This window comes from Acyrthosiphon pisum, chromosome X, assembly GCF_005508785.2.
Source record: "Acyrthosiphon pisum isolate AL4f chromosome X, pea_aphid_22Mar2018_4r6ur, whole genome shotgun sequence".
Taxonomy (NCBI): Eukaryota; Metazoa; Arthropoda; class Insecta; order Hemiptera; family Aphididae; genus Acyrthosiphon; species Acyrthosiphon pisum.
Window position 1 is genome coordinate 62400394 of NC_042493.1, and position 125917 is coordinate 62526310.

Genomic DNA, 125917 nt, shown 5'->3' on the forward strand with positions numbered 1-125917 from the left:
TTGTATTATAATACATTTATAACACATATGCCATTATGTGGGTTATTATTTATTCCTGATCAAAGAGCATGATAAATTCAATTTTAAATATTTCAAGAGGAAATCAGCTGTTAAAATTGATATATTATGACAATAGGAATTAGGAAAGAGAGAGAGGAAAAAATTACTGTAAAGGTACTTTTTAACTTCTAAATTTTTTTTTCTTTCAATAACCAATTCTTTTTTTATCATTCATTTATATCCAACAGGAACATGGTATTTATACACAGATAAAATACTCATATAATTTCAGCAAAAAATATTAATCTAATAAAATCTTGACTTACGGAATTTGGTTGGTATGATTACTCTATAGCCCCAAAATAAACAATCTTGTTCAGCAGTAATTTCTATTTTGCGTGTATTATACGAGTTTAATTCGGAATTTATTGAAAAGTCATTACTCCATGAACCTGTTTTTGTAGCGTGTAATACTCTAGAGGTAATTGGATCTCTTTTCGTTTCAATTTTAATTTTGTGCCAATCTAGCGGAAATGGTGACTGTTCGTGAATAAAATTGATGTGAGCGTCATCATATTCATTAATATTATTGTTGCATTGGTTTGTTTTAATGCGTGATAAAAAGTCAGCAGTATTTCCTTCTGATTTAATATACTTAATTTTCAAAATCGAATGAAGAAAGAACGTATGCCCAACGTTGTAAGCGATTTGCCGCATAAATTGGTATTCCTTTTTTTTCTCCAATATGTGGATTAACGGTTTGTGATCAGTAACTAATGTAAATTTTCTACCGTATAAATAATCGTAAAATTTTTGAACACCAAAAATTATGGCTAGACCTTCTTTTTCGATTTGTGGAAATTTGCATTCACTGTTTGACAATACTCGTGATGCATATGCAATTGGTCTTTCTGAGTGGTCAGGATAAGTGTGCGATATGATTGCACCTAGTGCGTATGACGAAGAATCGACCGTGAGTTTTATGGGAAGTTTTTGGTCATAATGTGCTAACACAGGACTTGAGATAAGCATTTTTTTTATGTTATTATATGCTTGATCACATTCTGGTGACCATAGCCATTTTTTTTCTTGTCTTAGTAATGAGTATAATGGTTTAAGAATGTCTGCTGCTCTTGGAACAAATTTAATGTAATATGTTACTAAACCTAAAAATGATTTTAACATAGTTTTATTTTCTGGAACCAGGGCCGATTGTATTGCATTTATGTGTTTAGTTAAGGTGTGCAAGCCATGCTCATCGATTTTATGACCTAAATATTCAATTGAATTTTTGAGAAAACTACATTTGTTTTGTTTAACCCTTAAACCAACTTCGGATAAAACGTTAAGTAATTTTTTTAATCTATTGTTGTGTTCTTCTACCGTTTTTCCCGCAACTATTATGTCATCTTGAAATATACCAATCCCTTCTAAGCCTGTGGTTGATATTTCCATGGCTTTTTGGAATTCCCCAGCTGAGCTTTTTATTCCGAACGGATTTCGAGTATAACTGAATAGGCCTTTGTGAGTATTTATTGTAGTGTATTTGCGATCACTCTCTTTAATTACCATTTGTTGATATGCATCTTTGAGATCTATTTTAGAAAAATATTTTGAGCCACTTATATTCGCATAAAGATGTTCTATTTTTGGTAAGGGATACTCAGTTCCTTCCAATACGGGGTTGATTGTAATTTTGAAATCACCACAAATTCTAACTGTACCGTCGGGCTTAAGAATTGGAACAATTGGAGTGGCCCATTCGCTATAGTTCACAGGAGTTAAAATATTATTATCTATTAAACGATCAATTTCCGACTCTACCTTAGATTTTAGTGCTAAAGGAATTGACCTTGGCTTGAAAAACTTGGGTATTGCCCCCTTTTTAATGTTTAGCGATTGGTATTTATTAAAGGTGCCGATTTCATTTTTGAATAAATGCTCGAAATTTTTTAATATATTCTCTATATTTTCGTTTACATTTATAGTGTTATAAATGGGAGAATAGTTTATTATTTTTAAATCATTTCTACCAATTAATGGCGGTCCTCCGTTGTTTATTACGTAAATGCACATTTTAAAAGACTTTTTCAAATATTTAGCATTTACTATTAATTTTCCTATTGGGCTTATATCATTTCCGACGTAATCGCGTAGTGAAATATCGTTTGGTAATAAAGTTAAATTATTAAAACTTGTATCATATAATTGTTTTGACATTACACTATGCACAGCCCCCGTATCTATTTCAAATTTTAAATCTTTATTTTCAATTAATAAATTGATTATGTACGGTTTTACTTTATTTTGAAAGTTATTTTCAATCATATTAAAAAAAGTGTCAGATAAATTGTACGCGATTGCGTCATCATGAATATTTTCATTCGTGTTATTACCAGAATTTTCGGATAAAAATTTATTGTGTGAGCGGTTATCATACTTTGGTTTATTGTTCTTACTTTTACACATAGGAGCCAAATGACCTTTGATATTGCAAATATTACAACTGTAGTCCTTGTATCGGCATTCTTTTTGTGTGTGGTTTGATCGACCGCATGTTCCACATTTTGATTTTTCCGTGATTGACTGCTTGGCTGATTTTGCTTGCTGACTTTGTTTTTGATATTTGAAGTCAGCTTCTTCCTTTATCCATCCGGTTTTATTGTTGATTGTAGATTCTTTTGCAGCAGAAATTTCCATAAGTTGCGAATATGTGATGCTTATTTTTGAGGCATCTTCCTCTAGTAATCGATCTTGAATTGGTCCGGCGTTCATACCAACAACAAAAATGTCACGGATTACAATTTGTAATTCCGTTGAAAAATTACATTTTGATGCTAGGTTCTTTACTCTTGCTCCCCATTCAGCTACAGTTTCGTCTGGTCTCTGCTTTGCGTTGTAGAATGCATATCTTGATGCGAAGTACGATTTCACTGGCTTGTAATAATTGTTTAACAAACCTAATAGTGTGTCGTATGTCTGAACGTCTGGTTTTGCTGGAACGCATAAACTGAATAATATTTTGTGAACTTCCTCACTAATTGAAGATAGTAGTATAGCTCTCTTCTGGACTTCGTTACTTATTCCGTTTGCAATGAAAAAATTTGTAAGTCTTGATTCAAATATTGTTATGTCGTTTCCAGATTCAAATGTTCCTGGTGAACCTATTATATTATGGAATTGAGTAATATTTTTGTTATCCTCACCCATTTTATAAATATTTTAATTTAATATGAGATGAGTTTAAAAATGTTTATCTTCGTCGCCAATTTGTTGTGTATTGTTAATATGAATAATAACATAAACGTATATTATAGTCTTTTATTATGAAAAGTATAAATCGAACTGACGTACATATAAAATTGTCTACTTGCTAATGACCGATGGACAATCCCCACCGATCGTAATATGATACTTATGATTATTATTGTTAATATAAACGTTTAGTATATAATGTAAATGCTGAATATGCAACACATATAAATATCAGTTAAGTCCGAGTTTTATATCACCTTCATTTTCATTGTTTCTCTGATGACATTTAGCTTTATATTAAAATTAATTCTTTTGAAGAATGTGTAAAAAATCAAATAAATTTTGATTGACTTATAGATTAATTCAAAAGATAAGGATTATTATTTATTTTTAAACACACCTATATTTAAGGTTATATAGGACTTATTATACTCTAAGGATCTATTATTATATTCAGAATTATGTGATTTTGTGTTTCGATGAATTTGTTATAGATCTTAATTTTAAGCTGTCTAGTAGTCTTGGCAAAGGTCTTCATATTGATACGATTTGTTGTAAAGCCTCAATAGAGTTGTGATTTGCTATGATATATTTATATGAGATATTATGAGATTATTATGAAATCTTCAATTAAGATTCTCTATAGCTCTATCGCTCAGCCAATACTTAAATATAGTGTATTAATTTGGAAACAACATATTATTGATATCAATTTTCACTTTGAAAGGGTTTAGTGTAGGTTTAAAAGATTCATCAGTCACTTTTTAAAGTGTAATCGCCAATTTCAATGATTATTATTCTATTTCAAATCGTCTTGGTTTAGATTCATTAATCATCCCTATTTTAAAACTTAATTTTTAAAAAGGTTGCTAATAGGTCAAGTTGATTCTGCAACCTTACTTTTCTCAATAAAGTATACAGTTTCCCAACGCTCCCTAATAAAATATTATTTTATTTTAATTATAGTAATAGGAGCAAACCAATGAAACAAAAAATAAATACTATTACATAATATATTCTTAATTATCAAATTATAATTATATACATTTATCTTGAAAACCTAGGTTATTTAGAATAAAAATTATGGGTCTTTATTAAAGAGTTACATTAAACGGATCATAGGATAATTCTAGTCATAGTTTGAAATAAAAAAAACCGGACTAAGAATGGAGAATCGCGATTAACAAGCTTATGCAAATTACATGTACTGGGCTGTATACATAAGATGAAAATTCGGTAGGACTATATATGGATATCGGGTATATAGTTATATAGTCTTATAATAATCATTAAATGAGATTGATAACACAATATTAACACTTACGATTTTGAGCACACGGCGTTATAGATAGGCAAATCAGGTACACCACCGTCCTGGGTTCGCTTTACTTCACGTCTTCACGATGGCGTATTAGGTATTTGTCCGAGTTAAATTTAATATTCAATACACCAAAACACGGTTTTAACGATTAAAAATATTAAGCAGAGTGATTGGTTAATATATTATTCCATACTGAATACTGATACTTCCATAGTGTATTAGAATTTTTAACTGGTGTCTAAGCGGCTATAACGATTGAATGCCATTTTAATATTTTAGGTACTTAACTGAGAATCAATAGTGATGGTACAGTACATAGGCATATGTAAATTAAAATTACAATAATAATTATATTCTTGATTATTACTTATTATTTTATTGCTAATAAATTTTTTTTTTAGATTTCATTTATTTTACACAAAAATGCCAAATGTCAAACATTTTTAAGAAATAGTTCAACATTTTCTAATAGAAGTGCATATATACTTAATGTTATAATGTGTAAAAAATATATTCAAAATCTAATCAAGTGGATTGTTATAAATTATTGCTCCGTTGAGATAAATATATTAGTATGACGAATAAAAAACGCTGACAAACATATCGTCTAAGACAAGCGTTTCTTAAACTGTGTTTTGCGGAACCCTAGGATTCCGCAGAGATCATTTCATGGTTCCACAAAACTTGAGTGCTTTTTTTTCAAAATTTTAAATCGATTTCTGTGTTAAATGTTGGTGCATTTCAAAAGATGAATATCTTCGATTGTCACAAAAGGCAGTGTTGGCACATTTACCATTTGTAACCACGGTTGATTAGTGCGTACATATATGTGTGAAACGGGGTTCACCACTTATGTACCAACAAAAACAAAATGCCGCAACAGGCTTGATGCCAAATCTTATATGAGAATAGAACTTTCATCAATAAAGCCCAATATTAAGAATATTTGTAATAATAAAAAGTAATTTCATTTATCTCATTAAAATTAAAATTTAGAAGTCCTGTTATTGCCTGTTATTAAAAATATTTTTTGATTAAATATAGAATAGTGTGTACACATTATTATTAATGAAGTTTTTATAATTTTTATTGCAAATAATCCTTACATCCACATTAAAACTATTGAAACTAAGTATGGGTACTAATATTGTCAAGCTATAATCACTTACTGTTGAAAGCTAAATAAAAAAAGCTAAAAAGCTTTAAAAAAAAAGTAGGGGTTCCACGATAAAAGTGGACATAAAAAAAGGTTCCATGGATAAAAAAAGTTTAAGAAACGCTGGTCCAAGATATTATACCAATCTTATAATCACTATCTTATTTATTAGATTAGATGCCAAAAGCTTAGACAGCTTAACTTTTTTCAGCACTCCATCGTTTATTTTATTGCGAATAGGTATATCCTATCTATTTGCCAAATTTCTGTTGGTAAATAAGACAACAAAATAATTTCAAGTTTTGGAAAAAAATCTCCGAATTTGGGTATTGAAATAAAAGAAAAATTTTAATTTTGAACGTTGAAAGTTCATCTTTCGTTTACGGAAGATATTACCGAAATTGTATAAATACTTCAAAAGAACATAATATCAATATATAGTGAATTTATATTAAATATAAACATCTTTAATTATCTAAATACCTGCCAGTTTTTTTTATTTTAAATCATAATTCATTTATATATTACATTTATAGTTTTTTGTGTTTTTTGGCTCACATAAACTTTTTAATATTTGCATATCCAATTGATTCTATTAACTTTGAGCATATCTCACAGATTATATCATCTATAAATTCTTAGCCTGAGCGTAGGGCAGCTCTTGTAAATTTTACACGATTTCCTGAATCACGTAACAATTACACTAAATAATATTAATTTGACACCTACCTATATGATATTTTAATAAATAATGAATGAAAATTCTCAAATAAATATGTAAATACATTTTCAAATCAAACTATTTTTGATTCGTAAAAAATTAATAAAATATATTATTTTATTTGACAGTTTGCTTGATAACAATTATATAAAATATGGTGCAATGCCATTGTTTTACGTTAAACGTCATTTCTACGAGTACATTAGTACATACATCATAAAATAGAACAATAATTTATAACTACCGAGTTGATTAGATTTTGAATATTTTACGTACATTATAATAACTATGCACTTCCGTTGGAAAACGTTCACCTAGTTTCGCCACGCATTGAACACGTCTTAACGTCCGTATAATAATAATAATATGTACTCATAATATTAATATGTATATAAATATTATATTATATTTATAAATACCGTAACTGGTTATTCAATTATTTCACTGAAGCAAATGAAACGGAAGTGCTCCAAACACGGCATTCGATGAGTAAATAAATTAATGTACCCATACAAGTAACTTTTTCAATTTTTTTAATTTTGAAAATAATTATACTTCTATGAGTGCGATAATAACACAAATACCTATATATAACAATAATAATATATAAGATTATCATACCTATACTTACATATATATATATGTAAGTATATGATAGGTATATGATGTGTTTGCGGTCGAGCAAAAATATACAGCAATTACGTATACACACTCGACTGAGAATAATTTTAGTAATTGAAGATATTTAACGGGATTTGTTTGTTTTGTAGTATTAAATTAATCCGTGCGAGGCTTTGGAATAAAAATTAAAATCATTCACGCAAGACATATATAATAATAAGACGGCAATTTATTTTTAAGTACCTATGTGCATTAAAAACGCGATAGGCAGTCGCTATATCTACCTACATATAGAAGCCCGCAAACGAGTGTAGAAATGATCACGCACGTGGATTTTTTTTCCTAGATTAAATGTATCCGAAGAGACGCACTTATTACTATTATTATGTGTAATATTTTAATGTCTACCTACCTATATAACCCATCTTATTATTTCGTTATTATAATATTATAGTTTCGCCGTACGGATGTGTTGCGCAAAACGAGTACCTATACCTACCACTTTAGAGTCTCAGAAGGGAAACGTTTAATAATTGCTAAATTTCGTTTTAATATTATATTACATACTATTATGATAATATAATTAAGTTTGACGCCATACAAATAATCCATTGGAGGTACGGCAGTTATATAATTGGTAAATTTAATAACGTAACAATATAATTTCCGACGGTATACCTACATGTGTGGGAATTACAGGTAGGTACGCATAAGCAAAACTAGGACCAAATATTTTATTGGGAGAGGGGGTTGTAGTCCTCATAATATTAATCATATTATTAATCTGCGCGTGGACATTACCCTTCTATATTACTTATATGGTATATTTAAAAATGGCCTGCAATAAACATAAAATTGTAAGTGATCGAGGAAATTACAAAATTCTATCTAATCTAGACTCAGCTTTAGGCCTGAACACAGAAATAACAACAGTATAATCAACTTCTAGAGAAAAAACGCAGTACGTCTACATTTTTTTCCTTTGATAATATACTTATTCAAATTATGATTATTGCATTTTTAAATATACTTGAGGATTATATTTTAAATTATTTAGATTTATATAAGTAAAAATTCAGCTTACTAATTTACAGTAAAAAAGGTTGGTGCTCGTTTTTGTATTTACCCACACTCTTTAAATAGTACAAAAAATGTTAGCATTTGTAAAATTTCAGATTCTGTCTTGCAGAATATTATATAGGTGCCTTATCAAAGAAAGCATTTATATAATAACTTATTATCCAATATATATATTTGGGCGGCTTAGGCTTTAATTACGCCTATTGGCATTATATAGGTACATCAAAATATAGACGCTATTATGGACGATGGTTATGTGAAAATCTGAGTTCAAAATAATATAGATACAATCTAGTCTTATATGACTGTTTTATTTTGATTCGAATCGACTGACTTTGCTTTCACATTATTATAAGCGCATAAATATACCCCTTCCATGAAGAATTCAAATACGGGGCGTATGCGTGGATAATATAAGAAAATGTCCAGAGTGCATCCCGTTTATAATTTTTACTTTTTTCATAGCCCGAGTGCGTCTTCGGTTAAAACTTTTAAGAAATTTAACGAATGTACGGTCAAATTCTATTATATTATAAATATACAATTATATATAGGTAATAGGTGTACGTATTGTTTACAGCACCGACTGTAGCATTTAATGGTTGAGAAATCGCATTTTCGCATTTAACTTTGATAATAACTGAGCATGACTAAGACTCATTAACGGTCAATAAGTGCGAGTGGTGTGGAAATGGATGCGCGAAGTAGTACCATAATAGACACGTAATAGACACTTGTTTTTAATTTAAAACATTTTCATAAAATGTATAGTTGAATATTATAGATACTACAAAGTTAAAACAATATTATATACCTATATACGTGTTAATAAAAAAATGGTACACTAACCCAAGTTTAAAGTGTGTAAATTGAGTGTTCCAAAGCCAAAATAATAAAATAAATAATGACAACCAAATATGTTTGTGGCGTGTAACTGTGTTAGCCAATTCGTCCCTCGTGGTGCACCAGGGGTAACTATTTAATTAACTGGGATGCGTTCGGGCAAAAATTTTAACCTTATTTCCTTGGGATGCCTTTGGTAAATTAAATAAGTGTAATTTCGGTACGCACTCGAGAAACTAACATATTGGCATGTGAGTTTTATATTTTATCGCTAATAACATCAAAAATGTCTGATAACACCGTAATAATTCGACCTGCACTACCATAATGGGAAATGAAAATTTACAATTTACATATTATACGCGCGTATTGGTCTCGGTCGCATTTCCAGCTAACCGTGAAAAAAAAAACCCTCAAAGTAGTAGCTATACACATACTGCAGTGTGCACCTATTATAAATATAGTTAGAGTATATTAAATATATACCTTTATTAATATTGTTGTATATTATACTCGTACAGTGCGAACGGTAGGCAAACGAAATTCGAAAAAATATCGATTTTGTAGTCCAACTCAGTCCAAGGACGGTGGCCTCGAAACGCACAGCTACCGGCTATGTGCCACATGTACCTATATTACCTAATAATAATAATAATTTGTTTATCGCAGCGGTACGGTAAGCGGAGCGGTGAGCGATTCGACGGCGTTAAAGAGTCACCACGAATGGATTTCGCCGGGAAACATGTTCAATGATTATGAAAAACTAAAAAAATATAATATACTGCATCATCGCTGCGGTATAGACGCGTTGCGATTGCAAAATAGTAGGTATATATATTATATACCAATATCTACCTATTATTATTAGAATTAACGTCGATTTCGCTATACCTCGGACGGGTGTCATTAAACGTTTCGACCTCAACGGCCTCAATAATGATCGTATAATATAATAACAATAACAATAATAATAATAACGATAAGTACGAAAACCGTTTGCGACCACCGCCCACCACACACGCAAACTCGTCATTATACGATTCGCGCAACCGAATAGATATAATGGTGAAACGCGAGCGCGCACGCCCACTCAAATATTACGTACCTAGGTATAATAATAATAATAATGAAAACGGAACGATACTTATTTTATACATTTTGTTCGTGTTTCGAAGTAAAGCGATAGTATTTTACAATAGCTCTGTGCACCTTTACACACGCGCGCGCGCTCGCGCGTCATAGACGGAAATATGAATAATAATAATTAAAAACGACGGAAAAAAAAATTCCGTGACCTGGCAATTTACACATTAAACGCGTACTCATATACCTGGAATCTCGAGAGGTTAAAAAATGTGTAAAACTCAGTCGACGTGCATTGGAATCACGTCAAATTTGTCTGTACATTTCGAGTCGTGACGTGTTTGAAATATATATGCAGCAAACATAATATTAGAGTGTAATGGATCCGACATTTTTGTATCCACTCAAATCCTCTAAAATCTTATATCGAACAAAATAATAAAAAATTCGAATAAATAATTTATTTATATGACATAATAATTATTAATAACCATCAACTGCCATCGTTAAATCATCAATGCGTATGTCGTGTTCGGCAGTATTAGTCGCGAGTTAAATTATCAGTCATTTTTAATTTGGGAGCCGTCAACATTTTGTGAAGACTCAAAGGAGCCTTGGGATGAAAAAGTTTGAATACCTCTGACATAATTGACTATTTGAGTTAAGATTGATGCGCGAAATGTACAATAAATACTATAATAATTATTGTACAATTCTCGTATATAAGTTATAACGGTACCTATAATATACCTACTCAAAATTTAAAATTTTACAGAATTTGGACAGAATCGATTCTTTTAAACGGTTGTTTGAATCGCAGTGCCTCGCATGACTGTATCGTTTTCAATACATTTTTAATTTATAGTACTAAATTCTACTGAAGATCAATCGTACTGAAAAAATGTAGAAAAAAATTGTGCTTTATAACTTTAACGTATATCTATACAAGTTAAACTTTTTTAAACATTGTAATATAATATAATATATACATATAGTGATGAGAATCTGATCGATTCTAGATATAATAATTTTTTTAAGTACCTACCTGCTATATATATATACCTAAAAATCGATGAAAAACAGAATACATGAAAAGTATTTTGAGCGAGATCATATTTTTATTTATTTATAATATATAGGTACCTATAAATATAATGTACCTACGTGCCTTGTTAAAATAATCCGATACGTATCGATTTAATGTTTATAATATAATATATATATATATTATGTTTTTTCCAAGCTACAAATGACCTAAGGCAGCCTTCACCCTCAAAATTATACTCGCACATTTTCGGAGAACCTCCACAATAATCAATTTATCAATAATACCCCCTGCAAGGTTACATAAAAATGCCTGCTCTCACAATCATTATATTGTTTTCTCGCCTATGACGGACGCTTTAACGAAATACCTATTACCATTCGTCATAATGCAATAATAATTTAATATCCAAAGTTCAACGATACGATGATTTTTATTCCGACGTCACAGAACACTGCATTTGAAAAACCCTGCATAAAACGCGCGTATTTTCTTTTAGAGAATATAATATTGTAATATTATCCCCGAACGCGTTTTGATGTACTTACCCTAGGTACCTATTGTAATTTTATGTAAAAATACAATTATAGTATAGGGGCGTCCTCAGACAGTTTTCTAGGTTGGGCGAATCTATTTTTTAAATCAATAATTACCCTATGCGTATTTTTCAAAAGTTTGGGTGAACTTAAGACAATTTTACTGACTTTATGTTTTTTTTAATGCGATTACATTACAAATACCTAAGTTTACGTAACAAAGTATTGTTTCATAAATTCACCTTTAATTTTTAATGTTGAAATAATGTATGAATAATTCCAAGGGGGGGGGGGCATACACCCATGGCCCTCTCACAAATACACCACTGTAATAGTATCATATTAAACTATTTTTGTAATCGTATTTTATTTTTGCTCTAGTTCGTCGACATTTCTATTGGTAGCGCGTGTGTATGTCTATACTCTTTAAATAAAAACAACTACAATACCAGTATAGCTATGCTATTATATTTTTCAAAGTTGTTTTTTATATTAATCAAGATACTATTATGTATACCACCTGTCCACCTATACCATATTATATAGATCAGAACGTGCACTATATTGAAACATATATGATATCGAAATTAACCCCTTATTGACAAGGCACCAAAGATATATTAACAATAAACATAAATAACAATAATATAACACTCGGGATTCGAAGCAAAGTCTCGGTGTGTAGGCGGAGATTTCACGCGATACGAAGGCGTCCGGGCGGATGTTCGAAAAACAAAAGCAGGACGGATAATTAGACGGGGTATTGTGTGAGCTCGTCTCGCTTCGCTCACTTAGGCGCCGGGAAGTGGCTATATTCGGTTATTGTCGTTATAAAAATGATATTCGAACGCAATAATAGTAGGTAGGCAGGTTATATCTAACATAACCTATAAAGTAGCATTCGAAAAACGATTCCCGTTGCGGAGCTCGTGGGTCAAGACCGCGCTGTGCGCTTCCTCGACGGTCTCGTGTTATATAATATATATATATATATATACATATAATGACCACAGTTCTACAAGAGACCGTTTTTCTCTCACGCTTTTGGAAAGACAACCTATTATAATAGGTACTGAGTACTGAGACAGGAGAGAGTCACAGAAAAAATCAGATCGATAACAATGAAATTGTATGACAAATTTTATGACTTGCAAAAATATTATAATCGTTACCTAACTTACCTCTGTCTAGAACTCGGAATCGCAACATTAGCGGATATCGATCCAACCTATATTCAACAAATGTGTAGGTAAATTTTCGGGCTGTTATGTTGAGCTGCCAATTTTACAGGGGTGATTAATTTACGATATTAAGCATAATATTATGCAGACTTACGGTGGGGTAAATGAGTTATACTGCAACAGCTAATTTAAACAGCTAGCTAATACGGCAAAAACTTAAAATCAAAAATACACATGAATTCCTATACAAAGTGCATTTTCTAACTATAACTATGACTATCTATAAGACATAAGTTTACAACAGTTAGGTAATTAAGTATAATTTTATATTATATGAAAAACATAGTTTTTTACCGTATGTAATGGCATATTATAGAACGAAACCTACCTAGTTGTGTCTAGATAATATATGAAATGTTTAGGTACTGACATATTTTTCGTGTACTAGACGTTAATGTACCTACGCTCTAATTTCACGCTTGTTAACTTGTTTACTTTCAATTTTAATTGACTAGTATAATATGGCAAATTGCTTGTATATAACAAAGATCTGGCTTGAAGTTCATTGAGTTTTATATAATTGTATCTGGAGTACAAAGCCTTACTTGGAAATATTGGAACCAGGGGCTAATTTTTTGTTGAGGCTCCTCAACTTAAACTATAAATTCAGTTTTATTGATATATCGCTTTTTTAAATTCAGTTAATTTTTTAAAAACACTTTGTGGGTAAATTGTGCAAGCATTGCTTGAAAGCAGTCCTCTTCTTTTAAAAAAATATTTATTCGTTCCCCACCTAATTATATTCTAATCAATATAAAAGATTTAAATATTCAAGCACGCACATTTTTTTCACACTTTTGTATCACCCTTTCTAATATTTCTCCAAAGCAAGCACTGCGTGTAGGAGGTTATTTTAATACCCAAGAGTAAGCAAGCGGTCTGAAGCATAAACAAATAAATCTCCATCAGCAACCCAGTATAAGTGTTCACTTAAATGCTCCACTCGGAAACTGAGATCGACAAATCCAAAACCAAAACCGTTCACGATGTGGCAAATGTAAGTACCTACATACTATTGTGAGTGATAACTACATTTTCCACACTAAATTCTGGTTTTTATGCTACTGAGTATAAATATATGTAAATATTGTAAATACTACTTATGTAGGTACCTACTATACCTATAAAATATTACCTATACTTGTAAAGCATATTGCATAAGTGTTATAAGTTTATAACTTATATAACATTTGATAATCTTAATTCAGGTTCCAAACTGTTTAAATCAGGGACTGGAACTTTTTGAATTTATCTGTATCAGTTCCGGTAATAGTTTTCCAAAAATAAAATAACTGTTCCAGTTCGGTTCTGGTTTTTCGACAAAAAAAATACAGGTATCGGTTCCAAATAATATCGGTACTGGTTCCAGATTATTTAGGTAGTTACCGAAAAGTATAGGTAATAATTTTAAATATTTATCCGGAATGCAGGTTAATTAATAGCATGAAAAATATTTGTAAACTCATATGATCATACATAGCTTATACACAAAACAGTAATGCCATTAAATTATGATGAATAAAATAATTTTATTTTTGAACCTTAAAGAACCTATTTAATTTTAAAATTCCGGTTCAGTTTCTGTAATTTATTTATAAAATAAAGGTTTTGGTTCCGGTTCCGGTTCTTAATATTTGAAGGTGCCGGTTCCAGAACAGGTTCTTTTAGGTTCCAGTCCCTGGACTTTAAATATACCTAATAGGTACAGTTAAAAACTTAAAAATAAAAGTACCAAGGTATAGTTAAGAATGCCTAAACTTATTAAATTCAAAAACTTGTAGTAAAATATACAAAAATATTTTTACGCGTAGGCACCTAAACTAAATAAATCTTAATTCAAATATATGCAGACGTTAGCCAATCTAAATTTTTAACAAATTAAGATTTGTTTAAAATCATTTTAGGGTCAGAGTCATTCAATTTGTCCAACAAATTCTGGTCATTTGGATTAGTGCTTTAGATACTTTTAACCCAGATGTTCTCTCGAGATCTTCAATAGTTTCCGTACAACTTTTTGTGTCACATTGTTTTATGTTGTTTTAAAAATACTGAACATATAGTCAAATAAGAAATCACAAAATATAAGACTATAGAATATAAGTACCTATTAATAATTATATAGATATCTATTATCTATAAATGTATAGAATATAATTTGCAAAATAACTAATAATAAATGATAAATAATTTCTCTATCATCATGTAGCTTGATGTGGCACGGTCCGTACACACAACTACGAAAATGCTCTGAGTGTACGTATCGGCTGGTGTTGCTATCTACCGGATGGGTGACCATTTGGGATTTTTAGCGACAAATCCTTGCCATACATAAAAATATGTTTCAACCAACCGTTCTTCTCTCAAAAACAACCTACAAACAAAAAAACATCGACCTATTATATGGCTTACTTTTGATTTTAGTTTATTTAGTTCATTAATTCGACGCTACTCGAAAAATTCCTTTTTATGCAAGACCCAGTTATAATAGCCATAATATTATAATACTGTCATTGATAATCGGTAATATTATTACATTTTGATATTTTATATTATAATAAATATTATTTATTGTGCTAATTTATGTCTAATAACTCAGAACGTAAATGCTAAAATAATGAATTGTCAATTTGTAAACGCAATAATTTATAATACCAATCGGAAAATACTAAAAATAGATACAATGTTAAAATTTAAACAAGTTAGGAAAGTTCGCCCTGCAAACTTGTTAAATTACCGTTTTCTAAACGTATTTTAATAGTAAAAAGCAATGAGCTATAATTCCAAGATAAATATGAATTAAAAATAATTTGGTAACCTTAATATTTTGCTAGTATATTTTAAATAGTTTCTACAATAAGTATAGGATGCATAGTACAGTATATAAGTACATGTAAAGTGTATACAATAAGTAATTACTTGAAGTCAATAATCGTAACGATGTAAAGTAACTACGGTCTACGAACAAATGAGCAATAATTAATAAATAAATATCTCAATATCTCAATATCTCAACAATCGTTAACTATGACGTCATGGTAACTATATAATGAACGGGTGGATGACAACGGACACAACGGGAATATATAAGGTCTTTTAAACATAATATGTTTAGAAACTTAAAACTATGTAAAACTAATATTGATTATTATCGTTTGGTTTTAGGGGCGAATGAGCGTTCCTCTTTAGAGTCCTCCCCCCTAATTGCGCTGCACATATAGTTATATAATACATACCTAAAACGAGAATTCGCGGGTTGCGGGACGATTATAACGATAGATATGAGCTGGTGTCGTCGCAGTAGCAGCACGCTTTAACCGAAACAAACTGCTCCTCTTCTCAGACGATCCGAATGAGTGAATTATTTTACTCACTAGGTACCTGTGAAATCGAGGGTAAAACAGGTAGTTGCATTGTGTACGTCCGCCACCGCCGTTTAACCGCCGCCGCTGCAAGGTGCGAGAAACACTTATAAAAATATATTAAAACCACCGGCGCGGTTCGTTTTGACGTGGCTCTCAGCGGGAAACAGTGTCTGGAAACGGCCGCACGTAAACAACGATAGGTACCTATACCTATATGATAAAAACAATATCGTGTTACACTCGGTTTCGCAATGTTATTATTACTATTAATTTGTATGGAGGCAGTGGTGCCTCATACTTAATGTTTTTGTCGTTATATAGTGACAAGTCATTCGTTGTACATCAATCGTCTTTCGTTACGACGTTTCGCCTGCCCTCCGCCACGCCGTTCGCCTATACACACCACACCGTATTATTATTATATTTGTACACATATAGAGGTACAAAGAGTTTTTCACCCGAACCTGGAAACGTTAATTATTATCGGCCCGGGTAATCTTTTCACACACACACACTCTTTTAATACGACAGTCAATAACGGGCGCCGTTTTATTCTTCTTAAATCGTCCAAAACTAATTTCACACGTGCTGCAGGTCGATCGACGTTAAGTATACAGCCACACCTAAACAAATGTTATTTTCTCACTGCTCCGTCGCGTAATATAAAATATTATTATTATACTGCGTAATAACAACAATAATAATAATTTTTAATATACTTAATATATAAATTATTATACTGCAGTGGAAATCGAATTTAATAACAACTGAAACGCAGTGGTCGAAAAATAAAAAATGAGAAAATAGTCAAATAATCCTATTAATATAATATTATTATCGTGTACTGTTGTTGTGGTAATCGGGTAAATCGGTCGGTGAACTGCGGTCTGAGGAATTTTATACCAACAAATTGCGTCCGCGACGATATGCCAACTACACGACGCGCGACGATATGACAGTTTATGGTCGCCGCCAATAGTAATCTAAAACTCGTGCACATTATTTCCGCCTATATACAGAGTGCTTAAACATAATATGCTCACGCCTTTTCCCCCCTAATAACGCATATTTTATTCAAATCCTGATTTTTTGGAATTTTCAAGTACCTATATAATATATACATAAGTCCATATTTTCAAATATTTAGACTTTTCGTACCACATCGAGAATGTTATGTCTGCGCGATACAATGTCTCCTGTTCTTCAAACGAACACCTCTCTTATTCATGGTGATTTATTAAGAAGATAATTTTTTCAAATATTTTGATGTAACTAAATTGAATGATGGTTAGCTTCAAAGTTATTAAATATCTATGCTTAGGATAATGGTCCTTAAAAATATAAAATATATGTAATATTTTATATAGTAGGTAGGTGTCTTACATTACACTCGAACAACTTTTACAAATTATAAAATGTTTATATTAGATATTTTTTATTAAAACTATTTTCATATCATGAAAGCCCCGAAATCTATAAGCCCATTATCATAGATTATTATTCGATTTGTACATAATATTATAATGTTTAATCACTCGGAAGTTACTCGTTCGAATTTTAATTCAGATAAATCGAATTGTTCTAGCAAAACGTCTGCTTAATAGCTTACAGTAACAAAATGGTGGTTCACATTTGAAAAACAAAAGTTTGTCTATCCACGGGACTACGTTCCTAGCCTAGTATATTATATAAACAATACAAATACATCTATATAAACATAATATTATACTATATGTTATTTCAGTATACTTAAAAATTCCAAACATCATAAGCAGAATTTGAATAAATCATACATTATGTCTTATTAATGTAAAACATGGGGGGGGGAGGGTGAGCGATGATTATAGTGAATCACTCTGTATATACTTTTTATATACTTACATTACATATTATATTATCGCATGTAATATTATTACGGTGTATAGGCATTGTACGCCTAACGACGATTGCATGTGCACTATAAAACAGATAAGTACGCGTATATACATAGGTACACCATACGCGTACATGTTATTACATTATATTATTACATATTATTGGTAGGTGCACGCGCGTACCTATTTTTACGGCGATGAATCGGATCTATTAAAAAAAAAAAATAAGAAGAAGAAGAAGAAGAAGAAATAGAAAAATAGTGACGCGTATGATATTCTATACGTATATTATTATTATATCTCGGCATTATACCTAAGCGTTTTCTCGGCTAATTCGTCTTTAATTCGAACCCATTTCAAGGCGATAAACATCATCAACACGCGCGCGTTACGCACATATAATATAGGCATATTGTCGTTTTTACCATCGCAATATTATAATATATATATATTATATAGGCCTACATGACGTTATTTACTATGAGCTATATTATCATTAATGTAATAATCTTTGCAGGCTTGCAGTGCGTTTTCGACGTATTTTTCTATTATATTATATAGCAGCTACATAATGGTCTGTTTTCGCACCGCGGATGATATGCGTCATTTACTCTCGGCGTGTTTTGTAACAATTTTTTTTTTTCAATTTTAAACATAATATATAACAACCTATTATACCTATAAAACGTTTAATTATAAATAATATACATCAATTTAGATTGTAGCAATCATTATTTCGAATTAGTAAACAATTTCATATTATGGTAGGTACATACCTATAATATAATATAATAGAATCTATTATACGTATGAATAGATATATATCTGATTTATATCTAACATATTCATGTATTATTTTACACGACGTGTTCATCTGTGAAAATACAATAAAATATATTTTTTTTTTCATTGATTAATTCGCTTCAACAATAAACGTTATTAGCGTATAATACTATATCTGCAATATATTGTCATTTGTCGTATTCATTACGAAACACGTAAGTATAGATAATATTATAAAGTACTAAAAAAACACATCAAACAAGACACAGACAATTTCGTTAGTACGTATAAATTTACACCGATAATAATATTTACGAAACTAAACGTGAACTGCTTTAAGTTGCTATAATAGTTACAATAATACGCACTCATCATCGCGTGGGTAGTAAAACGGAAATAACAAAAAATGCTTCCTCTTAAAATGTAGATGAATTGAAACAACAATACAGTGTGAACTTATAGGTATATTGTATAGTTTCTATCGATTTTCCTTTTAAAAGTTATTTAACACATTCGTCGCGAAATAAAATTGGACAATAATTCGCGATTATAGCGGCACCCTTGTTTATTTTAATTCGTTAATTTAAACTTTTACCCAAACAACAGTAGGTTTATACCTATTTATAAACAGCAAATAATTTACAGTAGAGGAGGAGGTTCTCATTTTGAAAAACAGAAGTGTTTGTATCATCACAAGAAACGCATTAAGCAGTACAAGAAATTTCAAGAATTAAAAAATTATGTCTTTGAGTATGTTTAAAAATCCCAAATAATCAGATTTTGAATAACTGTGTTATTGAAGAGGCAGTGTGCTCTAACTGATTTTTGTGTGGTTGTGTTTGTGTATATCTATGCGTTTAGAATGTTTTTTGAAGAAGATATTAACGCTATATAATGTGGCCAGCGATACGTGTTGAGTCGCGAGCCGCTTAGTATAATGAAAAATGTGTAAAATTCAAGAACAGTAAAAAGAAGGTCATCAGTTATCGTAAATAAAATAAGATATCAAATTTAATTAAATGAGTAGAATCAGAACAAAAAAATGTAATAACGTCAGATTACATTTTTTATGGGATTTTGACTTCATAATATAATACGTACCTATTATATTATATTAGTAAAACTCTTTAAGGTTAGGTACTATCGTAAAAAGACGTGAGCCGTGGATTGGCCACCCCCATTTTATAGGTACAAGTGGTACTGATGGTGTTGAGCTTATTTTAAAATTTAAAAAAAAACCTAATTAAATGAAAAAATACAAATAAATAACAGAATTAATACCAAACGTTTATTATTTATTAAAAGGTGAAGCAATCAAGTTGTGTAATATCATAATATATAACTCGTTTAGAACTGTTGACTTAATTAAATTTGCTCGAAGAAGAAGCAGTATACCTGGCCATGTTCGATATAGGTTTTAATGAATGGAACGAGATTTTGAACCATTTATTTAATTGATGATAAAAATACAATCAGGTTGTAACATTTCATTATCAGTAGTCGAGATTAGAATTGTATACGGCTTCGGCGTTGATATAGAAATTGTTCACCGAGAGGTGCATTCAATCAAACAATGAGTCGTCCGAGGAACAACTTACGGGTATTACATCACATTAAAACACGAATCTCTCGAGTCTCTTTCTTCGAGCATATTCAATTTGAATATATATTATATTGAGCAACTTATATTCAATTTTCTATATTACAATTTATACCTATAGCCTATAGCCTATAGGCTATAGTTTATACAGACCAACAGCGTCGATTGAACTAGATTCCAATGCTACACAAAGCTTCGTGAAAAAAACAATATGAACATCGTTGTAAAATTATTAGATACACGACGTTGCCATAATCCTTCGTTTCAGTTGGAAAATATAAAGCAAACAACTATTATAGTTAAAATATCTTTTATAAGGTATGATACCTATACCCTATAAATGATATTTTTTTAAAGTATTCAATTACAGATTCAGATACTTATTTTGAAAAATGTATTTGAATACACGACAAAAAAGTATTTGAGAACAAATAAAAATACTTTTGTAACGATTGTCGTCACATTACTCCCCACGTTGAGCACGGCTTATATTGGCTAATATATAGACTTAGTATTAGGAATGGCAAATGTGGTCAAGCAATATATATTATGCTGATAAGGGTTTAGCACGAGCTGTAGTAATTACCGACCGGGACTCCTGGTAGTCGATAGTTGAGGGTCGATAATTAATAGTCGATAGTTGATAGCGGGGTGCGGTGGAAAGTGGTAGTAGATGGGTGACAAAGACCTGAAGAGAACCAGCGGACAAAATGGCTCAACCCACAGTCAACTCAGCACCCACGACACATCACGGCTCGATCGGTAACCCGCGTTTAAATTATAACTTATAAGTAATACATATTATTTAATATATTAAGTATAAGTTTGTAATAATGTGGTACCTAGTAATAATAACACCTAATATATATATATATATATATAAATATTTATATTATACGTTGAGTACTTTGCTTTACATAAGGTAACTCTGATCTCTAGTAATAATATCACACACTGAGGTCGAGTCCCCGAGACCTCGTAAATATAAAGAACGACGAAGCGACAGGTGTAAAGCTCTCCTAGGGGACGTTACATTTAAAAAAAGATATATAGATAGGTACCTACTTTAACACTTTTTATAAAATATTTTTTTTACCTTATAAACCAAATGACCTGATTTTCATGTTTTACGTTAATTTTATATAGCATATATTTTTCACCGCATCATTTGGCTGAACTTGAATATACCTAGGTATTAAACTGTTTTCTTTGATGAAGTATTTGACTATCGGTTGAGTATAAATTATAGTAAAAGAATATATTATCATGTATATTCTTAATTTTTGTTTTTATTTTACGTGATCAAAATTAAAATAGAAAATATATAAACTTAAAAGAATTATTAAAGTATTTCAAAATAAGTATTTCATTTTAGATACAAATATATACTTTGAGAAAATGTTTGAAATACTTTGTTGAAGAACTTTTACTCAAGCCTATACGGATATGTAGAATGCTCGTATTCGTATACTTAACTGCTACACTCTATAATCAGTGGTTCATAACTGCAATACTCTATATCAGTGGTTCTTAACCGGTGGTTGAGTATTATCGTAATGTGTGTCGCCAAAAAAATTGTATAAATATATTAATTATACATGACATTTTTTTCGTTTGACGGAACGCGTTTCACCATATTTATGGATCTATATTATCTATATTAGGGTGTTGTCGTAAATAAAAAGGTTGAGAAGCACTCCTCTAAATACACTGACTATACAGGCATTCGGTAAGTTCATTTGAAAATTTTATTCGTTCACATTCACGCTCAATGCGTAAAAAACAAATTCATCTGTGTCCACATTTTTTGATAAACGAATGCATTAATGTTCACGTCCTAAAAAAAATGAACACGTTCATTTTATCTATTAATCTACAAATCTTTGAATACAATTTTGAAGAGGTATAAAAGTTTATTTTTTATAAATAAGTAACACATAAAATTAGTTAATCCCATTAAAATAAAATTATTTTACCTAAATCTCATTTAATCACTGAGGTAACTGATTTATTAAAATCAAAACCAAATTATAACATACAAATATGATTTAAAATATAAAAAGTTCTGATACCCACAGACATTTCTAATTAGAAATGTGATTTGAACTCACAGATTTTTTCACTAACATTTAAAAAACATTTCAAAATTTTATAAAAATATATTAATTAGTCGATACATTTAAATAAAAGGTCGATATTACAACCAGTGCTCGAATTTGGTGGGGGGGTGGGGTGCGCAGGGGAACGGAGCTCACCTACTATTTTTATTTTTTTTTTGCGTACCCCTACTATTTATTTTGCTTGGACGCGAGGACGGTATAAATTAATGTCCGAAATAATTTTTATTAAGATGTAAATCATCTTTTAATAATATCAATATGATTGTTGCCTATTATATTATCTAAGGCACAGATACTGGTGTGTGATAGTAATATCTTAAATTATGTTCCGAATGAAATGTTATGAGTTTCAGTTATGGTATAATTTATCGATGTTTTTGAATTTTTAAATTTTTTTATACTTATTAAAATATGTGGTCTTTTTTGAATCAAAAATAATAATTATTAATATCGTTATCTATATATAGTATATTGAATAAACAGGTTGATTATTATACATTTGTTTTCTACTGTAACAATTTAAGATGTAGATATTGCTATAAAAATATATTATACCTATTTGGAATTCAAAATGTGTTGCTGAAAAGAGGTATTTAAAATGTATGTAAGGTAGGCGTGTGGGGGGTGTGGGCGGCAAAGCCCCCATGGGTCCATATTGAGTAATTTTGCCCATGGAACGCAGTTTTTGAGCCGTTGGATTGAGCTCCTCTACTTAATTTTTCCCAATTCGAGCAGTGCTCAACGAGCACTGATTGCAACATGATAGGTAATAATAATATTTAAAAAAAAATGCATTCGAATGCACTCGTTAAACAATTTGTGGGTTAACTTCCTTTAAAATATGAATTTTTCTCACGTTCTATTCGATATAACTATATTATAGTGAGTGACGTTCACGAATCGTTCAAAAAATATGAACGTCATATTATTTTCAAACACAGCACAGCACATCTCCAAGTGTCTGTCCCAGTTAATTACTATTTATTATAACAGAGGAGTTTTTTTTTTAAATATTACTTTTTTTTAAAGAACTACATCATTTATAATAAATTTAAATATAATATTTTTATTTTCTTAGACCTCAACTTGGAATATAAAAAAATTCAGTTTTTTTTTTGTTTCAATAATAATATACTTAGGACGGTAGAACTTTGTACTTTTAAGGTCGTACCTATGAATTATTAATTTCCATCAAGCATTCACATAGGTATAGTTTTATATTCATACAGAAGTTTCAAAGTAATTAACGATGAGAATAATTTATTTTTATTTATTATTCTACGGACGAATAGGTGTGTGTGTGTGTGTGTGTGCACAGAACGAGTCAAGTCCATCCTGAGACGGACTATAGCTAAAGTTAGGTTAGGTTGGACCATATCTAAAGTTAAATTGTAATTTATGACGGTACCTAAAGCAGAACGTAATGATATTTGTTGACATTCCTAAAACGTTTTAAATATTTAAAACTGATTATAAGTTATAACTATAATATACAACTAATGACCTCACACCAAAACTAAATTTCAAGTATCCACTGAAAATATTTATGTTTTCATTGAAATAGCAATTTTTCGAAATTCATCACACTAGGTATCTTATCCACAAAGTTTTCTTAAACATTTCGTGTGTATCTATCTTTTTTTTTTAGGATACTTAAGAGAAAGGTACTTCAATATCCGTGTGCTATAATAGTCGTAAAGATTACTTACCTTTGAGTTTGTGAGGTTTCGCTTTGCCTTTTGGTCTCGTGAGAAGGCCTTAACATTGGTAGGGTTTACATTACACCTTTTCATTACCTTTTTATCTAACTGGTATTCTGTCAGAGCTTACAAAACGAATGCTCAGCTGCGATTAATCTGTTACTGTATTTTCAATATTATACTCGAATTCCGCATTGTACTCTCACATTGTATGTAATATATATAGAACGCATTAAATTTGTAACTATGGTCCTGAAAAACTTTTGATATTTCAATTTTTTTTTCAACAAATATTAAATACATGGTGTCTTTTATGTATCTAAATCATTATTTATAATTCAAATTATTTTTCTGGAAAGGATTGTAAAGGAATTTTTGACTTTCAAGAACGTACATTATTTATACATTTATACAAAAATATTATTGCCGAATTGTTCGAAATATATAGTTTATTGTGCAATTAATAAATACAATTTTACACGCTTTAAATATAATACGCTAACAAGTGTACAAATTCAGTAATCTTTTGTATTGTTGTATATATTATATTATATATATTTAAAAAAAAAAAAAGAGGAAAATAATTAAACTTGTAATAATTAGGCTATATCACAGATAAGTCGTTATAAAATATAAAAAAAAAAATAATACAACACTGAAATTATAACTAAAATAAGCGAACCATATGTCATATTATTATAAATAATACTCAACATAATATATTATATAATTTGTTCAAATCGTCAGTGATGTTCAGCGTTAATTTACTAAAATTGTCTACGTATAATTTAAATGTTCGTTTAAAAATAAATGTTTACACCTTATAAACTAAACGTTTACATTGTAAAATTATTTTATGTGTGTACATATATTAAATCTAAACATTAAAAATAAATAATAATATAGTATAAACGCGACACTGACGACCGTATGAGGTTTTTTTCGATCGAAAGCACTTATTAGGTAAAATGTGTTCGTAAGCATTAAATAATCATGATTCGTGTGGTTCCAACACCTGAATATGATATCCGATGAGGTCCATCTCTTAGTAAAGTCAACACAATATTATTATATTATTCTCACCTACTGAGCCCGAAAGCGATCGCGAATTACGACTTATATATTGTATTTTAAATTTGAATGCACCCAATCGTATTGCGCGATCCTCTCCGGTCAAGTACACTGTGTACCCGTAGGTGGAATTTGGGGTGCAGGGCACCGGAGACATTGCCCACCCCCGACCCAATCAGATTTCAGTTAGACGTTTTATTTCCGGTCTGGGGTTAGTGAATTCCTAGCACCGCCCGTGTAGATATCTCCTTCCCCAGACCAAAAGAAAACAATTTATGTTAATAATACATTATACTTACAGTACCCTCCCCGAGTTCCACCAAAACTTAAATACCGAGTGCACCTAAAGCTGTGTACGAGTAAAAGAAATATACAATTAAAAAATAAGTGCATGTGTGATTCGGCAAAAAAAATAAAAAGAGTCAATGTTTATAAAGAAATCCGAAAAAATTGTAGTAGCCGTGTTCGGCAGGTCCTGCAGGGATGTTAAAAACTTGCGATACCTACCTTAAAGAATATTATTATACATTGTTTATACATTTCGGTCTTCGACTATACAAGGACGTGTCTCGGGATTTAGCGGTTCGAGACACACACCTGTTGCACGTGATATCATGCAGCACGCATAGCAGCGTGATACAGTATCGTTGGAAGTCCAAACAGTGAGACGTTCGTGAGGATGACAGCAACACGATTATACACGCGGAGAGACCGAAAATAACGATAGAAAACGATGGAAAACTGTTGACGTTTATAAAACTATCAAACACCGCGAAACCTATACCAAATAAAATAAATAGTACAATGATTTATAAATCAAATGGTCAAATCCTGATTCGACCGCGGTAGTGCAAAAGTCGATATAATGATATCTTAATTTAGATAGGTATATATTATTGTAATAATATTATGTAATACCTCTGGAAGTACCCCGTAACGATGCAAACGGGTTACAACGAAATTCTATGAAATTCAGTGTACTCGATACTCTAGGTCGGGTCGGGTGGTCCTCGCCTATATAACACGGGTTCGACAATTTGTTAGTAACGAGGTAGATAATATTCAATAATCATGGGAGATATGTGTATGTAGTAATATAATATTATACTATAAAGTGGATAGCAACATTGTTTTATTGGTTTATGTAGTACAAGATTAAATGCAATAATATTCGCACAACATTACCGATTTAAACTGCCTCCGTTCAGCGCGACTCGTAAGTCGTTTACAATAGTTATTTACAAAAGACAAAACCCACACTAGCTTACCTAAACTATTTGATGTACATAATATATGTATTTCAATAGCCACTCTATTTATATACATATTATTATATACATATAATCGAAACGACGTAAACCGTGACGATAGGCAAAAAAATCAGAAAAAAATAGACGTCACATCAAACCCGTCTTTATTATATTACTATTATTGTATATTATTTTACACCTACATTATAATATTATTACATTATTAGGTATAAGTATACATCTATACCTATATATTTTGTATTTTTTGTTCAATCGACTATATTATTATTATATTGTACATCTCGAACACCATAAACTATTATTATACGATACATTAATACATATATACAAACATACATTATTATAATCACACCGATCATTGAACCGACCGAAATGAATTAAAAACACATCAAATAATATTATAATAATTGATTTAAATTAACTACTTATTGGGTACACGAGTTTTACGCGTAATAATATCATACAAATAATCACGACTAATGCAAGTTAAAAAATGTTGTACAACACACACGCAACTACGAAAACAATATAATTAAAAAATGTAAGGAGGAATAAATAGCCTAGAGACATCAACAGATGCGCGATGCAGGTGGGCGGGCACGCGGTCGGCCTGTCGTGAGAGGGTGGTGTCCCCCGAAAATATTTCTCCCGATTTCGGTGTAATATTAATATTATGTTGTAATGAGCCAAAACTATTTGGAGCTCTACTGTCGTTGAAAAATCTAATAAACTCGAGCACAGTCAGGGTTGACTAGGTGATGCGATATGCGTATACATTTTCAGGGGAATTGTTGTACCTATAGGTCCCCCGCAGCTCGACTGATTTAAAAAAGAAAACCACGTATCGTAACATTTTATATTGATTGTGCGTTCGCAAAAACTATATTTTCGAGTATATATGCCTGAGTACACCCCCACTCAACCCCACCACACCTCAAAATCAGTACACAGTCGTCGTATATTCGAGAGTAGTTGTAGTCACACGAGACCCATTTTTATGCGACGTACATCGGAAAAAAACTCGTCACGTAGAATTCCCTCAAATATACTTACAAGTCAACCATATACGACCAGGTAAGCCCTCCGCCGCTGTTAATTATAGCGGTTGGAAAGAATGGTATGCTCCCCCCCTCCGACAGTACCCACGGTGTGCCACGCACGTTCAAAAAACAAATTATACAGAAACATTAGAAACGGCCTTTCGTCCGTCGGACTATATAATATTCCTGCCCGTGCAAACGCGCCACGCGGTGATATTATTATCATTTTGTTATACCTACAATTACAACTATTATATTATCGTTAAGTTTACAATACAGAGCGATTCAAAAGTCTCCGTCCAATTTGGGAAAATTCGTACCTTTTTTTATTATTTAAAAATGAACATACCTCTACTGGAGCAGGAACGATAGGCGAAGCGAAAAATCTTTTCAAAACGATCAAGTCTAGTTTACTCCATAGAGCGTTACAATTAATGATGTTCTATACGACCCGGCTAACGTGACAGCTGTCCCAGGACGTAAGGTATTTTTTTTTCCATCTGCGTCCATGATCTCGACTCTATTTCATATCGGCACATTATAAATTAAACTTTTGAATCACCCTGTATATTACGTGCGGTTTTTTGTACATGCGTAACACCTGCGCCGTCCGGCCTACGCCCTGTCCTTGTCGTACTTGGTCAACTGCAACGGTTGCGCAGCCGCCGCCGCCGCAGCCGCAGCCGCTTTGGCCGCGCCCTGTTCGAGGGCCCGGTGGTGAAGGGCAGTAAAGGCAGCCATTTCGCGCCACGAAGCGATCGTGGACAGCACGCTGTTGTGGTGCTGAATGCTGTTATTGTTGTTGTTGCTGTGGTGGTTATTGTTGTTGTTGTTGTTGTGGAGGTGTTGGTGATGGTGGTGTGGGAGGTGGTGATTGTTGTTCGGGATGTCGACCGCTCGTTTCGGGTCGGCCGTGTGCATAACGTGACCGAAGTACGGCGGTCGGTCAGCACCAAATCGTGGACGGGAATGGTGATTGTTATGATGATGATGATTGTGATGAAGGTGGTGTGGTGCCGGTGACGTCAGGGATGTCTTTCCGTCGTCGTCGTCATCGTCGATGTCGCCATCACCGCCGCCTCCACTGCCGTCGTTGTTGTTGTTGTCGTTATTTCTGTTGTGGTTGTACGAAGACGAATTATTGGAACCGTCTCCGTCGTCCATCGGTTCGTCGATGACGCCAACGCCGCAGACACCACCGCTGCCGACGGCACCACCTTCGTCGTCTTCATCGTCCGTGGTCACGTTTATCTCTTCGGACGATTCGGACGCGGCATAACTCTGCTCGATGAGCTGTCGGTGCAAGTGTTGTTGCGGCATCAGCGATCGGAACGCGCTGTTCTCGCCGCCACCCAGGCACCTAGCCACCGCGGCCGGACAGGGCGGACCGCCGACGCCGTCCGGTCCACCGACCGGGCCACCGATCGCACCCGCGACGGGCGACACGACCGGCGGCGTGGGCGTACCCGCCGCCGAACCGCTGCTGCCGCCCGACACGGTCGACGCGGCCGCCACGCCCGACCGACGCGATTTGTTCATGCGCTGGTGCCGACGCCACTTGGCCCTTCGGTTCGAGAACCATACCTGCGAAATACATTGTTATGAATGCACCGTTATAATACATAATTACTATACATTACAGATAATGTTAATATTAAAAAATAATAATATGGTGTAAAGCTATAAAATAATAATTGGGTATGGTATTTATTGCCTTATTGTGTACAATAGACTTTGAATAGGTATTATTGATCATTTGCTTCTTCTGATTTATCAGTCTATTTGTTTTTTATTTTATCAAAACCATTCTTTGTGGTGGGTGATGGTCGAAGGGGAGTATGGGTCAACGAAGGGGTCTCATAATGTTTTTTTAATTATCCAGGAATATAAATTTGTAATGGCTGGCTCTAGTCCATGTGACAGTTACCTATAGGCTATAGATTATAATATTATGTCTTCAAAATAATTGTTAAGACAAATAAAACAGATTGCCTATATATAGGTATTACAGTTATCACTGTACTTTCGAATGGACTCATTAACTAGTTGTAACCGCGGCTATCCTTTTCCAAAAATTTTTTTTACAACGAAATATGTTTATCTGCAGACTGCAATACCAGCTAGGTAGTGCGCTATTCAACAATCTAAAAAATAATCTGTTTTCAGAAAAAAGTTAAATTACTATAGAATCCACTAAATGTTTTTTTTAAAACCTAGAGGCTAATCACGACTGCCGGACTGTTAAAATTAAAATACAAACAATCACGCAAAATATGCAGTCAGTATATTGTATACATGCGCTTTAAACCTAAAATATGTAAAAATATGCAAAATACTATTTCGCATACGCGTAGAAGGAGTTATGCGAAACAAATTTCGACTGAACTCAGTTTTTGGGGCTGAGTTCATATAATATGATGAAATATAAAACAAGAAAAACACTCGCGAATGTATTAAAAGTTCACGGCCTTGCAGTTATGACGTATCTCGCCGCACATCGTGCAGTACCTGATATATATATATATTATATACTTATGGTTGTAATTATGTGGAAATTATATACATATAGTTATAGACTATAGTTCGGTATTCCGCAGTATATAGGTGCATGGTGATTCATCAAGTATGCACTAAAAAAAAAGGGATGAATAGAATATACTTGGTGAACTACCCTATATATGCACATGCCCAGTTTTGTGTATAGATGCGTTTATTTATATGGAAAAGTATAGGTACGGTACAGTAATCGAGAGTCGACTTACTTGGACTCTAGCTTCGGACAAACTGGTCTTGGCAGCCAGCCGTTCGCGAGTGCTCACACACGGGTAGTGACTCTTGTCGAACTCCTTTTCCAGTTCGTCGAGTTGGTCCGGGCTGAACGTGGTCCGGTTGCGCCTGAACTTTGGTTGCTCGGAACCGCTGCCGCTGCCCACGCTTTCCATGTCGTCTTTGCAACCGTCAACGCCTCCGGATCCGTCACCTATATACAGACGAATGGATACGATCATCAATAATAATATAACTAAAGATATAGGCACATAATAGTCAATAAAATATATTTTATTATATACTAGCTGACATGGAAATTCTTTTCTATTGCCAGGATTTTGTGATTATTCAACTCCTTTTGGGTGTAATGACTTTTTAAGTGTAAATGATGTTATATTTTAAATTTCAATTTATAGACATCCCGACCGCCGTTGTCCGTGAGATTCACTTGTAATTAAGGGGTGGAAATCCAAAACGTACTATTGCCAAAATTTACAAAATCGAGTTAGGTATCGATTCTTATGGAAAAAATATCGAAACATCGATTAGTGCCGTCAGAATAGATCAAAATGTACTATTTTCTGGTCAAATTTGCGGTTCAAAATGACTGGTTAATCCAAAACGAACCTTTTCCATACATGAAAATTATATTTAGAAAATCAAAACGTAATATTACAAGAACAATAGAACAATGGATTACGGTGGTCGGGTCCGGAGTAGAAATTTTGCCCAGGACTATCATAATTTTTTTATGCGACGAAATGCCTACGTCTAATTCTCGTCGGCGCTATTTCTGTCGCCTATGTGCTTTTAGACGAAGTGCGTATACAGTAGAGTTAGTATACAACAGGTACTTCTAATACTTGCAGGTATAATTTTCACTAATAAGAGTCACGTTTGTAGGTATTACATAATAATTATAGACTGACTCGAATGTCGACATACAATATTATGTACACACGGCAGGAAGTGCAATTTGATTAGCCGTATTATTATCGTTATCGTTTTGCACTGCAGCACGAACCGCCGCGTGTTCCGGGATGGATGCAACGGCCAGTGTGTTTCGCGCAAAAGAGTTTTGGAGTAAAAACAAAAGGGGAGAATGAAAGAGAAAAAAAAAACGAGAAACACGCCTTTCGTGTCATTTAAACGCATACACCTATATGTATTATATAGGTATAGGTGGTAGCCGGTAGGTACATAATATATAAAGATAATATTTGCAGTATTATAATTATCGTTATTATATATTAAATTAAATATTATAATGATACAAAGTACCCTTGCTGCACAACGTTTCCTTTTATTTTATTCGTATAATAATATAATATAATTGAAATTGCACGGCACCTACCTACATTAGGTACTTATATAAAACATACCTACGTACACCGCTCAGCGGCCATGCCATTATTACTCAGGTATATATACATATGTATTATCGCTATTCTATATTATGCTCACACGTGATATTTACAGCACGCACGTTAATGCGGCGTCCTGAACGTGTTTATATTATTTACGTGTAATTTTAACGCGCAGACGCTAACCTACTTAATATATAATTTATAATTTATATATATTATGTATTATTATAATCGGCCGACGACCGGGTGTGCGCGCGCGTAATTGGAAACGCTAATTCAAATCGTCACCAGAGTACTCGCGCGCGGTAACGTTACTGCAGAGATAATATAGTAATAATATTAAATATCATATATAGACCGAATTTTTTACGTACCGACAGCGTTATATTAATAACATAATATAATATTATAATATTATTATTGTTATTACATAATATTATTATCATAACTACCTACAGGCTACAGACTCCCGTATATAATAGATTATATAGGTAGGTGCAACAGGTCGGTGCGGCGTGAGAACCGATCGGCCTTACTGGCTACACTTATTGTACCTACACGATATATACGCAGCGAGTACGTATGTAATATAGTATATTGAATAAGCGAGCCCATTTATCGATATTATAATCCGCGATGCCGATATCGATTAAATATGTAAACTTATGTATTATTATTATATATAATGCAAATTGTGCGTGTGTGTGCACATTTGCATAATATTATTATAATCGGCTGCAGTCTCGTTTTGTTGAAAAAGCAGGAAGAGTCATATTATCAATAGGCTTCGCAGGTCCGTATAATTATATAGATGAAACATAGAGCCGTCCCTCGGGCCCCCTAAAGCTTTTTAGTATCTAGTATATAGTATTTTAATTTAACATATAGGTATTATTATTGTTTAAAAATGGTTTTGAAACGATTATTTTTTAATTATCAAACATAATGTTAACGAACCGAAATCGCATAGAACTGATGACCTATATAAATACATCCCTATTGAATAATTATATTGCCGAGTGAGTTATAAAGAGCGCCCAGTGTATCGCGTCTGACATGGATTTATTAATAATATATATTACATTAAAGACATACTATATATCAATATATGTATAATCTGTATAGAAAAATTATATTACAGTACAACTTCTCTATAGCGAACATTTGAATATAGAGGAATTAGAAATGTGTACGCTGTTAACGTAGTGGTTATTTTCTCACGTACCTACCTATATTTTATGGTGGGAAATTAAGAAGTGTCCGTTATCATTGTTTGCTACATCGATGACTGTCCATAAACAGAGGTTTCACCATATGTAACTCATTAACAATATACTCTAATATTTTTAAAACTATATATTGGTATATCACTGTGTGTTTGATTAATTAATTTTATTATCAAATGTTATAATGTTTAATTTGTGCCTAACCTTGAAATATACGTTCCGAACATAGTATATATGATGTTAGAAAAAGACACATTACAATTACAAATTTTAAGAGCCTCAAAATAAATTTTCCCCTGATGTCCAATCTGTACTCTAATAGCGTAACGGTATCTACGACCTAAGGGGTTCTCAAAAGAAGGAGATCCATGGGTCCTATTAACTTTACCCCAATCCCCCCCTTCCAATGAAAAATTACATAATTCTCAATTGCCTAGGGGATCTAACAACATACAAATAACCTTAAGACGCATGCATACTGCGCAGATATTATGCACACTGCACAGGTATTTTGAACACTATGAAATATGCATGCGAGTTTTCGACTGTGGAAGATTTATAATATGTTGACTGTAGAGTGTGCGAGCGCAAGATACTAAAAAAATTAAAACAAAGATTAACTCCTGGAACAAAAAAAATGCACTGACTCAGACAACATTACTTTGCATACCTATAGGACATAGATATATAATATAATATATATATATTATTATCAGTGCACGCGATTTGTATTTGTTTTATTTACCATCGAATACGCGCACTTAATTTATAAGCGCGTATATACTATGTAGAATTGTAGTGCCAGTGTACCACCGATATGTACAATTAATTATCTAATATCATGGGAAGTGGGAACGTACTGTTTGAACTAAAAAAAATTCACTCCCCGTGCAGTATGCTATACTTACGTAAGTATCACGTATGTGTGAGATGACTGGCGAGTATACTATAACAATTATGTTACATGACACCTATGTATATAATATTATTTAACATTATATAAACTTTACATTACATTAGGCCGTACATAATATGGTACAGACGTCATGACCAGACCAATATATACGATTAACGGCTGATCGATACAATAATAATATATATTCACATACAGTTAACTGTGATCTGTATTCAGTAAGGACTATCGCCAATACACACAGTGTAGGAATTGATGTGGCTTAGTTCACTGTACACATAATGATTAAATTATTAAATATATCAACACCTTTTATAATATTATTACTGAACTCCGTGAAACTAGACTACTGTATATAGTACTAACATACAGCTATACTGATAGCTACCTACTATTGTACAACTTAATATGCATATATCTATATACATTATAAGTATTATTATTTGTAAGTATTTAGTAGGCAATAAAACCTAATCAAAAACGAAATTGAGTCATAATTATTTAAATTAACATTTAAGATCCTATTATATCTATCTGCCTCTGGCTACGGTAATTATATGTCTACAGGGTCCCACGACTCTACCAGCTCCTTGTATATCTTATATTTAACTGCCACCCTCTGGTTACGTTACAATACCTACAAGTTTTTTCGTCACGAGTTAGTCACTAAAATGTCTTAGGTATATAATTATGTTATATACAATAGGGTCAGCCATCGACGTGTCATATAATGTCTAATTACAAATATACACGTAGTTGAATTATAATAAACATTAAAAAACAATTCACTGTAGATGATTGCTAATCCTAACCTTTCTTAATCTTAAAATAATATTAAAGTATTACCAGACAATTAAAAAAACACGTAATTACCTAGTATTTAAATTTTCGAGAAAGACGGTAAAAATATATGTATTTTTTGAAATAATAATGAAGTTCAGACGACAGTTTACATTTTTAAAACAATTTTATGTCATGCAAAATTTGGAAGAAATAAATTGAAAACAAAAACTCTATAGTTGAAATACATATTATCGCTTGAATATATGATGTAATAATAAATTCCGAAAAACATTAATGCAGTATACACATTACGAAATGAATCCCGTGGTATATCTAAAAGTAATTTTATCCAAATGATAATTTTCAGGTTATTGTGTACAATATAAGTTACGATGAATGACTGTTTTATCGTAGAGGCGTTCATAATATAGTGAATTGAATACGATATTTTGAATGTTTGAAACCAGTTTGCCGGTTTGAATTATGCACGTTAAAATAATACATGATACATTTGTGGACTAATTCGTTTTTAATGGAATTACGGTTTTGAAAATCGCGTGGTTTTAATTTCAAATCGGCCGAGGATTTATATTTTATGGTAAGAAAAAAAAGATTAAAATAGATTGAATTATGCCGAGTAGAAAACTGGTTTAAAATCCAGATGGTATTCTAGACGGTGGACGATTCTTTCATGATCATTCATGCATTTAATTAATATTGTATTTTTTATTTTATTTTTTTAAGTTATTCTAACATTTCTGGTATTTTCTGATTTTATTATTCATGGGAATCTCAACAGATACGATTTCGTCTTGCTTGTTATTATAACATAGATGATAATTCGGCTACTGCATCATGTGTTTCCTTATTATTCGTGACGTCCAAGAATATATTGCTACGTATCACGCTGTGCCAATTGGTCAACTATCATGACGGTAGCTAACTAGTAACTAGTCGAACCGATATGCTTAATGAAATGATCGGTTCAAAACGATCAACACTATCATAATCATATAATTATCATAAAATGTGGAGTAATGAGTATTATATTATTATAACTTCGTCATGGAGATTCGTGCAAATACTCACATCGATCAACTTTTATAGAACTTAATTAAGGTATTATACCGGTACCAGTCAGTAATACGGGAATAATATACCATGGTTTTTAGACCTATATAGCTCGTTGGTATTGAAACATAATCTCGCGTACATAATAATAAAATAATATTATTGCTTAAACGAATGGGTTCACTCTCCATCCCTCTCACTCCCAGGCCGCGCTGTAAAACGCACATAAGATATATAACCAAGTCAAAGCAAACTTGTGTTCGTGTGGTGAAAAAGAATTTTTTTCTTCACAGGATTTCAAAGACACTAGAATTGCCCGCCGCGATCGGTCAATTTGTCAACAACCGGTTGCGTGATCCACCTTTTGAACCACTGCCTATAATATTATTTATACTTGCATACGCGAGACGCGTTATATACATACATAATAATATAATATAAGTGTAGATACCTACGCTGTGCCGGTCTTGTGTGCAGTGTGCAGTTGCACGGGCGAATGCAACGTGCAACGGCGTTGTTATTATTATTACATTATTTTATATTGACAAAATTACAAAATTATTTTTCCTTCTATATTTGTACCTTATATGCAATAGCATTTAGTATATTAAGTTATTATAGCTCAACAATCGCGTAGTATATAGAATTAAAGTTATAGTTGAGGTTTAAAGATGATAACATGTGGTGATATACCTATATGTAAAATATAAGAGAAAAATAAAACCATATACTTGGTACGTACAGAAAAAAAATACAATCATGATATTATAAAAATTAATTATGAAAATAGGTCACGATAGTGTAACCCGCAAACGTGCAACTGACTCTAATTCAGTATCACGTTATTCCACATAGGTAATGCAAATCAAAACAAAGAAATATAATCAGTGAGAGTATTTTATTTTGTACTACGTTATTATATTATATTATGTATATCTAATATGAAAACTGCAGAGCACTGTCATGTATAAGTATAATATTAAATTGTTTACAACTGTACTGAAAATAAATTTAAATCTATAGATCTTTATAGTGATAAAAGTGAAAATGTTAAATAAAAACTTCCTTTTTTTAGTTTATATAAATATATGATAACAATTAAAGTCTCTACAACATTTAGATTTTAAAATATTAATACTACTTGGCTATGTTGTTGTCACAAGACTACGAGATCATTTGAAAACCTTACTACACTGTCTAGTACACTATAGGTACTATGACAATAGCGATCGGAATAATTCCCCCAATATGTATGTTGGCTAGTTGCAACGGATGTATTGATGACGAATAACAGGACGTAGTGTGTATAAGTTCCACCTTTCTGTTATTATCGGATTTTCTATTCCAACCCAAGTATAGGTATTAATTACCAACGATTAATTATAGTCTATAGATACGAAAATATCGTTAATTTCATTAAAAAGTATTTTTATATTTGGTATTACCAAATTTATTAAAAATGGTTATAATTATAATAATTTTATTGAATAAACGTAATAATATCTATAAAGTGTTATGTGTTTTTATGTATATATAATAGTAGTGTTATGTTTTAACCAGATAATTTCAAAAAAAAAGTAAAAAAATAGCCTGGAACAAGTGTTAATTATTTATCAAGTACAAATAATAGTAAAATTAAATACATTAAAATTGTATTATATATTATGTATTGCTAATAACTTTTGTTTCCTTTTCCTATAATACAATGCGATCAAAATTTTTATAAAAATGTTTCATAAATTAAACCATTAAATTGTATTTATCTCTTGTAATAATATCGTAATCTAGAAATTAATTGACAAAATGCGTCAAGAATCGAGCGTTGATAATTGATATTGCAGATAAATGATAAAGCTTATATAGCACTGAACGATATAGGCTGAATAAATTAGTACTATTCTAATCACTATTGGAAAATAAATTGGAAATTATCAACAATGTATACTTATATTATCTATATTCTATATAATATTATTTATAAATGAATATTTGTCTGTCTGTCTGTCCATTATGCCTTTCTAAACGGCTGGTCCGATTGCGATGTAATTTGGTACAGAGGTAGACAAGACCAAGGGTAAATTCCGATCCGAGTCCAATCCGGGGAGGTGCTCAAACAGGGATTTTGAAATTTACGATGAAAGTTTTGTTCATAAATGGTTGCTATTGGTTTTAATAATAATAATTATTATTAATGCGATAGGGTTGGCGCAGTGGCACATCTTATATATTCTATATATTTTAGTACAAAATGTATGCTCGAACCACGGTTTCGGTGGACCAATTTTTTTGAATAGTTTTTACATTGATTTTTTTCTAATTTTTCCTTTTTAAATTTTTCTTCTCTATCTCTATACATAGGTACGAATGTTTGATTTTTTTTTATTCATCGGATCTTAGTATGGTTAGGTTAGGATTTTGTATTAATTGGTTGTATTAATCCGCCATAGCTAGGTTGAATTAAGTAAAAACGACTAACTTGGTATAACTTTGATACTTCGGACTTTATAGTGTTAAATCATACACTAACCACACGGGGTCCACGATCTACCATAGGTAGATTGCCTACCTGATAATATACTGCTGCAAATCTCAGTCACCAGCCGAGATGGCTATACATTAAAATATAATATAATTTACACTTAAAAAGACATTGCTTCCTCAGCGTGTTACACCCAAAAGGAGTTGAACAAACAGAATATTATTTTCTTTATAATCAATTCCAGAAGGTTAAGTACAGTTAGGTATATTTTATTTTATTTTTTAATAAATACTTAATAAATAATAAATAACTACTTTAAAACAAAGACATTATATTGATTTAAGTATTTTGTCCGGAATTTTTTCCTTATGGACTTTATTCATCATATTATTCCTATTCTAAGTCATTTTAACTATAGTACATCAATATTTAATATAATATTAAAGAACACTCACAATTTTGAGGATATACAAATCCCGCCTACTCGTGATATCCTCTCGTAATGTAAAAATAAACAAATATTTAAAGATAATATAACGGACTTAATAATGAACATTGAATATATAAAAAATAAACGATAAAAACGGTATAATGTGTAACGAATATATGAGTACTTAAAAAACTGCATAGCTATCTGATTTTAGAACTCCATTTTACAAACAAATTTGGATACTTACGTCATTTTTGTTATAGGTACATATTTTTGTTTTTACTTTTATTTTAAAAATGAAAGTCATCGATTTTTGCACGGAAGGAAATGCGTTGTGGGCGTGGGGGGAAGCAGAGGTTGGGTCCGTAAACCGCAATTTATTTTTGCCCTCCCCCTTGAAATTGATGCCGAGTACCACCTAATATAATATGACCGCGCTTTACTACGGATACTTTTGGCATTTTGTTATAATTGTTTTGGTTTTACTTTTATCTTAAAAATGAAAGTCATCGGTTTTTGCACGGAAGGAAATGCGTTGTGGGCGTGGGGGGAGGCAGAGGTTGGGTCCATAAACCACAATTCATTTTTACCCTCCCCTCTTGAAATTGATGCGGAGTTCCGCCTAATATATTATGACTACGCACGAGTTACGTACCTATACAATATATAAGCCTGTAGATATTTATTATAACCAAACGATATATATAACGGTTAATACAGGGTCTTTCAAATTTTGCATTACAAAATAGTGGTGGGGATGTCATTCAGTTCATACGCGATCAGCATCAGGGATGGATCTATAAATTAAACAAGATGTTGTCTGCGGAAACAAACAAGTATATAGGTACCTGCACGATCGCCATTAGACAATAAATAATAATACTATATTTCGTCGCATTAAATTTAACAAAGATTCAACTTTCAATGAGAAATCTACCCCCAAGTCTAAATCAAAAAGGGGTGATAAGTGATAACCATCTTCATTATATATAATATATATACACAAGGATGTAGGTACTCGAAACTATATTTAGAGGGGAAGGGGGATTGAACCCTTAAAACTTATAAATTAAGAACGTATGACCTATGAAGTTACTTTCATAACCATTTTATGGGTATAACTATTTGGATAGGCACTGTTATTGTGCAGTCGTGTGTCCCAGTCGTGATAATTATTATTGATGCGATTATAACTAAATTCAATTAAACTGGATCAAGTAAGTAGTTAGTAGTTTCGAAAAAAATATGTTAACTATTCCAACTGTGTATCACAAAATTTGGACCCCCGGAAGGTACATAATAATATTATAACACATTTTAATACGCATATATTATGACGTTAAAGCATACCTAGTAATTATATTGTCATTAATAATCCAATAATATAGGTATAATATTAATTTGTCGACTAAAAACCTATGGGGTTGAAGCCTTTTACCAATTACAAAATAAAAATATGAATTATTTATGTGCGCTCTTGTACATTAGTAATTAGTATAATGGGATAAAAGCGCATAAATAAATGTACGTCTTACCTTCTACTTAGTATTGAAATTGATGCCACTAAATACTGGTCTACAGGAGTGGATAAATACATTGTATGTTAAAGGGAAAATATTTTAAAAATCACATATAAATATTGAAATATACCACACTACCACAAAATGCAGCCACGCAGGCATTTTTACCCCAACCCAAAAGAAAAACTATATAATATCATAATGTGAAAAACAATATTTAGAAAATGTATAGACGGGACATTTTAATTTACCAATATACAAGCAGTGATGGACAACTTTAATTACATATTTTTTTTAGTAAAACGCATAAAAAAAAATACGTAGTGCATTCTTGGGCCTTTTGATCCACAGTCCCTATGTCTTCAAATAGGCCTTTTCACCTCTACCGGTCAACTATATAGTATAGGGTGTATTGCGTGGTATAATATATAAAGAACTCGCGTACTCACCTAAGAGCCTGGGCATGAGATCTCTGGACGACATTACGCCGCAAGGTTGATGGGCATTGATCATTTGCTGCAGTGGTGTGTTTTTGTTGGACGCGCCGGACGGTCCGTGGTGCATCGGCAGTCCACCAGACGACGATACTGCTGCGGCCACAGCGGATGGACCGTCCGTGGCCACGCCCGGCCACATGCCGTGTGGGTGTGGTGGCCACGGGAAAGACGCGTACGGGTGCGACACCTGGTACAGCCCGTACCCGGCGGCCCGCGCGAACTCGGCCGCGGCCCTCTCCGCTGCCCTGTTCCGCAATATCCGGTTGATGCTGCTCACCGATGGCGCCGTACCGTTCGTGCACACTCCTGCAAACATGCACAAGACATTGCCGTTCAGACAGGTGACAATATAATAATATTTTATCATGCCGTGATCGACTTAGAATCATATACACGCGCGTGGTATCTATACTCTATATAGTACATCAGTGGTTCCCAACTGGTGGTCCGCGGACTCAAGTGGTCCATGTCCAAGTCGGACATGATAGGTACATGTATATATTTTATTGCTACGAAATGGTTAGGTATATTATACGATTAGTTTTTCATTTGTATATAAATTTATACCTTTACCGATTGCTATCTTATGTTAGTATAGGTACCTATATAAACACTGCAATTTTGTAAACAAAGCATTTTCTCGTTCGATATAAACATGTATAATTACATGTTATTATATTATTAACCATCAACATTTTATGTTCCATTTTTCGTTTGTTGGAGTGAAATTTAAAATGCCACCGAAAAGGAAAGACAAAGACAATAGTTGTTATATTAAGTTCATATATTTTACCAATATTGCAGTCAATATAAGAAGATAGGACCACTGCAGTGCAGAGTTTGGGATAAGTAGCAATTCTAACCAAAATGGTCAGTTCTAAATCAAAGCGAGCAATTGTAAATACACATACAATCAGTACAACAAGTACCTAAAATACGTGAAATAATTTTTTCACCCTCATAATTAAAAATACGTAGGAAAGTTTTAAAAATTTCTTAGCGTAATCTATTCAACAGTGTGTGTGGTTTGTATTACATCCTTCAGTAATGATGCACTGAAATTAGCAACGCTTGAACAACATTTTAAGACGGTTCAGCCAAAAATTGAAATGTAAGTTGCCTATCTCTTGGATGCATTCGTCCATTTAAATCAACTAAGTTTGCAACTGGAGGGCCATGGTAATTCTACTAGACTAAGTAGATAACGAGTAATAATATCGTCGCTTAAGAACTCTAATGACAAATCTCATTTTTCCCAACTTTTCAGGCGGAACAAAAGACTGTTTCATTGCTGGGATGTTAGTATTCTTCTTTTGTAACTTTAAAGTTATAAAATACTACTTTTTCTCAATCGGGTTTCGTTGATTTTGATAAAAAAAAAAATGTCAAACTATTATAATATATTTGTATTGTTTTTTTTTTTTTATTCGTAAATATTTCAAATATTAAGCTGGTAATAAATTCTAAGAAGAGAAAATACCAAAATATTTGTGAAAATATTAGTTTAAAATGTATATTAATTATTAATATTATCAAGTATAGTAATAAAACTATAGAGGAAATAGATACCTACTATGTTTGATTATTTTAGAATTTTATAAGATGCGTAGTTATTTATTATATAGGTTAATATTATAGCCATTTATAATGTTAATTCTTCATTAAGTACCTATTCGTTTACTATATCTACTCTATAAGCCATCACTTTTTATACGCGTACTATATTATATAGTTAGTATAATAATAAATAGATTTTTTTTAAATCTTTTATTTGTTTATACAATTTTTTTTTTGTTAATAAATATACGAATATACCTACAAACAAATGTTTTTGAAAATATTTAAAACTTGGTTTTTTTACTACAACCAACGATTTACATTACTAGGTCGTGGACATTTCATGACAACCCGTAATTCATCGGTCGTATATTCCAGACGGACCTCTCACAAAGGAACACTTTGACTTGGATGTTTGGAACCGGCCGCTGTAGTCGTGCAACTCGAGTATGTGTATATTCATGTTATTATTATATACTTATAATATATTCTGCTCAACAACTGTCTATTTATAGGTAGTTATATTATTCCCTTCATATTGCAGGTGTACCTATATAATATGGTTGCGTAATACAACATTATAGGTACCTATACTATTGTTTAGGTTGACATGTGCCACCGAATCGAGCCCACACACGATCTAAATGATTTCGAACGATATAGAATAATGTGTTATGCGTATTACTATTGTAGGTACCCGTAGAGTGTAGTCAACAAATTATAAGTGATATTCCTTCAACGGTAAACAGTAATCATCTCGAAAAGTGTTATAGTTTTCGAAAATATCCTCGTATACATTCTGAATTCATAACAAAACATATTTTTTTTTAAATGTTTTTACTTTATAAAACATATAATAAAATGTTTCTAATTTTCTTTTTCTTTCTAATTCTAATAATTCCTATTATTAGTTTTAAATAATTAATAATAATAATATTGAATTTATTATATTTAATAAAATCTACTTATTTGCATGTAATACTTTTATAAGAATCTTACGTTAAATTGAATATCTAATAATAATAAAAATATATACATATAAATAAATGTAATAGGTAGGTGTAATAAACTAAAACATATAGATTTGTGTTGACAGAAAAGGCGTGACGGTAAATTGAATAACAGGTGTACCTATAACATATTATTATACTTAACCAGTACATACCAACATATGTTAAAATGTTTATGGCTGAATAGTATAAATTTATAATGACATTTAAATAATAAAAATAATTCCTAAATAACATGATATAGTTATCAATCAGATATTATCATATGTTGGTACCTATATATTAATAAAATTATAGTTGTTTAATTTCTTTTATAATACTTCATACAAAGAATGCTTATCGACATTAAATTTGTCCTCAAATTATTGATAGTTACCTATTATTTTGTATCTTACCCATCCCACTAAATATAAATGATCCTTCACTAAAACAAATGTCATAATATTATAATAATATTCATAGTGCATGGCATATATTTTATACCATGATCATTTTGGACCAAATTTTAATCTGATAATATATTAATAACTTGGCGAGCATATTGAATTATTCCACTATTTTTATATACATATCAGATAAACATAACTTTAATAATTTTGTACCTATGACAGTACTATTGCATACCATTGAAATACTTAAAATAGTCAAATAAAAAAAAAAAGTTTGGAATATATTAAAATTATATAAACTATACAGCTTATATGTATAGATATGCAAAATGTTAAGCACTTATAATTTTCATTATTATATGTTTTGTAATGTTTTATAGTTATAACTTATTGCAAATAAGTACCTAATTGTCATAATATATTTTTAATTACATTTTGTTTAATATAATATTATCTTAACTCATTATCAAGAATTAAAATAATGTACCTACTTACTCATAAACATGTAACTCGTTTCATATAAAAATGGTTAGTGTAGCAAAGATCTCTAAAAATCCGAAAAAACAATCATTATAGAACTAGGTATTATAATAGTATATCGTATGTAAATATATTTTAAAGTTTAATTATTTATAAAATAAACTTAAGTTAGATATTTAGAAAGTAAAATTAAGTTAGATATTTAGAAAATAAAATTTATAAATTAACTTTATTATAACAATCAATAGAAAAACCTTATAAAATGTAAGTAAATAACAAAAATTAACAAATTAAATATAAAAGGTACGACATTTTCATGAACAATATTTTTTCCAAAGAAGAATCAATAAATTACTTTACATATCTAAACAAAGTTATGCCGAGCTTAAGTACACTAATCTGATAAGAAAGCAACATTATTTTTTCTAAAAAATCGGTGACAAATATGAATTGTGAAACAAAATGGAAACAATTCTACTACATTATCCAATCAGTCGACACAATATTCATGTTTCTAGAGACGATATCGTGTATACACGAAAGCGATATATGCATCTAAGAGTTTCTGCTTTGTTCTTGTTCTCGGCAACTTTTGTTTATTTAGTGTGAACAGATGTTTCTACGCTCTACATACTACATTTTATATTTGAAGATATAAAATTAATTCATATAGGTAATCGTTATTATGTCTCATATTTATGTTGTTCAAAAAATGTATTATATGGATTCAATTTTTGTTATATCGTTTTTGATTTAAATTTCAAACGCGTAATGTGGATTGCGGTTTGTGTGATAAAAGCGGTCTAATAATCATACGAAAATTGGCCCGTTTAAAGCGATAGAAATTGAAAAATTATAGAAAATTATAAAAATGATAGTCGTCGCTGGTAAAGTCAAATCGATCGAATTTTCACTAACTCGCTCTCTCTTTGATCCGCAATTTATCGAGATGTACCTATATATACCGTGTAATACCTATTACATTTTTGTAATCCTCCCGGTCATTAAGAAACGGTCAAAACGAGCACAAGTGAGATAGAGAGAGAGAGAGATAGATACAGAGTGATACAGAGACAGTGTTTGAGCGAATGAGACGAGAGAGGATTTTGACGATTCAAGTCCATTCAAGTGAACGTTTTCCGACCAGCAGCACCCAAGAAGTAGCTTGTTCGCTGACGTGACTGACAGACGGCACGCCACAATATAATAATTTCCATTCTGTTCGGTTCACACGGAAAACATAATCCTTTTATGCCGTCATGTAATTGGTAAAATGGAAAAGATAAATTCGTTACCCGTTGTTATATATATTTGTCGTCGCCGATCGATTTGACGACTGCGATAATGATGACGACAATAATAGTGGTAATAATAATAATAATATTAATAATAATAATACAATATAAATGTTGAACAACCACTATACACGAGTATTCTGTGTATAAATGACACACACACACACACACACCAACTATTGCCGAGTACACGATGTGTCCATGTGTAAAAGAAAAAATATTATGATGAAAAGGAGATAGAAATGCGCCTTCAAGCCCACGCCGAATTACCGTCGGAGGCGTACAGTGTACAATGCGTACATACGTATATATGGGTACTATTGCCGTACACACGCCGAACACCCATTGATCCCCATGACCAATTTAATTACGAACCTGCGTCTGTGTGATGTCGTTTTTAAAAACGATAATATGTTTCAATGATTCGTTACGAAACAACGTGAACGTAAGATAAACGTCGACTTGGCGAGTCACGTAGGTACCAGACTATAGAAATACATAATATACAATATTATTATATAGGTAGGCAGGTATAGGCAGGTACCTGTATATAATATAATATACTTAAATTATGGGCATATTATGTGCCTAAACATCTATGATATCGTCCGACAATCGTGACACGTCTACGGGTCGCTAATATAATAATAATAATGTCGACAAATGCGAATACACGTAAACACGTAGGTAGGTCGCAAACGTTTGTAAATTATGCAGCTGATCTGTTATTTTTCAACGTTATAATAACGCCATGTCTTACAATACATATTTGTTTCGATTTATCGTTCAATTCTGTATACCTAAGTATAGGTACACTACTGCAATACCTAGGTAGGTATACCTAAACCATTTACATTTGAATAGGTAATGTCTTCACCCAGCTGCTTATGGTGTATTGTTTAACACATTATATTTTCCGTTCAATGTCCCTTTAAAGTATTTCGATTTTATAACGTCAGATATAATATTATAATGCACCTACATTGTGTGTGTGTCTCATGTAACGGGATCAGTAGACAATAGCAGATATTTAATATTTTAATATTTTAAATTACGCACAAAAACTAGTGTAATGCTACATAATAGTAAGCTTAATTGTTTACAATCATCATAATAGGTTAAAAACGAATCCCCGTTTAGTTATTATATATTTTAAAACATATATCTGTAATCTGTATGTTAACTTTTCATAAGAGTTAAAAATTGTGCAGTGAGTTTTAGATAAAATTGTTTCAATATTATTATTTTAGTTTTTTATATATATATATACATATAAATATCAAGAGTATGACTACTTTAAATTCATTCTTATGGAACGCATAAAACTGTGTTTGAAGTTTTGTATACATTTAAAATTATTAACAAGAGGTTCAAATTAAGTGAATGAATAGGCGCAGACAAAATAGCGGTTAACAATAGGATGGTTCGTTTTTAGACCCGTGCTCTTTTTATTTTTACTCGTTTGGTCTGTAGGTGTAATTATTGTAAAATAAAGACGAACATTTTTGTATCAGAGTTGAAAGAAAATACCTAAGTGTTAAACTTATTTGAACACAATTCTATGTGAATAATAAATAAACCAATATAAATCGATACTTGTTTGTGTTTAACAATTTCAAGTGATTGCTAGAATATTTAGTTTTTTTAATAACAGAAAATATGATCAGTTAAAAAATATTTTAAAAACAAGAAGTTAGACGATACTGTCAAATGTAATCATCAACTATTCTTATAATACATTTTCACAAAATCATAAAATGTAAAGCTAGTAAGTAGACAGATATTATATCGATAATTGTAGTGGCTATTATAAGTAGTCGCCGTAATTAAGTGATCTATTCTCATTCGGTTATTAAAATAATTACTAATCTAATATACATAATATTAAAATATTAAAAATATATTATCAACCACATCCATTTATATGGATCAAAAGACGATGATATTCATTTTGTATCGATTGTATAGTTTATATAATATTATACAAGCTACATACTACAATAATGTTATTATTATTACCTTCAGATATGAGCTTTTCGCGAATTTCCCACGCGAATATCGTTGGATTTTCTCGTTTGTAGAATTCAATTTTCGATACGACTGCCGGAGTGGCAACCTTGGGTTTGCTTCCACCAATCAGTCCGGGAGGTCTAAGGGTTCCTGCAGATAATCAACAACGAAAAGTCAAAAAACGAACATTATATAATTTAATATTATGGTTAAACATTTAAAACATTTCCAGTACAACGAAAACAAACGTTTAAATTATATTTATCGAATCGCGTTCGATAGGATTCTTACGAGTTATGAACTTTTGATATATACATTATACTATTGAATAAATATATAACTTTAAGCCAATCTACAACTATAGATTATTTAAAAAATATAGGTAAGTTGAGTTAAATTGATTGGTAGCTAGCATTGTAAAATTCGTGTTTATATTTAAATAGTACGTCTATTGTATCGTATATTATGATTTTATGCCATTTCAAATTTCCACATTAATTAATTGTATAAAATAAAGAATAAAAATCGTTTATAACAAATACATTATCATACCCATTCAATTTTTCTATAACTTTTAATCGATTTCCACTTAGGTATTAAATTATATTTTATAAGTATAATAATTATAATATGTCATATTCATAATCACGCGCGTTGATACATGGTTTGCTGAGGAAGGCAGAAAATATGTAATATTATACTTTTTGGCGATTTTTCTGGCATACAACTACCTATATATTATAGCTGTGTATGATCAATAGCATAACCAGGGGGGATTTAGTGGATTAAATCTAATAAAAGCCAAAAAATGCATTGAAAGCTTTTATATCATGACGTAACTAATTTTCTTCTACTTATCTCCAAATACCAGCTACACTTCACGTAACTACAGTGACCGGTAAAGGGTCATTTTTTACACTAAAATGTTTAAGACATTAGAAAGTAGAAACACTAATAGAGAAAACAGATTGAATAATTGAATAGCTTATAGCATTGCAAAATATTTATCGTGAAATAAACAATGGAAATAAAGTTCTTAATGAATTTACTAAAGACTCCAGAAGAATAAAATTTATATAATTTATAATTTAGATACAAATAGGTTCGTAAATATGTACCACTGGTTATTAAAAAAATACATAGATTAAGATTTAAAAAAGCTTTTATATTTTTACCTATTATTGTACTAGGTACTGTGTATATAATAATTAGGAATAATTTACGTTTACAAATATCATTATCCGGATAATCAAATGTTTATTATTCAATTAGGGCACAATAACCGGTAGACGTTTGGTAAAGTTGGTAAGGTGCTTGGTCCAGAGTGCTCATATTACACGTCATGTCTTAACATCAGATTTGTTTACCCCCCCTCCCCTCCTCTTGACTAATTCCTGGGTACGCCACTGTGTGTAATATATATGCTTACCTGTACTAGTGTACTATATAGTATTAATCATAACTATAACGTCCATATAACTATAATATATTATAACTGTAACACAATTAATCAAAGTATTTTTTTTATAAAAACGTATATTGTATTTTAATATTACAATATATTATTATGTTCTATTATCCGTAACATTACCATTATTATACGTCAACAATTTTGTAGGTACCTATGTATACATATCAGATAATATATCATATGATTTTTATGATTTATATGCATATAATAAAACAACAGAACAAAACGCAAATCGTGATCGTTGCACACGAACACATGTTAAGCTTCGAACAAAAATGTCAGCTCCTCCGGTGGCTACATAGACGGCTACCGTTTGCAGCGAAATTCGATAACGCTGAAGTGGAATCGCGCGCTCTCTGAAAACATTGCGACGCAGAAAACCATCAATGCGCTTCAGAGTGTAAAAAAATGGGCGCGTGTAACACACACACACACATATAATATATTGTAAATGAAAGCCGACACCGAGATATTTTTTGAAATCATAATGCTATTCAGACTTTCATTCCGTAGAAAAAAAAATTGACTGAGTAATAAGTTTTTTATTCTTATTGCCTATAATAATAATGGTATAATATATTATATTATTTAATGAACAGTTTAAATTTAACAGACCGTTTGACGTGATATTGTGTACCTACGTCAATGGTTCGTATTCATATTATATTATAATATTATACACAAGAAGCCATATGGAATCATGAAACAGTGCGTCGATATAATATAGGTACTCCGTGTAACTATACTATTATTATGAACGTACAATAGTTAAGAATCGGTGTTCGTACGATAAGTAGGTATAAACAAAAAAAGGCTTTAACACGTCAAAAAGTTTTAGTTAAAAAAAAAAGGTTATTTTTTTGAAACTAGTAATAACATAACTACTAGTTAGTATTAAATAATATTAATTGTCTAATCAGGTCCAGAACTTAAACTAGTTTAAGTAACTGAGTTTTTTTTTCAATTGGCTTAAAAATATTCCATCAAGTCCACATAAAAAGTTATTTTAAATTGTTTCATTGGTTTTATTGTTATGCATTACCTACTGTTCGTATACACTATACTGTATATTATAATGTTTTAATTAAAAATAATCTATTACAACAACTTCTGTTGTTTCGTAATAAATAATATTAAAGGTAGGCTCCACTAAATTAAAAAAATTGATTCACTTTATTTTATACGAAAAACGATTCTGAACGGAGACGTTGTGTCAGCCTAGCATACTTTTTTAAATAATCTAATTTAATAGTTTAAAAAAAAAATTTATAAAAATCGAAATTATCTTATGGCTATAAATAGTGTAACTTTCCAGTGAACTTTTTCTTTTTGATAGAGGTAGTAAAACTTGTTGAAAACCTACTATTAATTTATTATTATAAAGATAAAGATATACAAGTATAACCAGTAGGGAAAACTTCAATATGTTGTTTGTCTTAAGGGCCATTAACAATTTCAACTTCCTTTCAAAATCTTAAACTATATACGTCACTGATGACAATACGCGCGTATTATGCACATTATGCGTAGATTCAAAATGAAAAAATAGTTTCCATTTCATAGGTTATAACTTATAACTACCTAATCGCGTGTGGGAACGATATTCATTGCAGAAACAATAACGGAGACGACTTCTGATAGTGGATATTCGATGTTATGTAATTTGTAATGTTTATGTATACACATGCCGGATTATCGCCACATGCATTTAACATAATATAATAAACTATACATTATTATATAAATACTTATAAGCTAATCTAAAAACGAAATCTCTTCCAATCCTTTTGCGTCTCCATTATAGAAGGACGAGCTTTTGAATAAATCCTGTGACGCTTATGCAAATATATTTTTGACATTCAATGTACCTACTATCTATGAATAAATATATAACTAACACGAATATAATCTTATAATATGCACGTCAAAAACGTTGGTTTCATACAGAAATCATTTCGATGCATTCCCGGTTCTGAGACATTTAGTTTTAATACATACATAATATAAATTAATAATACAGTAAAACTTCCATATATACGAAGCCTCATATGAGCAACCAAAAGAATTCGTATCTTAGAGAATTTCGTTAAATAGAACTAGGAGATAGATATAGATCAAGGAAAATCTATGAGTCATACATAATATGATTATGTTAATCAAGTAACCATGACAACGACAACGTCTACTTTAGTTAGTTACTAAGACTTTGTTTATAAGTCTTACTTTTTAATTTGTATCTGTACCTATGTGAAGGCTAGATAAATATTTGGGGGCGCTTAGCCCTCATATAATCGAGCCTATGCACCTAAAATTTGAAATTTTCATTAACTTTATTTAATTGACAATAATAAATAATAAATGGAAATATTGCACAGAAAATCGTACGTAATCGTCTTGTTTTTGGGATCATTTTGACAATCCATTGTTTGATCCAAATCGTTCGGAATCGAGTTCCAAAAAGATATAGCGTACGGAATCGTGCTTTACCGAGTTAGAAAAATATTATATTTATGTTAAAAAAGATTTAAGTTTAATTTAATTAAATTTTTAACACATTAATCAAGGGCTTGCAAACGTTATATTTGACAAAAAAACGATCGAAAGTAGTAAACGTAATTATAACGGAAGGCGATAATCAAAAATTAAATTAAAAATTAAAAACAATTTAATTAATTAAACACCGCAAAACCAAACATAACGATTAACAAAATATGTTAGATATCGTTTAATACATAAGATAGGTAACGCAAACATAAACAATGTTATTATGTCTTTAATATAAAAGCTATAAGTATATTGTGATCCTGACTTTTTTAAAAATGTATATTAATGACTCTAATTAATAATGTTTTTGTTGTAAATTGTTTTAAATTATTTCCAACCATTATAATATATTGAAATAAAACCGTTTCCTGTTAATTAACGCCCGTCGATTTATCCAATCTTAGTCTCCATTAAACATTTTTAACACAGTAATTTTGATGGTTTTGACCAAATACGAAATACCAGTCAAAATTATATTCAATCACAATAACTATTTTATTTTTTTAACCAATAACAACCCTGTAATAAATGAAAATATATTATTTGTCAGTGTTCTCTGAAAAAAATTCTTAAATTTGCAATAAAAAAAATTAAGGGTCACTTATTTAGATGAAATATAGCCTTATATATAGATCCTTGGGACAGTGTATGTATAACTTTCTGATGGTAAATTTTTTTTTTTTAAATAAGTATTTGCAAAGATTCAACAGGCAAACATACAATATTGTTCTTCTTTATATTATTAATAAAGTATAGACAATATACGCATGCTGGCGAGACGTCTTCTTACAACAGACGTTCTGGTGAAAAAAGCATCTATATAGTTTTTTTCCCTTCGTGAGCTAACTATTTTTAAGATTTTGTCGCCCATGGGCGTGATACGTTTGCGAATATTTCGCAGATGATAACACGCTAAGAACCCCCCAAGTGTACAAATCGTTTATTGAGTCGTACTGGACGACTCGACGTGGGAGATACTCGATACTATTTCTCGAAGAAGAATTCAGTAAACGAACCCGAGTGTTTACCGCAGGTGTATTATATTATACACCCGCAGAGGCAGCGGCGGTACGGCGGTGGCGATGCTGCAGCATAATATTAATAATATAATCTAATACCAGGTACCTAATAGGTATATTATATTATTATATAATGCATATAGATACCGAATTTCCGATATATATAAGTAGATACCCACGGCTACAACGGTGGCGGCGCCTTGCAGTGCGTACGGATGAGTGAAAATCACGCGAAAAAAAATTTGAGCGGTGTTGGTTGGGGGGGGGGGGGAGGGTGCAATTTTCGACGTGGGAGCAGACGGCTTCGTGCGTATAATATTGAATAATATTATTGCGATATTATAATATATTATTATTAAAACTCGACGGCGCCGTAATAATAATATCGCATATACCTACGACGCGTTGGCCGTCCGCGCGTAATGTTCCGCCGGTCGGTGTTAGTCCCTTCAGGCGTCCAATTACGCGTATATACCTCCGTATAATGTTATATTGTGCTAAACAATAGTATGTACAATATATAATATGTATCTATATATTTTGTGCCCGAACCTCATCCCCGTCGTACCTTGCATAATGCGACGTTACGATACACTCCGCCAAGTCGATTATTCGCGTCGTTTATAATATTACCATTATCATTGTGATGCGATTTGCGGGGGTGCGCGGTCGTGCGTTATAGACTATATATACTGTATAGGTACCTATATAACATAGTATATTATATAGTAGCGGATACCTATAATACTGCTTCGCTGGCAATACGGGATGGCAAGCTTGTGGTCAGGGTTGGTGGAAATCCGAATGTAATATCTATTTTATAGTACTTATATATTATACTATATTACTAGTTAGAGCTGCAGCTCTAAGTAGGTACCAACGACAATATTAGAATTCTAAATAATATACTAAATATAATAATATTATATAGTATATACGATGAATCCCTCGTGGGTTCAACACGTCAAATACGTTTCAAAATGTATCTTTTTTAAATATAGTAGAACCTCGGTATCTTGAACTCTGGTAACTCAATATAGATTAATATATGGTTTTCGAAATAGTGTAGTGTCTTATACGTTTTAAAATATAATCTATCATAATATTATCAAATATTATTGTTATCTAAGTCTTGGGGGGGGGACACTTAGAGCAGAAAGTGACACTGCACAGAGCACGTCAGAGGTGCTCGTCCATCGACGTGTCGTGCAATACACCGGTCACATATTAGTGCTACAGGTATAAGTTGCGGTATAGTGCGGTTACAACGAAATATTATGCAGTCATGTGTGGTAGTTTTTAATATTTATGCGTAAGATCTTTTCCTCCTCACAAAAAATATGTCGGATGATTATTAATTTATCATTAAACACTCGTTATTTCAAAAAGTTTAAATGATTTGAAAAAAATTATATTAATATATTGGACAATATGGACATCTTAAATATTATAAATTATAATACCTCACGAGTTCGAATAAAATTAATTTCGCGTGTGTGCATGAAAATATATCATGATAATAAAAATAGGATTGATCTGCAGCGGTCGTTAGATTTATATTATTTCGTTCTACCTGCCAGCCACTCATTACCATAATAATATTAATAATTTAATAATACATAAACGCGAGATAATATAATCGTATATCGCGGTGTATAGGACGCTGATACGGCGCCCGTGGAATATGTAAACGCTGGCTCAACACAATATTATAATAATCGCATGTAAACTCGGGGCTAATGTATAAAAGAAGAGGAGGAGATGGAGGAGGGCTACGACGAGGTAGGATTGCGTACATATTGTTGCAGTGGTAAAAGGTAGTACCTATTTGCGTTTGTTTCCAACTAAAAAAGGACGCGCGGACAGAGTAATAATAATATGTTATTCGACGGACACTGGCCTTCGGGTCCCGGGGGCAGCCATGCAGGAAAGCATGCGAATGGTTCGGGAGGGTGGTGGTGGTGTAGGGTTGACCGCCGGCGTGCGTGCGTGTGATGGGTGTGGGTGGGTGCGTTGCGCGAAAGGGAGTCGCGGCGGCTATGTTACCTGGTTAAAGGCATATATAGTCATATGGGTGCGCGCGAGCGCTCTCGTTTGTGTGTATTTAATATTATAATATTTTAATAGTATAATAATAATATCGTTATTGTTGTTATTGCGCGGCCGCTCGGACGTATCCATGGCGACGAGTTTTGCTCGCGTTGTTGTGACCGGCGGCCGTATCGTAGTCGTCCGCAGTCGTCGACGTGGCCACCGTCCGCCGCTTTGCAGTTACGTGCCATAGTCGACTTTGGCCGTCGCCATCCGCTTGCCCGTCCGCTGCGCGTTCGGCCGCGTACGCCTACCCGCGGTGGCAGTAGCGTCGGGGCAGTGGCGCGCGCGCGCTCGTGTGTGCGTGTGCACAAGCGGGTACCCATACGCCATTACGCAATAATAATAATATTATAACGTGCGTCCCGACGCTTGTGCACGCACACACGCACAGTCACTCGCGCACATAACGACGCCGCGCTCGGTTGGCTTTGCAACAACAATGGCCCCAAACTCTCGTCGAATATATTATCATTATCATTATTATTATTACTATTATTTTAATGGATGCGATGTATTTTTATTCGCGTGCAAGCGGGTAGACCTTTGACGCCCCCGCCGAACGCGTCCGACGACAAGCGAGCACGAAACGCGCATTTATAATATTAAATAACATTTTATAGATTTACATATAGGTAATGCGTAACTGCGGTATACCTACCTATATACAGCAGATCAAATTATATATCGCCGGGGTTAGAGGTTAGAGACAAAAACCAAATTTTCCACATACTTTTTTGTGATACTATTATTACAGAATATATGACTTTCAGTGGATTTAACTGATTAAGTGATAATATGCTTACATAATGTTAACCCGTTATATTGATCGTTATATTAAGTCTGTCAGTCAAAATAATAATCAAAAACATATTCTGAAAAAACAAAAATATGAAATAAATTTGAATTGGAATTGTAGAATATAGGCATATAATGGTTAAAAATTAAAATATAACTTTACAAAACAGTAATATTTATTATTTATGGATTACAGTTTAACAACATATTATTTTTTTTTTTTTGTAGTTAAACACTTTATATGGTATATAATGTGTTAAATTTGGGCAGTTTTTATTTTCCAGTGTGGAACACTGGTACTTATAGTTATATGGTGTTTGAATATCCGCTGAATAAAATGATTTTAATAGACTTGAATAAGGGTTATTGAAAATATAAAATAATAATTTGGGGAGCGTTTAAGGAACTTGAGGCTTAGGCTGTATACTGAAGCACATAGGTAGGTACTATATATTTATTTTTTTGTGGTTTTGGACCAATTAGTGGAGGTTAGTTTATGTACTTCCGATGATTGATTACTGTTTTTAATGTTTCTATACCCATCAGTTTAGAAATAGATTCTTTTCTAGGTTCAAAAAAAATATTTTTATATTTTTATTATTTAACAAGCCTATTAATATCAAAATTATACAAAATGAAAAAACCAAAATATAATTTTCAATTCTATATATTATTATATATTAGTAATAATTTATATATTAGTATATATTAGGTAGTAATAACGTTAAATATATATATCCTATACAGGTTCATAACTATATAGACTATATCAACTATAGTAAAAACCCCAATAAATACAATTATTTTGATAAAATTTAAATTGGACTACTAGTAATAGGTATACATATACCTACTTAAAAAGATCTTTATCTTTTAGCATTTTCCGCCAGTAAATTATTAGGTTTAGGAGGTAATTTTAGAATTTTAAATTATTTTAAGCTTTACTGCCTCTCTCCTACTTACATTAATGTATAGGCACTGCAGACACCCCATACATATTAATAAATTGTCTGCTGCATTATTCCAAATTTTTGCTCCAACAACCTTAACTAGGTAAGGTTTTATAGTTTTCTAAGCTGCCACAATATAAATTCCACCATAACGGGAACTGAAAATTAAAGTTATATCTAGGTATACATTTATATTTTTACACCTATTTTAAGACATTTCAAAGAAAGTGTTATTATGCCAGAGAACTAATATACTTATTTCAAGTGGCCTATAGCAATAAATATTTTTATAAATTTTTATAAAAAAAATCACCTTCATGTGACCTTTTTTATAACTGTAATATTTATAGGTATCCGTTGACCAGTGGGGTTAACTATACTGCAGTGTAAATTAGACCTCATAATATACTTTCCGTGGCCTTTGTACGACCTGGGGGACCTACAACGACGCCCCTATTTCATAATGTATGATATATATTAAGTATCTAATGCATATTTTAACGTGGTATTTATGTCGGCATTATCCAGTCACTGCAGGGTTTTAACATATCCGTAAGCATGCGTAGATAAGGTTACTGATTTAATTTAGAATTTTTGAATTTCATACACATTATATACTTACATAACGTATTGGAAATAACCATAGGACTTCCGGATTAAACTCTATATTTGACTATAATATGTACCTAATGGATAATTGGTAGGTACCTAATTGTAACTAACAAAACAGCGTAGCTGCAGGTATCTATCTCTATACTAGCTTATACTTTACATATATATACAATTTTAGCAGCCCTACCCACCTACCCTACTATACTATATTAATATGATGAGTAAGTATATGATACGTATAATACAATCATGATGGCGATTGACCGTATATTGTAATTAATTAATTCGTAAAAACTCTCAAATATAGAACTCGTATTCCTATATATTTTTGTATCACATTATAATGACTAAACGGATTCATATGAAATAATATTAGCCGCGATTAATTGAACTACGTGTTTTCGCTCGTTATTGAGTTAAAACAGGTAAAGATGTATACCTATAGATACCTACCTATCTATATTCGGTTATTTTTGTCTCCGACATCCTTAGCAATACACATTATATACCTACACTCGGTAGTAGGTATATTCGCCAATTTCTCAAACGCGTTTATATATAATTTTAATATAAATATATGACGCATGCAGAGTTTAAGCGACATACGATATCACGTTCTATATAATATTATTATTATTATTATTATAATATCGTTACACGCCAAAGAGAATAAAATATATATTTCGTAAATAGTATACACCGTAGAAGGAAAATTTAAAAAAAATAGTATGCTGTGGCACACACGCATTATAATATATTATAATAATAATATGGCGGGTGCACAACACGCTACGCGCTGATGACGATGATGACGACGGTGGTGACGATGTTCGTTCGCTGGTGCAGTAATCGATTATTTTTTGGTTTTCGGAATGGTCGTCCGGACATTTAATATCTTGTCGACGATTATTTTGTTTGTGCGCGTGATTTCTCTGTTACCCATTCTGCGATTAATTAAAGACGACGCCTCGTGACAGCGGTCGGTGGTCCGCCTGGCCATCGCAGCCACCGACGTCCGGTTGTTTTCTTCCGGCGCAGCGTACGCGTTTTTGATCTGTTGTGCCCTCTGTTGCCGCCTGGGCGACGCCCAGCCGTCATCCAACAGTCCTTCCACCGGGTTTCCATTCTCAGCGGAGTGCAACCCCCGCAACCGAGCTAGCGCTTTTTTGCGACCAAGCGCTGGGTTTCTCTTTTTCCGGCCTTTGGCAGCTGTCGTAACCGCCGCAAACCGTTTGTTCGGTGACGGACGACTTCGTCTACCGGTGATGATCTCGTCAGTGCCCAGCAGCCAAGAACTCGTTAGCGAACAACCGTCGCAGTCTCTGTCACCGTCGGTGCAGAAACTTTGCCCCGAGTTCTTGGAGTCTTTGATCTGTTGTTCCCTCTGTGGCCGACTGGATGCCGCCGAGGCATTTGCGAAATATTTATCGGAATCGATGACAGGTGTCGGATGCGGTGGTAGTGGCAGGAACGACGACGACAGTCCTTCCGCCGGGTTTCTATTCTCAGCTGAGTGCAACCCCCGCAACCGAGCTAGCGCTTTTTTGCGACCAAGCGCCGGGTTTCTCTTTTTACGGCCTTTGACGGCTGTCTTAACCACCGCTACCCCTTTGTTCGGCGACGAACGGCTTTGTCTACCGGTGATGATCTCGTCAGTGCCCAGCAGCCAAGAACTCGTCAACGAACAACCGTCGCAGTCTCTGTCACCGTCGGTGCAGAAACTTTGCCCCGAGTTCTTGGCGTCGTACCGATCGAACCCCGAGTCGTTCTCGGCCGCCGGACGATCAGTCGACAGTGGCCGATCCTCGTCCCTGGACCGCTTAGACATTTTGTTTTCTATTTCCGCCTGTTCGTCGATTTTGACGCCATCGCCGTTGTCGATAAACCGCTGCGAGTTCAGTTGGGGCCTGAGTGATTCCCCGGCATATCGGTCTACTACTTTCGACGTCTCTACAGAAATCGGGTCGCCACCGCCGCCATACGTCAATGCTATGAAACTCATAGCTTTTTGCGAACCGCCGTCATTACAGGATTTCAGACTGTTGGATGATTCATTAACTTCCGATGACAAAGATTCGATTGCACCGCTTATCCGCTCTAATTTCATGATAAAACGAGAAAAACACACGCATAAACGAATAAACGACGAAACAAATATGAATGTTAAGGTTAGGTATATTAAAAAGCAATTATTCTAATTAATAAAAAATAAAAATGCAATATTTAAGTACTATAGGTCTTAGTCGAACGAAAAAGTCCACATATTCACCTATATTTTAGCATATAACTTCAGTTTACCTAACACACATATGATTATATTATGTGTGTTATTAGTCGCTATCAATTGTATTCATTTTTAATTTAGCCAACATGATATTATTTTTCAATTAAATAATTAACAGTACAAAATATAAAAATAATAAATACTATTAAGATTTCCACTAGGGGTATTACTGGTAGATTACGAATATTGACAAACCTATTATATTTTATAGGATGATGTTCATATTAATAATATACTTACTATACATATTTAATTAGTGCGATCTATAATACGTTAATACCAATTCCCTGTGGTTTCCAATCAAATCGTTCATCCTTATTATTTTGGCTGTCTTGCTGTACATGTGAACAGGTTTCACATGTTATGCGTTAGTCTTTTGTCTTGAGGAATAAAAAAAATCATAAATAATGAATTACACCGTCAACCGATATCGTATTACCGAAGAGCAATTTATTTTTTGTTATTCTTCGAACCGCTGCCCATTCAAGAAGTCAACATACACCTGGACCTGGAAGGGACGGTCCGATCGCCAGGCGTGTATATTATACGTGTACGCATAACGACATTACATTGTTTCGTAACACAGTTAAATATACTGCAGGAGTACTATTTAAATAATATGAGACTTAATAAGCGGCAGACAGTCAATATTCAATAGGTATGGTCATCTTAACAATAGGAGCATCTGGTTCTGGATATAATATATAATAACGGCTTCTATTTTTTTCTCATATTCATGTTTATATGTACATATGTGTGTATAATATAATGACCAAGTGTCTCATTAGAGGTTGACCATGATGTGACGTATATTTCCGGGGAAAAACAAACCTAGTTTGTTAGTCAAATCGTTGGACTGTATATATATGTACAAGTATGCGTCGTTTAATAAGAAAGCGTCAAAAATGATTTATATGAAGGGTGAAACAATTTATACGTCAAAATACGTGTTTTTATAAAAAAAAACATTTTTCAATTAATGCAAAATATTCAATTCATATATAAAATCGTTTTTTAGTTCTAAATGTCATAATATCATACATATTGCCATTTGTCAGTTATCATTACCAACAAGTATCAATATTGTATTTCTTATAACGTTTATTTCATTCAAAAATAACGAAATTAATTTGATAAATCTGCAAATTATTTCAAACGTATGTATTAGGATTTTAATAGTAAAAAAATATTTTAATTTATTCAGTTGGTAAGGTAAAATTGTTAAAATTATAAATGCTAAATGCAAAAACATACAGACTTTATAATACTGAGAAATAACGTGTTAAAATATAATAACGGATTGCTTTATTTATTAAATATATATATATATATATTTTAATTACCTACATTAGAGATAACTATAAACTTATTCATCTAGAATTTAAAAAAAAGATAAACAATATTGTACTTTAATAATTATTCGACTCAACAAATAAAATTAGTGTGGTATATTAGCGAAGAAAAGATGCTCCTCCTAATTTATATAGGTATAACATTTTAGAAACTTGAGCTTTAACCTGATCGTCAACTAATATTTACGTAGAAATACAATATAAGTATCATGTTGGTACGTTAAATAAAAGTGCGTGTCGTAGGCTTTGATTTTATTAAATTCAAAAAAGTCGGTATGTTTTCATAATGAAATCGAAAAGTTTTTATACATATACTAATTTGCATCAAATGTGCGTGAATGTTTTAGCTACCTACCTACTGTGAACATTTATAACTCATTTAGGTATATATTTTTTTATGATTATATTACAATATATTTTTGAATAAAGTCTATCATTATAAGTTTACTGTCTTACTCGTAAACATGTACAGATATTATTTTAATTTATAGCCAGAAGGTACGGTATTGAAAATATTCATCACAGCACAATACCATTAATTTAAAAATAACATTTTTATGTAAAATCAATCGACGATAAAAATAGCAAAATATCGAAATTTAAAGTTTGAAACAAAAAACGGAAAGTTATAAAAAAAAAAGAACAATGCAATGACAAATTGCAAGTAGTTCAAATGGATCAGATTTAATTATTATAAATGGGTTATGGTAAATCAAATTAATTGAAAAGCTTGTATAAGTACCAACAAATATAAAATATGTTTGATATATATGTATAAAGTATAAACTATAAAGAATAAAAATACTGTTTAAGGGAATCGATTTAACAATTTTGTTGAAAAAATACATTAATCGTTTGTGTATCATTACATTCATACCAGTTCATACTATATTAAAACAAACAACTTCATAGGTAACTTGTAGGTATGCGCATTCTTGTAGTATTACAGTCAATGTAACTAGGTACCTAGCTATATTGGCTATATTAATATCTTGCGTGAGATTGTCGGATAGATAGACAGTGAGAGAGAGAGAGAGAGAGAGAGAGTGAGTTTTCAGTTATATTAATTTTGTATCGTGGAAGATGTAGCCGATTTTTGTGTTTTGCTATGATTAATTAATTCATTTTTTATAACTATACATTATTTCCTATACGAATGCACAGTCATATCATTTTATAATGTATTCATATTTTTTATGGTGATGTAAAAATGTGATAATTTTATACAGATAATTTTACTTGAGGAAATATAAAAAACAAATAGGTATATAAGTAGATTAGATGAACAAAACAGTAATTAAACATGTTTAAAATTAAAAAAGATCTCTGATCAATAAAAATAATACATAATTATGTTGTATAGGCGGTATATTATATGTTAACTAGAAATAATCAAAATTATATTAACTAAGTGTTAATTCGTTATTCAAGCTGTAAGTATTATGATGTATAAGGTTAAAATGTTTCATAAATAGTAAATACACGTCCGGTAATAGAACGATAGGGGAAAATATATAAGGTTCTAAAAAAAAGCGAATACCGTTTTATTGTTGTCCGGTAGACAATAAAAAAATATTAAAAATTAAAAAACACCGTTTCGAAACAATTAGGCAACAATTAGTAATTATTTTAATTCCCCGTAATAACAACCGTCTTAAAATAATTCATGAACTCGACTTCTTATTCGTCAGGTCTAACAGAGTGATTATATTGTACGTAAATATATCCGTCGGTGTAGGTATGTGTTTTTTTCAGAGATCATATTTTTCTTTCATACACTGTTCCGGCTCGAAACGTTTAATACGAAAACTCAAACAGATGGGTATCATTGCATTCGAAGTGGACATTTACATAATAAAATATTTCTTCTTTGTTCAAAAAAAACGCACGGGTAGTTATAGAAGTACGCCCGGTATAAAAAAACTCAAAAAACAATGCGCGGTACATAAATACTATGCACGTATGGAGTTTAGGTACGCACAGCACTCGTTCATTAAATAATTCCAAATGCCGAAGAAAAAAAAGTAACGAAAAACGGTATAATAATGTATTATTATTTTTATTAGCTTATTCGCGATGGATATACCATGTACATAAGGTTTTTTTCCTCTTCCTCGCGTAGTATGGTGGTTCGGAGTTTAGAAAGGCAAAAAAAAAATCAACGGCTTCGTCCACCTGCACTTCCTGTACAAAATAATCTCTTCCGAATGACTTCTGGTATTGTTTTTTTCCCCCTTGTCGTGTTCGTGCCCGTTGCCAAATGCAGCCGGTCCCCGCCGAGTCAGGCGAAATCTAAAGACGCGTGTTAAACCGAATTCGTGTCGACGGCTAATTAACGCACACATACACACACACACACACACACACAAGATACGCCAACATAACATGAGTTACTATTATATTAAATATATACATGTATACATATTATTTGGCGACAATTTGGCTTTCGCACCTACACTCACATACATGGACACTCTGACAGCCGTAAGCCAACAGCCAACAGGTTCTTGGTTGATTATTATTATTAATTTTTCTTACCCTCGCAAATTACTATAATCATCTTCAACCACGACATCTTGTCCAACTTGTTTAACTATTTGTGTTTAGGTAAATGCGTGATTGCAAGTTATATAATTGACAAATGAAAAAAATATACAATATACATATATTATATTTATATACGATCTATATAATATACACCATATTATTACAATGTAAACGGGTGTATCCATTAATAATGAATAATACTGTAGGTACCTATAATATTATTATACTGTAAAATATTAAATGTTTTAGAGAAATATTAGAAACATTCCCTCGATAAAATGTATGCGAAATCGGCTATTATTAGTTATACTATGCAGCCGCATGTAGAACTTATATTGCCGTAGATAACTAACCACTTTTTATACATATAGAAATAATAACAAAAATATGTTAGATGTTCTCGAGTTAGTTCATAAAAAAAATAACTCTTAACTGGCGTCAGTAACTAATTAATGTTTTATATGAAATACCTTTTCAAATTGGTAAGTACAAAGTATTTATACATTTTATAAAATTATATTATAGCACGTTACATAATATTATATGTATCTAGTATACAATATATATTTTAAAAAGTTCGACTTAATGAAGTGGCATAACAAATCATGTTGTTATTGTATTTCACGAATTGTACAAATGTATATTTGTTATTCTACAAACTATAATGATTATAATATTAATATATAGAATTTATTATATTATTGTTATAAAATTAATTACAAAATATTTTAATATCAACGGATTGTCAACTTGTTGTTGCATCTGCTTTTAAAAATTAAAATAGTTAGCCGTGTACGTATGGTGTGCGCTTTCAAATACTCAGTGAATATAGGTAAATACGTTGTAATGTCGTATTTACTAATGTTTTTTTTTAACAAGCTTTTTATGACCCCTCATGGAAATGTACATTGTAGAGAATCACTATCATGTATATTTACTAATCGAACAAATCGTACCCATTCACGAATGATTGTCAAAGCCCACTGAAGACTTACAAAAATGTAAATGGGCATGATCGAGTGAAATGTACAAAATGAGACCGGTAGTTGTGGTCATGGGCTTAAAAAGTATTGATTATAATATTATACTATTACTTAGACCACTTTCTATTTTGTTTTTTTTTTCAAACAATTTAATTTTGGTTAACAAGCAGCAAGCCCGTGTTCCCTGAGGAGAAAATCGCAGCCGCGTGTACGGGTCAAACAGAAATAATTCGATTTCGTGAAATAATTAAATCTCATGTTAGACTTCTCACGTTCTGTTATTTGCTTCTTTTGTACCTGCAGAGGCTGTACCGTTCACGGACGTGTGCGCCCAACAGCGTAACAAAGTAGTCGACCGGCAATGAAGCATCCCAACGTAATACCTATATCGTGTTACAAATACTCGGCGAATAATAATTGAACCACTGTACGTATGCGAATATTAACATATTTTCAGTACGCCTATGCTGAATTCAATCACACACCGTAACTGGTCGCCTTGTATGCTATATAATATAAATATATATATATTTGTCAGAATATTAAGATAAATGGACATATTTTATATTGAATCGAAATATGAAATAAAACGGTGTTTCTCAAGTTTTTTTCACTATAAGAATTATTATGCTTCCAACGACTAATGGTCATGCAATAATTGTATTGTGCTGTATGGATTTCGGCTTCAACCATGTTGAATATGGCGTTTATAGGTACATTTTTGAGTATCTGGAGCTACATTTTATGCTATACGCACATTCCCCTTGCATAAATATTGTATAATATATAAATAACTATAATTTTTATTGAGATTTTATTTTATAATTTTTTGTGTTAGTTTATAAAAGAAACCATTAATACAGCTATATAATAGACACAGTGTTGTTTAAACGAATGTGATGGTCGTTCTAAAACATAATTTTGTTACATAATTTAATACTACGACCAACTACATCGTCATATATACGGTATACCAATATTAATTTGTATTTTTTAACAAAACTAGTTTAAAAAAACTAATGCTGTTTTTACTATCAAAATGATACGAGAGAAAGCGTTTTGAGAGACTATTTTTGAACATTCTGGTTCTCAATTTTCAATTATTTTTCATGAGAAGGTGTCATATTTAACTATATGAAGTATACATTTATAATATTTAAAAATAGTTAACATTTAATGACAGTATAAAGTGAATATTAAACTAATGATAAACATATTAAATAATTAAAACATTAAATAATTCTATATAGCTGGTTATGTTAGTTAGGCTAGTATCCAAAATTATTATTCTCCTAAAATAGTTGTAAAAGTATAACTTCATAGTTCATACAATTATAATGAATGGGTAATGTAATGTTACATCATTGTTATGCATATTAATAAAAATGTTTGATGCCTACTGCCTTTAAGTTTATTAAGTATAAGTATATATATATCACTTTTTAGTTTTTATATGAAAAAATTTCAAGAAAACATCAAGCTACCATCACACGTGCTTTTCATTTAACACAATGCAAATAATCTAGTATCATACTCGAATACTTCCATAAAATGAGTCTATAGACTCTGCAGGTTCGTATATAAAGTCGTGGCTCATAATATTATATAAAACCCGAACAGATGATTATTAATTTCTTCGATCGTACATATTTATTATATACCTATAGGTATTTTGTATTCATAGATTACGGTACGTGTATATTAATATATAATATATAATATTATGACTATATAAAGGCGTTTATGAGTTATGATGTGATGTACTACACACGAGCGGACAAGACATCATACACTGCAGCACACGTCATATTATAATAATAGCGAAATGCGCTCAAAACTTACCCACCGCGGCGCTAAATGTTCTTGCATTATTTTGTAATTTATAACACATCATCAAATAGTAATGTAAAAAGGAATAGTATGAAGAAAAATCAATCGCGAGTGTATTGTAAAAATAATGAAAGAAAAAAAACCGTCAAACACTATGTCATAATAAAATGCCTATTTCAAACGTCAAACGTTCTAATGGTGGCCTATTACGCGCGTTTATTATATTATTATTATTATTCTTAGTCGTGATAGTGATCACGGCAGCCATGGGGTATACCGTGAGTTGTGACATGCGCGCATATTCGAGGGGCGACAGTCGTCATGCGTTGGCACGGAGAAGGCGGGCAAGACGGACGTGCACTATTATACGACATCGAACATATTATTATTATTATAATAGGTACACGCCGTATTATAATATGCATTATCAAATGATATTACATAATATTATTAATAATTATCGTTTATCGCGGTATACGGACACTCGCAGGCGGAAAATAACTTTATCCGCCGGTTATTAACGTTATTTACCTACAGATATGGCAATATGGGAATTATCGTTATTTCCTATTGAATACCGTTAATAACCGTATGAAATGGGAAATGTTGATTATAAAAAAGATTTCCAACAAGCAATGATAAGGTGACCGCTGAAGGCAAAACTAATTGCGGTACTAACTACTAAAATAAAACTTTATCGGGCACCGATAAGGCATACGGCGTACCTACATATTATAATATGATAGAGGTTCAACATTGGTGGAGACTGGAGGTTACATTTGAAAATATTATACCTAACGAAAAATTATATAAATAATTGATTACACCTTAGTATAACTTAGCGAATAACGCTAATTTCTGTTTAACATCATTTACCGTAACGTATAAATTCACATAATATTTAAATCGACGCGTGTATCATAATATTATACGGTTTTTGCAAAGATGATGATATTTGATCGGTCTTACCTAGCAACTTGGTGACTGCTCCTTGTTGGTTGAATACGTGATGGGCGATTTCCGGATACCCGCGATATCTGTTGGATAGCTCGAGTAGTCGCGAGTGCTGCTGGTGCTGTTGGCTGGCCGCCATGGCGTACAGTTCGCGTAGCGTGGCCGGTGACGGAGACGGCGACGGCGACGTGGACGGTGGCGGTCTACCAGCGACTGCGGTCGTGATGGCTGTACAGGACAAAACAAATAAATATATTATTATTTATTACCTATACATTATTGTTGGTTAATAGATTATTGATAGTCCTATATTGTATTTATACAGCACATTATAATATACCAGGCGTTTATACATATATTTAACGTAAAACATTCGTTATTTCAAAAACTATTAACAAATTTCGGTATACCTAGGTATAAAAATTAAATTTCTGATAAGTTATAACTTTATAAGTATTTAAAGTTTTGATGAGTGGATTAATGCACACTAATAGTTTGTAGGTACCTTGTGGGGTTCCTCTATGCCACTCTATATTCAACTTATCTAAATTTGAAATATACTTACATCATAAACTATTCGTCATTAACAAAAGTAAAACAACTTAAACTTAAACGATAAAAAATGATAAAAATATTTTTTTTTTCAAAAATATTATTGTGCAGTAATTGCTTAAAGTTATGTAGAAAAGTATTTTTTAAACGCTATTATATTTTTTTAAATAATGAATTTTTTTTGATAAAATAATTATATGGTATACCTTTAGGTATAATATTACTTATAGGTACTAAATAATATATGTGTACTATACGATAGGGCACGTGACGCTAAAATAATTTAGACAATATGGACAAAAAAAGTAGGAAACGTTGGTCTGGACGGAAGTACCTACATAACCCTTATATTCGATCACACTCAATATATAATATTATGCTTATAGGCACGCACACAGAGAGAGGCCTTTATATTATGTAGGTGCAGTGTTTGCATACGGTTTTGATCGCGTGTATACGTAATTATAAATGACATTCGATATATTATGTACCTCCGTCGTCGGAGCGATGTGCTTCCCCGATTGGGTGGTATTGTATAATAATAATAAAATAATAATAATAATCTACAATGGCCTCTATAATATACATTATGTGTATAAAAAAATTTTTTTTTTTTAATCGGGAATCAACCGAACTTTTTTATTAGGTAGCGTTTACGATTTTTACCTTGAAGTATACAATTTCAAATATACATATTATGAAATATTTTTTTTGTCTTCAGTATAACATTTACAACTTTCTATATTATACATGGTTCACATTCAAATTTAAAAAAAATTCCATCGATTGTCATTTGTTTGGCTTATAATTTAGTAATTTTTGAAATATAGTTATAGTTTTAAATGCATTTACAGTCACTAGTCCGCTATACCTACTTATATATTATAATTTATAATATTATATAATATACAAGTATACCTACATCTATAAATACATACATAGTTACTGAATTTTATGTAGGTTTTCGTCTTGCTCCGTTCACCTGCTCAGTACAATCCTATACAGTATTATTATTGGTGACTTGAACTAAATAATGTTTCATTAAAAAAAGGCTTTATATACGCACAAAGCCACAGTAATACTATAATAATACATTTTAGGATGTTTTTCAAATTGTAAACGTTAAAAATGAGTTGTTCAAGATTTTTAAAATAAAAACTATAGATTTTAAAGTAATGTTCAAATGTATGATAATATAAGTGAATATAAGTGTATTTATTAATATCATCATAGTAAGTATATATTTAGTACAATCAAAAAATCGTATTTGTATTTAAAAAAATGTAAGTCATAGATTTATTTAGAAAAAATACATAGAATTGCAAAAAAAAATTATTATTAACACATGTTACTTATAGTCATCTGTTTATTTTATGCTATTTAGTAATTAATAACTGAAACAATTAAACAAATAGCATATGGCATCTCATAAAATAACAATAATATGATATTATTATCTATAGCTCTGGCTTATAACGTGAGAACACGATTCAGTCATTGTAGACTTGAAAAAATTAAGGTAACTATAAGACATTGGCTCAACAATAGGGTCTCATGCATGCGACCAGACTGATACTTTATAATATATTTACTTAGCATTATTATTACCAGATTAAATACAACTATACGAATATGAATAATTTGATTACAAACGTTATGCCAATTAATATTTATTCTATTCAACAAGAAAAAAACGTGCACGGCACAGCTTGTACCTACTTATAGTTATAATTTATAGGTATTCAATAATTTGACGTTTTACCGTCGTTATTAATTTATACGAGGCTGAATACATACATATATAAATATCCTTACTAGTATACTACACCCTCCATCTTATAATATTATTATATAGTGTTCCACATATTTTAATAAAATATATTTGGTATTATGATTATTGTTTTACCTATTTTTGGTTCCGAAATGAAATTTTTTTATGAAATTCCAAACCCCGTCGACGATTAAGTACACATAAAATATCACACGCGTTAAACCACTAAAATTACATTACATACATTATACAAATTGAAGCATACGTACTATACGTGTATAATAATTTAATTGTTTAATTTTTTCGGCACACGCGTCGATTTTTAATTAATGTACATTGTACATCATCTTTAAACTGTAGCCCTGTAGCTGGTATGTGATAGGTATACTCATATCAATAGATAACGGTAATTGCAAGACTGCACAATCAACCCTGCAGCAGCAGGAGCGAACGTCTCGTTCGGGATTTGAACGCGGACTACGAGACTGCTATATTACGCGACGGAGAAGAGTTGAGCGGCATATTATATTATTATAATGATTTATATTAAACGCGTATCTACAAGTATACAACAGCGGCAACACTATAAACCGCGTAACCGGTATAATGACGTATACCTACGATACATATACAAATCATTGCGCTGAGACGGTACCCGCTACCTGTACCTATTTACTCTCATGTGCGTGCGTGTGCGCGTGTGTCATTACGCGACTATATAATATAATATAATAATATAATTCGATATGTTTGAGCTGAACGAAAACTATTCGGCGGCGTATTACAATGTACAATATTATGTTATATTGTGCGACATTGTTGTCCGATATTTCATTGGTTATACGTATACTCTATACGCATACGTACCAACGAGACATAATATATATAATTTTATAAACATTATTATTGTAATACGACTCGTCGTGTTTTATATTCGCTACCTATTATCGTCGTCCATATATTTTTTTACGGTCAGTTTTTTTTTGACGTGAATGTCAAAAACTCATCGCGATTCTCACACGCACACGAAAATAAAATAAAAATAATACTACGATGCCGCGAACGGCGGCGATCGAATGTCATATTAATCGTAAATAGGTATAATATACAATAATAATATGTCCTATACACGCTTTTATCTACGATATTTTATTATATTATTGTGTTTATGAAGCCGAGAGCGGTGTTTTTTTTTCCCTATAGTCGGCGGTGACCAATTGACGCGAAGATTTATGTACGGTACGTCAAACGCGGATTCGCCCATTACACGAGGAAATGGCAACCTCACACACACACGTATTGCAACGATCGTCGTAACCGCCGCAATTATCGATTTTCCATATAAATTATATTCGAAACGGATGCGACGAGTGGTTTTTTTCTCGCTCCATAAGCAACCGTGCAAGTATTTCTCTGTTCTATTGAAAACGTCCGATGTCCTGGTGGACAGGTGTGGGTAGAAAATTGTAGGGGAAAAGACAACGTTCGCGCCATTCGATTTGGTATTTATCGTAATATGGCCCCCGTGGGCAACAAATGTGCGCGCCATAATAGACGTACCTACGTACCTACGTAAAAATATTTGTCCAATAGATTGTCTACGCGTGTGTGTGTGAGTGGACACAGTGTAATCGCTTTTCTCTCTCGCTCTCTCTCTCTCCCCCGGTCTCTTTATAAAGCGATATGATATATTATAATGAAGGGCAACACAATAGGATAAACACACGGATCCTCGAATTGTACAACGTCGTTATTATGCGCTTATTTGTGATATTTCACGATAATTTTCAGGCAAATTTCTCATCCAACCGACATGCGAATATAATATATTGTATGTATAATATGTATACCTATTACCTATAGACTTGTGATAATAATAATAAATAATATAATAAAATAACAAATGATCGCAAAAAACCGTAAAGGTGTTACACGCGTGTATCTACCTATAATAATAGAGAATTGCTCGACTATCTTATATGTATAATATATATACCTACCCATTATTATATATACTTATTTATATTATGTATATATAATATATATAATATACCGCAAACGCTAACAGTCGTCACCGATGTTTCCACAATAATAATAATAATATAATAATACACTTGATTAATAGTACCTAATAATAATAATACCAACGTGTCGGGGACACTGTTCTCTGAGATATATAATATAATATAATACGCATAATATATTATATTCACTATTATTGTCATTATTATTACTCTTGTTATTTTTGACGGCTTTAAAATTCGTTTGTAGACCACATTATGCTTCCTATATGGCCCACTTTTGACGAAATTGACAAAATGAAATTGGTATAAACGGATTCCGAAATTACGGTAATTTGCTTGTTTATGTTACAAAATAAAATGAAAACATTTTTACCAATTTATACCTGATTTAATAAATTATTGCTATTATACACCGTTGGAATGACCTCTATAGTATTTGATATACCTAGTCTAAAATAGTATTTGCAGAGACTAATCCAATCGACTGAAACGGTCGTGCAGTATACCTGACAGATAGCACCATCTATTAGAGGTATTTAACATAATATACGTAATATGTATTATGTATTTAAGACCTAATGAATTTTGCTTCGGCTTAATTGGTAAATTGCACTAACACCAACAATTATTTGTTCAATACCATTATATAATTTTTCTTATAGGTATCATTTATAAAGAAAACTAGACTATAAAATATCAATAATACGTGGCCAAAAACATTTTAGGAGGAGATTGTATAAATTTCAAATTTTAACAGAATTAAATAAAAAATTTTCTTAAATTCATTTTTATTATACTATTGTATCTTAAAACATAATCATGGAAGAAACTTATAATGTACCTACCACAATTATTAATAGAGATTATTGAAAGTCTATAACAATATCATATGTACTATTTTTTTGAAAAAGTTAGTTCAAACCTATCGTATGAATAGAAGAAAAATGAACTTCACCGTATATACATGGAATCGTTTTTTGTGTGATTAATTGATTAGTAAATTCATATTTTAACACATTTATTAAAATGTTATATGACGAGCTACATTTGAAACTTACTACCTATACAGGCTCATCAACTTCTCCGATTTTTTTAATTGTAATAATAAGTTGATTTGATTATAATAATAATAATAATAATAATAATAATAATAAAAAGCTGTTAAGTGGGTGTCTTCTGCTGTACAGTATAATACAATTATACTAATATAATATAGTATAATATGATTGTATACGAAATCTATTCTGAGCGGAGACGGTTTGTCAGCTTATGATATTTTATATAATGTTTATATTGTTATTATTAATATGGTAGCCGGTAAGTTGAATTAATATTATTTGCATATTATCATATTTAAATATTTGTATATAATAATATACTCGAGAAGTTTCATGTACCCAGGAATAATATTTTTAAATTACAACATAATATCTAAAATCATTTTTCTTTGTTATTTAATATTTAATTTCGTTCAAATTGAACTTAAACTGACTAAAGGATTTTGTCAAAATGTTAATTTCAGACGCTCGTAAAAATTATATTCCAAAGCATATTCCAAATTATATTTTTTGGGAGCAAATTTAAGTCGTTTTTCGAATTTCCCTAATATTAGGACTTAGGAGTCAGTTACATTATTACTGCAAGCAGTATTCAGGATATTATATTGGTACATTTTTCCTTGTAGTGAGTAGGTAATTACTGATTTGAAACGAAACTATTTATGCATTATAATCATTCGAAATATTTTACTCAAGTAATATTTTGCTCCGATATATGCATTTCTTTATATTTGATAGTTTAAAAAAAAATGTTTACTTCATAACGGGTTTGTCCCTTGAACCCTATACACCGGTTTTATTTATAATGGCTACGTTCAAACCATTTAACGAATCACTTGAAACAGTCGTTAAAGAAGTATAAAACGGAAACAATAAAAACCACGATAAATCAAACCCAGGAAACGGGTGTATAAATGTATCGTAGAATAAATGTCTGCTCGGGGCTGAACATCATCGCTCGGCGGGGTTTTCATCCGCACAAAATCCAAATAGGAAGTCGAAGATTTCACACGCAGCGGGAAGTTTTTGTCATGATAACCTGGGTAATAATCATATCGACGTACTTCACGCAACCTAGATAATAATGCGATGATGTTGTTTTGAATAATCGAGTTTTTTCAGGCATACATTACAGGTGTAACTGATATAGATAAACCCTTAATTGAAAAAAAAAATAGTATAATAATAGAGTCCAAGAGTAGGAGGAGTGATAGATAAGGAGATAATTCTAATGCGTACATGTACCGAGGTCAATGTAATAAAATATAACAATGTTATTATAAAAACGCAGTTATGACAACTACTGTTCATTATGGTACAGTGGTTATTTATTGTATGTGCACTTGGCGATAGATATTGCTAGGTATATGTAGGTATAATGCTATTGTCATCAAATTTATTTGTTGCGATGGGATGTGTGTATGAGTGTGTGCGTATATAATATATATGTGTGTATGTGTGTGTGTGCTGTCTGTCGTTCGCTATTCAAACTTACAAGGCTGTGTAAATCATCAAACATTTTTCCAACACAATATTACAAAAAATATCGTTAGTATTATACTTAATATACTTGTATGCATTTATAAGGTATCTAAATATATTATGATAGGTACCCATTAGGTTTTACTGGGATCTCAATTTAACGATATATGTTGTAATTATACAATAAAATATAATGAAATATTTATGATAGTTTAGTATATTTTATATATAAGTACCTAGGCAGGGATGTATTATATTATGAATCTAGGAAAAAACATCCTAGAAAATAATACTCAAAGGTAAAAATGTCTGAGGAAATAATACTCAATATATAGGTACAAAAATACTCAACAAAATAATAATAATTATAAACATAGTAACAAGTAAATTTACATTAAAAAAATGTATGTATTCATACTTGACAAACTGAGCATTAATTATCAACATAATAATAATTTTAATGTCAACTAAAAATGTTTATATTATAATATACGTTAATTAATAATATTATAATACCGTTGTATCATAATAACTTTAAAAAAATGTATAGGTATATTTTATATTAGCAATAATATTTTTTCCACTTATATGATATCAAATAAAACTGTTAATTACTAAAAAAGTACATACAAAAATCCTTTATATGAAACAAGAATATTAAAATATGTAATAACAATAAAAATATATATTTTTTATAATAGTATTGTCACTATTTTAAATACCTTATTGAAGAAATGAAAACAAATAATTACTAATGTTAAAAGGAAAAAATATCTGTGCATATCGACTTAAAACTAATGGGTCATTTATTTTTCCATAGATATTTTTACTTCTTGTATTTTTACCGGCTACCGTATATTATCGGTATTTATTATTAGCTATAAAATAAGCGATTTGACATAGGTATTATAGAAATTCAATATTTTTTATTCTATTTTAAAAAAACATTTTCAGCCATTAGGCGTCCATATGAGATAAACAAATGCAAGTATTACTTTAAAAATATTGATAATATGATATGAATATTAAGGACTTAATCAATTTTACTTGACAGTTATATTTGTCGAAAATTTAAATTACTAATCATACGCACATTATCTATAATAGGTAGTAAATATTATTTAAATTATCTTCAATTGTTATCTATATTTAAACTTTTTAAAAACGAAAAAACTAATTAAAAAATAAAATAATAATTAACATAAGACAAGAAAGAATCAATAGTCTGAAATCTGAATATTTTATTCCTCGACTCGATGAAAATACGTGACCTCAGGTAGTCACATAATTTCATTCAGGCGTATTCACCTAATTATAATATAATTTCCGTTTGAATATTTCATCAAAAGAAAAGCACTATACCTCATAACGTAAGCATGTACCTTGGAGGGTTATAAAAACATGCATACTACTATAGGATACCAGGATGATAAATAATAAATGTGAATATCGCATGATACAATACATTGTGTATCATATCACATATCGCATGTAGCACGAATGGATTTTCAACAGGAAAGAGTAAGTTTTAATTTGTGCATAGAAAGATAGATTATATGTATATATTATGTACATTTTAAAACGAGGAAATGGGGTGTGGAAATTAGGACCAACCAACGGTGGTTGAAAATAAAAAAATAAAATAAAACCGTATTCACCGACGATCGGGCCATAAATTAATTATTCCAATCGTACCCATTTATTATATACCAAAACTTAATATATAATATAACGTTCCAAACACGCTTATAAGTTATAACATCAGTTAGTTTAACATATCAAGCTAAAAAGTAAAACTCACATTTTTAATCGAAATTCGATTAAACAATAAAATACCATAAAATGTGAGAACATCAAATAACAGATTTTAACTGAAAAATAAATTACCTATAGACCATAGAGTAATCTGCCAAGTGCCGAGTGGTACCTATTAGTATTACCTATAAATACATTTTAATAGTTAGGTAATAAGTATTGAAGTATAATATAGTTATTATACAATGTAAGACATTTAATACTGTATCATTCCGTATACCTAATACACTGCTATAATGATTTATTTAGTTATTTATATAAGCTATAATTAAATTGAATTACGAAGATAACCAACGTAAAATATAGGTAGATACTTAAATTGTATTTTGCAATTTTGCGTTTGAATTTAAATAACTAATAACTATAATAAGTTTTTTTTTTTTTTTTCTATATTTGTTCATTGTAACGACCTCAAGGTCTTTGACAATGTTTATCACAAGTGGGTAGTAGGGAGATCATGTGATCTATTTATCTATGTATATATCACTATATGCATGATACTACCCCCCTTCTCCAAGAGGAGACATGTGCGGTCTTCACTCCCAGTGGAGTGGGACCTAGTTGGAAACCGGATGACGCAATCGGACGACAGCACGGGAAAATGGTGACTGCGTAGAATCACACACATTTTTTTGCACTTAGCTATGAATCGAACCGATGACTGTGTGAGTCGTAAGTCAACTGTGTGACCACTGCGCCACTCCGGCCCTAACTATAATAAGTAAAATAATTATAATTAACATTTAACAAAGATAATATTTTATTTGAAGCTATCATGGTTCAAAAAATTCAAAATTAAATCTTATTCATGAAATAGAGACTAAGATAATATGTAATGTTAACACCACTGAAAACATAAACAGCTTTTACAATTTATTTAAGGAGGTAGGTAATTTAAGGTAAAATAACCATAAATATTTATTGTATGTATTTGGGTATAGAAAAAGCAATCGTTAAAAATATTTTAGTGTTAATACATTAACAATTAAAATAAATGTAATATTATAAATATAATGTTATTCAATTGTCTAGTTCTTTATACCGTATTTTAATTTATTTCAAAAATATTTAAAACATAAATAAAAAAACCGGTTATGTTACGTCAATGTTTATTAATAAAAGCATTGTTTATAGTGTTTATACTATTTTGAATTTTCATGTTGTTATTTTTATTAATGTTCTTGTATTAAAATTGAAACCATTAATATTGTGTTAATTGTTTATTTGGATATAGTTAATTACACTTCGAACTTATGAGTTAATTATACAAATTAATTTTTTTAATTATTTATTTACTTATTCCAAAATATTATAGTATATTTCCACGGTTTTAGTTATCAATCAACATGCATAAATTATTATATATTAAGGTAGGTAACTATTTAACTAAAATTATTTATTTATTTTTTAATGTTAACCATTTATATAATATATATTATTATACTATTAGTATTATATATAATATTATGTATTACTATATTATTATAAATATATATTTATGTATGTTAACATATACATTAATATGTATATAACATATACATGTACATTTATGTATGTTGATTGATAACTAAAATCGTAGAAATATTAATAATATGTATCATTTAAATACATTATATTTAAATACCTATATGACAATTTCCTCTACTAAATTTTTATCATGTTTCACTTTGAATCTAAAACTACGCACATTCGAGAAATTCACTTATGCAGGTACTTAATGCAATTTAAATCCTCAATGAAAATTACCATACAACTATTATAACCTTATAGGAAAACCTATTATTTATATAGGTACATATATCCAATTTCATATATTAATTAAAGATATGTACCAAGTAAACACATTTAGTTAACTAGTTATAACTTAATTAGAAAAGTTGTACCTATCTAAATTCAAACATAAAACAGACAAATATTGTAAGCATCATCAAGAAAATAACATTTTTGCATATGAGGTATTTATAATTATATTACTAATTAGTAATTTTATATTTTGTAATTTTTTTATTCAATGTATTTTAAATCATTAAAAATATCTGTATTGCACAAAAGAAATAAGACTTCATATATATTCAGAACTGATATTAATATTTATTTATTTATTCACATTTTATCAAAACAGATAAATTATCTTTTTCCGATCAATGTACTTTTATCTATAGTGGAACACGAAGTTGTTTTTACAATTATTATTACACTATAGATTAAAATATAATATGCTAAAGATAAACAACGCTAATGTACTGATTGGCAACGATATTTTTACGATTGGATGTCCATAAATTTGAATTTAATAACGGAATAACTATTAAGAGAAATAAAAAAATTAAAACGCAAATGCGATGTAATGCGAACATTATATCTGTATATAAACAATATATGACATAATTATATATCATATTGAATCTGTGATATGCATTAACTATAAAGAGTATTCAAAAAAGTTCTTATATCTAATAGTATGTATTTTATATTTTGTTTAACTTAATATTTCAAATATACAGGTATGGGTATATATGAGTATATGGGTATATGGGTATATATTACCTATGAAATATTCTAGTTTATAAATTGTTTAACTGGTAAAAATGAATAATCATATATTTATTTTAATACATCAGTTAAGCTGTTAATCAACCGCGTATTTATGAAATCGATGAGCTTATATACAATGTACTAAATTGGATTGATCCGAAAAATTGAGAAAAGTGTGATATTATTGTTATTGCAGGGCTTGCATTTGAAAAATAAATACGTTTAATGTTATTTACAATTAAAACGTTACACAATTTTTGCGTTTATCGTTATTTAGAAATAAAACGTTATAAACGTTTTGCATATGGAATAGTGTTAATACCTATTAAGTTTATTAATAATAACTAATACGGCCAGGAGGCAGGAAGTGGTTCAGATACTGAATATAATATTTTCTATTCTAATGATTTTTAAATTATTTCGTCTTGTGTTATTTTTCGTTCAATGAAATTCTATAAATTACGTTTTGCGTTAAGTTTTGTTTAATAATATAATATATAATATAAAGTTTAATTATAATATATATTTTATTAAAATTTATGTTTTGTTTTGCAGTAATTAATTATTTTTGGTTATCGCTTTCCCATATAATTATAGTTACAAATTGCAATTGTTTTCTGTCAAATATAACGTTATTATAACGTTTGCAAGCCCTGCGTTATTGTATACTTTGTTTTCCTTTAATGTTGGCGGGAGTGCTAAAGACATTGAAAGTGTAGTAATAGTATTAACTTTTACATATAATTATATCTATATTAAGTAAAACTTCATACTTTTAGATTTACACCATACAAGGTCTCGAAAATTCTGTAAAATATAGTTAGTGGGAAATCATGGTAAATATTGCTTTCAGAATCGACTTTTTTATTGGTACTTTAAAAGCAGCTAGGTTATAATATTAGAAAATTATAGACACTAAAATATATTTCGCCAGCGGTTTTGTAAAATTATGTTTTTTACGAAAAAATTAACCAATGCATGATTAAATTGTCGCCATCGAATTATGCGATAAAACCGACGTAAGTGTTCGCCTCGGAGTGCGAACAATAAGGGCAAATAAATCAATTAGTCTTCCGTCCCCGCGCGTCTGCACATGTCGACAAGATTGGCACGTTGGAATAGTAGCAGATCGGTTTTATTTTATTTTATTATGCACACCTATCTGTACCCGCGCGCATCGCAAACGTGCGAATAAACGCGTACCTATCGGCACCGGCCGCAGAAACGTATAAACGTAAATCACGCCGTCGGTGTCTGCGGCGAGACGGCGGCGATGTGTTGTTATTTAACGCTGCAGGACTCGCGCGCGGAGAAAATCGGCCGCGCCTCCGGACACACGAATCCAAAACTTGTATTATAATAATAATAATAATAATAACAACAACATCAACACATCGGCTGGGCATGAACAGGTATCGGGCCTACAGCCGCAAAAACACCAAATGCACCTATAATATAATAGGTATAATATAGTTGGTAGGTATATATTATTATACGCGTAGTATTCCGCGCTCGTGTCCGTCGATTATATTAATATAAATTTAAATATTCGGCGGCCTGCTCATCAGTACCTATATACGTATAACGTTGCGCGCATGCGTGCGTGTAGGTGTGTGTGTGTGTGTGTGTGTGTGTGGTGGTGTACAGACAGAATTATAAACTCATTATATTATTATTATTATCCCAGGTGAAGAAGTGTAAAAACAAAATAAACTACAACAAATTTCCACGTTTTTATTTTGATAAATGTTTTACGTAGGTATTAACATGGACTTGTCCTCTTGCCGCCACGCCGCCGCAACCACATAATGTAACATAATATATATAATATATAAGAGAAACGGCGGAGACATGTTGATGGGTCAATTTAAAAATCGTATAATTTAATTGAGTCGGTTTCGATGTATTCTTTTAACTATTCAAATCACGCGGCTGTATAATGCCCGTACGGCGGCGCGGCGGTTGCTGTGAGCCTGTTGCGAACGGCGACGAAGCAGGCTGCTTGTGGTGACGGCGGCGGCGGGAGGAACGGCGTTGAATTGAAACAAACATTAACTGGATTGTATGTTACACGGTAATAAATTAAATGGTAAACACTCACTATATAATATAGTATGGACACAAAGGGGCTGTTGTACCATTATCTGACAAGACCAGTTGTCGCCTACAAATTTCATTGACACCGTTGTCGACGTCTTCGTCGCAACAACAGGTATGTGTTTTATTCTTTCATCCACATCCTCCGGGGCGGAGGGTTACCCCGCCACCGCCACCGAAGGATTAAGTATATGTACACTGTACGCACACCGCCGCCGAAGATCGCGGGTCGACCTTGCCTGCGGACAGTGTTTGTGTGTGTGTATAATGTGTATAATGCAATATATATGTATAATAACGTCAATGTAGCATTTATAACACGACGTGTTAAATCAAAGTGTTAGTCGCGGATAAGAAGAATCGGCGAGTGAGAGTAAGGGACAGATATGTATAATAAAAATTAAACAAAAATGCAAATATATTATGTTGTAATTGTGTAGGTAATAGGTAAGTGAAAATTTACAATTATTTCATTAGAGAAGATACCTTATATTATTATGAATTGGTATATAATATATATTGGCCCTCGGGTACTACCTATATATATATATATATATGTGTATATATTATGTCCATGCACGGCGATGACGATGACGCGTGCTGAATAAGGATGACCAAGTACCTATATTGATACGTCTTTAAATTTCCTTGTATAATACTCAGCCATTTAGTCTGTCGATCGCCAGGCATATCCGATAAATCCATAAAGAAACACATGAGTAGAAGGCTGCAGGTAGATAGGGCAGTTATCAAGCAGGTGCAAGTGTCTCTATAATTTGGGCGTTGTCATACTTCACTTTTTGTGTTTTACAAAATTTTTAATTTGTGGTCCCGTTTTTATTCTCTTTTTTCTATATGATAGGCTGTGTTTAAATTGTACATGTGGAATGTGTATGAAGTTAGTACTTTTTAAATTTTAACCGCACTGGCTAGATTTATTCACTATACATATTTTATTCTTTACGTAGCTCATCGTATTATATCAACTATATCATTGTTATGTGCGTAATAAAAACAATAAAATTAATTTGTGTGTTTGAATTCATAAACGTTTTATGTAATTCGAGTAATGATGAGTATTATAGTGATATCTTTATATAATTGTCCGTTAAGTCTCACGCCATAATGATGACAGAAGTATGTAATATTAACTTATAGATAAGCGAACTGAGAAAATTAATTTTTATCGACGATATTAATTAGTTGCAAGGGCAGAAAATAACGTTTGCATCAATAAATGTCTTAACCCGGCCGCGGCACCAGCGCGCATGTTACGTCCTCCCCACCGCCACCGTTGCGAACACGTTCATCCGCCGACGACTGCTTATAATATAGTTAGTTGTCCCGCGCGGAACTTGTATACGTAATATAATGTTTATGGTGTACGCTATAACCACGCCAAATCGATCGGCTCGCAGAGATATTAGCGGAGTTTCATGAGCATGTTCCGCGATTCCCCGAACGCCTTGAGATTCATCGTCAATATATTATAAAATAACGTGTATAATATTATTCCTATAATGGTATATTATATTTAATTTAAATATGTGTGTGTATGTTTATCTGACGGCGATACCATAAAATAATAACCCACTTCCCAACTGTTAATAACGTGCTCAAAATAGTCTTAAGAACTAATTTTTAGACATTTTGAAACGTGCAAACAAATAATATAATAAGCGGGATATAGAGACTAAGAGAAATGGTGATTATTTTTTTTTTAAATAATAATACCTATGTCAGTATAATAGGCCACCACCACTAACAAAGGCCAAAACTATTTTCACTCCCTATCATAGGGGCCCGGTTGAAATTGAAAATGTTATTGCAGAAATCATTAATTTATTCATTCCACGAATTTATTGCGCACGATGATGGATGACCGACAAGGAAATAAAAAATAAATAATTTTCTTCTTTATAATCAAAGGACTCAGAACAATCGTGTTCCGATAAGAGACGATATGGTATATGTGCAAAATTAATCAGATCGTGTAGATAACGGACATGAATGTATCATAATATACCTATGTAATATGTATATATTATCATATGTATTATATATCATAAGAACGATTCGATGCAATTAATAATTGTGAATTCAGAGTATATTACACACTCCGCTGTTAAGATTCAATAGATACCTACTCACGACTTCGTCGAGAGTTTTCGTGACTAAAATGTTACATCCATCTAACAGATCTTGGCGTTTTTTACATTTTGAAGGGGTTAATCGATTTCGATATGTGTTTTCTCACGTGTATTGAACTTGTCGTTATGTCTCAATAGGTTTTGACAGATGAATTTGACGTACTTTATTTTTGTACGTTGTACATATTCCTATATATATCTATTACAGGTAGGTATAGCTTGGTATAAATAACGTATAATGTTTCAAGATTATAATATGTTCTGAAAACGTTGTTTCTTTTTACATTTATGGTCAAGTGTTTGAAGTACAATTCAATGTTTCATGCAGTTGTAATATCTATACAGTCATCTAACGGAGAACTGCACTGTCAGACAGTGGCGCCTACGGGTTGACTGAATAAATATACTTTAGCAATAGGTAGTAGAAAAATCCAGATCTTTGAGTATCATCATTCAGTCTTGGCGTATGTTCTAGACGATATTAATACTCCTAATATAATATAATAAATTATAGAACGTATTTATATCTATATTTCACGTAGTGCGTAGATATCTATACAACATTACAACAGGTACAGGCGTACATCTAAATGTAATCCTTATATAATCGTGAATTTATAAACCGCATAATAATACTAGGCATCGATAACTTTGAATTTTAATTAAAATACATTTATCGGAACCTGACACCCGTTATAGTTTAACCATAGTCATGACTTATAGATAGTCACTTTTAGATACTAAGATACTATAATATATCAAAATCTCTACGTTATTACTTATTGACATAATTTGTAAAAACTAATATCATCATCATAGAGTCTATACCTGGTAGCAATTCAGGAGGTAATATTCTTAATAATGTTATGGTAAGATAACAATGAATTATGTACAGTTGTAGTGCCAAATACACTTAAAACTATTTTTCAACTTGAACTAGACAAATAATATTATGTTACATAAGAAAATATAATTTTTTATTAATTATTTACTATTTTTACAGATAAAAATTAAATTAAATTAATAATAATAATTATATATATATATATATATATATATATATATATATAAGTACGAGCCAATGAAAAATATCTGGTAAAATTGAGTTCATGTAAGAAGAAGAAAATCAAGTAACATTACCTATATGCAAAATATAAATAAATAATATACCTACATATTAATATAAAAAAAATCTTAATTTTTATAATAATAGTTAAGTACCTATGCTTATATGCCAAAAAATATATAAAACTTAAAAATAAAATAATAATTGTCCAACGATAGATAATAATTGTAATAACCATAAAATATATGTTGGTATATTATAGTATGATATATTTTATGTTATAATATATTAAACTATTTGTGAAGTAAAATTATGTGATACAATTTATAGATATTTTAACTATTTAGCTTAATACAAATTCATTATTATAACTATTTATAGCGTTCTCTAACACTATAATTTTTTTTTTAATTTTTAATTTTTGAGTTTATTCGATTCGGATTTATTATTTAGTTTTACATAAGGAAGATCTTAACACTGGCAGAGTTCCCAAATACCCTTTACACAGATAAGACGTAAGAAAATAAAACTGTTGAAATTTGCATTAGACCTTTTTATTAAATTGTTGTCTAACCACTATTCTGGCGGAGTTTACGATCGTCCATAAGTACACAATGGTTGGTACCGATAGTACAGTATTGTATTTAACTACAAAAGTCTAACTGTAATTACCGGTTACCTTAATGTATACCTATGTATATGATAGTTGTCCCTCACTTATTGAAACTCACTGATGAGGAACATGCTATAATGTAACATTGAAAAGAATTAAGAAAAGAAAAAAAACTACGTGAAAATATTTGAAATGCAATAAAAAAATAAATATATTAGCAACTAATTTGACATTTAACATCTCAATATACGGTCAATATTGTAAAAAACCATTAACTATAATTCTAATTTAACTATAAGTGCCAGATAATGCTATAATAGATACAACTGATGGTTATTTATAAATTTATTTTGTATAGTTTTATTTTCTATTATTAAAAACATTGAATTTAATTGATAATTAAAATCTAATGTATAAAACTGTTTAATATTAAAACATTAAATTAATAATTTTGATAAGAACATAACTATTGGTATATGGTTAGGTGCATTATATTACTAATGCTTAACTATATTGTATTAGTTGTACCAGACACAAACTACGTAACGATCTAACTTTAAAGTATATAAGTTTTTTTATTTAATCTAACAAGAACTATTTTAAAAATATATAGTATTATGTATATTATATAGGTATTAAATATAGAACTCATAATAATTATTAATCTATTTTATGAAACACGTGTTTATTACAGTGTTCACAATAAAATGATTTAATTGTGAAGCATAAATGCAATATATTTTAGTATAATGTAGCATTTAGAGTATAATAACAGTTACTTTGCCCAAATGGTTTCGAGAAAAACCAGTTTAGTTTTATCTTCCTCAAAAAATAATGTAACTGCTATCAATGTTTATTTTATTATACCCACATTAAACAACACATATTTCCTCACTCTATTATAAAAATTAGTAAAATTTCGGTTTTTTTTTTGCTACATGTATGAATAAATGTTTTAAATTGTCATATGTTAATATTTTATGGGTACCTTTATGCAGCCAAAAAATAAAAACATTAGTTTTCAATTTAAACTTTAACAATTTATGATTTAAACGTGGTTTAACATAACTTTTATATGATTAAGATATTTACTATAATATATATTAATCAAATGTTGTACAATTTATTTAGATATATTTAAATAATTAAATTTAAAGATGGAATAAATTATGTTAAAATATATGTAGTTATTAATTTTTTTATAATGACATTTCCGGAGTTGGATACCTATTACTATTCTTACTTTATTTGCCATTGAAAAATAGAACGGATAATTTACCAGTACATCTATTATAAACAACACGTGTGATTTCAATCAATTTTAAAATAATTAATAAATTGTTTTTTTTTTTGCAGAATTTCTAACCTTACATTTTTTCTAAAAGGATTATTTTAACATTAAATCTTGACGATATATGCTAAATTTAAACACAAAAAAAATGTAATATCTTTAGGCATTTAGACTAATATTTAAAACACAATATATTATGTAGGTACCTAAATAATTATTGTACCTACCTACCTGGCTACCAACCAACTAAATATTTATTATATTCAAGTTAAATTAGCTTTGTATACTTTATATAAATGAAAGCCTATGCATTTAATATTTCATTAAACTTATTAAGATTAATACATACGAGTATACTATAATAATAGGTACTATATTGAGTATATAATATATTATTATTTTAATAGTATAAATTATTTATATCATTTTTCAGTAAAATTCTGTTAAAAGTCTTTTATTTTATTTTTTATGGATGTTTATTAAAATTGAACTTTTTTTATACAAAATCTAATTTTTTGTACTTAACTAAGCTTGGATATACGAAGTAAGTAAGACCATTTGAGACTTACCTGTTGGTCCATTAATATTAGATGAAAAAGGTGCGCAAGCTGCAAGAGGCAGTGTCAATTTCATATTAGTGCCAGTTCCACCGACCACGATTGCTGGATCAGGAGGTGAAGTTTTCATGTCTCGGCAGAGGCTAGACACCGAAAAATCAGTGCACTTGGTCACCGACGTAGAGTTGGCCATTTTTTTGTTTGTTGCTTATAGAAGTTCACTATTTAAGTAGCTGCTTAGTTCACTACTTTGATCGTTTGTCCGACAAGATTGCTAATGGTTGATAAGACGATTTACGGAATAATTATGAGCGCCTTGATATCAAAATATTCTGAAATAAAATAATTAAAATTATATTATGCACAACTATTATAATATATTAATATATACATGTGGTGATTTATATTATAATAAAACAATAGTTAGCTGCATATTAACATAGCTATATAAATTATAAACACTAAATAATATTGAATACAATATTGTAATTATATCTTTTAACAATAATATAATGCTTAAAATATATTAGGTACTTACAAAGTCTTAAGTATTAAGCTAGGTACCTTTTATAATATATTAGCCTAGCATTAGATATTTCACTATTCATGAAAAAGAGAGTAATGATTTTTTTAAGAAAATATTTTGTATTATATTGGGATGAAAGAGTTGATTCTTTAAATTAGAAAATAAAATGTCTACGAGTTCACAATCGATATGTACGGTAATTACCAGGAAATAATATTCGTTGGTGGTGTAAAGGGGTTCGGCGATGAAGCTTCACTCTAGACCCTAGAAGGAAAAAACCGTTTTGGTTTTATAGATCTGAAATGAAGTTTTTGAAAAACCAAGTAAATATTATACAAATTTAAGGGGAGTTGATGTCAACCGTTTTTAAGGAGTTAAATATAGGCAATTATATAAGTGTTAGTGGGAGTGCGTTTCGTGTGTCTTAAGAGATCATTAGTGTGTTAATGTGTATTTGAATTCAATATTATTAAAATTTTAAATTCCTTAATATTCAAATAGAAAAATAAAATGTGGATAAATGTAGCTTTCTAAAAAGTGACAGATTTCTATAGAATCTTATTGGCATAAGATAAGTATAATTTTGTAGAAATAGTAAATACACAAAAAATCGAATTGTTAATACCTTTAAAAAATAAGAGTTATTATGGTAGTATAATATAGGTACTGAAAACCTTGTAACTTCATAATTTGATTAATCAATTTAAAAAGATTTAAAAATTAAAAATTAAAAACCACCAACCACCACAATTTACTTCTGAATCTGCTACAGGAAATAATAATATAATATATTTTTGAATCTTATATTGTTTATTTTAATTTGACTAACCTATCTAACATAGCCTAGATTTTCCTACACCAGCTGGTTAATTATAAAAATGATAGGTAGATATTTTAAATATATATTGATTTGACTTCCCCTTCTGCACACTCCATAACATCCGCGTGATCTATAAATTCCTCATCTTATCTTTACTGATTGAAATTGTCATCACAACGCACACATCTAATTTTTCTTTTTTTAAATCCTATAACATTCCCATAATATTCAAAATCTATCATTCTCCACCTAATAAAAAATCTTGTAAATGAAGTTCAATATTACAAGATTGTCAAAATGAATGTTAAAGATAGTTTGATTAAAAAAAATTATATTTTATGTTTATTGTATTATACACATTAAATTATTTTTATATTAATTTTATATAGGTAATTCACTTTATGATTATTTTCTATTGATTAATATCGGGAAGTAATAATAAATGTTTAAGTTATAACATTGATTATTAATCATAAATTAAATCGTAATTTAAATAATAAGTTATAGCTAATAACTTATAATTTATTCAATAATATTAGTACCTATTTATTTTTAATTGTATACTGTTACACTATACTTATTATTAATTCTATCCAACTAAACAATATTATTATTTTAGATTTAGACATTAATAAAATATAAAATGTTGACAGTTTGTATAGGTATTATTTATTTTTACAGAAAAAATTGTATTATGTGTCAGTTATATATATATAACTTTAATTTAAAAAATAGATTTAAATATAAATATAAATCAATTAATTTGTTTGTAAAAAATTAATACATTTATAGAAGTTTGTTGTTATTTTAATTGATTAAATAATTAGTTACTAATACCTACTGTAAATTATTATTGTATATACTCAATAATTATACAGTTATACTTTATGTTTAAACTAGATAATATCATGTTAATTTTGCATTGAAACAAATAAGAATTTGTACTAAATCTAAACCATCATTGCTAACGTAATGTATTATTTAAGAAAACCTATTGAGTTGGTTATTGAGTTTAAGTCTCAATAAAGCTCTTAAATCTTTGAGAGGTAGTTTATTAGGTTACCTATATAAATGTAATGTATTATGATAGCCTATCGATATTAGTTTTTTATTATTATTTTATTAAATTAATAGATAATGACTAATGAAGACTAAGATTAAATTGAATATTTACGTAAATTAATTTATAAATAGTAAAACAAAAATTGTTCAGGGTACACAGCCAACAGTCTCCCTACTAAGTGTAATATAAAAATAAAAATGCTAACTAGGTATTATACTAGTTCTCAGGCGCGCAGTTTTGTTTGGGGGTTTTTACTATTTTCCTTACAAACAATTACCACTAATATTATATCAAGAATAAGTACAAAACGAATTTCAAGTAAGATTTTTACTAATAATTATAGAATATGAATACACATACGTAATAAACACAACGCGTGGCAAAATCGAATCGACTGAATTGATAAAATAAGACTAAGTCGTACATGCCGTACACAGTCGATAGTCAAAATTATTATTGTTATCGTAGTTATTGATCAAAGGCGGTGGCTGACAACCCCATGTAATCTTTATACCTAGGATACGCCTGTACCTATAAGTTTAAAAATAATTTTCAACCAAATAATCCGTTGCCGCCTAAACCTTATCATGTGCAACCATTACTAGCTGTCATGTGCAAACTATGTGTATCTAACATAATAATCAATTTTGAAAAAAACATAATCATTCGCAATAATTGTAATATATTTGTGACGAAAGAGTATGCCATAATAATGTATGTAAGCTAATATAAAAATTTTTTTTTTTATGGGGCCCCAAAGCCCCTGGGTACACCACTGCTAGTTTCTGGCGTTGGTTATTTTTTATTAAATTAGTTTGAACTTATAAAAAATGTTCTTAATTTATTGTTATTTTTCTGTGGACACAATTCTTAGACAATTATCATAATTTTAATACACACAAATGAGTAATGACGTAAATAAAAACTACTTACAACATTTTAATTTTAATACGGTATTCTTAAATAAAACCTATATATTACAAAGAAACTTTTGTTCGTACATATCTAACAAAAACAGAAATGTATTAATACGGTGGACGTTCTTGTACCTAGATTCTAGGTATATAATATAATATAGTACCTAAAGTTATTTCCCTACATAGATAATTATATATATATATTTTGATGTCATCGCGTCGGTATCTATTATTATATTTAGGTGCATCTTATTAACATGGCGTTTGTAACATATTATATGCTGTTTCAGATAAAACTTATCAAACATTATTTGATTTAATTTATTTTAATTTAATAATAATAATGAATAGATTATTATGTGTTCAAATTAAATCATAAACATTGTGTTAACATTAGAAGTTCCAAGGTTTGTGACAGGGATTTTTTAATTCGTTTTTGCATTTCTATAAATTTATCGTGGTGTTTCACTTGTATTTTAATTTAGAAAAAATTCCGAACCCGATTCTATGTTTCAAATTACTTTTTAAAATAAATTGAAAATAAGTTCAGACAATTTCACCTTACTCGGGGGTATTATTTACTAACATTTATTCGAAAAATGTTTCCATGCAAGATCCAACTTGTGCAATTTAAAAAAATATATTTATGTAGATCTATATTTCTGTAATTCTATATTTCTATGTGTAGGTACCTACATATATAATATAAGAACATGGATATGACTTTACTGATTTGTGTAGAACAAGTTTGACATTACTACACATTAGTATTAAAAAAACTACATTAGTGATTTCTACTGTGTAATTATGACTTATACAGATAATATTAGCCATTAGGTATTAAATATGGAAAACATGCATGATGAGTTATTAAAATTACATAATTTGCTGTGTGGTTCACAGGGTAGTTGAGAAGAGCATGTGTGTGTGTGTGTATATAAACTATATGTACATAAATTATTATACAATATATGAAATATTAACGGCATGGAAGGGCATTGCGAACGAGTCTACAAAATATTAATATTATACGGATAACTGATAAGTTAAATCACTAAACATTGCAGACTGGCTACACAATTCTGTTTTATTAACACAAATACATTTTTCTTGATGATACTTTTGAGAAATGTAAAATCAAGATTGAAGTGGGTTGGCGACTGATGAGTAGGTAGGTATATTATATAATTTACTACCTAATAGTAAGAATATACAGATGTCTATTAGGTAAGTTTAGTTTTATAATGATTTTTTTTAAATTATAAATACGTATATAATAAGGTACGCAAATTAGAAACTGGAATAATTAAAACTAGAAATTATATTAGGTAATATATTAAATTCGAAAATTTCTCATCAGATCATAATATTATTTAGATATATTCTCAACGCATTTACAGATTTATGAAGGTATACGCATTTTTAAAAATCTGTGAAAATTATCGTTGAAGTCGGTAGGTATAAAAATATATAGATATATAATCCTATAATGTTAATTCTCAAAACATACAGGAATTTCAGTAAATAGGTAGGCACTATGCACATGTACCTAAATTATAGGTATTTGGTATACATAATGCGTCAATATTTAATGCGTACGACCATGTTTTATCGAATTAAATACAATTATAGATAATTAATGACAAACTCTTGTGAATTTATAATAAATTACAATGTTAAAGATGGAATCGAAAAACGGAAAGATTCAGAAATATAAATGGTTTTATGTCAATCCTACACAATGATGTGATATTTTTATATTTCCATTGTACTGCCGCCGTTATATTATATTGACGAATAAACGGCGCACTGAAAGAAAGCCCACTTTAACCGAATGAAAAACTATACAACAATAATCCACGAGACCGTATTAAGAAAAGACATCACGTCTTAAACGATATGCTCGATTTGTAAAAAACTAAAATAAGAAATAAATCATTTTCTTTGGCGTTATTATACCCATATAATAGGTACTTGCTATAGATATTATATTAATATTATACTTATAGAGAAAACGCGCCGATTGTCGAGCAATTTATTAAACGCGCCTGATGGCTTGATAATACGATATTATTATTACATTAACTGCTCGCGATGCGATAATCATACAAAGTCATTTTCACTAATACGTCTTGTGAAATTGGTTACGGTTCTTACGGTTTCCGCGTAATAAGAAAACGGACACCGCGCCGGCGACCGTCGTCGATATATATACCTATATAGGTGCTTATATTAAGTACACTGATAGGTGTGATGATATACTATTATTTTGATGGAGAAAAAACTCGACTTGACGTATTATAATAGTCACACAGTTATTTTACGCGCATATAATATTATTGGTAGCACCAACTTCCCCATACACCCCTCGTCATATGAAAAATTTTATAATAATATTATATTATACTTTATAACGTAAAGCGTTCATCGGTATAGTTAGGTGGTGGTCTTAGCTCTTATAGGTACTTACTCGACTTACGAAGACGTCTTCCCGGCGAATTCCGATTTACGATCGACGCGCCAACGGATCGTCGACGGGTCACAATAACGCATCACGACGATGGTCGTACGCAACTGATGCGTGTAATTTATATGACGTATCCTATTGGGCTTCAGCTGCGCCGGAGGAACTTTCTCACGCGGTGAAATTGCCGGTGCGCGAAAACCCGACGGAGATAAAATGTCTCGGAAATGTCGACGGTGTTAACGGAACGGGACCGTAGATCGATCTATAATAACCACGTAATATGATTAGAATATTATATCTGAAAACGGACGAATGAACGCGGTCACAGTGGTCGTGGTCGTGGTCGTCGACCGAACGCGTCCGCTCGTCAAACATAGACTACCGCGGCGGCTCGAGTATGATATCGAACGCGAAGAGAGACGCTCGCGAGAAGAAGGGGCGGCAGGCAGTAGTGAAGGCGGCGGCGGCGGCGGCGTCAGTTGTGGTGCGGAGGAAACGGGTCGAAGTGTGAATAGGTAAGCGCACACACGTACTCTCTCACACGCACACACATACACACGCGCACCACACTCGCACACACGCGCGTTAACACGATAACGCTGTATAAAAAACAGGTATAATCCTCGCGCGACAGGTATACGCGGGCGGCGGCAGTCGATCGAACGCGCGCCCGGGCGTTTCCCGCGGGGCACAGGTGTCCTCCTCCTTCCGGCCCGGCTAATCGGCCACCGTCCGCCCATCGGCCCACCCCGTTGCGTGCGCGCGCGCGCGTGGGTCTGCCTACCGCTGCCGACCAACTCGCCCCGGTCGGCGCCGACCGACCGCCCACCCGGACGCCCGCGAAAGTCGAAGCAGCGGCGGGCGCACCCTTTTGCGCGGACTATCCTCCTCCACCCACACACACCCGCTCCAAACCCATCTACGGGCGATCGTCCGCTGCCGCTCGCCGCCTGTTTGCACGCGTCTAATAAGCCCAAATCGTATCGTACATAATATAACATTAAAATAACACAATATCGCATTGTTATTATTATTATTAGGTATTATTATAATAATTTATACCTAAATAGTGTATTACACGAATATTATATTATATTAAATATAATATAACAAGATGCATGCTCGCGGCATGTTTGTTAGTAAAATAGATTTTTGATTGGTTTTTTTTTTTGTAATAAGTACCTAATATATATCTATTTAATATATTATACTATATTATAGTATATATTTAGTAGATAATTCGATGGTTAAGTGCACATATGTGTTAAGTAAAAATTTATTAACGAAATTGACAAATGTGGTAAGTGCTCTTATCACATATGGGTTAGATACCAGAGCAAATACAACATCTGACCACAACATTATATGACGTCACAAGAGTATTTCATATTATACTTCATTTGGCACATTAAAATACACAATTTGAAATATTTATTCTATTACATAACACATTTTACACAAAATTTGTACTTAACACATGTGTGCGCTTAACCATATTATATTATAATATTATGTTTATCGTTAAATCACTCTATTAGTAAGTATACTCACCATTAATATAGATACTTATATACACTTTGAGCTGTAAATGTTAAGCCGTATCTTTAGGTGTTGTATATCTCTAACCCATAAGTGCAACTAGGGGGGAGGGCTTAGCCCCCTCCCAAATCTTGTAATAGCCCCTTCAAAATAAATTATTCAATTCTTTCATAAAATAAAAACAAATCTTTAAAAATTAAACTGTATTTCTTATTTTTTCTTTTTTTTTGGAAAAAAATGTAATTATGTAATTATTTTTATTTTTATTTAAACTTTTTTTTTGTATTGCCTATGATAAATATGGTAAATATCATAAGCTGTATGCTTGTATTCATTTTAAAGAAACAATTTATGTCGGTATGATATAAATTATTTTGTATTTGGTAAGATTATTACACATAATTTTACAGTAGACCTATACACTGAAGACTGAACTATAACATAATATAGACAATCGTACCTATACTTATAATAAACTTATAGGCGTGTTATTATTGCAGTGCCTAACTCTATTTATACACAGCCATATAAATCCCACACAGCATTTGAAAAATTATAATATTTTGTGAATATTTTAAAGAGCTTGAATAATGAATATTTGACTGATAATATTATATAAATATTTTCTTCCCGTAACAACGAATTATTGTACTATATATGATTGCATAAAAATGTTGAAATAATATATTTTTATAAAGTTTCCGTAAAAATATCTTTTGAAAATATATGAGTAAAAATGTTTTGTAAATGTTTTTATAAATTATTTAAAAAATATAAACTTCTTGGCCAAAGAATATAACTAAAATATTTCCTAACTTTTTAAAATATTTTTACCATAGTTGGGAAATATTTTTATGCTGCGTGGGGAACCGTATAATATTATGTAAAACACCCGAACACTCTAAAAACCGGACAATTTTGGACGTTTAAATGTTGTCTGTTATTTGACGTTTCTTTTATACCTTATAGGGGAGGTTTTACTGTATTTATGAGCTAGGAATCGAAAATATTATTATAATAATCGTACACATATAAAAATTATTATTAAAGATAAACATTGGTCATACTCATATGCTCTGCATATAGTATATAGGTAATAATATATATGTATATGTATAGGTATAAATCTATATACCTATAGGTTAACTATACCTAACTGAATCTCAGGCACTGATAATGAGAAATAATAATTAAGTTATTAATTGTCAATACTAATATATTATAAAAGAGTATGTATATGATAGGTATACCGTATACCTATAGATTTTTGTTTTTTAGTGTTTTTACAATGATTCAATTTATTAGAATACTTTTATCGTTATAACTTTTTAAGATTTTAATTAAAATATTTTTAATTTCGTATTCCGGAATTTTGGAGTAGAATTATTTTTGAAAAATGCTGTACAAAAATCTATCATTGAATGAGTATAATAGATAGTTTATTATAGTTATAACAGTAGATTCTGGATTTTTATACATTTTACCCGCCCCCCGGGTATCCGTAAATAAAATTTTTCATCTATCCCTTATTAGTGTGCTGAAATTATTAGTTAAGTAAATATTAGTTTGATGAAATGCGTATACATAAAAGACTAAAAGAGTTTATATATAGTGCATTGATGTGGGTTTAGGAAGTATTTTGAAAATTTAAGGATATTGCGGAAAAGTAATTTTTATGGATGTAGCAGCTAGGTGCCCATATACCTATCTACCCAAAACTATAATATTATCTAAAATTGCAAATTAATGAAAACAATGCTCACAATTAAGAAATCTATGAATCATATTATGTTTATAATAATCTATAAAATTTGGAATTTTTTCTTTGTTATTTTTTATAAAATAATTCCAAAAAACATTAATGCTTTTTATGCAGTGGATATTTGAAGGAATTATCACTGGGTGACATTGAAAAAAAAAATGTTCATACTGACTATCAAAATCAACATATTCTAAGCCTATAAAAACTTTTCAGTATTACATTATATAGAAAAAATTACTTATATTTAACAATACCATATAAAATCACAACACATAAATAATTTAAAATAATTCATTAGTTAGGTAAATTAATTCTTTTTATTTTCAAAAAACGGAATCAATATTGTTAATAAAAGTTAAGTTACTTTTAACTAACTTAAATAATGAGTTACATTTTTTCCGTTTTATTTATTAACTTATGTCTTACGAGTTAATTTATTTTATTGTCACGTTAAGTTATTTATTTTTTTTTTTTTAATTGATCTTTTTGAAGCCCGGCAACTGTGGCCATCAGCTGTTAGTAGATTTTTTAGTTGTGGTTTGTGGTATTTTTTGAAATTAGTAGGTTTTTGTAACACGTGTGTTTTGGTTTTGGCAGAATTTTCAAGTGGGCACCCGTAGGTATCTGCCATGCCCGGATGGGGGATGGCGGCACTTGTTCTCCGGACACCGTGACTTGCCCGAAGAAAAATGCCGCCCGGTGGCTGGGAATCGAACCAGCGACGGATGCGCCGCGACCGACGCCTTAGACCACTCGGCCACCTCGTCCCCCACGTTAAGTTAATCTTATTCCTAAACCACAGATTAAAAAATATTCTATTTTGTAAAAATGAATTTAAAAAAAAATAAGTATTAATAATCCAAAATATTAAATATTATATTAATTAATATAAAATAGTTTATAATAATAGTTATTATATTGAATATTCACAGAAATTTACAGAATATTAATAATGTTGCACAAATACGTAAAAAAATTTATTATAAATACTAGCCACTATTTTTACTAGTATTTATAAGTTTATAACCAATGGTAATATTTGTATTGGTTCATATTATGCAATTATATATATTACATTTAGTATTATTGTATTTTGTAATATATTATAATTATTGAAAATAGGTACTTTATTTAGTTTAAGTCCAAGTATAAAATATTAGATTTTAAATTATTTTATACTTACCGAAAGACGAAAGTCGTCCTGTCGTCGTAATACCGTATGACGTATTACTTTGAAGGCTTGGACGTTTAAACTGTTTTAAGGTTCAAACTTTCAAAGTGAAATAATTATTTAACTAATAGCTTGCAGAAACAAGGACTAAACAAATCAAAAATAATTAATTTGTTGAGACGATTGACGATTAGATGAAACATGTCGCATTTTAGCGTGCCGCGTGAAATAAATTGCTTTCTTGCATTGTATTATTCTATGGATAGATACGGGCTGCGGGTTACGGATGCTACGGTGAACGGTCACCGGTGGTCTCAATAATAATTTTTCAAACAAAATGATATACGTCATAAATAAATAACAAAATTAAACGTAATAAATAATAAATAAATAAAATTATATATTCATTTCAAGCATCGAAATGTTTACAAAAAATCATTGTTCCTCAGTTATTAGGTTTTCATTTACTAGGTGAAAAAAAAATTTCTCTGGTTGCATTTCTGTCCCTAGTATATTAGTTAAAATATCCACTGCTTTTAAGAAAATGAGTGTTTAATTTTTAAAGAATCGCCTGATATCTTGTATATTATTACATTTGATAAATGTACGAGTATATATAGTATCTATTTGTAGGAATATAGGATCCATTTGAAATATGAATTTTTTTATGAAGAGCAATTGAACTGTACCTGTACAGAGTAGTGTTAAACTGTTAAAAACTTATCTTAACTTTTCCGTTCTCGGGGTGTCGCCAATGGGCAACTTCCCCCTCCTGTAAATCAATCCCCATCACATTTACTTATTGTATAACATGTAAATACAGATTGTAAATATTATGTTTTGTTCAAAAAAAAAAAACTTTTCCGTTACCTGGAAAAAAAATTCTGATTGTTCAACTTCTTTTGGGTTTTATATACTGTTAAAACAATATCTTTTCAAGTGTAAATTATATTATATTTTAATGTATAGCCATCTCGACCGGTGTTATCCCGTGAGATTCACAGCAGTATATTATCAAGTAGGCAATCAGCAGACACCGTGCTGTTTGTACCGGTGGAAGACATTAACATCAAAATGAGTTGGTATTGTACGAAAGCGCGAAAATCCTAGATACCTGTGTGCCACACTTAATAGATATAACATTTAGAACTATATATTATATTTTAACGATTTATCATTGACAATTTTTTATAAGATCGAATAGAATTTATTATAGATCGAAAAAATCAACCGATTCATTCAATTTATATTTATTTGAATGTATGTTCTATTTTATCAATTTATTATTGACATTTTTTTATAAGATTGATAGTAACAACCAATTTATTAAAATTATAATTTATTAATTTCAATTATATTTATTGACAATTTTTCCTATTAACACCATTTGTGAAGCGGCGAAGGGTTGATTTCCTCTTTTTGTTTTAATAATATTTTTCAAAATTAACAACTAAAACTACAATAAAACCAATAACATAACCTTACAATAAACAAAAATATATTATTATTTAGTTTATTTTTTTCCTGTACAGATGGCGCCACTGTTGTATTTTTGATATCCAGACTTCCTACTTTTCAGGCAGATTATCCTAAAATTGTCTTTCATAAGAACGTTGTCCTGACAATTACGAACATAAGAAAAAAAGAATCAGCCAAATCGGTCAAGAAGTTTCGGAGCCAACCCGTGACACAAAATCTGGACTTGCTTTTATAGTATAGTATAGTATTGTATAATATATAAATATATTTTTGATTTAACATAATAAAAAAAAGCGGGTAAGTGAATGTCGCTCTGCTATACAGATGTTATAAGTAATGAATTACCGGCAGAAGGGGAAGATGTGTTATTTGTGTTACAAAATTGATTCTCAAGAAATAATTAAGAAATTAAGAACTAAGAGTAGTTCATTTATGGGTAAAATGTTATTGTTTTAAAATTTAAAATTTAAAACCTTAAATTAATTAATGTTTTTATAAAAATAATAGTAGAGATATATTCAGCATAATATACTTTATTTAAAGTGTAAAAAGTAATACAACAATAAATTAGTACTGGCTTAAACATATGGTGAAGTCAATAAATTATAAACGATCATAAACAAAATAGCATGGTAACCAAATAATTGTATGAAATACAGTTACATGTTAAATAACTTATTTAATAATTAAAGCAGACCGACGACACAAAAGCGGACAAATGGAGAATAAGTCTTACAAGTGCGATGTATGTGACATGTTGTTCTTTGAAAGTAACAATTTGACGAAACATCGACGCACACACACTGGTGAAAAACCGTACGCCTGCGATGTATGCGAAAAGTCGTTCTCTCAAAGCAACAGTTTGACAAAACATCGACGCACACACACTGGTGAAAAACCGTACGCCTGCGATGTATGCGACAAGTCGTTCTCTCAAAGTGGCCATTTGACGAAACATCGACGCACACACACTGGTGAAAAACCGTACGCCTGCGATGTATGCGACAAGTCGTTCTCTGAAAGCAACAGTTTGACAAAACATCGACGCACACACACTGGTGAAAAACCGCACGCCTGCGATGTATGCGACAAGTCGTTCTCTGTAAGTGGCAATTTGATAACACATCGACGCACACACACTGGTGAAAAACCGTACGCCTGCGATGTATGCGACAAGTCGTTCTCTATAAGTAGCAATTTGATGGTACACAAGCTGACGCACATGGAAAACTGATAGCAAAGATCTATGATCCAAATGCCATAATATTGAAATAGGTTAAATCATGTTAAGATATCATTTTGTAGCACTGTTAAGGTGTTCAATTTTGTGATATAAATTGTTGTTTCTTGTTACTAAATTTCTAATAATTTGTCATAAACATAAAAAAAACTAAATTTCGTATGATTTTTAACATTTAAAAAAATAAATTGGTTTTCAATTATTTTATTTTTAAAATATTGTATATGTATAAACATTTTGTATTTTGGACTTCAAGAATATTTTCAAGTTAAAAATATTTGGAAATCCATTTACACGGGGTGGGGGGGGGGGGGTGTACCAGGTACCTTATTATAATGTTTATCGATTTATTGTTTCAAAAATAATCATTAATTGAAGCGTGACATCATTGCAGTGCTTTTATTACCAGTTGTAGTCTTAGTCAATTCGTTCATCCAGATTTCCTACGGTAGATTTTTCTAAAATGTTATTTCATAAGAATTTTGTTCTGATAATTACGAACATAACAAAAAAAGAATCAGCCAAATCGGTCAAGCCGTTTCGGAGCCAATAGATAATATATAAGTATATCGGTAATATTTATAGTTGATATACCTATAATGCAAATTACAAAATATTCTCCACTTAATATAATATAGTTACCTATATAAATTATATTATTATGTTTAAAATTATTATAAGAAATATAAAAACCTATTTAAGAATATTGATGATAATTTTATTTTATAGCAATATGTCGGTCGTGGCTCAAAGTAACAGAGAAAAATATGTAGGTATATTTACAAGAAAAATATATGAACTCTAAACTTTATTTCAATAATATTATAAGCGAAAGAAAACGATGAGTCCTTATTAGCAGTATATTTATAGATATGCATCGTTCTGAACATTGGTCTATATATATTATGAGAATAACAGGTGGGGCAGAGGGGTAAGAAGAAAGGGTAAGTTGTTCGTGAATGGAGACTATAGGGATTTTAATATTAAGTTGACTTAGCAATACGCAGGACAGTCTATATAGAGCTGTTAATGAGTTTACTTATGAACTTATGTTTGCTGAAACACTCTTATCAGCTATAAGGATTGGTAGTCCTAGTCAGCACCTGATCATAATGAGGTCTAGCTGAAAAACTTAAAACATTTTGTTGTACCCTCTCTAACTTATCCTACTACTATATATACTGTAGCTTTCAGAAACCCCCCTAAAAGTGAAAGCTTTTACCATTTTTATTGTTCCGAAAGTTTAGGTTAATATACATACTGTAAAATTACTCCACATAGAATCTATTAAAAATGTATTATAAAAATTAAATACTCATCCCTATAAAATGTATTTTGTTAACTTTTAATCAAAACTGTATTATGTTATATACCTATTTATTTATTTTTTTTTAAGAATATAAACCTATTATATTATGCGCTATATGTTTATTGTTTATATAATATAATAGCATATATATAGCATATATATAGCGTATACCTACTTGTTAAATTATAACGTTGGATAAAAATAATATCTGTATAATATGCAGAATAACTTTAAACCTATGTATAGTCACCTAATATAGGTATACATATATAGGAATATATTATATAGCATGTATAATTAAAACCACAATAATGTTAATATTATAAATTATTCATAATTATGATTCTGAACTCATTATTTAAAAAAATATATTACCTGTCACTTGCCAAAAAATATGTTTAATGAAATATAATATGCAGCTATAACTTATACTTCTATAAAACTCGAGTATTTTTGAAGTGACTAAATATTGTTTTTATAGTAATAATATAATATATATAACATCAGCCAAGATATTTTGGATGGTACGATAAAATATAATATGATAGAGTTATGAATTAATATGATATCATTGCATATTCTACCACAGGATAAACTACATGAACTTATTGATCATGACTCATGACCATTGACCATGTCAGATCATAATACCTATCATACCACTCAAGCATAGAACTAATATAGCCATAATAAGATTTTTTTAGGGAACTGATTGGTTATAATAATTATAACATAAACAATATAAATAGAGAACGCGAAATTGTATTTTATAAATATTTATTATTATATTATAAACAATATTATGTAAAATTAATTTTTAATTTTTATATATATATATATTTTTTAATATTGACAATTTCATCTATAATTAATGTTATATTTCGATACGAATCGCAAAAAAACAAAGTCCAGATAATCTAACAATTCCTTGTTATATAATTCCTCAAAAACGTTTTTAATCAACCTATAGTGTTGAAATATTCCTGTAAACAGTGTAAATACAGCATTGAATGGAGATAAATTTATATAAACTTTTTTTAAATATTTTATAAGAATTTTCAAATAAGTACTTACTTGTTAAAATCTAAATATTTTTTGAAACAGTTATTATACTTTTCAAATTAATGAGTCTTACTTCAAAACAATTTTTACATTTTAATGAATCATAACAATAAACCCCTTGATTTAGATAAATGTTTATACAGTTTTACAAATTGGCTGTTTTAAAATTTTCAAAAAAAATTAAAACCAGATTTAAAATTTTTTATTATAGTTTTAAAAAAATAATAATACATTTTATATTATTCGTGTTTCAAACAAGTTAATTAATCATGTAGATAAATAAGATTTAAAAATATTGATTAGTACAAAAAGTATTTGATTTGTTGGGTCTTCCTGTTATACCCCGTATACAACTATATATTATATACCTATTGTAAGGCTACTACACGATTGCGCAGTTTTTCCTTTTTTGGCCCGAATAATTACAACAATAATTACAACGCCCCGACCCCTATTTACCTGATAAAATCACAACACGATTGCGTACCAAATGATATGTGATGTAAATACTATGTACGTATAAATGTATAATAATTTGTGTACAACATAAAATAATATAATATACAATACATATTTTCTATAATTTATTTTCATATACATATGCACTCAATAACTTATATTAGCTATTAATTCTCAATTTTCCTTCCCAATTGTTATACAGGCTTAGGACTGATAACAAATTATCTCATTGTTGGCATGCATCGATGCATCGTTAAAATGTTTTTTTGTTTCTAAATCACATGTACATACTCAATGTATACAGATATAGTCAATATAGTCAATATTTTTTTTTATTCATATTAAAATAAAACATAATATGAATCATATTAATCATACATTTTCCAATATGTAATTGTATTTAAAAATTACATTTGGTGATTAGCACAAAAATGTGGTCCCGTTGCCTGCAAATTATCATTCATTGATGTTTTATTATTTTTACATTTTTCCCAAGTATCCGTTATATGTAAATGTAATGTTGTTTTCTTGGTCTATTCGTAATTTATTTTTTTCATTACGTTTAACACTATTTATTTTTAAATATGTTTCAGTTTGAATACCTAATAATATTTTTGTTACTTGATCTATAGATGGGTGCGAGGACGCTAGGTATAAAACTACGAATTATAATGAATAGGTATGAAAAGATTCTGGACTATTAGTTGTTCTAGCTTTATCTAATGGTTTATCTGCCCATAAAGTTGGTGGGAATTGTGCATCAGTTTCTACATAGTTTTTAGGTAAATAATCGTCCAAAATTAGACGTAGAAGAATTTTCTATGTAACTATTATAGGTACCTATATATAAGTTTATATTTTTATGTTGTACATAAATTATTATACATAGTATATAGTATATAACACATATTGTTTGGTGCGCAATCGTGTTGTAATTAATCGGGTAAAAAAAGGAAAAATTGCGCAATCGTGTTGCAGCGTATTATAAACTCTAATTGTTTTATTATATTGTTTAATTTCATAAGAGTATATAATTTATTCTTACTTATTATATTATAGTCATAAGCTCATAACTTATAAGTCATAAGTAATAACTAATAATAATTAGGTATATCTAATACATACTCAATAGTACCCTATTAAGTGGGTTAACTTAAAAGAAACCTTTATTTGCAAATATAATATTTATAAGTATATATAAATATATAAAAATGAATGTACATTTGTAAGGGGATATTATAAACTTGGAAACTAGATTGCACCAAATTTGAGAATGAGAGTGTTCTTATGGTTGGCAACGTTTAGCTACGAACCTGTTGATCGTATCTAAGAATAAAGTGGTAGTGGAAAGGTCCGAGCCTATATTGTTATGCAATTGTTTCTCGGGCCGTCTGACACAACTTCAAGATAAACAGCCATCACTGTCAGAAACATGATGACCGAGATATACACTTTATATTCTAGGGCCTTTCAAAGTTTGAGTTCTCCCATGTGAAGAGGACCAGCAAAGCCGATACTATTACATTTAAAAAAGGTTGGCATTGTAAGACACGAGGCGTTGAAAAGTCTGCAGTTGACAGGTTGAGGGCTTACCGTTACCAATCGAACATCCGGAATTGCTTCTAAATTTGGGTCTTGGGAAATCATTAAACGAGTTCCGAAATATCATAACTAAATATGCCAATATGGTTACAATAAATTCGAAAGGTGATAAGTATTGCCTAACAAAACAGGGTACTTTTACCAATCTGGCATTTGAGAATTAGGTATGCAAGCTTCCACCAACGTATATTAATCCATCTGAATACAGATACTGTAGCAGTTATGCCAATTGTTTGGAGGAATTCTGAGAACTTTGTGGCAACTCATGAAATATTGAAGTGTGCTAAGATAATTTCAAAACGATAATTAGTGTTCCATTCAATTCAACTAGCGACAATGTCCCGAGTATCTCGAGAACTCTAGGACTTGAATATGGTTATCGATCAGGGCGTGACAGTATTCGCACCATGTATTTCTTAATTCATAGTTAGATAGCATTATTGAATCTAAATAGAGACCAGAAAAGGGTAAGGGTAGGGGTAGAACGGAACATTATGCGAACTAGTAATCATAAAGGACTTAAAAAATGTATGAGTAAAAGTCTTTAAAATGCATTTAATATTTATATGTAAATAAAATGTGTGGAAGGGTATACCCTAAGTTGTATATTGTATTGTGATAAATTTAATAAATTTGTTATGCCTATAGTCTGCGTTATCCTAAAATAGATAAGATAACATTTCAAACCATATTTTTTTAAACTTTTTTATTTTAAATAATAATTAAGATACTGGATAATAAATTGTTCTATATTTAATCAATTATAATAGGATTTAATTCAAATTACTGTTAGGTATATATTGTATATATTATACATTAGGTATATACAGTACACACAATCAAATTATTATTACACTATTATATATTTCAGTATGTTCCACCTAACGTGATTACATTAAATTAGATTCATTCATTCATTAAAAGACATAAGTTTGGTTAATTATTCTTTATTATATACCTATTATATAATAATAACAAATTAAATAAAAAAAATAAATCATACTATACAATATATAATAGAAAAAAAATAGAATAAATAAATTAAACTTGTAATATAGGTAGTTTTTAATTGAATACATATGGAGACGAATAATTCAAATATAATAAAAAGTAATTTAAAATCAGATGCTATATCGTTGTAAAGGGGAAAGTATATGATATTATACATGGGTAGTACAATGTTCAACTGGTAGTAAGTTTCGGAAGTAAAATTATATTATTATATACGTCGTATTTGAAAACAATGAGGCGGTAATCACTTTTCGATGTTTAGAAAGCTGTTTGAGAATACAAAACGGCAATTGGGCTTAACGAGTTTTTAGGACGATAATAATTTGACCTTTTTTACACGTACCTATATAGATACATTTCTTTATGTATAAATGTATAATAACATTTATATATTGTTTTGGAATCCGTGTAATACACATTACGTTTCAATGCGTGACGTGTATACTGTATACTGTAGGTTTAAATCAACCGGTTTACACTGAGAATTTTACCACAAATAATCAGTGTTTCCGACTTCAATTATGTACAAATATTTAATGTGAGCTAATTAACCACTCATTTAGATTAATAATTAAGAAAATATATATCTAATAATAATGAAGCAAAAACATATAAATGTTAAACTTAATAACAAAAATGTAAATATTTACATCTAATTGTTTATATTATTAGATTATACGAATAACCATCAATCCCTATCAGTTATCACTTATAATTTAATTATGTATATAAATTTATCATATTTTTTATTTATTAAATTAAGCGGATGTTACACCCACATGTGTTGTCTCTGTCTTACAAATGCATAACCTAGCAAGTTGAAAGTTCTCAATAATTTATTTAACCCAGGTATAATTAATATATGACAGAATTGACCTATTATCAGATTTAGAAGTAAGAGTGTCTAGTAAACCTCATACGGTTTTTTTTTTGAGATTTTAATTTTAAAGTAAGTTATGAGTATTTTAAAATTGTAAATTGTCAAATTGTCAATCAAATAAATAAAAGCCAATATTATTAATGTATTTTTGTGTGCGCAGAAAAATAAAATACCAAATGTTCATTAGATGATCATAAATTCGTAATTAAATCGTCCATTGAACCGTTTATAAAACTAGGACGATGACAACAATTTATATATTTAGTGAGATCATTAACACAGCATCATTAGCTTGGGTATGTGTATGCCCGGTATAATATGTGAATGAATAAATGATGACAAGATTGAAGGTACATAGAAACACGGTCCATTTAATGTTCATAATGTTATGTTGTATATAATAATATATAGGTACAATGATGGTTATAATATTTTGACTACTTAAGATGACTTTTTCTACACGATACTAAAAAACTAGTTTGATTAACATTTAACATAGCCATATTAATTTTTCTTTTCGTGTTATAAACTTTGCATTCACTATGGTTAGCTTTTTGCAAAAAGTGTTTAGTATATTGTTTTAAAATATAGAGCTTATGATTTTACCTATAATTATTAATAGTTTTTATAATTACACATTTTCACACTTTCATGTAGGTATTGGTATCAACAATTTCGGTTACATAAATAATCTTTACTTATGTAAATAATTATTAGTTATTAATATTAAAACATATGAATTACGTATATTACATTCATAGAAATTACTATTATTCGTTGAATTCTGTTTTTCAAATGATAATTACCTGTATAATACAATAAATATCTGTCTCGAAAAAATATATTTTAATAATATTTAAAATTGAAATAATAGTGATGAGCGGTGAGGAGACTTCTCATTTCTGCAACACTAGAAAAAATATTATATTTAAATATTATATTGTTTTATCTGAATTACGCTACAGTTTAAATCGTAATCGCAGAAATAGAAAAACGTAGACTCGAGTTTTTTAATATTGTTACAAACCATTGGTATACAGCCATACAGGCATACAGCTGTTAGGTACCAACATATATACTAGGTACATACCTATGATTTTGAGAATATTAACGGGAAAATAGTTTTAATGACGCTTTTTATGACTTTCTCAATACATATGTACGTAGGTACTTGCTTTATATTATAATATTATAGTTGAATGGAATTAATAAACGCGTCGCAATCGTTTAACAAAATTGGACCGTGTGAAAATCCAAGTTGAAATAACCCATGTGATTCCAACTGACGAACTTTTCTATTTTGCATGTGCAATATTATAATGTAAATATTATTTAGTTCACGTGTATACACATGCCTATATTATATCTTACCAATATTTCCGGAAGTTACAAATCATACTGCAATTACCTACGTGCAAGTGGAACATAATAGTATTATTATTGTGAAATTATACCTATGTATAATATGTACCCATACGTTAATTTGTCGGACGTTCGTGGACTACACACGTCATCATACCCGCGCGTGTTTTAATGATATAATTTACAATTATTTGGCCATCAGAGTTTGCGAACACTGCTCGTGTCTTACGTAATAAAATTAATGATTAGTTAATTTTATGCGCTCAATAGAGTATTGAATTCGATCCGAACGTGGTTTCGTGCAGCGATCGGACCGAGGCCTAGTGCGCAGAGGCACATTTGATTAAGGTACCTACATAATAATATTATAATGTATTGAAAAAACAAATCTCAAAACGTGTTTGGTATACGATTATATACATATGGGAATCTAAATACAATATACATAATATGTATTATATATATATATATATATCTGGTGTGTACTAAAATTATTATAATATATACACACACAATTATGATACAGGTCGGACCTCACACGCACGGCCACGGTGTACGTATTGTATGGGTAGGTACCTATAAAAATAATATTATATATTATTATTATTATTATTATTAATAACCGTCGCCGTCGTAGTCAGCGGGCGGCGGAGGCGTCTGCCACACTTATGTAAGTCGACATAGGTTCGTTAGCGCAGTCAGACGGGATGATAGGTACCGCGCCGTTACCGAGGTATATATAGTCGGTGGTATATAAATACGGCATAAGCGCGCGCACACACACACTTGTAGAGTCGTACATATTATTATTGTATATTTATATTATTATATTATATTATATGATGGTATATTAAACCTCACTTGGACGTGCACCCGGCGGCGGCGGCGGCTTCTAACAGGACGACATGATTCACCATCGGCGGCGGCAACGGTAACGGGTTCCCAGGAGCACACGCATCACGTATACGTTCGCGTGACCATCGCCGACTCTCCCCATCTTAACCCCCGTGAGCTCACAGAATTTCAGGAGTCCGGACGTTTCGTATCATTATTATTATTATTATTTTAAATTATACACAAAATACACAATATATATTACCTATATACGAGTGCGTAATAGTATGATCCCATCGTTCTATAACACCGATCATATATATATATAATAATGTATAGGTAAAATAATCTTTACACACTATAATACAGGTAGATAACATTATTAAATCGTGTCTGTATTTCAATTGCGGTGTTACCCGCCGTCCTACATTTCACCGATGTTCTTTTATACGTTTACGTACATTAGGAATATATATATAATAATATTTAGGCTATCTATATAATAATATGTAGTACGTATACGTATAAATATTATATAGCCATATATAGGTAATAATTTAATAACGTAAGAACGCTAAGTACTACCTATCGTTCATAATGTAATAGAGAGGAAAACAACGCACAATTATAATGTTATGTCTCCAGGCTGCTCGTTGGTCGATGCAACTATCTATTCAGCTGGTGCATCTATCTACTCTGATGATGCATCTATCTACCTAGACCGATGCGTCCATCCACTCGGCCGATACGGCGATACCAAACGTTCCGGCATAGGTGCGATCACCATTTCGGGGTCCGCACACGAATTCGTTAATAAACCGAATTCAGCTGGTTGAATTTTATTACTGGGTTTGAATATTTAGTTACCGATTTGCATTTGTACAATTTATTTGAATTTAATGATTTGCACGCGTGTATAATATAGGTATAACGACAAAACGTTATTATATTAGTTTAGTCCATTCAACGATGGCACTCCGCCACCATGACAAACCTATTTCGTGTTATTTCATGTTTCTGGACTATTGCATATTATATGTTACAAATTACAATTCATTATTTTAATGTTGTATCTTGTTGGCGTCGCGGTCTTGATTAAGGAAAAAATCAATTTATGCGAACTCTCGGTTAGTTCGTCACATTTGGCCTAAAATAATTGATGTGACAGTTTGCCTTTGTTTCTTGTGTATGTATAATATTGTTATTCATCGTAATATTTACGTTATGATACCTACAATAATATATAGCAACCTTTAAAAAAACAACATTATAAAAAATGAATAGTAAATACAGAGTATTATATTGAACGATTTTGATGAGGTGTTCTAAGTTTATAGGTAATAATATGTAAAAACTACCTACATATTTTATTTTACGGGAAACGAATAAGCGCACAAAATACAACTTAAATGGTTATTACTAATTAGTAATGGTATTTAGTATTAGTAATTAGTAGTTAGTACCTGTATATGAAATATAAATATTAAATACTTAGCCAAATTGAAAAGTTCCACACATGTGATGAGAAGTGCCGAATAAACTATATTGGATTTAAAAACGTTATGTAACGTTATGAGATTTTATTTACCTATAACTACGGCATCTTCTATGCTGCCGAAGCGCTAATTTGTAACCCTCTTCATTTTATAACAACCATTATGGTAGTAATAATTTAATTATTTACAATTGACCTAGATATTCGACAAGGGAAACACTTCAGAAACAAACGTATGTATCCCTATACTATTGTTATTATAATCATTAAAAATGACTGAATTTCGTTGGTATCTACCTGAATGGCTGAATGTAATGACAATTTAAATGGAGAAAAATCTTCCGAGAAGGGTATTTACAATGTTTAACCCTTAATATCACACGTTACGATTGATTTTTATGTATTTTAAAAACTATTAGGTATAGGAGTTTCCTGAAAATATAAATAAGTTTATATGTTATATGTTTATAGTTTCTATAACATACTAAAATTAAATTGCTTATTAAATTATTTCTTGATAATATTAAAAATAAATTATTCCTAAACATTTTGAGTATAATCATTTATGAAAATAGTTTTAAGTAGGTGCAGGCAAAATGGTGATCATACATTTTATTTTCAAATTTTATGTCACATTTATAATAAAAGGTTCAGCTATTTCCACATAAAATAAAATAAAACAATCTTATAAGTATTATTAAGAAATTAAAATTTTGAACACAAATGAATGTATAGGTATTGAAAATAGCAAATTATCGGTAACTTTAAATATGACATATTGAAGTTCACCAGTCAAAACACTCAAAATAGCTTCTGGACCTATAATTACTAATTAAGTAGTCAATATTAATATATTATGTATAATGTATATACGATATATTATAATGAATGAAAACTTTCTAATATTTATACGATATTATTTTTGTAATTTCAACGAAATCGCAAAAACAAATACGACATGGAAAATAAAACCTTTACTTTCAAAATAAGAACATAAAATATATTAACATTTTAAATATTATCATATCATATTTGACGCAACATTTTTTCCTATATACAAGATAATGCAATATTTTATTCTCATCATATTTTACGCATGTTACATGTATATTGTATACATATGAATAACTTATACCTATATTATGACGGTTACTGGTATATCATATTTGTATTTACGTACATCATATTACACAGCGATCGAGCGCATACAAATGCATTATGTCGTGCTGCACTAGTCTGAGACAGAACAAATCTTTTCACATGATGTAGTTGCAAATGCACAATATAAAATAATAATGTAATACGCACGTGTATGCTGCGGGTATACATAATGTAAACTATATTTATATACATGCATTATATAGTGATAAAGATATACTCCTTGTATATATTATTATTCGTCATTGTGTATACCTACTGATGGTGGTGTTAAGACAAAAGCGTTTGTTTATATCATTCGCAATTGTGTTTAGAAAACGTAATCACACGAAGTTAAAACTCGTTGCAAGTGTATTATAGCATTTCCTCGGCGCCACTCAACCATTAAGGTGCAGAGGCATCTATATATATATATATAGGTATAGACCTACCTATCTATATTATATATATATATAGGTATAGACCTACCTATCTATATTATATATATATATATATATGTATACACACTCAGTGAGAAAAAAACGCGGGAGACTACGCGTGTTGTTTTTCATTATTTTTTTCACATTATTATTATTTCTGTTATTTTTATTATTTGTCTATCCATCCGAAGATTTGATCCTGACTAATTCGTGACAAAAGCTTTGCCTCGTCCACCCATATACGCGGCGTAACGTGATAATGAGTATGTCAATGTGATTTAATGGTTCGTTTTCCGATCGGTTTATTTGCTCAGCAGTTCGAGACACACGAAGAAAGTTCAATATGCGTGACAATAGGATGCTTCAATAACCGATTTGTCACACCCGGTTCTGAGGATATGAACATTTATACGTATCGTCGACCGTGTCACCGGACGTTTATAATAATATGTGTAATTGAATAGCCGTGAGTGTATATTATTATGTATGTGTGTGTGTGTGTGTGTGTCGAGAAGTGATGTTTTTCGAGTAATACACATTTTTTCAAGTCTCATCGATACGTTGTGAGGGTGCATATAACACGTAGATATATATAGGCACCTATACGACTATACATAATAATATGTCCAAAAATACTACATAGTGCTTATCTTAGTAAGTAGTAACTATATTGTATTTTACAGGTATATTCAGTGTCCACAGACGCGGATCCAAAAATGAAAAAGAGGGGCAAGACGAAAAAAAATACTTCAAGTACATGAAAGCATATATGCATTAAATAGGCATTAAATTTAAGTTTTTATTGTGAATAAAATATTCATTGCATTGCGAATCAAAGTTTCTATACAGACTCCATATATGACCATGTACATAATATTCAATTAAAACTGAGACACAATCCGAAACTTTTTTGGGATCATGTCCGGAATCTCCAAGGAGGTCTTCAATTCACAAAAAAGTTCATCTTGGTGACTAAAGTTCCTCTGGGGAAAAAGCTGCAAATCTATTTGTTACATGGACAAGTCCATTTTTATCAATTTTGATTTTTTTATCATTTTTAGGGTTCCGTACGGTAAAACGGGACCTTATTACTACTTGTTTCTGCTATAACAACAAATACTAAAAATCCTAGAATATATAATAAAAGCAGTGTTGCCAACATGTTTATAGATTTTGGTACAGAACCCTTCATGCGTGAGTCCGACTCGCACTTGGCCGGTTTTTTCATTAAGCACGCGTAAATACATAGTTTACTGCAGAAAGGAGTCAAGTCCGACTATCCAAACGCTAAATATAGTGTTTGGAAATTTCAGTTTACTACAGAAAAGGAACATGTTATGATTTCGTTTTTTGTCTTTCCTGAAAAGTTATAAAAAATGGACTTATCCCCTTTCTGCATCTTAGTGATTCATATATTTCTCATCTGTCTACGCTAAATCACGTACAATTTCTATACTTATTTAAACCAATTTACCGCCAATTAATTTTCATTTCTTCCTTCAACCATTTCAGTTATCACGGATGAAGTCTACGCAGCCCTTGAATCATTACTCGAGGTTCAGTACCAGATGGTATTGCAACATCACTGTCGTAATTTTCTCACCTCACCGATTTTTTCAATTTTTAATAAGTCATTAACAGAAGGTTCCGAACTCAAACAGGAAACTAAGTCAGGTCATTCCAATCTTAAAGACAGGATTACCGACCAATTTCGGGCTTGCCTTTTTTAGGTAAATTTTTTGAGTCTATTGTATTAAAACACATTGAAAAGACACTATAATTTCAGTTATTTCAGTTTTACATGAGTTTTTCCCTGGTCAATCGACAATTACAAGCACTATTATTTTCACCTCATACGTTTATGAATCATTTGAGTGAAAGGAGACGCTTTTCAAACTTTGATAACCCAAAATTCCTAACGATTACAGTATCTTCGATGAAATATTTAAATTCAAATCACTTTCTGAACGTCGCATTATTTCTAGCTGTCATTTTATTCAAGCATTGATTGATGACATCTACGCTCCTCGAATACTGGAACGTATTAGCATTCGCATCCCTGATGTATATATTTAATAATTATCATTAATTTCGTACTTAAAGACATTCATCATTTTTATTCATGTATAACACATAAATATTTTATTATTACAGTTGTATATTGTATATATATATATTTATTGTATCATATTACTTTTTTTATATACTTTTGTCAATATTGTTATAAAAGCCGACTGGAGTTAATTAATAAAAATAAATAAAATAAATAACAAACTTTAATGACAAAATTACCTTTTATTGCATATATTATTATTATGTAATTTCGTAGGCAATAGTGAAATATTTTTAAGTACCAAGGGTTTCAGCCCTCATAGCCCTGCCCTCTTTGTATCCGCGCCTGGGTGTTCGAGTCTAGATTGGTCAACTCACAATAATATAGACTACGTGTGTATTATTATAATTGTTATGTTATAACGATTATACCAATGACGGACGGAAAGTGATGATTTATGTGATAATAATTTTCCCCGTTTTGTATTCTAAGCATTAATAGGAAACAATTATTCCTAGTTGTCCTTACAACTTTATTGTATCCATTAAAATCAAATGAATGGACGTGGTGGTTTTAAAAGTATGTTTTTTTTAAAAAATATACTATTTTCCACGCTATATAATTTTATATTAATTGCTGACATAATAATATACATTTATAAAATACTTGTTGAAAAAACTTAATCGTTTTATTTTAAAATAAAGTTTTTTTAACTCAGTATTGTCTAACATAGATTTGAGCATGTTTTTCATAATTCAAATTATACTTCATCAATGTTATTTTTTTTTCCGGAAATGGGTTGTTAACGAAGTTGTATCACACCTCAAATAAACAACGAAATAATTAAATTATTATTCGTGACTAAAATCTACTGTGGAAATTCTACAACAAAAATTAACAGTAAAAAATTTAAAATAAAATTAATAATTGGTATACAATTATCATTGTTTGTACTTTGTTTACTATTATCGCTTTAGCAATAATATTATCACATGGGCACAGTGATCACATTTGTAATAATAATATCATTACACATAATTTGTATGACAAAAAAGTTTTGTAACTATTACAATTTAGATTGCATATATATATAAATTTGTTTATGAAAGCTGAATTTTATATACGATTTTTAATTATAAAATAATATAATATACTATAGTATTAAAAGGATTTGAAAATAATACAATAATTATTTTAGTAGTATGTATTATATTATTATTTCTATAAATAATAATGCCAGACCGACCAAAATGTTAATGATGAAAAATTAATTTGTATTTAAAATTAAACAATGTGTTTAAATAGTGAAGTACAGGCATGCTGAAATACTGTTGTTGACCTAAAACAGTGTTGTTTATTGTAATTGGCCAAACAATTTGAAGTATTAAAAGAACATCTTCATGTTTAAAATTATAATGATAATTTATTGCAATACAATAAAGCATTTGAAAAATAATATTAGTCAAAATACAGTTTAAACCACGTATGTGGTCAACTTTCAGTACAAATAATTTACGCATGAAACTTTTTTGTTCTATTTCTGATTTAAAAAAAATATTTTAAGATGATTAATAATAAATAAACATAATACCTACAGATAAGAACGTGCGATTTCACGATTTTATAATATTAAATAATTACGGACGACATTTTCTACCATAAATATTGCTTCAAATGACAAATGACAAGAGACCTTTTTTATTGTATTTTGGATTTTGTTCCTTACGGTTTAGATTTTGGAAAATTTTAGCCATTTTTGAGATATTTATAGACATTTTAATTTTGGGAGTTTTTTTTGTTGCAATTTGGTTAAAAACATTCGTAAAAACTTGAAATTTGGGTTGTTTACTTATATTAGCCTTACCTAAACATGGTAAGATTTTCAAAACATTTGAGCGACTTTTAAGCATTTTACTTTTTTTAATTTTTTTTAAAATTTATGATATTTTCTAATTATAAATTATAATAAACAATTATATAAATTACCTATATATAAATCGTTCTTAAGAGGACGCTACCCATACATTTGTTGGCTCCGTCTTACACACGCCCGACATGACAAATTGTCGTTCACAAGATTCAATAGTGTGCTGTTAGTTTTGATACTAGAGTGAATTGACCTATTTTAAAACTTTTAGGTAAGAACATTATTCTTGAGCACAGCTTAAGCGTTGCCGATTTTTCAAAATTTTTATTTTCAAGCAAGATATAGGTATGTGAAGTATCAAACATTTTAAATGCTCATATCTCGCTTGAAAATTAAAATATCGAATAAAAGCCAACGCTTAAGCACAGATAATGTTATTATCTAGAAAATTAATGATAGGTCAAATCACTCTAATATCAAAACTACCAGCTCACTATTGAAACTAGTGGACCGAAAATTTGCTATGTCGTATGTGTGTAAGACGGAGACAACAAATCCAGGGGTAGCATCCTCTTGATCTGTTCTTATAACGCTTTGTTTATCACCATTAAATAAAAAAGATTCCCTCGTCCACTCAGAATCACACTATCCTGTCCGAGGACCGAATAGACGATGGACAATCATCCACCACCGAAAGTACAGCAGTATACAGTGACCCACTTGTAACGTACTGTACAGCAGAGCGACATCCACTTACCCACTTTTTAACTATTGATTAGGTATAAATATATAAGTATAAATATATAATATAATATTAATTATTATATGTATACAAACAGGTACATTATACAACTACATGGCATAGCAATACAAGTAATAACTATTTGGTGGTATTTCAAATGTATATGCTCTATACAAGTATATGTAGTTATTACTTATTATTATTTACAAATTATAGGTAAGTACGTGTATTTTTTCTCATTCATTCTTTGTAATGAAATCTAATTGCTGACCCATAACTGTATTGCAAAATCAAAGCTATTTAGGTACATTAGACAAAACGTTGGAATTATTCCATATGCATACTAGATATTATTATGTACCAACGTTTTATTTTATTTCATAAAAACTAAATTGTTGAAATATGCATGTGCATTGTGCATATCACATTGAAAAATTACAATAAAAAAATTCTCTGCCCTGATTATTATAATAATATAGTTACTGAAAATTCATACAGATTAATTATGTAATTAAATACAAAATAATATAAATACACAAATACGAAAAAAAAATTTTATTTTCATAAACAATCTATGTTTATTGAATTTGCAGTTTATTACATAATAATATGTATAGGTACATATAGTATAGACTTAAAGTAAATCTAAAAATCTCATACCTCTTTATAAAATACCTTTGACGTTTTTATTGTATCGACCAATTTAAATATTTATCTGCATTTTTATAACAGTAACCCATAGTTTTAATTACCGGATAAAATTTGAACTCAAAACTTAAGTACCTAAGTATACGCGTCTGCAAATATGGTACAGAATAAAAGTCCAATCGTGGGGGAGAAGCATCTTCCTCTGTCTTCATCTACTCCAGTTAATATACCGCCACTGCTATAATACAATATAATTATATATATTATATGCATAATACCTGAAGATAATAATATATTATATGTACTTGTTATGTTCATGTTATATATAGGTACATAATAATATATATATACCTACCTATACTCGTAATGTTCATATCATATACAGCTAGTGGTTAGTCATCAACTCCGCCTCAGTGTATTATAATTTTTTACACGGATCCATATTAACATATATAGCTGGTGTACTCGTGTAAGTGTATCGAATATTCGAATGTATCAAATCCTCCGGAATTATAATGTATTCTGGCCCGTGCAGGTTGCGCTCGACACGCATCCCCATTCCCTGCAGTGGTTTCTGTGGCCTCGCCGGACACTATATATATATACGTGTACTCGACTAAATACCTAAGTATAATATGCATAATATATATCATGTATGTATGCACTACACACGCGCGTGTAAGTTCTCTTATTTTTCATAATGTCGTGACTATATAATGAACGTTTTTTTTTTCAGAGTGGGTGCCTAAAAATATTCACTAAACGATTCAGCGCCACTGGACTTGGGCGACTATATAGAAAACTATACTACATAACAATTATATCTATCTACATATAGTATACAAAAGAATATAACCTAACCTGTTGCATCGGTAAGTATAAGCGTGTGTATAATATATACTGTATATATAATATAATAATAATATATAATAATATATATAAATCGTGTTTTTCGGCTAATGATGCAAGTTATAACACGAAATTATTGTTACATATTATTATGTAGGTCCAACTTTGTATTTTGTTCTATATTTCTGTATAGTCTTAGGTTTACAATAAATTGTTACAGACTTACAATGGTTGCTACTTATGTGATAAATAACGAAAATCGATCAAAATCAAATTTCTTGAGCATAATATTGGAAATTGTAAAATTAATTCAATGATGAAAAAGTAAATAAAAAACATTGTGTATATACAATAAGAGTTTTTATCAAAAATAACGGATAGGTGCAATTTGGAAACTGAGTTTACAAATGAGTTATACACGTCAAAGTGTGCAGAATTTCAGCTTCGCGTATTCCTTGGTTGGAATTATGTTATGTGGCACAAAACAGGTTAATCGATTTAAATTGTGAAAAAAATATTTAAGTTCATACAAATACACGATCTACATAATATATATTATTTTATATGTTTTCTTGTGTAAAAACTAAATATACATGATACACTGCGCGTGCACGTTTTTCCAGGAAGGATTAAATATTTGAAACTTATCAAAAATGTGTACACCTTATACTCTATTACCAAAAACTATACGATTACAAATCAAAGAAGTGCATTATATTATACTTATTATATCATTTGTAGATATATATGATTTACTTTGCGTTACCTCTTAAGTGGACATGAAATCAGATCAAAATGCAAAACAGTATTATAGTTTTCGCCGGTTTTAACGAGCTTCCGTGTATTTTGAAATTGTCTAAACATTGCGTAAAATGTTTACGTAAAACATAAATATACCTAATACGTCGTATTCATTAGGACGCGCATGACGTGGATGTATAATAAGCGCATAATACGAAACGTAAATAAGCACGAACATTTTTGACGTCGAGTCGAATAATTTTATTCTAATGACCGCGAGATAGGTATATGCGCGCGTACAATAAAAACAACTAATAAACATACATAATGAACACTGTACCTGTATACCTAGGCGTAGGTATATATCTGTGCCTATTTAAAATTATACCCATCTGTTTAAGTTAAGTTCTACATAATATGCTATTATAATCATTAATCCGCCAATCACGTACGGAAGCTTCGTTGAAAACATTAAATTAAAATAAGTACATAAAAATTACTCAATGCACATCCTGTCATAACATATTTATACATATATTTATTGTGATATATAATAATAATAGTAATAGACATTCATAGTAATATAATAATAATAGTATTATGATGATTCGCCAAGTATGTTCTTCTCCTCTTTTTCCTTTGATAATTAATTTATTCTAATTATTCTGATTTTTTATACTTTTCAAAGGGCCAAGAGTGTCCTGTGGCGATATAAACTTCTGTTATTTTCAATTTCATCCTTTTCACCGTAAATTATTTAGTGGATAGTAATTTTTGATTTACCTAATTCAAAATTCAACCGAGTAGTTTTTCAGTTATCAATATGTTTATATACAGAATACTCCTTAATTAGTATGAAAAATCTCAAGAATTTAAAAATGTGATCTTTAAGTACCTAGGTAGTATAATATTTAAAGATTCTAAAAATCAGATATTCAAAAACTGTATTATTGAAGAAAAAGGGGGTGAGTAGGTATTATATACCTACGTCTTTGTGAATTATCCTGTATATACTATAAAATATAGGCCAACAATATAATAAATGATTTAAATAGCCACCTTTTAACTCGGTTATTGGTGAAACGTCAAATTTCGGATTTAAGACTCATGGAAAAAAATCAATTTTTTTCATCGTCAGTGCGCGAGCTTATGTATATTGCAGTATGTATGTTGTCCGTGCCCTGTGTCTGCGTCTGTCAGTAGTTGGTAGGTACAATACTATATTTACGTACACAATTATAATAACGTTCATTTAATCGGTGTTTTCTCACGCAGTTTTAAACCACGTACCCTGCCTGCGACGAGCGCTACTTAGGCGGCGGCGGGCCCTTAGGCTGCACAGCAGTCCTCCGCTAATTTCTTCTCATAAAAATAATATATAATAATGCAATGCGTTCGTAGCCTTATACACACACACACACACACACACACACACACACACACACACACACACACACACACACACACACACACACACACACACACACACACACACACACACACACACACACACACACACACACACACACACACATCATGTACAGAGGAACACGCATCGTAATGCACGCCATCCAACCGAGAAGTGGACTTACCGGCGGCGGCGTGTTTTATTTTATTACTGTTTACTTTTCAACGGCGTTCATTGTGTGCGGTGTGCATATTTATAATATCAGACTGTACGAATCGCGCATAATATAATAATACTATAGAATATTATACCCGCAATAGGTATACCTAGGTATATGAGAGGAACGTTAACCACACGCATCTATCGTATACAACTCGTGCGATGTCGATATCAAAAGAAGTAGGTTTATCGCAGTACATTATGAGCTGTGCGAAAATGTATAACATTATATATCATTTGTTGATATATTTTGTGATTGCAGGCCACCGGCTATATCTGTCATTGAACGGACAATTTGCGGATCAAGTATATTTGCAGATATCCGCAAATGTCATAGATTTGAGGCTTCTAAAATTAAATCTCGATTTATATGCATGGGAAAGTACAAGTAGGTACAAGACGTGATTTTTCCAAACGACAAACGTCTAGTTAGTCTAAAATTTATATATTATAGTCTATATACTATATTACACATTTTTAGTATATGTTTCTCATTCTAAGGTATCTCACAGAGACTTGAACTAATTGTGTACGGAAATTCGGCTTTTGAGAAATTAGTTCCAAACTTTGGCATTTTTCGTTTATAATTTTACCGGACTACTAACTTCATCTTATATATATAATATACCTCTACATTATGTTGAGCATTAAATTATGAGAAATTTTCTAATAGTTTATATATATAATACGAGTAGATGTTTATATACCTACGTATAGAATAAAGTAATAGGTCCAGGAAAAAATTATTTAATTAAAAATTAAGTGCATTTTCAGTTTTGATGGATGTAATAACCTTTATAAGATTATATTTAAATGGCATGTTAATTGTACATTTCGAAAATTGTTCATGATAATATCGTCGTGTTTCCATTAAACAGAAGTTGCCCAACCGCGTACCTATACTCTTTGATTATATACTGACACTATATAGATATAATACCTACCTACTTTTATAATTTATTAACATTACGTATAATTTATATATTATGAACGCATGATATAGATTATTGATAGAATACATTTAGTAGGTAACTATAATATTTTTATAGATACAACACGCATGAAATTCTATTAACATAATAATATATATCTAGGTGCTATTATTAAATCATGAACGGATATATTATAAGGATTTTTTTTTTCTTCTGTGGCCTGTGGGTATAATTTATGTTATATATACTCGTATATATAAACGATAAAAGTAAATAATAAACTCATATTATTTAAATTGTGTGATTTTAATTGTATACACATTTACAACTTAAAATGTTATATTATAATACCATAACTAATATAAATAGCATGTTGGACAATTCTTAAGCTTATTCTTTGCCTGTATATTATATGAGTATAGACGTTGATACAAATATTGAAGTTTTTTAAAACATATTTTATGTATAATTTAAATTAATATAAAAAAAAATTATGGTTTTTATTATTATCTCTATTTAGGTTATTCTTATTTTTTTAAATAAGAATATACATTTTATTTTATTTTTCATAAACAGAATATTTCTTTTAAGGATTTCGAACGTTATTAATATAAGTGTTAAAAGCTTATATGATTGGAGTAGTAAGTCAAAATTTTACAGGGCATAACCGTACGTCATAACACAACCAAGTTGAGAAAAATGATTCGAGTGCATATATATATCCATATTATATAAATAAAACATCGTTAATGTATAATGCATAATGGCTATCAGAAGGATTGAAAACATCAACGTTATAATTAGAGATATCATTATTAAATAATATTCCAAAAATAGGTATATAAAATAAAAACTGGGAAAGAAACACTGTTTCTGTACTCAAACTTTATTTTTAAGGTTAGGTTAGGTTAGGTTCAATAAAAATCAATTAAAATTTGAACTTAACCACTTATAAAAAGAATTAAGTGTATCGCTTATATGTTTAAAATTGCTATAAGAACAAATCTTATGAGTTATATATAAGGAACCTTGATTTACATTTTTAAGCCTTTCTATACTTAAAATAAAATGTTTCAAACAGACTCCTATATTGAATTATAAATTGTAAACAAACCATTTTAGTATTCTTAAAATATCTGTCAATGCACCACGATACCATAATAAGAAATATTTTGTTTTATTGCAGTATTTAATCAGATATCTATCTAAAAATTAAAGTAAGAAAATATTTCGAGGACGAGTCACCAGGCACTTAGGTCTTCTTCGAACCTATACTAGTATAATCTAATACAATAATATACCTAATTAATTATATATGTGTACCCAAGTATTTATTTTAGATACCCATTATATATTATTTGTGATAAGATATAATATCTGAATAATACTCAGCTAGATAATAATTTAACCAACCCTCATAATATAAGGGCATAACTCACTGGCAAACACATAACCTATTATAGGTAGATATACTTTATACTCTATAGCCTAACAGGTGTGCGTGGATCTCCACGGCCGATCTTTAACTACAGATGGCAACGAACGAGCTGACAAGATCTCCAAGCCCAAATTCTGATCCTCGATGTTTGATTGACTAATACAAACCAATACTTAATGAAAATAGATGATCCTCCAATGTAAAATATCATAGGTAACAAAATTTAAAATGTTTGAACACATTTACAACTTTATGTTTAGATTTATCTTCTGGAATGAAGTACAGATTGGTCAGTGTTCTCTTCATTGATGACTTGATGCACCTATAGTGAAGGAGATCTTTAGTATTTTGCGGGCTGCAGTTGATCATTGTATATGCTTAATTGTTAGTGTTTCATTGCAAGTGTTACAATATACTGCAGGTGCTGGTTCTTTGCTCATGAGGTAAGTACGAGTTAGATAGGAGTGGCTTATTTTTGCTCAAGTGATGGTAATTTCATCTCTTATATAATTGTTTGAATGGGAGGAGTATTTAAATTGTTTTATGTTCTGCAGTTTTACGTTTCTGAGTTTGTGGGTTGGATACTGGTAAATTTAGGCAATATTTCTGCCATTCTTCCATTATATTACAGCTAGACATAAATTAATTTTAAATTTGTTTCTAATAATGAATGTAACACGCTCGACGGGACCGCGTATAACGACGCCTACTCTGCAGGGATGATCGTTGTCTCAAATTCCACCATGCATATTATAATAATTCGTAGAAATCGCCGATCACTGTTCTGCAGGTTTTCCGATTTCTGCAGTTGTAGCTAGTAACTACACCATATTATAGACTATAATAACATAATATATTACACCAGAGGCTGGTCATCGCATTTTCCCGCATCATAAAACCACACAGGTAATAATATTATAATGTAGGCATAGCGAACATGGAAAACACGTGTTGAACCAACCTGTATAATAGTATTATAATATACGCGCGTATAAAATATGTAATACATAAGTTCCCGTACTAACCTCGGTCGGAGATATAATTATAATGATCATGAAAACAATAATAATAATAATAATATACTCTTGTGTATATACACACATATACCTCTATATATTATGTACTATCTATATAGGTGTATATATATATAGTGTGTGCATATAGCCACATCGCCGTAATAATGTAATGTATGTAAGTACCCATACTATAACCTCCTACCAATATAATATAATATTATTATATATTCATTTGTTCACCGATTTATAAAATTCAACACGCGTTTAATAGGTATGGCTAATCGGAATTGACTGTTCCACACACCTAAGCGGCCACGGGTGCAGCGCGTATATTAAATATGAAATAACCCGTTTGGACATGTAAATTTGTGTTGCCCCGGTATTCCAAAAAAACCGACCGTAATTCAGGTAGCCACGAAATTTCGTGTGTGTGGGAAGAACTACCGCGGTGGCGGCGGCGGATACCTCCTCGCGGCTATCGTGGTGTTCGTATATATAATATAATACGCGTATTATATACATACTATATTGATATCATCTCCCATATAATATATACGACGACGGTCCACACTCACGCTGCCGCAGACAAGCGGGTGGAATATTGCGTGCTTTGAAACGACAACGACGGCGATAATATTATTAGGTATGTATATTTCATATACGCGCGTGCAGTGTTTATATACCCAGGTGTGTGTATATATATATATATAGGTGTATGTAGGTTAGATATGTATTTAACGCGTACCGCCGGTGCACCACTGCTCTCACGGAAACACACAATATAATATTATTATATTCTATACTTACATATTATATAGGTACCCTGGTGTATAATACGAAACATTGTTGTTACCGTAGTCGCGCCGAACAAACCGCCGCCGTTCCGTCCGGCTTGTTTTATTATTGTTAGTTTAAACATTTTCGAACAATATACCTATATAATATAATAATAATACGTATACCTAAATACGTCGTAACATAATATAGGAAACACCGTCGGTGGACCAGCAGCCCTTGGGCCCCGTGCAGGGTATACGTGACGTGTTATTATATCGAATATAGGTACCTTATACCTATATATTTGGTTCAGCCGCATCCGCCTCTGCGTAAGTACCCGACACGCGGGGGCGAAAATCGTAATATTATATAATATATTATTATTTAATTCCCGGGTACTTAAATCGTATACTAGTCGCGTTTGTTTGAATAGCTGTTGTTGCTGCTGCTGCATGTCGTCGTCGTTGTTGTTGTAGTTGCTGCTGTTGTCGAACGTATGTGAGAGACGCGACCCGAATATCTCTGAATAAAAGGAGACCCCAGAGACATATTTAAATGGATAAAAAAAATCGTTTTCAGACCCAAACGTGTAATTTACCCATTAACCTATTCCGACATTCACCCCGTAGGCCCACAAACACGGAAAATACGGCGGTTAAACGTTTTCTTTTCTTTTCTAAACTTGTTATGATATATCTACCTATAAATGCGTTTTGTGTGAAAACGGTTCACGGTTTAATCAACCGTTTACCCGCGATAATCTACCGACTGAAGTAAAATATGTATACATTATATTATATTATTATAGGTAATATATAGGTATGTACTCTCAACCTACTTAATTCAAACTCATGCATAGAAGGCATACTGTATTATATACATAATACAAAGTAGGTAGATATATACTTACATATAGAACGTAAGTCATCGCAAATGATAGGTAGGCAGTGCCACAGATTTTCTATGAACCAGTGCATAGCCCCCCACGCCTCCCACATACTCACACACTACAAACACAAATATTTTTTTACAAGAGTTTGCATTTCAAATTTATACACAATAGGAAATTTAAATGATTTTAGTTATGATGTTATAATTAAAAAAATATTAATCATCATAGATAGGTAGTACATGACGCTACCAGTTATTGCATATTATTTTATAATTTTTCTAGACGCAATGGAGCTTTCAAAATATTTTAAGAAATTTTTAACTATAGATCATAATTGTATTTATAATATAATATTATCTACACTTGATATTGTATAATATTATAGAGTTTTGTTTTATAGAATTTAAAATTTAGTATTATTTAATATTAAAAAAATGTATTTATAATAATTTTGATCAGTGCTTTAATTTAAGTCATTGCATATGTAGGCACAGACTTCTTTTACAAAATATATCTATTTCCTCATTATAATTTATTTTTATATAATTTTCTATGATATTGTCGTACCTAAGTCTTTGTAATCTCGTATTGTATGCCATGGATGATCGAAGATAACAACTTAAGGTTTGTATACCTACACTATTTTACTAGTTCTGTGATGTTTTATTTTGTTTTTTTCACAATAATATGATAGTATGCCTGACAATATTTCGGGATAGATGCGCGTGCGATGTATTCTCGGACACACCTGAAAACTAATTAAAAATGTTGAATCTTACGCTGCTATTATTTAAACACGTCAAAGATTGCTTCAGTGGTCTGAAATCTTGACTAGTTTTGACAATATTATTATGCAGGTACGCAGAGTTGTAAACATCATATAACATATCAACTACGGTATAATGATAAAATAAATACATGTTCGTTTTGTTGACGTAAAAATATTACTTATATATGATATCATATTGCTACTTTTAGACGCACTCGCGTCGTGGCAGCGTTTTAAACTCATACCGACGAATAATATGTACCTACATACCCGTGATCCTGATGAAAACCACACTTGTACGGCTTCGACAGGTATTTTTCATATCCAAGTCAAGTGTGCCCACACGTTCAGTCAACGATCTAATGCACATTAAGCAGTGAGTAGTCGTGTAAAGCATATAGACGATTTTGATCGTATACTCGTGTAATGTACCTGTAGATGGCATTTTACATTGAAAAAAATTATTATTGTATAATTTTAACTTTTAAAGTCTTATATAATTAACTGCATAAAATATTGAAATTCCATTCATAAGTAATAGCTGGGTATATAGGGTATATAGGTACTAAATAGTTATGACTTAATATATTATTATACTCTGTAATAATAATATAGTATTTTAAAACATTTTTTTATACTTATAACTAAAATAATTAAATTTTCATTCATCTGCACTAGGTATTTAAATAACTCTGGTAAAGATACTAAAAGTCGTTTGTAAATTATGAACATTACTTTCAAGTTTAATGGAATTCATAAATGTTGTAATTTCAATAATAAGTACATAATTTAAAATATAGATTTAGATAACATTTTTTTTTTGTAGATTTATTATGTAAAATATTTTTATCAAGACTGCAAATGTACAACATACCAAAAACTGTTTTGCGCGGGAAAAAACTGAGAAGGCTCCAGTCATAACTAAGAAACGAGATTTTCACCACATAAAAAGGAGAGCTTTGGCTATGTAACGTTGTTTTATTTTTTGATATCATTTATATGAAAAAGTTTTCTGGTTTGAAAAAC

General features: G+C 30.6%; 2 protein-coding genes across 2 annotated transcripts; one reads left to right on the plus strand and one right to left on the minus strand.

Annotated features, from left to right (window-relative positions):
* Positions 1-26964: 26964 nt before the first annotated feature.
* On the minus strand, positions 26965-92138 carry LOC100165522. Its single transcript, XM_001942497.5, has 7 exons — positions 91762-92138; positions 85978-86297; positions 66970-67182; positions 47529-47669; positions 40731-41084; positions 30486-30703; positions 26965-29307 (listed from the first exon to the last, which is right to left on the minus strand). Exons 2-7 carry the CDS (start codon positions 86156-86158, stop codon positions 28339-28341), a joined length of 2076 nt encoding a protein of 691 aa, XP_001942532.2. The 5' UTR covers positions 86159-86297; positions 91762-92138; the 3' UTR covers positions 26965-28338.
* Positions 92139-98281: 6143 nt separating this feature from the next.
* Positions 98282-99102, plus strand: LOC115033316 (zinc finger protein 436-like). Its single transcript, XM_029485649.1, has one exon. The coding sequence runs from the start codon at positions 98428-98430 to the stop codon at positions 98941-98943; it is 516 nt and encodes a 171-aa protein (XP_029341509.1). The 5' UTR covers positions 98282-98427; the 3' UTR covers positions 98944-99102.
* Positions 99103-125917: the final 26815 nt, after the last annotated feature.

Excerpts from the sequence above, each read along its gene's own strand:
- LOC115033316 (XM_029485649.1), top strand. The coding sequence starts at position 98,428 with ATGGAGAATAAGTCTTACAAGTGCGATGTATGTGACATGTTGTTCTTT.
- LOC100165522 (XM_001942497.5), bottom strand. The coding sequence starts at position 86,158 with ATGGCCAACTCTACGTCGGTGACCAAGTGCACTGATTTTTCGGTGTCT. Across the intron at positions 67,183-85,977 it reads TAATATTAATGGACCAACAG|CCATCACGACCGCAGTCGCT; the intron begins GTAAGTCTCAAA and ends TGTCCTGTACAG. Across the intron at positions 30,704-40,730 it reads TCTCATGCCCAGGCTCTTAG|GTGACGGATCCGGAGGCGTT; the intron begins GTGAGTACGCGA and ends GTCTGTATATAG.